General features: G+C 36.9%; 14 protein-coding genes and 1 long non-coding RNA gene across 23 annotated transcripts; 7 read left to right on the forward strand and 8 right to left on the reverse strand.

Annotated features, from left to right (window-relative positions):
* Nucleotides 1-2,878: 2,878 nt before the first annotated feature.
* On the reverse strand, nucleotides 2,879-4,496 carry LOC108658880 (uncharacterized). The gene is made up of 2 exons (XM_018111530.3): nucleotides 3,854-4,496; nucleotides 2,879-3,797 (listed from the first exon to the last, which is right to left on the reverse strand). The coding sequence occupies exons 1-2, from the start codon at nucleotides 4,395-4,397 to the stop codon at nucleotides 2,938-2,940; spliced, it is 1,404 nt and encodes a 467-aa protein (XP_017967019.2). The 5' UTR covers nucleotides 4,398-4,496; the 3' UTR covers nucleotides 2,879-2,937.
* A 67-nt stretch (nucleotides 4,497-4,563) lies between these two features.
* Arpc2 (Actin-related protein 2/3 complex, subunit 2) lies at nucleotides 4,564-9,018 on the forward strand. The gene is made up of 8 exons (XM_089257217.1): nucleotides 4,564-5,352; nucleotides 6,506-6,599; nucleotides 6,678-6,777; nucleotides 6,842-7,028; nucleotides 7,091-7,311; nucleotides 8,045-8,136; nucleotides 8,200-8,309; nucleotides 8,375-9,018. The coding sequence occupies exons 1-8, from the start codon at nucleotides 5,279-5,281 to the stop codon at nucleotides 8,400-8,402; spliced, it is 906 nt and encodes a 301-aa protein (XP_089113343.1). The 5' UTR covers nucleotides 4,564-5,278; the 3' UTR covers nucleotides 8,403-9,018.
* Nucleotides 9,019-9,100: 82 nt separating this feature from the next.
* On the reverse strand, nucleotides 9,101-10,738 carry LOC115562681 (transmembrane inner ear expressed protein). Of its 2 annotated transcripts, XR_003980213.2 has the most exons (4): nucleotides 10,326-10,738; nucleotides 10,106-10,258; nucleotides 9,356-9,515; nucleotides 9,118-9,257 (listed from the first exon to the last, which is right to left on the reverse strand). XR_003980213.2 is itself a non-coding variant. In XM_030384634.2 (3 exons), exons 1-3 carry the CDS (start codon nucleotides 10,447-10,449, stop codon nucleotides 9,169-9,171), a joined length of 366 nt encoding a protein of 121 aa, XP_030240494.1. In that variant the 5' UTR covers nucleotides 10,450-10,738; the 3' UTR covers nucleotides 9,101-9,168. The 2 variants fall into 2 exon arrangements, 1 of the variants encoding a protein (XP_030240494.1); XM_030384634.2 differs by lacking the exon at nucleotides 9,356-9,515 and having other exon boundaries at nucleotides 9,101-9,257.
* Nucleotides 10,739-13,479: 2,741 nt separating this feature from the next.
* On the forward strand, nucleotides 13,480-35,568 carry LOC108658106 (uncharacterized). The gene is made up of 5 exons (XM_030384633.2): nucleotides 13,480-13,855; nucleotides 16,272-17,176; nucleotides 30,076-30,130; nucleotides 30,194-30,275; nucleotides 30,350-35,568. Exons 2-5 carry the CDS (start codon nucleotides 16,957-16,959, stop codon nucleotides 30,566-30,568), a joined length of 576 nt encoding a protein of 191 aa, XP_030240493.1. The 5' UTR covers nucleotides 13,480-13,855; nucleotides 16,272-16,956; the 3' UTR covers nucleotides 30,569-35,568.
* Nucleotides 13,935-15,416, reverse strand: LOC108649637 (uncharacterized). The gene is made up of 2 exons (XR_001925442.3): nucleotides 14,652-15,416; nucleotides 13,935-14,585 (listed from the first exon to the last, which is right to left on the reverse strand). It is a non-coding gene; the product is annotated as an uncharacterized LOC108649637 (long non-coding RNA).
* Nucleotides 31,430-35,568, forward strand: LOC115562678 (uncharacterized). The gene has a single exon (XM_089257218.1). It carries the CDS (start codon nucleotides 31,430-31,432, stop codon nucleotides 32,312-32,314), a length of 885 nt encoding a protein of 294 aa, XP_089113344.1. The 3' UTR covers nucleotides 32,315-35,568.
* A 1,220-nt stretch (nucleotides 35,569-36,788) lies between these two features.
* On the reverse strand, nucleotides 36,789-37,995 carry LOC115562680 (PITH domain-containing protein CG6153). The gene is made up of 5 exons (XM_030384632.2): nucleotides 37,717-37,995; nucleotides 37,535-37,656; nucleotides 37,361-37,465; nucleotides 37,075-37,160; nucleotides 36,789-37,009 (listed from the first exon to the last, which is right to left on the reverse strand). The coding sequence occupies exons 1-5, from the start codon at nucleotides 37,915-37,917 to the stop codon at nucleotides 36,885-36,887; spliced, it is 639 nt and encodes a 212-aa protein (XP_030240492.1). The 5' UTR covers nucleotides 37,918-37,995; the 3' UTR covers nucleotides 36,789-36,884.
* LOC115562676 (lysosomal phospholipase A and acyltransferase) lies at nucleotides 37,966-40,188 on the reverse strand. Its single transcript, XM_030384625.2, has 4 exons — nucleotides 39,548-40,188; nucleotides 39,113-39,484; nucleotides 38,537-39,059; nucleotides 37,966-38,470 (listed from the first exon to the last, which is right to left on the reverse strand). The coding sequence occupies exons 1-4, from the start codon at nucleotides 39,693-39,695 to the stop codon at nucleotides 38,248-38,250; spliced, it is 1,266 nt and encodes a 421-aa protein (XP_030240485.1). The 5' UTR covers nucleotides 39,696-40,188; the 3' UTR covers nucleotides 37,966-38,247.
* A 163-nt stretch (nucleotides 40,189-40,351) lies between these two features.
* On the forward strand, nucleotides 40,352-43,009 carry Cdc23 (cell division cycle protein 23). The gene is made up of 4 exons (XM_030384619.2): nucleotides 40,352-41,299; nucleotides 41,356-41,535; nucleotides 41,599-42,200; nucleotides 42,255-43,009. The coding sequence occupies exons 1-4, from the start codon at nucleotides 40,513-40,515 to the stop codon at nucleotides 42,792-42,794; spliced, it is 2,109 nt and encodes a 702-aa protein (XP_030240479.1). The 5' UTR covers nucleotides 40,352-40,512; the 3' UTR covers nucleotides 42,795-43,009.
* LOC115562674 (ATP-binding cassette subfamily G member 4) lies at nucleotides 42,937-47,138 on the reverse strand. Of its 5 annotated transcripts, none has more exons than XM_089257215.1 (7): nucleotides 47,024-47,138; nucleotides 45,147-45,598; nucleotides 44,903-45,092; nucleotides 44,391-44,775; nucleotides 44,227-44,340; nucleotides 43,935-44,062; nucleotides 42,937-43,871 (listed from the first exon to the last, which is right to left on the reverse strand). In XM_089257215.1, exons 2-7 carry the CDS (start codon nucleotides 45,368-45,370, stop codon nucleotides 43,101-43,103), a joined length of 1,812 nt encoding a protein of 603 aa, XP_089113341.1. In that variant the 5' UTR covers nucleotides 45,371-45,598; nucleotides 47,024-47,138; the 3' UTR covers nucleotides 42,937-43,100. The 5 variants fall into 5 exon arrangements, with proteins under 5 accessions (XP_089113341.1, XP_030240480.1, XP_089113340.1 ...); XM_030384620.2 differs by having other exon boundaries at nucleotides 45,147-45,662; XM_089257214.1 differs by having other exon boundaries at nucleotides 46,987-47,138.
* A 984-nt stretch (nucleotides 47,139-48,122) lies between these two features.
* On the reverse strand, nucleotides 48,123-59,495 carry LOC115562671 (ATP-binding cassette subfamily G member 4). Of its 4 annotated transcripts, none has more exons than XM_089257025.1 (8): nucleotides 59,122-59,495; nucleotides 56,647-57,296; nucleotides 50,986-51,103; nucleotides 50,580-50,915; nucleotides 50,279-50,517; nucleotides 49,823-49,969; nucleotides 49,233-49,748; nucleotides 48,123-49,132 (listed from the first exon to the last, which is right to left on the reverse strand). In XM_089257025.1, exons 2-8 carry the CDS (start codon nucleotides 57,176-57,178, stop codon nucleotides 48,531-48,533), a joined length of 2,490 nt encoding a protein of 829 aa, XP_089113151.1. In that variant the 5' UTR covers nucleotides 57,179-57,296; nucleotides 59,122-59,495; the 3' UTR covers nucleotides 48,123-48,530. The 4 variants fall into 4 exon arrangements, with proteins under 4 accessions (XP_089113151.1, XP_089113150.1, XP_030240477.1 ...); XM_089257024.1 differs by having other exon boundaries at nucleotides 56,647-57,385; XM_030384617.2 differs by having other exon boundaries at nucleotides 56,647-57,474.
* Nucleotides 59,496-60,184: 689 nt separating this feature from the next.
* Nucleotides 60,185-61,149, forward strand: LOC115562682 (uncharacterized). Its single transcript, XM_030384636.2, has 2 exons — nucleotides 60,185-60,473; nucleotides 60,623-61,149. The coding sequence occupies exons 1-2, from the start codon at nucleotides 60,375-60,377 to the stop codon at nucleotides 60,782-60,784; spliced, it is 261 nt and encodes an 86-aa protein (XP_030240496.1). The 5' UTR covers nucleotides 60,185-60,374; the 3' UTR covers nucleotides 60,785-61,149.
* Fam92 (CBY1 interacting BAR domain containing protein Fam92) lies at nucleotides 60,267-63,366 on the reverse strand. The gene is made up of 6 exons (XM_030384626.2): nucleotides 63,110-63,366; nucleotides 62,895-63,054; nucleotides 62,697-62,837; nucleotides 62,163-62,642; nucleotides 61,888-62,097; nucleotides 60,267-61,285 (listed from the first exon to the last, which is right to left on the reverse strand). The coding sequence occupies exons 1-6, from the start codon at nucleotides 63,247-63,249 to the stop codon at nucleotides 61,181-61,183; spliced, it is 1,236 nt and encodes a 411-aa protein (XP_030240486.1). The 5' UTR covers nucleotides 63,250-63,366; the 3' UTR covers nucleotides 60,267-61,180.
* A 1,596-nt stretch (nucleotides 63,367-64,962) lies between these two features.
* LOC115562679 (uncharacterized) lies at nucleotides 64,963-86,338 on the forward strand. The gene is made up of 5 exons (XM_030384630.2): nucleotides 64,963-65,104; nucleotides 67,227-67,489; nucleotides 83,118-83,297; nucleotides 85,772-85,932; nucleotides 85,996-86,338. The coding sequence occupies exons 2-5, from the start codon at nucleotides 67,426-67,428 to the stop codon at nucleotides 86,281-86,283; spliced, it is 693 nt and encodes a 230-aa protein (XP_030240490.1). The 5' UTR covers nucleotides 64,963-65,104; nucleotides 67,227-67,425; the 3' UTR covers nucleotides 86,284-86,338.
* A 4,475-nt stretch (nucleotides 86,339-90,813) lies between these two features.
* LOC108657723 (uncharacterized) lies at nucleotides 90,814-92,148 on the forward strand. Its single transcript, XM_018110377.3, has 2 exons — nucleotides 90,814-90,959; nucleotides 91,183-92,148. The coding sequence occupies exon 2, from the start codon at nucleotides 91,294-91,296 to the stop codon at nucleotides 91,903-91,905; it is 612 nt and encodes a 203-aa protein (XP_017965866.1). The 5' UTR covers nucleotides 90,814-90,959; nucleotides 91,183-91,293; the 3' UTR covers nucleotides 91,906-92,148.
* Nucleotides 92,149-101,205: the final 9,057 nt, after the last annotated feature.

The raw sequence follows: 101,205 nt of genomic DNA on the forward strand, positions 1-101,205 counted from the left end.
CAGATACGTCTCGCATCGCAGCTCTTTGTTTATGGAGCTTGGGTCATTCGGCTGAGGTTTAAGTTGAGGTTGAGGTTGAGGCGTAGCCGCTGCTTGCAATTTTATTGCAAATTGTTTTCAACCAAAACCTATTTTTTTTTTTTGCTTTTCTTTTTCTTTTGCGGTCATGCAAAATGCAGAGCATGCCCTCAAACGTGGCGAGGCGTTTGCAACCAACTGGCATTTGGCTATAAAACAAAATGTTGCTGCAGTGGCCGCCAGCCTGGCTCAGGGCCTACACAATGGTTGGTTCATTGGTCGGTTGATGGGTGTGCGGGGCGAGCCCATAGCCCGTAGTCCGTACCCTGTAGCCCGTAGTCCGTACCCTGTAGCCCGTAAGTGGCAGCATACCATACGTGACGTGACACGTGATGTTACCTCGCAACTTTAAACATGATTTTGGCGTGAGGGCGTGGTATGTGCATAACTGAAAGAGTTTTCAGTGTATACCATGTGAGAAGAGCCAAACAATAAGAAGAGAATGTTATCAAATATTTTAAAGTTTCTACACAGATTTTGTATTCTCTTAAGCAATATTTTTAGCTGTCCCGCTGCCTTAAAGGTAGTCGTGACCTCTTCCTAAACAAACTACTAAAGTAAATAACAGATAATAAATTTGATCAAATATTGCTGCTACAATAGGCGGCGCTATCAATTTTATATAAACTTTCTAAACGATATCTATGTATGTGATATATTCGGAACTTATTTAAAGCGATCAATATTGTTTAACATCAAATGGTATTTATTAAGTAAAACTTTTTATCTTTTGCTATTTTTGGCGATACCACTAGGCGACATTAGTAGAGAGTCTAAAATATAATCTTTTTATATTTGATATATCATAATAAATATCACGTGTGTCATTCGATGCTATTACTTTAAAAATACAGCTACTCTTCGATTATGCAAAGTATGCAAGTAAATATATATGTATGTATACATAGAAAACAACCTTATCATTCTTGACATTTATCAAAAACTAGTTCATTGCTTTCACTAGCCCTACTCCCCGCTTTAAACTCTTTCGCAGCTTATTCAAAATTCCAAATGTTTTCTGCCTTGCTTCCTACGCATACACAAAATAGTATTTATTGAAATGCAAGCCATGCATACATGTACATATATGTATACATACACATGCCAAAAACAATGCGGAGATTTACACGTGCATACAGTCACACACATACTCATATGCATATTTATGGGAAGAGAGTTTTGTAGTATTTGAACGTATTGTTATGTGTAGGCACACAGTATATTATATAAATATGTGTCCAATGCTACATGCATACATACATACGTACATATGTGCAATTAATTTGGCACACATTGTCGCATAATTAATTTTCGTCTTTATTCTTGTTTTCTATTTATTTTGGTCGTCGTCGACGCAGTCGCCACTGCGGCAATTGAGTAAATCCGTGGCAATTGGCAATTATACAAAATTTCGCGCATAGACAATTGCAAGTTCCACCGCAGACAGACGTAAATAGATTGTAAGCACTGTCTGTGTGTGTGCTAGGTTAGGGTTGACACATTTGCTGCGCTCGGTGAAAGTGCCAAAGTGCGAAAGAGAGCAAAGGTAAATCGGGCTGTGATTGATGAGAATGGTAGACTCCAATGATGTGCCCACTGACAGGCAACAAATGATTCATCTGTCACACGCACACACACACCACGCACGCCCACATGCCAAAGGTTCTGTGAACTTTAAATGTGAAGAGCATTTTCAGTTGAATGGAGAGCTTTAAGCGACATGCATGCTAATAAATAACTGTTCTGCTACTCACCGAACGCAACAAAAAAGAGGGAATGCGTCTCTCTATATCTGTGCCTGTATGTGAGGCCTCGTAAAACTATTAAAGCGCCGTCGGCGTCACAGTTGACTGCGCTAATGGCAATGCGCCTTATGATATTTACCGTAAACCACATATGAACACATTATCCATGAGACCTGCAGGTGTCACAACATTGTGCGCGGACACACACAAACATACATATGCATGTATGTATGTATGTTCTTATATGTACAAGGAATCACCGTTGCGAGCATACCATAACAAATCCCGCGGTACAAATCCACATAACTTCAAACGTTGCCGACGTCGACGTCGACGTCGTTTATTTGTATAAAATTAGTTTATGACGCGCTAAAACAAAAGGCGAACAAACACTTACACACACACACGAACAGACGCTGCCTTTAAACAGACACTTAAAAAGTGCTTTGTGCGCCAAAGTTTATTATTTTAATAATTCATTATATTTTGGCGGCTCTTTGACGTAGAGCAACAAAAACGGCCAAACCGACTGCACCGTGTGAATCAAGCATGGCAACTATTTTAACCAAATGTTTAACCACGAATTTACACGAGAAAAAATTATAATAATAATAAAACACACAACTCAAATGCATGCCATGCCAACAATTTGTTTATAATTGTTGCCATTGTTGTTGCTCCAACATGTGTGTGCGTTATTAATTGCAATAAATGATGCCAAGCGTAGGCGTTGATTTCTGTTGTTTTTGTGGCTTGGGCATTTATGCGTAACGTACCATTCAAAAACTGCACACCAGCGCCATCTAGCAGATTTGCGGATAGCAGTAGTTTGGCGCACTCTGTTATCGATATTAATCTATTTTAAACTGTTATTATTCTCTTTGATTTTTATTTTGCGCTACATTTTATTTAAATATTAAAAGGAATTAAAATTAATTTTATTAATATTATTTTTACGCGCTATTCAAACTACATCACCTTCTAGCTATAATACGAATCCGAAATGTATTTGAACGAGAATTAAATTTAATAGATCATTAAAAAATATAAAAATGTATTCATCATATATATAATAAACTTTATTTAATTTACAATTCTTAAATGCAATATTATATCAATTTAATATGTGACAGGGAGCTACATCCTCAATTTCTTGGCCATCCAGCGTTTTTATTTGACATTCACAAAGAAAATGCACAATTTTACGCTCCGCCTGCCTTCGTTGTTCCACATTCAGGCCATCCAGCAGCATTTGGACCTTGTTTAGCAGGCTCTTTGATGTCTGGGCGGGTGTATTATTAACTGCCTGTTGCAGGGCTTGGAGGCAATCCTTCGACTGTTGCAATACGGTCTCCATATTTGAGATAACCGTGCCCATTAACTTTTCAGCTGTGGGTAAAGCTGGATCCTCCTCTCTGCAGGAAGCTGAAGGATCAGAGATTGATGCATCTGTTAGATTTGTCTCTGCAGCTGTTTCCTGCTCCTCTCCAACTAGCTGCTGATGATGTGGCTGTTGCTGTTCCGGTTCCAGTGATTCTGTTTGTTCCAACAAATCCTGCTCGTCGAGAACAAACTCCATATGCGTTTTGTGGTCCGCCTCGTTCAGCACCTCGAAAGCCTGTTGATGCTCATACTGCAGCTCCTCATCCTCCTCCAGTTCCTCCTCCTCCAGTTCCTCCTCCTCCAGCTCCTCATCCTGGTCATTATCTGTGCTATAAGGATAGTCTGCGCCCCAAATGAGATTCGTTACCCTCTTATCCGTTTGCTCTTGTCCTTGAGCCACCTTTGGTGGTCTTCCCCGTTTCTTGATATTTTCGATGATCAGCGGCACTCCCTTGCGAAAGTGCCGACCCAGAAAGAGCAGATCATTGAAATATCTCCAGGTAATCGGCGCCGATTGATTTATCTGGTGATTGCGATATTCGCGTGCAAAGCGATCTCGCAGCTTTTTCCAGCGATTATAGCAGAGTTCTTCTAAAAAAGAATATTTATAGTAATAAAGAAGTCTCGCCAAATACCCTTCAGCTTACCTGAAACGCCCAGGCTCTCAGAGATCGCTCGCCAGGCATCATTTTTCGCTGATAAATTCTTGGATATTCTTATTTTATGCCTATCATAGAGCACGGGATGAAGTTTGACCAGCTCAATGAGCTGCTGGCAAAGCTCAATATCCTCTGCATTCTCTACGTAATCCTCCTCCCGCTGCTTCTTCTCATGATCCTCCAGTCGCGTGCGTCGCGGCTTTCGATGTCGCGGCTCGAATTTCATTGCATCCAAATTTTCATGCTTCACCAAACCATGTTTGTAGTGATCCTTGAGGAAGAGCAGACGTGGAAACATATCCCAATAGGTGGGACTGTCTGGATTCTCCTGGAACCGACGAAACTCCTTGCCGAAGCGATCTCGAATGCTCTTCCAACGGGTGATGCAGGCTCGTTCGCTGGCTCCCAGTTTTAGGGAAATGGTTTTCCACGCTGCATCCTTGTTGGCTGCATTCTTGGCACTACGTGCACTGTCCTTATCATAAAGTATTGGATACTTTTCTATTAATTTAATCAACTCAACGTCATCCATTTATTTGTTTTTCTTAGCCAAACACTAAAATAACAAAAGACTGACTTCATTTATTTACTGTTTACAACTCTGCTTAGGCCAGGGCTGCGTGCCCCTATCGATATATGTACGCATATCGAGCACATAATTTCGATATTTATATCGCTAAGCCGTTCGCTTCGGCTGGCCACACACAAGTGCCAAGTACCTGGCCACATGGATACGCGTATTGCACATTTCTGCTACTTTTACAATAAATGAATAATTGCAATTAGTGAAAATTATAGCTGCAGTGGACAATAAACTGCAGAGCAAAAGAATCATCACACCCACACGTCGTAACTGAAGTGTGAACATTGTAAAAGAAAATTGCTGAGGCAGCAAGCGTGATTGTGTGTGTGTTGGAATTTGCAAGTGTGTGTGCGCCCGGAGATCAGCCAAAAAAAGCCGACAGTAAACGCTGCGCCCATTTTTTGTTGTTGATTCATTAAATACGCTACACGCTCATACACAAACACACACACACATTTATATACATATAAATATACCAAGGCTTGTGTGTATGTATATATGTTGTTTTTTCTTCATATGTGTGCACGTATGAATGCCTGTGTGTTAGTGAGTTGGAGCAGCCAGTCCAGCAATCTCCCCCATAATAAGTAACAGTGTCTCTCACACCAACACCAACAAACGCGTTCGCAGCAGCGACTGCGACAACGGCAGAAGCAGCAGAGGCGGCAGCAGCAGCAGAAAAGAAACAGTTACCGCACGAAAGAGCGCCGCATTCGTAGCCGGAGCGGCAAAAGCAACGTCATAAATTTGTCATCGCTTTTTGGTTATTCGCTAATTAAGCACAGTTTAATTTAATATCGAAAAAGAAAACAAACACACATTAAATCAAGATGATATTGCTGGAAATCAATAATCGCATCATCGAGGAAACGCTCCTGGTTAAATACCGCAATGCACTAGCTGGGTGAGTCGTCTATTCCTATATCTCGTTCGCTCTAACTGTAAAAGTGCCCCCATTTTCTATTTTATTTTTATCTATTTTCTTGCCTTATGCCTGTGTTATCAATTCTCGCTCCGATTATCAGCATATTTTACTCGCACATACGCTCATTGGAGAGCCTTAAAAATCGGGTGTAGTTCAAACTTGACGTACACTCATGCACTCGAATCAGTGTGCATGTGAGCGTATGTGTTAGTGTATGAGTAAGTGACTATGCTCCCATCACCCGCAGCTAACAACACAGTATTTATTGAGTTATTTGAGCTCGTTTATCGCATCATAATGCATAATCCCCCCTGTTATATGTTATACACCTCTCTCCCACATACGCACGAGCACAAATAACAAATGCACTTGAGTCATCGCCGGAGTCTCGAAAGGGTACCGACTGCCACAGCAAAACAAAACACTCAATGCTGCTGAGTCTGTTATACTCCGTGGAGTCAAAGTGGCATATTCCGAGATTTCCTCTCGATCTGTGTCTCAAATACTCCCAAATTAAGCCAAAGACGAACGGCATCCTGTTTAATTAATCATATTATTACAGATGACTTGTGTTCGTGTACACCTAACCTAATCTGTTATATTCTGTGGAGTCAAAGTGGCATATTCCGGGATTTCCTCTCGATCTGTGTCTCAAATACTCCCAAATAAACCCAAAGACGAACGGCATCCTGCTTAGTTAATCATATTAAAACAGATGACTTGTGTTCGTGTACAATACCTTAAATCCGTTATACTCCGTGGAGTCAAAGTGGCATATTCGGGGATTTCCTCTCGATCTGTGTCTCAAATACTCCCAAATTACCCAAAGACGAACGGCATCCTGCTTAATCCTTCATATTAACGCAGATGACTTGTGTTCGTGTACAATACTGTTATACTGTGGAACCATATTAGCATATTCCGGGATATATTTTCACGATCTGTGTCTGACATACTCTCTTATAAACACAAACACAAACGCAAACTATTAAGATCCGATTCAAAAACTTTCATTAATCATACACTATTTATATTTTGAGTATTATCAGCTAGGCATGCGTTTGATAAGATATTGAATGAAAGGAATTGTTTATTAATGTATTATTACAATTCTGTTAAATTTTTATTGCAGACTAAAACCGGAATCGATAGATATATTAATAGCGGATTTCGACAGTGTTTTATATCATATTTCCAATGTGAATGGTGATAAAACGAAAGTGCGGGTGAGTCTTACAATTGATTTTAATTTAGTAATTTACTATTACTTTTGAATAACGAAAACATATTTTACAAATGAATAGATAAGCATTTCGCTTAAGTTCTACAAACAGCTGCAGGAACATGGAGCCGACGAGTTGCTGAAGCGGGAATATGGAAGTCTGTTAACTGAGACAGAAAAAGGTACGAAAAGCTATTTAGGTACAATAATGTAAATCGAAATTAAATGTCTTTAATTTGTTTTTAGGTTACAATGTTTCTGTACTTATTAATCTTGAGGATATACCCTCCGACTGGGAGCAGATTGCAAAGAGAATTGGACTGCTAAAACGCAATTGTTTCGCCTCTGTATTCGAGAAATATTTTGACTTCCAGGAACAGGGCGAAGAGACCCAAAAGCGAGCAGTCATTAACTACCGCAACGATGAGACGCTGTGAGCAGTATATGTAATATAACTAAAGACTATAGTTTAGTTAATCTAGCCTTTATCGATAGTTATGTGGAGGCAAAGCCTGATCGTGTCACCGTAGTGTTCAGCACCATTTTCAGGGACGAGGACGATGTGATCATTGGCAAAGTATTTATGCAGGAATTGAGGGAAGGACGACGTGCATCGCATACAGCGCCACAAGTGCTCTTCTCGCATCGCGAACCACCTCTGGAGCTGGCTAATAGCGATGCCCGGGTGGGCGATAACATTGGATATGTTACATTCGGTACGTAGCTCCTCCACTGGCTGATCTCCCGATCTAAAGCCCATGGAGTCAAAGTGGCATATTTTGGAATATAATTTACGATTTGCGTCTCAAATGCTCCAAAATCAATTTATAGACGAACGGCATCCTGCTTAGTTAATCATATTAAAACAGATGACTTGTGTTCGTGTACAATACCTTAAATCTGTTATATTCTGTGGAGTCAAAGTGGCATATTCTGGGATTACCTCTCGATCTGTGTCTCAAATACTCCCAAATAAACCCAAAGACGAACGGCATCCTGCTTAATTCTTCATATTAAAACAGATGACTTGTGTTCGTGTACACCTAACCTAATCTGTTATATTCTGTGGAGTCAAAGTGGCATATTCCGAGATTTCCTCTCGATCTGTGTCTCAAATACTCCCAAATAAACCCAAAGACGAACGGCATCCTGCTTAATTCTTCATATTAAAACAGATGACTTGTGTTCGTGTACACCTAACCTAATCTGTTATATTCTGTGGAGTCAAAGTGGCATATTCCGAGATTTCCTCTCGATCTGTGTCTCAAATACTCCCAAATAAACCCAAAGACGAACGGCATCCTGCTTAATTCTTCATATTAATGCAGATGACTTGTGTTCGTGTACAATTGTTTTAATCTCTATTCTCATCTGACAAAACCTATTATATACCCTTAAGCTTAATCCATTATAATTTAACCAGCAAATTATATTCGGTTTATTTTGCAGTGCTATTCCCTCGACATACCAACAAGGAGACGCGGGATAATACTATCAATTTAATACACATGTTCCGAGACTATTTGCATTATCACATTAAGGTTCGTATCAGATCAGAATATAAACTCTAATATATATATTAATACATTCCCACTCTATAACAGTGTTCAAAGGCGTATATTCATTCCCGCATGCGCGCAAAAACGTCAGACTTCCTTAAGGTGCTAAACCGTGCAAGGCCCGAATCGAAGACTACGGAAAAGAAGACTATAACGTGAGCTATATAACAGTTATAACAGACTGCTTTATTACAATATTAATAATACTCTTTATTTATAGGGGGAGAACATTCATACGCAAAGAATGATGCGCTCAGTATAATTAGTTGTTTTTATATAAAAATATGAAAATAAAAAAAGTGTACTAAAAAAAAAAAACAAAAAGAATTGAGAAAAACAACTGAATTTTGGCAAATGAAAGCAAATGTTTCCAAAACTAAATGGTGAAAACAAACCCAAACAGTAAACAGAAATTAAAAGAAAGTATTCCAAGAGAGCTAACTCTAAGCCGGAGCAAGTTAATGAACAATAAAACAAAATAACAATATAATAGTTATGCGTTAAATAATTTAAATTGTGTGTATTTGTCGAGTCAGTAAGTGGTACAGAATCAAGTGTGAGTTAATTTGTTACAGTCATCGCTGAAAGTCAGCGTACATACATACATTATGTATATCAAACACTAAACAATTGTCAAACAGTAACATTTTTATAACTAATTGCCTAATAAATGTAAGTGAAAGAGTCAAGTCGCAAACAAAAGCAAAAATCAATCTGTTAATGTCGCAATTGTCGTAATGCTGCCCAAAATCAGACAACCCCACTAGCCTGTATATGTAGAGAATTAAACAAGAGAAAAAAGAACAAAAATACTAAAAATAAAAACTTTGATACTTTAATAAATCCAATTTAAAATTTAAAAAAGAATAATAGAAATATTTTGTTTCAATTAAAAGCGATAAAACCGAAATGCAATAAAATTGACAAAGTAAAATGCTGGATTAGTTTTGTTATAATTGTATGGTTTATAGTAGTATATATATATAGATGAGTATAAGAGTTTTGTATAACAAATCAGATCTTAAATTTAACATTCTGCTTCTCGTTCATGCTCTCCACACTGGCCTGCAAGTTCAGATAGTCACTCTGAATACGCGCACAGACTGCAATAGAGAGTGAACAGGTCGAGAATGAATATATATCTAAATATATATATTTATAAATACTTATGCATAATACTTATGCAGTTAGAGCTACTTACATTGGCAGTGCCTTTGTTATAATAATTATTATTGCATTATAAATGTATTCCAAGGGTTTTCATGTGCTTTTGGTGAAATGTTGCATATGAGAAATTTACAGAGAGAGAGATAGAGAGGCCTAGGGATCATCATATTGCTCCAATTTGATATAAGCAAGTGCTGCGTGATAGAAAAGTGACAGAAGTGAGTGTTATTTATATAGTTCAGTTCAGTTAAGTAGACACCGAAAGCTTTTTCAATAGATATTTGTATATGGATCAAGTTAATAAGGGTTTCTATGATTATATACATATTTATCCTATCGTCTATCCTCGATAGGTATTTTTTATATTTTCTAATACTATTTTAATTTAAAAAACAATAGAAATGTATTTTATATTATGTTTTGTGAACAAAAAAAGTTATTGACTTTTTAATTGTTTATTTAATAGAGCTTTAGCTGTACGTATAATTGAAACTAGCGTGCACTATGTAGGCTTAGACAAGCTGAAGGCATCGTTTATCATATTTTACGAGTAACATACATACACACCCACATACATACACACACATGCGTAAGTCTACGAAACACAAAAAGAAGAATACTAGAAAAAACTTGAAAAAAAAAATTTATATGAAAAAGGGCTTGGCATTCGCATTCGGGTGACAATGGAATAGAAACTGGGGCAAATAATCCACAAAAATTGTTTATTTTGATGTGACTCCATATACATTTAAATATACTTATATGCACTTTATGTAAATCTTACCTTTCTGCAGATCCATATCATCCATTTCGGAGTTTTTAATCTGTTGCAATTTCTCGCGAAACTTTTTGGTAATTTGTTTGCGTTGATAATCGGCTTCGATTTCCTGTTTGGTGCGCGGTATGCGGAATCGAATGCAGCAACAGACCATGATCACTGCAAAGATACCCTGTACTTTAGCACAGACTTGCACATATGCAAGCGTGAACAGAGAAACACTCACTAATACTCATTAATATGCCCAGGACTGCGGCTATGATGTGCCATCGTCGAAAGCCGCCAATGGTAATTTTTTCCAGCCACGCTTCCTTGGGATCAATATCAAAGATATCTGTATCATCGTCCATATTCGATTTCTATTTATTTATTCGCTTGTTTCTGGAGTAGCCGCAATTTCACGTCTGGTTGCTTGGCCTGGCCAATTCGAACTGTTCATTTCATTTAGCCACACTCAATATTTCTTGGACTAAACTGGGTGCTAAAAGTATACAAACAAATGAGCGAGCCTTTGGGCTAGGACTAATCGCGACCCACCCCGTATGGAATGTGTAGGTTAGCAGTGTAGAAAAGCAAACAAATAAAGCTGATGGAAGCAGAACTTGGAAGATTCTTAAATATCCTAGAAATATTCCACTTACATATAACTGAAATTATGCAGTAACACTTGAATTTGAGATATACAGAGCACACCCTGCATATTGAAAGTGTAGCGTAAAAGTATTAAATAATAACTATAAGTAAAAGTTCTTGATTTGAAAATTAATGAGTCGATTCTAAAGTCCAATATAAATTTTACTTATTTAATTTAAGAAAAAAACGAGCTCATTTGAATACCAAGTTCAGACGTAGACCACATTTCAAGTCCATATACCCCATTAGATGTGTTGCCAATTCATACTTCATAGTACTGCTAGATATTTCTTAAACAATGTTATCCATTTTGAAGGGGACATAGGACGCCTCACCAGAACTGGGTGTGGTTGTTAAAACTAAAGCACACCGTTAGCCGCGTGCCACCACAGCAGGACAAAGTAATTTTGCATACTACTAGCTAACAGATAGCCAAGGGAGAGAGCGAGAGAGACTTTATAAGTAGCGACCGTAACCCCAACAGGAGACAACATGCATATGGTTAGTTACAAGAGGGCGCCACATGCTGGGCACACCCAGTAGACCAGCTAGTAGCTAGGAGCTACCAGCAGCTAGCAGGACTCGCCCCCAAACTAGTTTGTTAGATATTTAATTTGTTGACTTTTTGCCAGCTATGAAAACGACAATGGAGCAGAAGACCGGAGGAGAAGAGGCCCGACTGGGTGTCAGCCTAATGACTGTGGCATTTACTTTCTCTCTCTCTCACTCATCCTTTCGCTCGTTGCGTGTTTGTCGCGGGCGTTAAACATTATGTGATTGCAATTACACATATTGAATTGATAGATGACCTTTACTAATAATGAAAATAAGCTAGGCAGTGATAAAAGATAAATAAATATATACAAATATATAGTAGAATATATTTATTAAATAAATTCCAAGAGCAATGTTATTTCCATAAAAATAAATATTTAGAGAAAAAATTATTGAATTCATGTTTCATTAATTTTGTTTACATTTGCTCCACTGTGCCCTGCCCCAATGACCTAAAATAAAACAAATATGAATGCTCTATGTAAAAACGCTAACGTAACGTAACACACTTTAAACACACGACTTTACGTTGCCTTACGTAAAATCCAATGTGGCAACGCCGCAGTATTCACAATGAACACGCTGCCAGACTCGCCCAATCGTGCGCCTGTGCACAGAGCAGTGTTACCGTTAAAAACGAACGAGTTGCAGTGCACGCACACTCACACACACACACAGATTCATATATAGGCGATGCCACACACATGGCAACTTTCATTGAGGCACTCATTCAACAAAAATATATGCTTATCCTTGCCACAGCGCTGCTCAGTTTCAGTTGAGGCTCTCGTTCGGTGGCACACACGCTGGGCTCGTCGCAGGCCAATAAGAATTCAAATAAGAGTAACATACAATTCATAAAATCACAAGAGAAAGAAGAAGAAAATAACTCTATTTAATACAGTATAAAAAGTTTAAGCCGAAAAAAAAAACAGATCATTAGCAGAAACTGCAATTGCGGTAGTCGTTCCATTGTACGTATTCGTAACGGGCGTGTGTGTGCCTGTGCGTGTGTGTGCGTGCGTGAGTGTGAGTAAATGAGCATGTGTGTGTGTTGAGTACATAATAGGGCCATGGAGTTTTATTGAAAAACGAAGCAAGAAAGAAAAAACGTTATTGCCTCACATAGAGCAATATATACATATACATCCATACATATATGTATAGGCAATATCAGCAAATCTCAGAGGCCACACACACACACACTGAGAGTGGAAAAACTTTTATCGTTGGCCATGTGGGCAAAGCCAGAGCGAAAAATCAAAGAAAATTGCTTTCTGCTAAATTGTGTAAATAAAGCATATATAAAATAAAAATTAGAAAAAAAGTTTATATTTATATATATATAAATATATATATTTAGAGCCAGCAACAACAACACCCGACCTCCACAATTTCGCAAAGGTGTGGGAGCGTGTGCGAAAAAAAGAGCAGAAAAAAGGACGAAGCGAAGGCAACGCGCGCGCGCCTTCACTGTGTGAGTGTAAAATGCGTGGGTGTGTGTGAAAGGTGTAAAAAATGTACATTTTGTGAATTGGCCATATAAAAAAAAAACGAAAAGGAAAAAATACAAGAGCAGAAAGAAGAGAAAACGAGTAACGAGTGTAACCGAAACATAACAACAACAACAACTAACGTAACGAAAACGACGACAACCGTTATATTTAGCCGCCGCCGAATCCAGTTATACGACCTACTAACACCAACGCACATTACGCACAAATGTAGCCAAAGTTCTTTGCTGCTGGTAGTTGTTGCTGTTGTCCTGCTGTTATTGTTGTTGGCGAATGAAGCAATTTTGCAACTAAACAAAATGCACACAGATCTCGATTTCGGTAACAATATAAATCACAGCAAGTGCGCGTTGCCAATGCGCCGTCAGCAGCAACAGCACTTTTATCAGCACACAACTCGCCCACCCACGCAGTGAATTTAATTAAATAAACTAATAAGTATAACAAACACCAACCAAATAAACAACAGCAAAGTAAGCACCGCTTATTCTTTTCATTTTTTATTTATAAAACCACAGCAAATAGCGAACGGAAATTTTAAATGCATTTTTTGTTTTGGCCGCTCATCACAAGCGATTGCACGGTTGCGGTATATCGATAACTACGTGTTATTTATCGATCGAAACGCAGTTGAAATATAGGCTTTCTGCGCTTGGCTTCGCTTTTAACGTATATGACTATTCTGCTATCGTTTGATTTCAAATTATTGCTTTTAGATAATTGTCGATGGGCTTAAAAGAAACATATCGATAGTATCGCTGCACGTGCAAAAACTATTGGCACGCGAAACTTGGCGCACACGCATAACTAAAAACAAGTAGTAGAAGAAGCAGCAGCAGAGAGAGCGCATCTAATAGGACTGTCAGACGGACGCGCACGTACGTACGGTTTGTGTTACAGCGGCACTTTGCCTGGTCTGCTGCCCTTCGCCGTTCTCTCCATATAAAAAACAAAAGCAAACACGAATTAAATGTAATTAAGTGCATTTAAATTTGATGCTTACGTGATTTGTGTGTGTGTGCGTGTCAATACAAATACAAATACTAAGAGTGCGGTAGGCTCACATTTTCATTTCATTTCGCTTACACAAAACAACCCACAGAAAGGACAATAAATGCTGAAAATTATACAGCTAGTCTCATATGCCTGGCTTTATGTGCGCCCTTTTATTTCGTCAAGTTTAATTTAAGCAATTTCGCGTGTGCCTTTTCGCTTCTCTTTCTCTCCAGCGTGCGCTTGTGTGTGTGTGTGAGAGTGGTGGTTCTGATTGGATCTGCTGTTGTTGCCGTCATCAGTTCTAGTTGGGGCCGCATTTGTTATGTCAATAATTAACAGTAAAACTTATGGAAAAGCCAAATGGCAAAACAGGCAACAAACACTGCGTAGGGCGTGCTACACAGCTGTAAGGCTGTTTTCTAGGGCTGCAATTGACTCGTGTCGCGTCTGTCCAGGGACACCCAAGAAGTTTTTCTTCAATTCGTTTCACTTTTCTTCACTCCTTTTTTTTGTCATGTGTGTCCCCATGTGTGTGTGCCTGTGTGATATTGCGCCTCATTCTTGTGGCAATTGCATTTGGCAATCACACGGAAAATTGATTTTTTGCCAAATACGCGAACATTTTGCAGCATATTTGTATATGACTTGCGTTCCTTCATTTCTTCTTTTTGTTTTTGACCACTTTTCCGCTTGCCATTGAGTATTCCAATTGGATTGTACAGAAGCTGCCCAATTGGCACATTGTGCGTTGCGTTGTCAGATCCCTTCAGCTTGGGTACTTGTCTCCTCTTTTTGTATTACATTAAATATTTAAAGCATATGCAAATTTGAACAGTAGCACCGTAAAAAAGTACCTGCCGCGGCCTTAACGCGGTTGTTATTGTTGTAACTGCTGCTGCTTCTGCTACTCTCATCCATGACGTCGCTCTCTAACCTCCTCAATTTCTTTTTATTCCGTTTTTAGCTTTAGTGTCGTGTAAATCGTTTTGTATGGCAAGTGCTCTGCCCTTTTTATATAAATAAATTTGTTTGTGCCTTTTTTTAATACCTTTTTTGTTAATTATAGAGCATACACCCACCCGCACACATAAACACGCATGTTCACATACGGGTATATAGATATGTAAATATGTATGCAATCAGCGCTCGCTGCTCAATTCAAATGCATTTCGATTGCTTTTGCCTCTCTCTCTTTAAGAACGTCTATGTATATGTGTGTGTTTGTGTGTGTGAGTGCACTCAACTTGTGAACTACGATACTTGAACACCATTTTTCGTTGATTCCTTGTGCCTACACACCTGCATGCAGCTGTTTGTGCTTGTATGCTTGTGTGTGTGTGTTTACTCCCCACCTTAAGTCGTGAACACTGCTTCGATTTGTGCACCAGCTAACCTGCCATGCCCCTGCTCCACCTGTCGACTCCTTCGAGCTTCAGTTGTTCGACACGTGCCCAATTGTGCCGCAACAAATTTACTCCACTTTTTGACTTTTAGCTTTGCTTTTTTCTTTCTTGTACAATTGTCTATTGTGACCTGCATGCCTATGGGTGTAAGTAGGCTTGTGTGCTGCTTTGAAATCCTTACAGCTAAGAGTGACCAGACTTTAAATAGAGTCAAAATAGTAAACTAAAAAGCTAAGGCCATTTTTAAGATATACACACACACATGTATATATCACCTAAATTATTAATTTTCACCTGTATATCTATGATAGTAGTAATTAGAGATTACTTTCAATACTAATTACATTGCTTTTATTATTGCTTTTTTTTTCGCTGTGTCGATATATTTAAATATCGATATATATTCACTTTTCAAAATCTCGGGTATTTTTATTCATCTTTCCCCATCTCAGTGTGATTGTATTATTCTAATTGGAATTGGATTTGCATACTGCCTACAAACACTTGTTTTACACTTTTTCCCTCTATTTGTCACTCTTTCTCTCTTTCTTAGGCATTTGTTTTTCTCGCCATTTACATAGATTTAGCTAATGCGGTGTCTAGTTCCCATTATTGGCCCTTTGCTCAATCGATTGGCAAGGTCAACACCAGCTGCTGCTGCTGCTGATATCCATAGCCATAAACAGTAAATGTGGTTGAGAGCTTGTTGTTGTTATTCACTGGACGCAATTAAAACTTGTTGATTGTGGGCGACTTTCATATTGGCTGTGAGAGAGACATACAATAAATGTGATTTATTTGATATAGCCAAAGGTAAACTAATCACTATTATTGCCAAGCAAGAAAGAGCCTTTTATAGCTTTAGTTGTGTGTCAAGCAGACTTAAGACTCAATTTAGTACAAAGTATTAGATTTAGTTCAAGCTATGCTGCATCTCGAGCAGCAACACAAAATGTCGGAAAACTAAAAAAGTTTTTCTTTTGAACATATATATAGATATTAAAGATTAGTATTTTTAAAATGTATTCACAAAAATTAATTTTGCTTAATTTGTTTTTTCTTTCTTTGCAGAATCTGCCAAGGCGATCAAGTGGCTAAAAAAGTTTAAATAATAAATACAAGCAAAATAAATTTAATTGCATACAAAAAAAGTTGATAGAAAAGTGCTCAAAGTGAAGAGAAAAAAATAATATTAAAGAAGAAAAAAAACACCCTTTTGTCGAGGGTGTGTGCGTGTGTATGTGCAAGTGTGTGTAGTTGCTCGAGTGCGTGTGCGTGAGGAGCTGTAGTCGTCGTCGTCGTTGCTCTCGTCCTCGTCCTGACTGGAGCCCCGAGCCAAAGAGTCGTCACAACGTCGTCGTCATCAAAGCCCACGACATCAGCCGCTGCTGCCGCCGCCGCCGCCGCGTCCAAGGTAAAAACACAGCGTCAAGCATCCACACAGAGTCCACCACCAGGAGGAGCAGCAGCAGCAGCAGCGGGATCAACAACAGCTGCAACAGCAACAGCACGCAGCGGCGGACGCAGCGGCCATCGGCGTCGCAGTAGCAGCAGTAATCCAAACGCCGGCAACACGAAAGCGACCAGCGGCAGCGGTGGAGCTGGCTGCGCCGGCGTCGCTGGTGGCGGTGGTGGTGGTGGTGGAGGCGGTGGTGGCGGCGGCGTTGGAGTTGCTGGAGGCGGCGGTGGCACGGCCAACATTAAGCAAAGCGTCAGTCGCAATAGCAACATACGCAGCAGCTCCTCCAACAGCACCATGGCATCGGCCAATCATCGAGGCGGACGCGCCGGCATCGCTGGCGCCGGCGCTGGCGTTGGCGATGGCAATGCGGCTGGCTTGCAGTTCGGCTCCGCCTGGTTTCAGCGCAAAATCAATCTAAGGCCGCAGCATCGCGGCGTCCATTTGGTCACCGAAGAGATACTTAGACAAATGCCGGAGCTGATGCAATTCTCTGTGGGATTATGTCACATGCAAAGTAAGTAGAGATGATTCCTATAAGAAATTTGAGAGGATAAGACATACGTAGGTGTTTTATTATTTTAATAATCAATGAAAAATGATTATTTCTACTACAGTTCTTGAGATTATGTAGAAACATACCTAAATTACATAGAAATAATGTCTAGATAGCCCATGCTAAATTAATATATGAATAGTTTTGTAGTGTTGGTGCTTGACAAGTAGGGATGATATATATTGTATCATAGGGACAATTTATATGTATAGCTCTTTATAGATTGGTACATGATAAATAAATTCTAGGTACAAGTTAAATAAAATATTTATATGATCATTAGAAAATGTTCAAGGAAAATTAAATTCAATAAAATATATTATAAAATAAAAAGATAGAAATCGAGATAAGTATGTAGTTATTATTTGCCGTGCACCGAAAAATTACGCTATAAAGTACATGTTACACAGTCTATGTCGTTAAAGAGCACTTGCGAACAAGTCTTGTTAAAGAATATCTAAAATTCTACCTCTTAGAAACGACATACTAAAAACTAAATACAGAAAAATAGAAAACAATTTTTACATGTTGAAAGCGCAATAATAATAGGTACACGTTAGAATGAAACATGTAACACAAATGAATTAGAGCTATTCGAGGGTAAAATCAGCAGTGTATCTACTTTTCAACAAAACCATTTCATTTGACAGCCGAGATTAGAAATAGAACTTGAAGCCAAGCGGCTTTTGGCTCCAAAGTTCAGCTGAGCAAACAACAAAATGTAAAACTTGCTAAGCGCAAAGTACGAAAATATATGTACATACACAAACATACATATATGGAAATGTTGCTAAAAGCTAAAAGTTACGTTTCAACAGAGACTTTTATACATACATATATATAAATGGATATATTGTCAGCAGTAGGATAGTTCATTTGGCTAAAGGAAGTAAACTGGGTTAAGTGACAAAGCGCATAGATTCCTCTCCGGTCTCGTGACCCCTTAGTCATCGGCTTTGTTGAGTGCCGAAAACTACGTTGACATCGATTTAATTTGGCACAAATTGTCGACTCTATTGCTGCATCAATCGACACATACAAAGCAAATGAATTGTCCACATTCTCATTGACCACTCGATATTCAAGTCCAATGACAATTTGATTTCTCGATGCTTGGGTATATGGCTAAATATTTAGGAAAATTGTCAGTTCATTGTAGATGCAGAGATGCAGTTCGCAAGGCTAACGTAACTGTAATTCAATGCTTTAAATCAAATGCTGTAATTGTTGATTGTTTGATCTAATATGAGCTTGGGACATTTACAATTCAATTTGCAAGCTGGTTCAAAATTTCCTTATATCAGTAAAATTTTAGTCTGGCAGTTGACTTTAATTGTAGTCCAAATTGAAATGCTTAGACTGCTCTTAGTTCAGGAAAATTTAAGGATGGGCTTGGCTATTGATAGCGAAAGGAGCCAGGCAAAGACTCGAGTAGATTAACTTACAAGAGGAGAGAAAAGTCGTGAAACAAAAATTCAAAAACAAATATTGAGTCTATTGATATCTTATGAGAGAACATTTGAGAGAAACTTGAGATATTCCAAGTGAATTGAAGGATCTTAATAAATGCTAAAAGTAAACACTTACCGTGAACTTGGCATATTTACAATGAAATATATTTTTGAATCTAACAATAAGCTTCAATAATATTGCTGGCATCAGTCAAACAAACCACATATCATTTGTCACATTAGCATACAGATCTTATATATAATACATTATATACCATGTACCATGTATAAACTGTTGAAATACTGCTCCATAGATGGATTGCAATGACAGCTTAGCTTAGCTAAGCTGCACTCTACACTCTGCACTATTTTCCCATCCAAATTCCTGTGGCCCAACGACTTCTGACAGCATCAAATGCGACAATAACAATAGCAACAACAACAACAACAGCAGCAACAATGAGAACAACAAATACGTGAGCCTCGAGCATTTGCGGTCTTGTTGACAGTTTGCATTACAATGGCAGGACGCGCGTTCTCAGTGCCGAGAGCTGAGTTTCGTTTCAGACATGGGCAAATAAATAAAATCGTATCATAAAATGCCAGTTGGAGCAGCCAGCAGGAGGTGCAGGGCGCCAGGGGCAGCCGGAGGGGGAATTGGGGCATAGTTTTGGGCCGCTTAGATGGAGCCTCAAAGTGAAAAGCAATCGCAGTCGTCGTCGTCGTCGTCAGCGTCGTTTCTCATGTCTTCATGTCATGGCTCTGTGGCTATGGCGTGTGAATGCTCGAGGCAAACTTCTTCTTTCCATCGGCCCCGCCTTCCCGCATTCCTCACCAGGGACTGCCCGTAATCTCGCCTCTCTCCTCCCTCTGCCTGTGCCTGCCTTCCCATAGTGCACACAAATCGTCTTAGCCCAGTCGAGTCTCTATTAAGGCCGTCTCTTTCTCCCAATGCTCTAGCGGCGGGTATTATGCCTTTGTTAATCAATCTGTGTTGAAGAGATTTTTTACTACCACTGCATATACTATTACTGCTTTTAATAATAATGCCAGCTAAAGCACTACGACTACTACTGCTGTTGCCATCTGCTACTACTACTGCTCCTCTCTAATACTTTACTATTTACTACTAATATATACTATATAGTACTTTCGTTCCTCCTAATATCACTCCTACTATCGACTACTATTACTAGTATTACTATTAATACTATTATATACTACTACTGCTACTATTTCTACCATATACTACTATTTTCTACTACTATTACTATCAACTATATTACTAATATTATACACTACTACGACTATCTAATATTACTACTACCATCTACTACTATGTAGTACTACTACTTTAACCATGTACTACTATCTAATACTTCTGCTACTACCATCTACAACTATGTAGTACTACTACTTCTACCATGTACTACTATCTAGTACTACTACTCTACAATATACTACTATCTAGTACTACTACTCCACCATATACTACTATATACTACTACTGCTTCTACTGCTAATAACTACTGTTACTACCTACTTTCTACAACTATTTACTGCTATTACAATCTACTACTACTCATTCTGCTACTATTACTATATTCATCCTCCTATCAACCCTTTCTGCCTTGACTATTTCATGCAAACTTGTTAATTCCCATTAGATCCTATATAGTCACATATGTATGTACGCTTTATGCTCATAGAGCATTCAAACTTCCGCTGGCCCAAAGCATTTGTTCGTGTTATTCTTTCGCTCTTGGCCAAATGAAAAGCACGTGTGTTTATTATGCCCCTTCTGCTCCTTCCTCCATGCCGATTTAGCTCCAGCACGCTAAAATGAATCTCTGTGCTGGGTGAGCGTGTGTGTGTGTGTGTTTCGTATTGTCTGGGGATCCGTTTTGGCTACGTGTGTATTGTGAACTGTAGTAAGCGGAATCTAATTGAGGTCAAGACATGTTTATTGATTTTCTTAAAAGGACTTCCTAATTAGACTCACTTTACTTAAATATGTGAAAGTGCATGTGTCTGTGTGTGCGAGTATTGTCTGAGTCTGAGTTTGTATGTGTGTGTGTGTGTGTCAGGTCCCTCTCGAGCGGCAGCAATACCTGCACCTGTACGTGCACCTGCTTCTCTCTTCCTTTTGTCACAGCTAGGCAAAATTTTGCAGCGCCATCACAAATCAAATGGCAACCTCTGCCCCATCCTTTTTCACCTGCCTGCCTGCCTGCCAGCTCGTCCACCTGCGACCCCTTTACAAAATGGCACAGAAAAAAGTTAATTTCAAAAAATTATTTCAAAGCAACCTTGCCATATGTTTTTCTTGTTGTCTTTTAGTATTGACCTCAATACACTGTCATTGTTTCAATAGGCACCAAAGGCAAAGGGAAGAAGACAACAACTGTGCGAAAGAGCTAGCTAGAGATAGAGGCCAATTTTAATGGTAACTTATTAAATAGAAAATACAACAGAAAATTCGATTCAAATAATTCCAAACAACATAAAAGTGGACAGGAAAAAATAAATAAAATGAAAAAAAGGTTCTTTGAATCAAGATGCGCTATAAAAATGAAATGTTTTCCCTTGCTTGAAATGTATAATGCTCTTATGTGAAATGCTTCCGGTAAATTGCTAGCTGGAGTTTCCTTAGCAAAACTGGTAAAATTCCGTGAGCTAAATTATATGGATGGAAAACAGCTAGAAAAGCAGAAAAGTTGATGTAACCGCAATGTGAAATATGTTTGATCTAGAATGTGCCCTGTCTTAAGGCCTTAGATTAACATCTAGAGGGAACCGAATATAAAGATCTTACAGTCATTGTTTTGTTCAAAGCATGATATACACAGAACAAAATGTATAGCTAATAAAACAAGTAAGAAGACTCTAGTCGAGACTGCTCGACTAGGAGATACCCTGAACCCTCCAAGCTGATATTCTTATCATTCTGCACTTCTTTTATGCACGCACACACACTTACACATGCATCCACCCTCACGCGCCCGCGCTCTGCTAACTACGCAGTAAGCAGCGACTGTGCTTGGGCTGCGCTGCAGTGTGGGCAAGAGTATGAGAATTTACTTGGTGAATAACTTCTTTTGTAAACATACGATATTAATGAAATTTTCTGGGCGTAATTATATGGTCAAAATGTGTGTACATTCCGAAGCACAAGTCTCTACTACTTGAAATGCGTTTTTTACAAATTGGGGGCGAAGGGGGCGTGGCATCCAAAATCTGTTGATTACAAAATGTTTGTATTCATTATCTGTATATACACAGTAAATCTGAAGTCTCTACGTCTAATAGTACTCCGATAAGGCTCAAAAAACAAAATCAATTTTTCGATTATTCTCGATAAAAAAGTTATCGGATGAGTTATCGAAAAAATAAAGCAAACTCGTACTGCGTATGGTATACACGAGTATGCACACAAAATTTCAGCTCTCTAGCTCTTATATCTTCTGAGATCTCGGCGTTCATACGGACGGACGGACGGACGGACGGACGGACGGACGGACGGACGGACGGACGGACGGACGGACGGACAGACGGACAGGGCTATATCAACTCAGCTCGTCGTGCTGATCAAGAATATATATACTTTATGGGGTCTGCGATGATTCTTTCTGCCTGTTACATACTTTTACACAAAAACATTATACCCTGATTTCCCATTTTCAATGGGTTCAGGGTATAAAAATAGATGTAAAATAAACTGAAATTCGGAATATCTGTGTTTGTAACGGAGTTACTTCCCCATAATATATAGCTCAACCTAAATAGACTGTTTTTCGCCCTTACATGATACTCGATTGTTTTTGCAACAGCTTTCGTTGCCTGGGGGAGCAAATTCGTTGGCTCTCTAGCAAATTGCTGCATAATCGCAAGATCATATAAATGGCTCAACTTCAATTTATAACCCGAGCATATTTTTCAAAGCCAACAACAACGACGCCGACGACGACGACGACGACGACAAAAAGGACTCCCCAATGTCCTGTGCGTAGTCGAAAGGGAAGCAACACCAAATAAATCAGCTGAAACCGAAAGTGGGTCTGATGTGGGAGTGTGGAGTAGGGGGAGTGGAGGCTATGAAAGTAACATTGCGACGCTTTAACATTTATTGTGTGTGTGTGTGAGTGTGTAAAGGCGTGGGAGAGGGGTAAATGCGTGTGTGTGTGTGTGCTGTGTCCCTTGTATTCGTGACAGCGAAACGTAGCGAAAAAAAAAACAATGGAAATAGTAAAGCAGCACAAAGTAAATCGTTTTGTTTTCGTTTTACTTTAGCCAACTTAAATACCGCTCCGAGCTACGAATAAAATAGCTCATATTATTAACAAATACTGTAGTTTTTGTACTCAGATTTTCCTAGATTTTGCTAAAATAATTGTTTATATACCTTGAACCCATTGAAAATGTTTTTTACATATATTTTTCATATAATATATACATAGATTTATCTCTGATATAGAAATTAACAACCAATAATCAATGAAGAACCTCTCCTAATTATGGCCCGTCAAGTAATGTACTATAAGTAAAATTGTTTTAGTTAAAAGTGCCCGACTATGAGATACCCTCTACACTGCGCAGAGCTTACATTTACATCATTCCATGATTCTTTTGTACTGGAAGGGCTTTATGGACTGAGCTCAACATTCTTATCTAATGTCATCTAGTTTTCTTAAATTTTAACTTGACATAACCTCAATTTCCCGTACAGATCTATTTATTACTCGTAAACATATTCAAAAGTCTTATTTCCGCTGTCTTTTTATCTATCTGATATCTGTTTATAGTTTGCATTTGGAAGGCAAATCTGAAATTCGGAATTTCTTGGAATTTCATTAAGTCTTTCGTCAGCCAAGTGACATCTGTTTGTCCCAACTTGCAGTTAACTAACACGAACTTTGACAGGCACCTGCGAGAACGTGACTCTCTCAGGCTTGGCTGTCGTAGAAAACTTCACATGGCCCGCAACAAGGACATTTGAATCGAAGTAAGGCAAACGATGCCATGGCATCGAAATGTGTGCCATGTATGTGTGTGTGTGTGTGTGTGTGTGTCACACATATTCGTTTCCATAGGTTGCCCCAAGGTTCAGGTAATCCCCTTTGTCTGCCCTCCCTTGCGGAGTCCACGACGTGGCTCCATGGACGAGGTGGCGCCTCTAGCATTAAAAATTGTTTCGCTTATGAGCCGCAAATGCTGCGCCAGCCAATAAATCAATATTATTTATGCAAAAAAAAAAAAGAGCAGAGTCAAAGGCTACAGTAAAAACAACAATAGGAACAGGGCGACACGGACAACAAACCAAACATTTTACGTTTGTTTGCCATGAACAACTTGAACTAGTTCCATGTGACTAGCTGCGAGCATATGTGTGTGTATGGGTCTGTATGTGTGTGTGTGTTAGTTGTAGGGTCGACTTGTTATACCCTTACTGCAAGCATAGTAATTGCGACGCTTACTGTGTTTATGGCATAGAGCCTCATAAAGTATAGTTCTCTGAGCTCAGTTTATGGGAAAGTACGATATTTATACAAAAAGTCGCAAGAGACAGGTTCGTTTCATATGATGAAAATAATTAGCTTAAGGATACTCTAATTAAAATCGGGAACTCTATATGATTAAAAAATATAAAAATTTTTTGTTAATATAATATATTTATAGGAATTCGTAGCTTCACATTAAATGTGCTGAAAATTGTCTCTCAAATAAAAAACTTTCTTTGGAAATTTAACCTAATCTCCTACTAACATTAGTAGGTATTTAATATGAAAACTAAATGACTTCTTCTAATATTATTTTTATAAAAATTAGAATATATATAGTATGTATATTAATCTGTTCTTATTTTTTTTACTCATAAGTTTACAAACTTGTATCTCTGCAAACAAAAACTCCTAGTCGAAACGAAGAGAGCGGAATAGGATTTTTCAAACCTAGTTTATATATTTAATTTCTAGCTGTGGTCCCTTGTTTCAAGTATATCTGCCATAGGTCTGTTCAGCGAGTGTATGAAGTCTTCCGTCATATGACAATAGTATTGCCTCTTTTTGTTTTAATGAGCGGTTAGCAGGTGCGCTTGCACCTGGCCTCTCGTGCTACTTTTGCCCTTGCTGCCACCTGCCCATCCGCCATCCGCCAGCCGCTCTTGTTCTCCAACTCCTGCCCCAGCTGCTCAGGCTGCGCTGCGCCTGTAAGCATGCTATAAACATTTTCTCTTTTTTTTCGGCTACTTGTGCTTCAGCTCTTGACCACAAAATGAAGCCAACACGCTGTGTAATAAGGTTGATGAATTTAAGCGTTTCGTGTTGCGTTATATCTTGTAATATGCACACACACACACGCACAGAGGCACAATTGCTACTTATGTATGCACATGCATATATGAATGAATGAGAAACATAAGCGAGCCGCAGTTCCATTGTTCAACATTTGCAGCAGCCGCAGACGCTTTTTCCTCTACACATGTGTGTGTGTGTGTCAGTATTGTGGTTTTATGTATGTATATATATGTATGTATGTGTGTGTGTGGCTTGTGCTTGCTTATGCTGTCAGAATGTTTGACTTTGTATAATAAAAAAGGCCTCTTTTAAAAACATTAGCAACTTTTGTAGTGCCTAAACGCGCCGCTAAATGTGAGAAGCCAACAGCAGCAACAACAACAACAAGCACTCGAAATTTTACATCTAACTCCTACTCACACGCACTCACATGTATACCTTCATATATGTGTCTGTGTGTGCACACACACTTGTAACACCCTGTGCTTTCCCTGCAGTCAACAAAACGCCATCTGCCACTCAATGAATGCGTGGCTACACTGCGAGAAAAATATGTGAGCAGATTAAATTGTTTGCTTAGAGAGGAAGAGATAAGCTTTAAAGTTACACTTTAGTAAACAAATCTAAAATTTGGAATTAATAAGTAGAATAGTTATTGATTTATATGTATAGTGCTCATATAGATTGAAAAATAATCTATAAAAAAAAAGGTTTACTGGAGTAGGAAAATGTAGAGTAATTAAGAAGTATTTAATATAATAATATTGTAGAGTAAATACTTATACAGAAAGTATTCCTAAATGAGAATTTTCCACAATTACTAAAATGTAAACTTTAAAGTTAATAATTGCATCTAAATATATATTGCCTAATCAATATTGTGAGGGTTCAATCCTGCTCAATGCTGTTACGTAGTCAATATACATATTTATGCTAAAACGTTATGCTAAACGAAAATGAATATCAGATTAAAAATGAATTATTTCAGCTTAATACTTGAATTATATATTTTTAAGGTCATCTCGTATGGCTTTAATAAATATTTTAAAAAATAATTATATATAATTTGTATATTTTACTAAGCAAGTTTTCTGCTAAATTTAGCGGCAAAGAAATCCACATCTCATAAATATTGCAATCGTAAAGAGTGCGTAATATATTTCACAAAATTTATTGCACATTTTATACAGTTTATACAGTTCTACATTTCTACAATATTTTATTGTTTATTAAGTCGCATGCCCCATTTTTGTGGCAGTGCAATAAAACGTGGCGCTCTGTAAGCTGCTGCCTCCGTTACGCGCTTGCATGTGTTTCCTGAGCGCCTTTAGCACATCTGCCCATTGGCAAACAAGGGCTATGCTACGACGCGTACAAATGTCGCTGCCCTCAGCCTGGCTCAGGCCCCCTGCCTGCTGCTACCATGGCTAAATCATATTAAAGCCGCTTGCTGCTGCTCCAGGCCCTCAAACCCTTTTCCTTTTACAGCCGTTTGTTGTGGCGCTTTGCTGCATGAAAATAGTATGTCAGTTAAGTAAGAGGGGAGGGTGAGCAGGGAGAGAAGCAGTGTTTGGAGAGGTTGCGTTGCTGGTTATTCTACCTTTTTGGCCACTCGAAAGCCGCGATACGCACAATTATGTTAACGCATTAACATATTTATAGTTGGCGCACTTACAAATACATATGCATGTATGTGTGTGATGTCAGTATGTCTGTAGTTAAAAGCCTGCCGGAACTGCAGTCAGCCGCAGCGCCCCCTTCAGCCCCCGCTCCGCTAGCAATATTACCGAGTGTCAACTAATTGCGGTCGCTGCCCGCCTCCTGCCACAATTGGTCTATGTCCCGTCGCCGCAGCCGCCGCCGCCGCCTCCTTCTCGTTCAGCTCCGGACTGAAATCAATTTGCAAATTTGTATAGGGGCTGCTGCCCTTTGGCTGTCAGTTTTGAGTTCATTTTCATTTGCATTGTCCGCTTGTCCATTTGAGATTGTGCCTCCGGCTTGTTTATTTCCTCCCTCCAGCCCGCAACATCCTCTGCTCTCTGCCTCCTGGCTCTGATTCAATCTCTCTCTCTCAATTTGTCGCTTCGTTTTGTCGGGTATGACGTATATACGAATTGAAAGTGAATAGCGGAATGAAGCTTTGCGTGTTACAGGCTATGACAGACAATTGCCGAAATCATGAAGTTAATGTATTCTTTAAATCGATAAATATCGATGTTAACTTGTCAGCGCTTCTTGTAAGCATATCATTTTATTAGGGTCCGATTTAAAGCATACATAAATCTATAAATCCGATTTGGCTGTAATCGATAAATATCGAGTTTGGCAGTTACTTTAGCAAAAATCTATGAAATATCGATTGAACTCCATCTCGTTTTTCTTGAATAATATATAATTAGAATGATTGCTAATTACACTTATGTTTATTTTAATATACTAGATATAGGTAAAGTTTAGCACATACTTAATTTATCATCGATAAATATCGAGTTACCACTAGCATCGACTTCACTTATTCCGTATTCATGTTTAGATATAATAGGGTAACAGCTAGTCCATCACTCGCGCCCACAACACTCTCGACTTATGTTTGTTTGTGTTTGTCTGTCTAACATTCAAATTTCTGTTGTCCATTTACACATGTCCGACATGACATAATCATTTTTTCGGAAATTATTTAGCAAGAACCCCCCAGCAGGACTTGAAACCTAAACTTTGATAAACACAAGCAAACACACAGACTCACACACACACACCCATACATACATACTGAGATAGTCTCTCTTACGCACATAGATCGCTCGGGGGCTTCAAATGACATCTGTGGGATTTAATAATAAACTAATTTGCGCAGCGTTCCACTCATTTGTTTTTGTTGCCTCCACTCTTTTATTCATGAATATGCAATTAGTGTGCAAATTAAAGTGTTACGGCCGTTCTATGGCTCTATTTATTATTAACACTAAATGATTTTAAGCGCTAGTATTCAATTTGAATGCTCGTCGGTCTCTTTTGCTGGCATTTGGCCAATTTGCCCATCTTCGGGCGAGTCGCAAAAACTAGGCTATGAAATTTTTGTCGAAATGCCTCAAAGTCAAACAAGACATGAATTGGTCATGTTTAGCACAAAACAACTGTAAACTGTAGGGTCTACTGTATGTGTGTATGTGTGTGATATGTCAAAGAATTTTTGTTTAAGTTTTTGTGAACTGTGGGCCAAGTGGAGCTTGAAGCGCATTTCGAAGTCCATTTTGGTAAATTTGCAATAAAGCCAATAAATTGTTTGGATTTCTAAAGTATTTACTCTTGGAATAGTTTTTTGTGTATATGCATAGTTTAAATAGTCGCTGTTGGGCTTCAATGCTATCTTTAAATCTAACTATATTAACAAGTAAGAAAGCTCTAGTCGAGACAGCTCGACTACGAGATCCCCTGAACCCTACAAGCAACTGATATTTCAATAATAATTAGCAAACACACACACGCATACAAACAAACACACGCACACACACGCATACAAACAAACACACGCATATACACACACTCACATATACAGGCGATTGCGCTTGGGTTGCGCTGCAGTGTTGGCAATATGACAACTTATTTGTTGAATAATTTAATTTCTAGACGTACGATCGTAATGAAACTTTCAGAACGTAATCATAATGTTAAAATGTATGTGTATACCGAATCACAAGTCTCTAGTATTTGATATACGACTTTTACAAAGATGAGGGTGAGGGGGTGGATTTAGGGGTGGAGGGTAAATTTTAACAAAAACCGAAATTGTATAAAATATATCTTTATATACATTTTAAATTTGGAGACTCTAGCTTGAAAAATGTAGGAGATATAATTTTTTAAGTGATCTTCGATAAGGTTTTTTATCGATAAAAAAGTATCGGAATGAGTTATCGTTTTTTAGTGATAAACTCGATAAGCGCGTGATATGTACGGACATTTTAAAAAAAAGTTTATGTCTCTAGCTCTTATATCTTCTGAGATCGACGCGTTCATACATACGGACGGACGGAGGGACGGACGGACGGACGGACAGACAGACGGACAGGGCTAAATCGACTCAGCTTGTCGCCCTGATCAAGAATATATATACTTTGTGGGGTCTGCCACGCCTCCTTCTGCCTGTTACATACTTTTAACAAAACCATTATACCCTGATTTCCCATTTTCAATGGGTTCAGGGTATAAAAAGAATCGCCTAATATTTCACTCAATTAATTTTCTAAGAATTCAATTCTAAATTCTGAATATTCTATATCAACACTTGAAATACTTTTGTTTCAGTAGGGGATGAAAAATAACGCTAGCCATTCTCACCTGTAATGTGAGAGGCATTTGTTTTCTTACAAAATGTCAACTATGTAACATTTATTTTCTTAGATATTCGATATCTAAAGCCAAATTTTTGATGAAAAAAGAACTAATAATATTTAATTAAAAATGTTAACAAGTTTATTAAAAAAAATATATATTTTAAAATTAACCTAAAAATATATAAATAAAATGGCTTGAAAAGACTAAAGCTAAATAGAAATATTTTATAATAGAATCTTACTTTAAAGAGTTTTTTTTTCTTAAATAATAAATAAATATGTAATTTAACAAATGTGTAAAAAATATTTTAAAATTCTTCAATATTTCCCACATTTTCTTAAAGCTCCATTTGCATGTAGTTTTACGTCATGCACTTAAATGAAAGTCAACTGAAAATGCCAAAGATTTTCCTTTTGTTTTTTAATAAGCTATCTACGAATTAACGACCGTAACAATTGCTTTGTCATATAATTTTATGGAATTTGTAATGAAAGATGATTGAAAATAGCTTTCGCGGCGTGCCTTAAGCTCATTAATAATCTACCACAAAGTTGGAGCTATCTGGCAGAGATTACGATTCGTGTTAAACATTTTGGCTAATTAGCTTTACAGCTCAATTGGAAATGCATTGTATGTTTGGGGCGTGGCGCGCCTACGTAATGGTCTAATAAGCGTTAGCTATTAAATTGCCTATTGGCCAGAGCATTCAAAGTTAAACCACAAATTAATTGACGCCGCATTCACTTTGTCTCATTTGCAATTATTTCTCTTTTTCTTGCAGTACTTCACACCTCGGCGAGTTTAGCGTTAAACGAGAGCTGGGATCCAGACGTCAGGTGAGTCATAACAAGCACAAGATATTCAATAGATGTATATTTAATATATATTTCGATTCACAGAGACGATATGGAAATGATGTTGAATAAAATAGTTCCCGAAGGTTTGCCCTATAGGCATTCGTGCGAAGGACCCGACGACATGGTAGCTATACAAATATATAAATGATATAAATAATATATGGGTATCTTTAATTCTATTCGATCTCTGCCTTACAGCCCGCACACGTGAAGGCCTGCTTTCTGGGCAGCTCACTGACAATCCCCATTACCGATGGCAAACTCTCGCTGGGCACCTGGCAGGGCGTTTGGCTGTGCGAGCATCGCGATCAGGCCGGCAGCCGTAAGCTGGTGATCACACTCACTGGCTGTCCGCGCGAACAGGCCGTACGCAGTCCGCTGTCACCCGTCTCGCCCATCGCCAGTACGTCCAGTTAGGGGCGGCCTCGCTCCACCCGCGACAGCCGGTAATCGCGGGGGAGCGACAATAATGACATCATTTCGTCGAGGAAGTTGATTTTACAAAAGAATTTAGCTAGGGCCACAGCACAGCAGCGAGCGGCGGCGGTTATAGCCGCCGGACATGGTTTAATTGGAGCAACTGCATCCGTTGCGGCACCGGCGCCACCCGGCGCTGTGCCCATCGATACGAAGACGCAGCGTTTGCTGTTGCGGCAGCGTTTACATTTGAATTTGAATTTGAATGTTACCGAAACGCTGCAGGATGGCGTTGATATTGATGATGTTGATGAGGATGTCTGCGACGACGACGATAATGACAATGGTAATGATGATGATGTGGATGACAATAGGACTGCATCCACTGATGATCGAAGCGTTGTCATTGTTGACAACGTTGCGGATGTCGTCGATGCTCAGGGCAGTGGGCGTCGCCGTGTTGGTGATAATCTACAAACCGTCACAACAGTGCCTCAAACCAAACAACAACAACTAAGACATAAGATCACCGCAGCAGCAACAACAACAACAACAACAGAAACAGAAACAACAACCAGCTCATCAACAGCATCTAGCGCATTAGCTAAATTCAATCGTATACTCGAGTCTGCTAAACTGGAACCACATCGGGCCTCGTCAGCGTTCAGCAGCGCAACGCTGCAGCAACGCCTGGCGCTGGCCTATCCAGAGCTGCAACAGCAACAACAACATCATCAACAGCAGCAACACGAGTTGCGACAAATCGACAACCTCCCACGTAGCACAAGTCGTGGCATTGCCGTCGTTAGCACCCCATTAACATTGCAAGCACTAGACACAATAAAAACTAAGACGACGGCAATGTTAGAGCAACAACAGCAACAATTGCTGCAACAGCAGCAGCACGACGCCGCTGATTATACGAAACGAAATGATGTGCATTATTTGTTGAAACAGTTAAATAGTTTTAGTGATATAGAAGAAATAGAAATTGTTGATATGAAGCAAAGACAGCAGCGACAGCAACAGCAGCAGCAGCAGCAGCAGCAGCAGCAGCAGCAGCAACATCATCAACATCAACAGCAGCAGCAGCAAGAACAACAACGCACAAGCAGATCCTCTGCAGCTGCCGCTGCGCCTGCGCCTGCACCTGCACCTACTACTGCTGGCTGCTCCAGCTCCTTGGAGCTGATGCCCATGTCTCGTTCCATGTTGCCCATCGCCTTGGGCTCGCCATCGACACAGTCGCACAAGGGCAACTTTATGGGGCATGCTGGCGAGAGTACGACACGCTTGCAGTTCGATGATTATTTGTTCGAATCGTGTCACTATCTGGAGACAAACTATTTTGCCGCTACCTATCGCACTGCCATGGTCGAGAGCAGCTCGCACGAGTTCCGGCCCTCGACCACAACGCCGACGAGCACACGGTCGGACAGCTTTGAGCTGCACGAACTGGAGCCGCCGAGCGTTATATGCAAGGCGGCACCCATGCTGGACTATCATGCCGCATCTCCGCCGCCCTATCAGGCGGAGGTGCGCATGACCAGCAGCGGCGTCCAGACGGAGCTGACAGTCGAGTCGCAGCTCAGCCATAGCGGCAGCTCAAGCTCCAGCAGTTCGCCGCATGTGCCGCCCTTTTTCATATGCTGCTACACGCCCATCGATCGTTGGCGGGCAAGGCGAATGGGCGCGGCTGCAGCCGCCAAGCGTGCTAATCCAGAGAAGAACGGGCATGCTGTATGACAGTAAATGAATTTATTATAAATACAAATAGTAGAAGCGAAACTAACTAAGCGTCAGCTGCGCTGTTTCATTTGCGATATCAACAAACGATTCCATTTCGAAGACAGTCAATACACAAAACTTCGCCCAATATTCATTTTGAAAGTGTTTAGAACAAAAACATGTACATTTTTTTATACACACACAACCAAACATTCGCACATTTTTGCAATACACTCAACAACAACAACAAAAAAATGATGAAAATATAAAACATTTTGATAGACTTAAAACTAAAGATAAATTTATTGAAAAAGAGTAAAGAGTAAAAACTCATTTGGAAATGTAAAAATAATGAAATGAAAAGCAAACTTCAAGCATGTCATCATAATTATAAATTGTAATTGAATTGTTTCAATCCAATAAAGTACTAAATAAAATTTCAAGCAAAATCGAAATTTGTTAACAAACGCAAAACCACACAGATATTTGTAGCCAGCGAAATGAAGTTGAGAATTGTGAGAGCTTGTATAGTAAGTTGTTTAATAAATAATAATAATGAAAGCTAAATAATTATATAAACTGAACGAAAGAAACGCACAGGCGGGTAGCTCTTTAGGTAGTTCTTTGCTTTCTATGTAAAATTCTAGGAAAGACAAAAAGAGTAAAAGAAGTTTTCTGATATTTAAAAACAATTAAATAAATAAATTCTCTAAAATTCTGGCAAAGATACAAATTTCAGCATCAACTGTGCGTTTCGTAGTCAAAAGTTATGCATTGTGTTTATTCATAAAATCAAACAACTAATGCAATTGTTACAACAATTAACACTATAGAGTATTAAACAATTGTGTTTGAACACTATCTCGCTAATATCAAAATTATATTGCATACTTTTTGGCACAGTGAAGTATGCTATAAATATTATGGCGGAATGTGTAGAATCGAAACTTGTTGGAATTTCGTTTTATGATAAATTTGTTGTATCTGTTAATATAATTTTAAGCATCTTAAGGAAAAGCAAAGAAAATCAACTGGAATTGCTGTTTAGTTTTCATTTATTTATTTTCCTTGCCCTGTCTCTCTCATCAATTGTGAGCCCAATGGAAAGCAATATTAGTTATTAATATTCAGATGACAAAAAACAAATCAGTTGTAGAATTTGGTCAATTTGGTTGGAAATTAAAGTAAAAAAAAAATGAAGAAAACAATGTAAGCTAAACTATTCCATTAAATAATAACTAATACATAGACATAATATCACTAAGCTTAACAAAGACACGCGCTTTAGTTGGAAACAAAATAAAAACAAGTTTGAAAAAATAAAATATTGAAAACATTTTTGATCAATCATTTCTCTGAGTTATCAACTCGAATGTGTATTATTTCTGACGTTTAACAATCTACATAAATAGAGCCTTAAATTTTAATTGGGCATATCATGTGCTGACATAATTGGAATGCTAGCAAATAGTGAAAGTAATTTCAGGTTTTTCAGCTCAGTTCTTCCAAAATAAAAACAAACAAACAAAATAAAACACAATGATACAAAAAATACACAAAAAGAAACCAAACAAATGCCTTTTACATGCCCACACGTACACTAATAGACAACAAACAAACTAAAAACTTAAAATAAGGAAACAAAATAAAAGAAACAAAGAATGTTTAACAACAGTTTAAAAACGAATGGAATAAGATTTGGTTAAAATATTCACAAGTTCAAACTTCACGAGTTTGTTGAATGTGAAATTTGTTAACTGAGAACAATTGTTAAGTGGGTAAAAGTTAGCAAAAAAAATAAATAAATAAGAAGCAAATATGAAGAAAATATCTATTGTTGTATGTTTTATTCTGAAGCGCACGAAAAACATAATAAATAAATAACAGAAGAAAGACATGCAAAATGTAGCTAAAGAAATGTTAAGGTAAAAATTTTTGTAAACTTTTTGATATGTGATGATGATTTAAATAAATTAAAGCCACAAAAAAATAAAAATAAAATAAACTAAATAAATACATAACTTAGCCGTAGATATTTAAATTAACAAACAAACAAATTTATATAAAAAAAAAATACAAAAATTCTTATAAAATAATGTAGCGCAAAGCAAAATTTAGTGCATAATAAAAAATAATAAAAAAAACAAGCTAGTTAAAATACAAAAATAAATAAAAAATTGATTGTAACTTGTTAAACTTTAAGCTGTAGACTCGGCAAGCCGAAGCACATGTCTAGCCCCAAACTGAGCTGCGACAGTTTCCACAGATCTTTTGATTTGTGTTTTGTAAATTTTCGTAAATTTGCAATTGAATTTCATTTCTTATTTACTCTAGGACGGGGCTAAATATCTAGCAATATTCATGGCAATTCAATTGTATTAACGACATTGATAAATCTGAAATGTAAGCAAATAAAAATAATATAAAAAAGAATAAAAAATTTAGTGAGCATTTTGTAGGAACGCGTAGCTAAAAAAGAAAATATAATTAAATAATATTTATTAAATTGAATAGTAATTCTATGTGCATAAGTAGCGAAATATTCAATTGTAAATAGATTTTTAATAAAAACAAGTTTAGTTTTCTTTAACTTTGTTTTAATTTTTTGTTTTTAAAGTGTTAAATAATGAATTTCCACTAAGGCAATATAAGAGTGTTTATAATTTGGTTTCTTAACATTTACAAAACACACAAAGCTTTAAATAATTTAATTAAATCAGATTTTGATACCATTACCATTGATAAATTCCATTGTAGATACAAACTTGTATTGAAAACCCAATTAATTAACAGTTAGTGAGCTAAGTCAATGTCGCCTAATGTGAGTTCTATAAGCATACATAAATTAATATAATAGTGACAACACTCACACACACACACACACATATTTACTATAAACGTGCAACTAAAAATCTAAAGAAAAAATATAATTACATAAAAATATATAAATAAATAAAAGCAAAAAACTACAACAGGCCTGCAACATCACAACACAACATTCACAACACAAAGCTTTTATAAAACTATTTAAAAATATATATTTAAAAAAGAAAACAAAAAAATGTAAAAAAAAAATAATAATCCTGCCAAGTAACATTCGAAATACCTGCTTGATGAAGATACACCCGCTTTTGCTAAAAGAAAAACCTAAAAACTAAAACAAAAATTCAATACAAAAATATATAAAAAGAAAGGCTTAATACGATTTTTATACTTTCGATATAATGATTTTTTATACTAAACGTAAAACTCTTTGAAATGAAAAATAAAAACTGACGATTTTTTGGGGTATCAGCTAAAAAATAACGTATTGTATTTTTTAACAAAAAAAAAAAATAAAATAAAATAAATAAGAAAAAAAATATTGATTTGTTGCAAAAATCGTACTTACAGTCGATATATATATATATAATATACGAATGTAATTATATATATGTATACATATATATAAACCCTAACTGCAACTATGGAACGAGAGCACAAATTTTGTTTAACAAAAATAAATAAAAATCAAATACTAAGAAAAAACTTTTTTTTAATTCCACTCTCAATCACACACACATACAAAATCAGACAAAAATATAAAATCAAATATATACATATTTATATACATATACAAATCCTCAACTAAATACATGAACATGTATGTATGTATATCTAGCTAAAGAATCGCACAAATTGATCACCGATCTTTGCTTAACGCCAACTCCCACTTAAAGACCCGACCCCGGCCCAAACACACACACACATACACACACTTCAAATACAATTTGTTAATTATATCACACATACGCCCACCCACACATATATTTTTCAGCCTATGAACGCGTTATTTTGTATGAGTATTCAATTTGTAAATACATATATATATATATACATATTAAATAATTTTACCTAAAAAAAAAAAAAAAAACAAAAATGAAAAAGAATTTCAAGCATTCATTTAAATACAATTTAGTTTTCTCCTATTGCATTTGTATATGCACAATGTGTTTCAAGTAAAGTAAATGGAGAACATAAATAAATCATGCAAATCGAAAGTTTTTATCCAAATGGAACACATGGTGTATGTCTATTAATCTATGTATTAGATATCAAAACAAAAACTGAACAAACCAAAAAAACGCATACTTTAACGAAGAAAATGTCAACTACAATAAATGAGCAGATGGAGAAAATAATATTAAAATAATAAAAAGAAAACCAAATATGAAAAAAAAAACTAGTGCAATAAATAACAAATTATTCGGTAATAAATGTAAAATTAAATACATTTAAGTAAACGCTTTGTAAAATACATATAAACAATTTATTACAAATCATGAAAAGATAAAAAATGGAAAACAATAAAAAAAATGATTATGAAAAATAATTACTATTGAGTAATAAAAAGCGTTATGCATTGACATTGACACACGTGATTCGATATCTCATCTTATAAGCATAAATCAATAAGATAAACAATAAAGAATAAATTAAAGAAACATTTCCATTTCTATAATCTGTACAAGTTTAATTTACAGCATTGTAAGTATTACATATTCAGTGCTTTTATAATCTCCTCCTTCTCTCTTGATTCCTCAATCAATTATTGTATGGCCCGACCCACTCCATCGAAGGTTTTTTCTTTATGATCGGAAATATTGGCACGTGACTCATAGTTGCAAATAGTTACGCCATGGAAATGGGCCTCCGTAAACTCCCCACGAAAACCTTTAAAAAGGAATGGTAAGAGAATAGGGTTTATAATTTATGTGTATATAACTAAATTTACTTACCTATATAGTAAATGCGCGTAACATCATCGCCATAATTGCTAGGGAAATACAGCGACAAATGATGTACAGAGGAAAATGTCACCACTCTGTAATAAAGTTAATTAGAATATTGTAAATATTTATAGTATATAGAATCAATATAATATACTTAAAGACTAATCTAATTAAAATTTAATTTTGTTCATTATCTTTCTGTTTCTTTTTTTTTAAGCCTGTCAATCTATCAAAGAACTGTTATAATACATATATGATACTTAGTAAGCCTATTAATGAAATGATCACCTACTTGGGTGAGTATTCAACCTCTCCTCGGCAATCGCGCGTCAACTCAAATTCCTGATCCGCTTTGCCACGTGCATCATCAAATGTCATCTTTGGTCGGTTCTTGAAGCTAAATACAATGGTAAAAACTCCCTATTTAAAATAGCATGACTATAACAATACTTTAACATATACGCACAGTTTAAGCCTATTTGGATGTGTGTTATCATTGGAGCCTCGTATGATAATTCCTTTTAGCTTAATGTTGCCGGTAAAGGGTACATTGAACAGGAGCTCCTCATCACCATCGCTTTGCACAAACTGTAATTAGAAATATTAAAATTTCCATGCGTAATATCAAATTGTCGCTGCCACTCCCACCTTGCTGTTATCTAAACGTTTTTCGTAGGGCTTGAAGACGGTCTTGCCGCTGCCATCGGTTTCCTCATTCAAACATTCCGTATTCTCGAGGTCAATTTTTGTATACAAACTGTATTCGATGCCCATTTCCAGTGCATTGTCGATATCGGTTGCCTCGTGGCTGCAACCGCGGCCATGATCATGCGAGTGTCCGTGTGGCATTTTTGTGAATATTAATAATATTTTTAAATAATAGTGAGTAAGTAAATAAAAGTGACAAGAATTTTATGCAAGTAATTGTAATTATACGAGGTTCAGCATTCTTATCGAAATATCGATAGTTGAGTAAACTTAATTCACTAGTGATGGCAGTAAATAAAATATCGTTGGCTACTTAAACACTTTATTGGATATTCAAGCAAACATTATAGAGCTTAAATTATTGAACTATATATAAACATATAATTGTCACATTTACGAAAACATTTGATCACTTTTGGGCTCATTTAACTTAATAAAATTGCGGATATTATTTTTCTAATTTGAAGTAGTTTATGGTTGTAGCATAACCGTGCGTATGTACTGAAGGACGTCTGGATGGACCAGAATGCCCATGTGATCGACACCCTTCAGGGCCAGCGTTGATATATGGGCGGAGCTGTAGCCCTCCCAGCTCTGGCAAGCTCGTAGCGAACGTTGATTAACGGTACCATCGCCATAGCCCATTTTAAGCTTCGGCGTTTCCCCGTTTATAGTATCCTTTTTGTATATTAAACTAAGAAAAAAATGCGATGCGATTAAACTTCAACTAACATTTGATTGCATGATTTGAAATGATTACCTCTCCACTGTGCTGACTCCATCTCCATATAAACAATGCAGCTCCACATCTGGAGGACTAAAGTTTTGTGTATATCGCATCGTATCCTTACGCATTTCCCAGCCCGTCATGTAGTCAATATCATTGAAGAACTCGTGCATCTGAGCCATGGTGTAATTACGCGATGGTGTCGATGCCAGGACTTCAGATGGCTTCCAGAACAAGGGCGACGGCAGCAGCCAGGCTGTCGATGGATGCGAGATCTGCTCGGAGCGTAGAATTTTGGCGCTCAGAGCAAACGAATCCAAGTCGTCACCCATGGCAAACACTTTCACTGCCTTCATGCTGCCCGCCCAGGCACCAGCTAAACTAATTTGACGACGAACGTATTGGGCCTTCCACTCGGCTGTTTGTTCTTGCAAGAATACGAGGGTCATAGGGCTGCCCATGCTGTGCGTTATAAATGTAACGGCAGTTTGATTATTAGCTTCATAAGTGTCTTCCACCAGCTGCTTGAGATCGATAAAGAATTGTGTATTCTCATCTACAAACGAGAAAGAATTAATTATTTATAAGATTAACTATTTGATAACTTACTTGGTGCCCGTCGAAAGTCGTAGGGAGCTCCACGGATACTTATACGGCGTACATAGCCCAGATCTGCCAACACATTGGCGATATCTTTAAAATAGGCTCCTGCCTTGTTTCTCGTGGGATCTATCCATTCCACGACTTCCGGATCACCCCAGCCAGGTATACGCGTCTCCACACCTGGCGTATTGTGCGTTGTCCTTGTTACCTTATCATAGTAGAGCTTCACATTATCTATCCAACAGTAAACCATCGGTATGACCAACTGCTCTAGATCCAGCCACAGATTATACCAATCATGTGTTTTTTCGCATATGAAATAAGGTGAGTCCGGTTTGTTCAAGCGTGCCTCAAGTTGAGAGCCACCGTCGCCAGGTACTGAACAGAAATTCGATTGTGACCTTGAAAATTGTGCATCTACATATGTAAATCAATACCAACCAAATATAACAGGACTCAGTCTTTTTTCCTTTGGGGGCTCTGGTTTTGATGGATGTTTGCCTTTTTTATGAAAAGGCCAAAAACAATTTCCAGCACTGAACAAGGCTACAAAGAGCAGCACTGCGAATATTATGCTGCAAAGTCTCATGATATGCGTGTGCCGTTGTGTTTTGCAATAACGGTAAGAGCGATCAGCTATAATTGGCGAGCCTCTGATTTAATTCTTTTCACTCCAGCAGTCAGTGGACAGATAATGATAATTTAATGCTATTAAATCCACAGTCGTAAACAAATGAATCAGCGCGTCAATTGCCTGTTTACATATGATTACATATGTATAAGCATTTATAAATATATGGCTATATACATATGTATGTATGTATGTTTATCAGACAGCCAAAATTCAATTGACCTTTTATCCAGTAAATGTAACTGTAACTGCAATTATGGGCGGTTCTTTTCCGCATCTCAATATGGCGCGATATTAATAGCCCCACTGCTGTTATTTTTTGTTGTTTATTTTTTTGTGCGGTTTCATAAACAAAGAAATCCGATGTTGTTGTTTCCGTCGCGTTATCTTTGATAATGAATACTTTTTGTTATTGATACTCTGTTTTTGCGCATCTGATTTGCCAGTGTTAGGGAGTGCAGATTTGTAGTATTTTTTAACGTTCATTCATATGGTCACATTGTGTTGTATTATGGACTTCATTTTAAGCAAAAAATCAGACTAAACTATTAGTACCAACAAATAAGTTTTGGATCAAAAACAGAAATAAATAAATTAAAACAAAAATGGAAGTTTTCACTGCGTGCGATTGCACGACTTGCAAGTAGCCGATGTATCGATAGTATTATTAATCGACACGACCGGCAAACGCACTTGTTAAGCGCGTTCAAACACAAATTTAGTTTGTTTAATTAAAAATAGTCGCAACTGCAGCCTGGAAAGCACATACAGCACAATGCAGGAGTTTTTCAGAGTGCTGATGCCGGACGTAAAGAAGGAGCTGCGCCGCGGCATCATCGAGTGCTCAAAACGCGGCCTGCTGCACAGCACCAAGTGGCTAGCAGAGATGCACCACGGCTTGAGTGATGTGAACATCGACAATGCAGCACCGGATGATGATCATTCGTTTAGCGAGTGCCAGCTGGAGGGCATTACGCCAGCCGAGTATAGCGATTATTTCCTAGCCAAGAGCTACTACGATGTGCGTGAATATGATCGGGCAGCGCACGCTGTCCGAAACTGCGAATCCAGTGTGCCACGATTTCTTCACCTATACTCGACGTACATGGCACGCGAAAAACGACGTCTCGACTCCACCACCGATCAAGCGAATCTCAATGAGCCAAATCAAATGCGCGACTTGGCAGATCTCTTGGCCACACTACGCGCGGAACATGGACGCGGTCGCTTAGATGGTTATGGAATATATCTATATGGCGTTGTACTCAAAGCATTAAATCTTAATAAGGCAGCCGAGCAAATGCTTGTAACCGCTGTGCGCATGGTGCCAATGTTGTGGAGTGCCTACCTGGAGCTATCACCCCTCATTATGGAGAAAAAGAAGCTGCTGAGCCTGCAACTGGGCGGTCATTGGATGCGGCATTTCTTCATGGCACACACTTACTTGGAGCTGTATTTGAATGATGATGGACTGAAGATCTATGAGGATCTGCAGGCTGCCGGCTTCAACAAGAGCATCTATATAACCGCACAAATGGCGCACGTCTATCACAACAAGAGGGGTTCGTAGCTGAGATCTAGCTCGAGAAGGTTTCTAATCTCTATTAATAAATTTTAGATGTGGATAAGGCTATTGAGCTGTTTCAGGCGCTGTTTGAGAGCGACCCCTATCGTTTGGACAACGTTGATACCTACTCAAATTTATTGTTTGTCAAGGAAATGAAAACGGAAATGGCTCAACTGGCGCACAAGGCTGTTAGCATTAACAAATACCGACCCGAGACATGTTGTGTTATAGGCAAGCAGTGACCGATTTAACTAAGTAAATTAATATTCTAATCGATTTTCTAATCCTATCTAGGCAATTACTACAGCATACGTTGTGATCACCATGTGGCGATTTCATATTTCCAGCGCGCTTTAAAACTGAATCCGAAGTATTTAGCAGCCTGGACGCTGATGGGTCATGAATTTATGGAACTGAAGAACACAAATGCGGCCATACAAAGCTATCGGAAAGCTGTGGAGGTTAACAAGCGTGATTATCGTGCTTGGTATGGTTTGGGTCAGGCCTACGAGATCATTAAGATGCACTATTATAGTTTGTATTATTTTAAAATTGCCCATCAATTACGGCCGTATGACTCGCGCATGCTTGTTGCATTGGGCGAAACATACGAGAAGCTGGACAAGTGTGAAAATTCGGTGAAATGCTATTGGAAGGCCTGCGATGTGGGCGACATCGAGGGCATAGCCATGTATAAGCTGGCCAGCCTACACGAGAAGCTAGGCGACAACGAGACGGCCGTTCATTGTTATATTATGTACTGCGAGGACGAGCGCGCTGCCACCGACAAACAGAGCCTGTATCAGGGCTTCATGACGCTGGCCAACTACTATGAGAAGAAGTGTGACTATGAGCGTGCTGCCTACTATGCTTACAAGTGTCTGGATTCTGATGATGTAAGTTAACTATTGAACGTTTTCCTCAGCTCCTTAATAATCTATTTATTGCAGCGCAAAACGGAAGCTAAGGCGCTGCTAAAGACAATCGATTATCGTCGGAGTGCTGAATGCCAGAAGAAAAAGTCCACGGCAACGGTGGTGGCTACGGCAGAGACCAGTTCCGAGGATGAAATGGAATGGGAGCAGCTCGATGTACGTGCCCGTGTACCATTTACCTCCATAGCCGACACGAGTAAAACAACGTCTACGGCAACGGCAACCGCAACAGCCAGCTCCAGTGGCAGCGCAGCCACAGGGGCATCTACCTCAGCCGGTGCGAGAAGGTTACGTGCAGTGCCGGAGCGTGTGCGTCGAGCGCAGCCCAATCAGCGAACCCTGACGGGACCCACTGCAAATAGCACAGCGACAACACCCACGGCGGCAACATCAACAATACCCACAATAAGTGAGGAGACGCCCGGGGGTAGTTCGGCTACAACAGCAACGGAATCGGAGACACTGGGGGACTCAACGCCGGCGACAGGAACAACAGAGCAGCAGGCGGCACACGATAGCAGCTCAATGGAAATTTCTAGCGTGTCCATTGATTAGAGATTATATGTTTCAAGTTAGAGAAATTCTACTGTGAATGGGCTCATAAATTGATGATTTCTTTTAAATGATCAAATGGTTTGAGTGAGGCGTGAACCTATTAAAAGTGTGTTAAAATTTATATAGTTTTTGTATGCAAATGTATATTATATTCAATTTGTAATGTTTATTATATATATTTATATATTATAGCTATTCGGAGTAGAAGTTGGAGTGTCTCAGTATCAACTAAATATTTGTATACTATTCCACCAGCTCATTTGAGACATAATTATAAAACACTTAAATTAATCCTGTTCCCCCATCTCACAGAGCTCGTCGGATGCACACGTGCAGCGACACATTGAAGGTAATCAACAGAACGAGTAGAAATAGTCCTAATATCAGAACATCCGAATGAACCATATCTCCCGACATATCGAAATCTTTGAGAAAGTGCTCGGATGATTTATAATAACAGAATTCCTCATGGCAAGGCAAATCGCCGCGCTGGTAGCCGTAAATGGCGCGCATGAGTCCCTCGAAAACGTAGCGGAAGAAGGAGAAATCACAAATGGGACGCAGGAACCAGGATAATTCACGCATGCGTATAAAGAAGCCGGAGAAGAGCAGGAACGGTATGGACACGGCGGGCACGATGAATATGGCCAGTTGCATGGAGAGCAATGTGCCGCCAATGACGCCAATAAAGTGACCGATGAACGCGGTCAGCACGCACATGCTCCAGCACATGGCGAACCTGGCCAGCTCCGGCGGCTGTCCAGTCATAAAGTAACTAATTCCTATGAATAAACTCGGACACAGCAATTGCAGCGGCAAATCGGCCAATACCTTTGATATATAGTAGGCTCGGACAGAGTACCAGCCATTATAGTACTCCCTGATAAATACGGACGCATCTTGCATGCAGAGCAGTATGGAGGGCATGGCATTGCCGGAGAATATAAAGAGTATGATGAAGAACATGCAGGAGACGTTGCTGATGACCTTGTTCGCATCATTGCCGATCTGCCAGTAGACCACGCCCAAGAGCAGGCCAATGACGATGTGCATGATCACGCGCATCTGCACGGCAATCTGGAGAGGATTGGGAGTAATATTAATACAAACATTGGGAGAGATCTGTGTCATGCTACTTACTGTATCCCTGGACATGGCACGCAAATGTCTGTGCATAAGTATGCGCAGCTGATACCAGAAGCCCACCTGCTCCTTGGGCCGCAGCACCTGATGCACAGACGAGCTCTCCGACAGCTCAAGAAAAGCTGCTACAATGAAATTGAGGGAGACAAGAGAAAGGAACAGATAGAGCAGTGCAATAAATGAAGGAGAGTGGCATGCAAATAGGACCATGATACAGAAGCAACAGTTAAGCGGGTAGAGATGATTAGCAAGACGTCATCCAGTTAAAGCTCAAGCATAACAAACTTACTCTGCTCATCTGCGGGAACGCTATCAAAGCTCTGCAGGCTATCATACTTGGATTTGTTTTGGGTGATCAACGTTTCGCAGCGCTGAGCGGATGACTCGCTGCCCACCTCGAGCACTAAAGAGATATCCGTTAGTAAATCTTTAGCAAGAGCTCCTTCCACTCACCAAAATCTGCAGGATTGTAATACTGTGGACAGCTGAAGCCAGCCGCCTGAAAGCTCTCCAGCATCTCATGCTGTGCGCCCGCAAACAGCACTTCACCATGGGCCAGTACCAAGATATCATCGAAGAGCTGCATCAGCCGCGAGCTGGGCTGATGCACCACACAAACCACAATTCGCCCGTTGTGCGCCAATCTCTGCAAATAGCCCATCACCTGGTAGGTGGCCACGCTGTCCAGTCCGCTGGTGGGCTCATCAAAGAACATAATCGGCGGATTGGTGACCAGCTCAATGCCAATAGACAGACGCTTGTGCTCCCCGCCAGAAATGTCCCGGACCAGCGTATGTCGACACGAATGCAAGTTGAGCACCTCAATAATGTCATCCAGCTGGGAAAATGGAATGAGAGTGGTTTAGAAAATGTCACGTAGTTCAAAAGGATCTTTAGATAACTGCATTTCATTACCGACTACAGGGCATGCTATAGTCGTATATCACCAACTAGCATTTACTTACAATAATTTGCTTCTGCAGCGCAGTTGTGCCTGTGGGCAGCTTGAGATCTGCGGAAACGCGCAACGTTTCCTGCACCGTGAGCAGCGAGAGCATCTCAAAGTTTTGCGCTATGTACGAGGACATTTTGCGAAACGCCTGCAAATCTCTCGGCTGTCCATTGAGCAGAAACTGTCCCGATACACCGCTGACCCTGCAGCAAATAATATTACTTGATTAACTTAATTGTCCATCCAAGATCACTCACTTGAATCCAGCCAAGACATTCAGCAGCGTGGACTTCCCGGCACCGGAGGGACCCAGTATCGCCGTCAGACGACCCGCTCGAAAAGCTCCACAGGTTTCATTTAGAATTAGATTCTTCGACTGATTTGGACCCTTCAGCTTGTAGCTGACCTGCCTGAAGAGCAGCTCCAGTGGCTGCACTTTAGCCAAGCCATTTGACACTGTGGCTCCAGCATTATCCACCATTGTCAGAGACTTTTGTTTTTAACCAATTTTGATATCAAAGCGTCTGGCCTGGAAGAAAAACAACGCTCGACTGTGGTCTAGTGGTGAATGCGGTTATCGTTTTGCACTCTCCATTGATTGTGGAGTTCAAGTGCCTGCATTTATTATTATTATTATCAGCATTGTAATCGAGTCCGCTGTTTAATCCGAATTCAGCAAAGGGAACAACGAAAATTTTTGCAATCTTATCTGATCGATCGAGACGGTTGTTGTTGTTGTTGTTGTTGTATATTGGCTTTGTTCAAATGTTTAACTGGGAAATACATTTGTTTTAAATTTTAATATAATTTTAAAAATTTATTGAGTCAATGATTGATAGGTCTTAAGGTAAGTATTGATAGATGGGCCGTCCTTAAGATAAAACATTTACAATACTGCTCGGCTGATTAATCATTTCACTGACATTTATGATGTATGTATCTCATAAATGTATCTAAAGCTGGGCAGCTCAACTTATCACCGTTGTTAAATTTAAAGCTTTACACTCTTGATATTTTCATTATTAATAGGCTTTATTTTAACCCAATTAATTCACTTTTTTTATAAAATATGTTCTCTCTTAATTGGTCATGACTTGACTGTGGTCAGTCGAGGTTTGAAGCTAATCATTAGTTTGCTTTCATTTCACATGCAAGGCGATAAGCCCAGTGATAACAACTACAAATTGTTATGTGTTGCACTTTGTGCAGCTATGTACATATGGTATATCAAATTATAAACTATCTGATACTCTGTACAAATTTTAGTATGAAATGGGAGAGCTATTAGATGATAGATTATGATATAGTATCTAGATAAGAACCGTTTTAGTGTTATGGGAAATATCTGTCTGATGACTATTGGGAAAGATTTTTGAAATAATAGGCTATCACATACTCGAACAACTTTAGGATCTAATGGGACGCACTAATGGAAAAGTAATGTTCCTAACTGTGTATTTAAATTTTAGAATATACGACAAGTAATTACGTTTATAAAGTTACGATGTTTAGGAATCTTAAATGCTATGAAATAAAAAATATAATTAAAGCCGAGTTCAACTTTAAAACATATACGACTGCGCCCAAAAGTATGAAACAAAATAATATTTGTTTTATTTAAGGTCTCACTTTGCGAACTTTGAAATAAGAGTAGAATAATTAAGCTTCAATGAGTTTCGACTGACATCAGAAAACATAGTGAATTACTCTAGAGCGTCAACTCAACTAATGCAACTGCGTAAGATTATTTCCAGTAAATATATAACAAATTTATAGATAATGTAACGTATAATGCAAATGATTTTCCTTGACGGGGCTTATCAGTTTCCAGCTACTATATGCTTCAATTCGCATATAGTTTGTATATTATATATGTGTGTGTATGTATCTACAGATGGAAAACACTTGCAATCACATTTTAGGCCTTTCAATTGTAGAGAAAACTAGTTTTAGGCTTTCATCTAGACAACTAATACTAGATAATCATATGTTGACTCATAAAAGTTTGTAATGCCTCTAGATATAAATATATATTTATGTATATATAAATTTAATCGCGTATATATAGATTGTTATTTTAACAATGGGTTGCTTCACTTCAATTAAATTTTCATCACACGTCTTTCCTCCTCACTCGATATGGGTAACCGATCTCCCGACACAAACGACGATCGCTTTCCACTGAAACACAAAACACAACTGAATTCTCAATTTGGTTTTATTTTGTATTTATTGCCGGCTTCTGTGTTTATAGTAATCACAGTACTTGAGCTATGCCCCAACATGTTTGAGTTGGCTCCAAACTGGCTGGCTGGCTGGCTGTATGAGAACAGTGGAGCAAACCGGCTTTGCTGGATTTATCTTAGTTATTATTTGTGTTATTATCTTGTTAGCTGGGTTGAATTTAGTTATGAAAATATTTAAAATATATGTTTTTTATTTTCAAAGAACAATTTTTCATGGCATAAATATGTAAAGCAAAATTAATTTTAGAAAAAATATACAATCAATATTTGATCTTACAAATGCCCACATTGCTTAAATTGAATATTAATCTAAGGGCGATTTCATTTATTATTTTAGCTAAATATTAAACCTATTACTTCTTAAAAAATTCAACAAATTCAATTTTATTCAAATATATAATATTTTTTATTTATAAATATATATAAAACATTTTTATTTTATTTATTAAGCTAAATACAATTTTTTAAACATTCTTAAAAATTCAAACATTGTAATATTATATAATTAAAATATATTTATATTTTTTAAATGTTTCCTATCAAATTTTATTGCATTTTTGTCTATAATTACTTAAGAATTTTATTTATTTTTTTTTTTTTTTTTAATATTGCACGTATAAAAACCACATAAGAACAAATAATTTCTTTCTTTTAATGTATTTACGATTTTTTCATTAAGAATTTTACTTTACGGTGGGTTTCGCTTAAATTAAGATCAACATTTTAGAATATGTGCTAATAAATTTGTATTTTTAATTTTAAAAACTTTTGTTCAAAAAATAATCTATTACTTTTAGATTTACAAGATTACGAAATTACATATTTCTTATAAAAGTTCATCATCTAGTAAGTTCTAAAGACTTTTGATTGCAATTTAACAAGTTTTCCCTCCGCGCAGTGGATGTCAACCAAACAATTCCAAAAAACTATGAATACAAAAATTTCATATTTATTACATATTAAGTTTACCGAAAAAAAAACACTGAGCTTAATAAATCTATGTATTTACATCAGCTTAAAACTAAGCAATAGTTGATGATGGGGGTCATTAATACGATTGTAAAAAAATACAAGAGCTAGTCTAAGGGGTTTTGTATATATATAATTGAAGAAATATCTATATACGAAATATATAAATGTTATGGAATTGTGCATTGGGTAAACATTATTTGCTGCAATTAGATAAGATAAGTATGTATGTGTATATCACGATTTCTCCTTATGCTACACGCTGTTCAATTCTTTGGCACATGGTTCACTCAATTAAATGCTAAAAGAAATCATAAATATACTCGCAGTTGCTCAACTCTATACAGTGTGTACATCTGATAAAATATACATATATAAAAAACTCTATCAACTGTCAACGGAATGTGAGTAGAGCTCATTAGCGTATCATCTAAACAATCTGAGTCTGAAGGACATAATATAGAAGGCTATAATGCGCAGCATGATCAGCAGGCCGAGCATAAAGAATATGGCGAGCTGATAGTTGGCATGCTCCATGTCCAGATTCTTGAGTATGTACTTGGGTCGCGACAGATGACAGTACATCTCGTTGCAGTCCAAACGTTGCCGATCGTAGCCGAACAAGGCCAGCATAGCACCATCCAGACTATATTTTAGAAACGAGACATCAAAGAACCAGCGTAAATAGACCGGCGCATCCTTCTCCTGCAGAAAGAAGCCGCTGAATGCCAGAAATGGGCAGATGAAGAACGGTCCCAGTATTGCGCCAAGATTCAAATTCAGTGCTGCACCCACAGTCAGTCCAATGCTCTGCGCCACCAGCGCCGTCATAAACACAATCAAAAAGAACATGCCAAAGCGCCAGGGCTCCAGCGGCTGGCGTGTCATCAGATATGTGGGCACTATAAACAGGGAGCTGCAGATGACCTGTATCGGCAGATCGGCCAGCGTGATGGCCACATAGTAGGCACGCAGCGAATACCAACGATTGAAGTGCTCACGCGAAACAATCGGAAATTCCAGAGGAACTGCAAGTAGAGAAATATATTAAAGTTATTATTATGAATGAATCTAGAAATGAACATAATTCGACGACTTCTATTGAAGTCATCTAAATTGCCAACTTACACTTGACCAGAATGCCAGAGAAAGCGCAGTACATGATGAACATGATGGTGTAGAAGACATAACGAAAGTTGTTTAGAGAATTGCTGGCGTCGTTGCCGATGCCATAGTACAGAAAGCCAATTAGCAGTCCGATGATCAGGTGGATGGCGAAACGCATCGTGGTCAACGAACTGTCCCGCCAGAGGAGCAAAAATGTGCGCAACAGCAGTATGTTCAATTGTCGATAAAAGGGCGTGGCATAGATATTCTCGCGTTTGCACAGATGGGCCGGATCCAGCTCCAATGTGGGCATCGACATGGTCGGCTTTGCTTTCTTTTTCTTCGGCTTACAGCAATTGGCGTCGCTTTTGCTGCCCGCCACATCCTCGTTCATCGTTTGACTATCCCAGACGCGCGACGACATCTCATTGATGGTCGTCATTGGCTTAAAGCTGATTGACTGCCGATTATAATTGGGCCCAGTATTCATAATGGGCGCTGTGACAGGCGTGAGCAAGCCAGAGGACATCATTTGCTCTGCAAGTAAGGATTTTATAAATTTAGTAGATGATTTTGTTTTTGAGATTTATTTATCAATTTCGATAGCTTACCAACTTTGAGCATTGCTGCCACCTGTGCCACATGCATTGTTTTGCTTTGTCTATAATCGTCGTTGCGTCCATTGTCCATGAGTGCTATCAGTCTGTTCACCTGCTGCTCGCCATCCTCATCATAGTCATGCGTCGCTATTTCCATTACTTTGGTAAATGAAGACAGTTTGAAGAATATATTAAGAGATTCACTTTAACAAGATTTTAAGGTTTTAGTAACTTATAGAATAACTTGAGGATAAGCCTATATGTTAACCGAAAAAATATGAAATTTAATTTAATGTACAATACATCAACTAAACAGCGAAGAACTAAGTCTTAACAGGTAGATAAACGATAATCAGTATACGACTTATTTGACAACAAGCGCATAGCTAAAACTTAATCTCAGCAAATTCACTAGTCTCTCGTATCTTATTATTAAGTTATCTCAAGCCATTGTCTACTTAAACTTACAATAATCCACCGGATTATATGACTCCGGGCAGCGCAGATTGGCAGCACTTAGAAATGGCACCAGATTCTGTGGACCGCCTGCGAAAATGCACTGACCCTCGGCAATCGCATAGAGATGATCGAACATGGAGAAGGTTAAGGCGCTGGGCTGATGAATAGTAAAGATGACATTGCGACCCTCCACGGCCAGCTTTTTGAGCAGCGTTATCAGCTGATTGCATGTTGAGCTGTCTAGACCCCTAAGAGTTACAGATAAGAATAAATGAATTTCAATTTTTTCCATGTGGGATTGACTACATACGAGGTGGGCTCATCCAGCACTAGCACCGGCGGATTATTGACCAGCTCCAGGGCAATGGCCAAGCGCTTGCGTTGCCCCCCGCTCAGGTTGCCCGTGTGCGTATTTCGGCTCTCGTACATGCCAATGGCCACGAGGATGCTGAGCACGCGCTCCTTCTTAGCCGCTGGCGACATGTGGGTGCCAATCTTTAGGTTCGCTGCAAAGTGCATGGCCTCCTTGACGCTCAGGAAAGACTGCAGCGATGTGTCCTGCGTGATGAATGCTACATTTGGCTTGAACGCCTTCAAGTCTCGTGGTTTGCCATTGATGCGAAAATCACCCGTATAGCCAGCGTAACTGCAGGGATTGTGAACGAAAATATATAAGTTAGTAATAGAAACAGGTTTAAGGTGCGGGGTTACATTACGTATATCCTGAGAGTAGGTTTAATAGCGTGCTCTTGCCAGCGCCCGAAGGTCCGGCAATGGCATTCAGTTCGCCGGAACGAAAGTAACCCGATAAGCCCTTCAGTATGTCTTTGTTTTCTGCAATGGTGAAGATGGAAATTGAATGAATATATTGTAGTTAAATAAAAAACAAAATAACAAAAAAATAAATAGATAAATAAAAGGATAATATTAAATGTATACAATGTATATCTTCAATCCCCAATATTCTACAATATATCTCAGACTTGGAGATCAACTTTTACTTTCTCCATTTCTCGCTTACGCATTTCCAAGTCATTTATCTTTATTTCTTATTTCCCCAATTAATAAATATATATATAGGCTCTTATGGCTGCCCTTTTCAGCTTATTCCCGCCATTAGGACGTATCTATTATAGACCCGAGTACATTTTCAATAGGCATCGGGTGTACAAAGTACATTAAATATTCAAGATATGCCAGTTACTCAGACGTAACTCAATTAATAGCTGTTCGACGAGTATTCATTGATTTTACACATAATTAGGGTTACGAGTGTGTGTGTGAGAGAGAGATATACATATATAAATACATATATTGGAATATAATATAGCCACTGTGCCCAGTCACAATTGGCAGCTGATAAGGGGAACCCATTAGCTGCGTTCCATGAGCGCTAATCGCCTTTGCAATGATAATGTCATAAAATATAGAAACTTTTTTTATTGTGTGTGTTTATTACAATTTGTAGTTAGTGACATTTGGAGGTTTCGCTTTGTGTAAGGTTTAAAGTTGTTTCTTTTGTTTTTTATTGTACATCATAGACGATTCTTAGTGGTATCGAAGATAATCTATCGATTAGCTTGGCTATGTGAGCTATTCCTAATCGGCCAGAGACTCGCACTTGTCTTATCAGAAGTGGTTTTGGGTTGGGACTCGAATCAAATCTTATCGCGATACGCGACTTTACGAGCAGCGCCACAACAGATGGTTGACTTTTTATTCCATCCAGATGTTGCGGCCGAAGGGTCTTTGCCAACACACCTGCTGAGTGCAGTCATAAACTCTTCAGCAGGAAGAGCCCATATGTTCTGACATGGCCTTGAGATTGACATTGCATTCGCAATGGCTATATGGAAAAAGTATCGGTCGGTAGACGATTACAGCACGAGTCTTGCGCCTCGTGCCTGTCATCTGATATCATTTTTTTCTAGTCTAAACTTGCACTCACTCAAATACTGTATGGGTAGGCATATATGTACATACGTAATGTATATAAATATATAAAGAGCTAATCTACTGTTGAACCCAACAATGAAGATTATTGAAACTCATTCAATATAAGGCCTGAGCCAGCTTATCGCTATACATAAGGCTTGGTAACGACATAGGTATGTCTTTTCAATTCGTATTAAGAACATTGAAAAGGTTACAAATACCTATATATAGCTTTATACACCTTTTATATACTGATATATAATCTATGTTTGAGTGCTTGAGATTAACATTGTTGCACGATTTGAATATATTTTAAAAAACATTTGAAAGGTTGAACTCAGAAAGACGACGTTGCGTATACTTAATTTAATTAAAATGAACTGGAAATATTAAAATTTTCAAGTGGAATTTACTTGCATTTCTGGAATAATAAAGTTTTATCAAAAATGGGAATCTATATAATGGCTTTGTATGAATAGAAGAAGCAGGCGAATCTGGACTTTGTTTCAAATTATTTCAATACTTCATTTTAAGATCTATTTATAAACTTAAACCCAAATTTTCTTAATTCCATTAATAATTCACTTTCTTTGATATTCTGGCACGCATCAACTGTCAACAATATCCGTAGAGAAACTCAGATTTAGTAATTAAAATAAAAACAAAGCGCACGCGATAAATATTTTTGTTAAAAATTAGAGCGAAACACAATACAACAACACAATGTATGACAAATGCGAGAGGGCAGCTTATATATATATAAGTATTTGGGTTTTGTTGTTCTATGCGCGAAACTGAAGCTGTCAAATGCCGCATTAGGAGGACTATAACAGGAAAACTCACTCAACACGATACGACAACAATAACAGAGAAAAATCAAATGCATGAAAAGAGAAGAAATAAACATGCATAATATTTAATGGAGCTTAAGTGATATCAATTAAAACGCGCCAGCGACCTTTATACATATATTATTCAAGATTTGTTGCCTAGTCAGCAAGCTATTATGTATGATTGTGGAATATCTATTCAAAAGCAGAATAGACTTTATGCTAAAGTATTACTTATTTACACATAATAAAAGGCAGTAACTTTGTGGAAATGTACGTAAGAGAGGACAGGAGGCGTGGCCAAAGTATATTATAGATAAGGTTGCCTTTATTTTGACTTAACTTTGTATGCGTATGGAAATACAGTAAATATCAATAATTTGTTATCTGATAATCCATCCATGCCCTTATTAACGATAATAGTCGATCATCGATACTATTACAGCTGGAGGTTTTTAATTTAATTTTTAGGTTTGTGTGAGTTTTTTAATACCTTTTTGCACATTCTCTAGACATTTTAAATACTATAGACTTATAAACTAGAGACCTTAGCAACTAGACCCATAAAGATTATCACGCGCTGAAAACTTTATTAAGGAAGTCCAATTAGAACAAAAGTTAATCATCAATTAATTAATAATTTCCCATAGTGAAGCGCAAGCTGGTCGCAACGTCAACTGCGACGTAGACAGAGCCCCTATTTATTTATGCGTTATGTTATATATACGTGTATGTATTCTTTGTTATATACATATGTACAAAAGAAGCTCTGCCCAGGGGCAGTTACTACAACTAAAATTTCAATATTTAGTATAATTTTTGGGTATCTTTAAGTCGAGCACCCCCAACTAAAGTATTATTATATTAATTTGTATACTATATATACACTGCAAACCTGTGTTTTACGAGACTCCCCACATTCCATACGCTAGTTTGCTTGCACCTAACCAAGTTCGATATCATGCGTATCTACTTGATTTGACTTTATTTCTAATCAGTTGTACTTATTTAACAATTTATCAGTTTTCGCTTTTGTTGTCCGTTTATGTTAAGCATTTACTCTACTCTCTGATTTATATTTAATTGAAGTTTTCCAGGCATTCTACTAGATAAGCAAGTAGATAAATGTATTCGATTTTTGTTTCTGGTTCAAATTCCATGTCGTAATGAATTGAGCTCTGAGTCATTAGCAATTATGCAGTTATGGGAATTGGTCACTTTGGCTCGTGCCATATTTACTATCAGGACACTAAAGAGTAACCAATGAGTCAGCTTTATGAGTGGTATAGCCCTATCTATATTATCTGTCTTTTATAACACAATTTTTTGTCATCAGGAGATTTGACATGTATCACATTGTTGTTAAATGAAAAATGAGTTCCCTAATTACCAAACAAGAAATTGGGTTAACAATAAATATACGTATGTACGTACATATACATATATAAGCGTATATATGTATGTGAAGGCTACTTACTCTAAGTCTCTTGATAAAAGACAGAAACATTTATTACAGCGCTTACGAATTCACACATACATACATATACATACATACATATATACTTGTTCATATCTATATGGCGCGTTACTATTGTAAATCTTATCGGTTTGCAATATTTGTAATATATAAATTTATATATATACCAACAGTACACACACACACACCCATGTGTATCTCAAATTGTTATGTAAATATTCAAATCGGTTTCGTCAAAACTCATAAAAACTGTAAATGTCGACCCTAACGACCCCCGTCAAATGATCATATAACTATTCTATTTATATATTTATACGATATGGACACACTATATATAGAGACGATATATTTATATTTGTTTAATTTATTTAACTGATTATATAATACACATTTGCTATTGACTTTATACCTGACCCTAGTTTTGATTTGCTCAATTAGTTTTTATATTCTAGATCTGTTTTCTATATTTTCTCAGTTTTTCACAGGTTTTCTTTTCTCATCTCTATCAGCATTTAAGATTTGATTAGATAAGCCCCCTACACTCTCTTTTCTTTTGAATTCCGTCAAATACTTGAGTTCAAAATTTAGCTAATAGGTAGTACAAATAATAGCAGGTGTATCAATGGGTATTATGTTTATCGCTTATAACAAATTGAGCTGTAGTAGCCAGACTAATATAATACTAATTGTGCTGGCACTGATTGCAGATATCAAGCATTTATTCCAAAGAAATATTTCACATCTGATGGAAAACCCAAGGGTTTACAGTTCAAGAGTGTTTTCAGAGCTACAGAATAATTAGGTAGGTATTATCGGAGTATTTAACTAGCTTAGGACCATTAAATTCAGAATAAAATAAAACAAAACGTTTGAATTGATATGGTATATTAACCACACAATATCCCGCTCACAGGGTGCTTCTTGACAACAGAAAACCCCATTATTTTTTGTCATAAATGTAATTTTAACAAATACAATGAACTGAAGCAAATGTTTCGAGCTATATTAGAAAATTATTTTAACATATGAAAGAGCACTGAAGCAGGAGAAAATAGGTGCCCACAAGGTGTTAGCTAGAGGAAATGCGGAGTGTACATATAACAATAAGTGATCACAGGATATTCCATAAAAAAAATTATTAAAATTGTATCCAATCCAAAATAAATAAATATATTCTGTTTGGTAGTAAGGAATATTTGCATTATGCATGTTATTTTATTATGAGCGTTAACTCAAAGGCATATCAACTGGTTCAAGTGTGAAAGGTGCCTAACTCCATATTTTTAAATTATATGTTCGAATTAAGAGTGAAACAGGGTGTTTTCTAAACGGGCTATTAACATTATAGTTATTATTATTTCGTAGTTAATTTCACAAATGATTACACATACATACATTAGTACATGAATATGTATATATGGAAAAATAAATATGTTTTCAGCTAGATGCCACGGAATGTCTGTCTGCTGTTTTGGTTATCGAAACATGCATCAAGGCGTGACTGGAAGTGGACTGGCACAAGAACGATCGAAACATAATGGTAGGTTGTAAACTGATAAAACACAATAGAGTGCAAACAAAGTAGTCATATGGCTTAATAGGCTTTTAATGAGCCACACTGTTGCAGCAGTTGGCAAACGAATGATTTTAACAGGGCATTCGAATCGAACTTGAAAGTAATATAATGTTTAAGTACTATTTGGACTGGATTGTTAAGAATATAAATATGTATATTTTAGAGTTTAACTCAATATTAATTTAGGAACTAAGCCGACTACAAGGTGTTTTAGGGACACCAAAATACTTAGACTATTTTATTCAAATCTAAATTTTTAGGTACTTCTTAGGTAAAGTCACACAAGTGCATACTGAACCAGAGCGTCGAATAGCTGATTTGGCAATTTGCTGACGTCATATGAAAGTAACTTTTCATTTTTATTGGAATACTCTTTCAGGGGCTAACGATTATAAAATACGTTTATAACATAATAAATGTGTCACAGGGTTATCTTAATTCATAGATTTATAATGATTATCAAATGACGTACGGGGTACTTCACTATTATCCACAAGCATAATTAATAAGTAATATAGTATTTTAAAATATTATATATTATATTTTATTTCCGACTTACCTCTCCTGAAAAATCCGAATTTCGCACTATGTTTCACATTATCGAATTGAATGTCGATTTTCTTGATTGTCTTGTATTGCTCGTGGGGGAAAATGGAGCTAGCGGTGCTATCGCTGCTATGGCTGGTGGAGCTGCTTGTATTTTGGCTCCCTGGCGTGGCAGCTGGTGCGAGAGCTGCAGCAGAGCCCAGGGGTGTTCCATAGACGGAAGAGCTGCAGGAGAGCGCAACGTTTTCCGCCTCAGCTAGAGGCGCTTCGTGAGCCTCTGTTGTTCTCGTCGCCGCCGTTGTTGTTGTTGTTTTTGTTGTTGACGGTTGGATGTGCAATGTTAAATGTGGCGGCCGCTTCGAGGTCAACCTCTTGGCGGGCACAGGTGTGGTTGGACGGGCTGCTCTTTGCTGCTGTTTGCTATCAGTCGCTGTTGCAATGTCTATGTCGGAGGCGGCTTTTAGATTGTTTAGCCCAATGACGTCACCGGCAGCGCTGCCCGTGACCGTTGGCGAAACGGCACTCGCCAAACTCCAGCTGGACATGTTGATAAAATTCGTGCAGTTGTTTTTGTTGTTGTAGTTCTGGTTGTTGGTTTTGCTGTTGTAGTTGTTGGATTTGTGTTTCTTTTGTTTTTTTGTTCCTCGACCTTTGATCTGTTCGCTTTATTCATCAAATGACTTTTTACTTTAAAATATTACTAGCTTATTTGCTTTGTCTTTAGCACACGCCGCGTCGAAAGCACGTCAAAACTTGTGATTACAAAAACTCTAATTCCCTGAGCATTCGCTTCTAATCCCTTTTGCTGTATCTCTGACTCTTTCTCGCTTGACGGTCGTGCCTACAGAGGTGCGACGAAAAGAGAAAAACATTTGCATAAATAAAATTTTTAGGCCGAAAAAATACTAATAAACACAAGACTCGAATGTTTGCTAAACGCGTTGATGAGTTCTGTCTGTTTATTTGTTTTCGTGTAGCTTTTTTCCTCTTCTTTCGTCTACATACATGTATGTATGTATGTATGTAGAAAACGGAATGAGCAGCACGCTCTTAAAAGTTGTGCCGTATATGTATGTGTGCATATGTGTTTGCGTGCGTGTGTATGTGAGTGGGTGTGAGAGTTCATTAGCTTTTTAGCTGATTGCTTGCGGAGGCGGGGGATGGGTCTGATGCACTGTTGCTAATCAGAACTTGCCACAAGGCATGCGAGCAAAAAATAGCACACATAGAGAGCATAAACGGTTAATTGTTGTTATTGTTGTTTGTATACTTTTCGATTTCATTGACAGCTGCTGGCTGTCTTGCTGCTGCTATTATTGATGGTGTCTTTGTCTTACACGTGTCGACAGATGCTCGCAAATTCTTGCTGCTTTGCTTTTAATTGAAAGTTCGCTCAGAGAGCGCCTACTTAACTTCAATCCTATTTAGTGCACTAAGTAACAAAGTCTAATTAGTGCAAAGTCTACTTAAGTCTCCTTCACTCTCCCGCTTTGTCTCTCCCTCTCTCTTTTTATCTGTTGCTCACTGATGCTTTTCGTAAACAAACGCGCTCATCGCATAGCCCATGCAAATGCATTTAAGGCAGGCAAATGAATATTTATTTGTACGAGAGTTTGTGTGTGTTGTGTGTTTGTACATGCATGCAGTTAAATAAATACATATAAATATACATCTATCCATATGTATGTATATAGTAAGTATTTTATTTGCGCGTCTTCTGCCTTTGTTAACAGGGGCACACAATATTACATATAAAATAATAAAAGTATATACAATTTGTATTACTTGATTTGTATTCTTTCTTGTTACCGCGCTTTTCGTCTTAGGTTTAATTACTGTTAATTGCTGGATCTTTGTTTAACTTTTTTTTCGGTTACGCTTTAAACACACTTTCGCTCTCGATTTTTTTCGCACTGCTGAGCGCCAAAAAAGCCAGCTGATTACCACATACATATATTAATTTATATACGTTGTGTGTGTGCGTATGCGTGAGTGCGTTTGTGTTGGTGAGTCTTCCTGTTTTATTTTTCGGCCTATTCAGATAGTCTATAATTCAATTGGCAACACTACCGCAACACACATACTCACACGCACAAACTAGTTCTTATTAGAACTAACGCCTAATATTGTGTTAAATGCGAACGTGTTGCTTGGGCTCTTTTGCGGCTTATCGCAGGTTTTAATAAAAATTGTTGCACTGAACGTCAATGTAAACCACAAAATATTATTTTCGATTGATTGGTCAAAAGTTACTGATTAGAGTAACAACGTTCTTAATGTTGTTATTGTTGTTGCTGTTGTTGTAACACAATCGCTGCTGATATGACACCAACACATGCACACAGATACACAAAGGCACACACACATGCATGCATACATATGCACATATGCACATGCACACAGGTCGTGGCCTCTTATTGGACATTTACACCCGCACACACAAACTGCATTATTTTTTAATACATAATTCGTATGATGAACTATTTACTCGAGTTTCAGCGTTTCACTTATAATTATCGCCTTTTGTAAATATTCGTTAAATTTTTCAATTGTATTCAACAGGCGACGAACGATCCTCAGCGACCGTTAACATGGCACAGACTGTTTTCATCAACGAAATACTGTAAATTATATTCTGCTTGTTGCTGCCCATTATCTCACACTTGCTTGCGCTCTCTTGCTGCCCTGCTTAGCTCTGGTGCGCTCTCTGTCTCTCTCTCCGTCTGTCTCTCTCACTGCTGCTTGACAGTGACGCGCCTAATGCGCTTATCAGCTGTTTTCGACCCCTCTCAAAGCGTAACGGACAACGCCACTGGCTTTATTTATGAATTTATATTCGTTGCCCTAGCGGGGGGTGTCTTTTCCAGCCAGTGTTCCGTGCATTTATTGTTTTTGTTGCTGTTGGTGATTTTTTTTTTTTTGTGTACGACGCATTAGTTTTCTCATTCTGTGCTGAATCTTTTGTGGTAGGCACATAATGAACTGAACTCCTTTGTCCCCTTGTACGTGCTGTGGCAGCAAAACAGAGTACGAAAAACGAGTTTGACCAGTTATGAGAGTTGGAGCGAGAATATGTAAAATTGCATGAAGTCGAATTAAAAACATAACAGCAAACAAACAAATATCAGCTGTTCAGTAAGAGGAACTGATTCTGGCAATATTTTGTGTATCTTATCTAAAGGATGTAAATAAACAAAGTGTTACTCCATAACCTATGTCTTATATTATTTTTATTGAAATTTATAAATGTTGTTTCATATTTTAAAAGATAAGCAGTTAATTATCGAAATACTATTGCCATGCGCCACGCACACTGCGGTCACTCTGATGTTTAACAGTTAGGAAAATCTGTTATCTTGACAGTCAATTCCGAATATCGTATATGGAAATCGTTTCAAGATAAATTATAAATAAAATAAAAAATAAATATACAATTAAACAAATATTAAACAAGGAATAATAGGCATCTAAATTGTTTCTGTATGTCACTTGGTTACATAAATTTAAATTGTGCAGCAACAGTAAAAGCCATCGATATCACTATCGATATACCACGCTGTGTTATCTCTACAGAACAACTATCGCGCTACAGCTGTGCCCTGACAAATTGCTATAAGTTTTTCTATAAAGCCGCAGCCGCCGACGCAAACAGAAGCAAGGAAAAGAGGAAAACGGCTAACAAAGAGCGAAAACGAAGCAATTTTTGTACTTTTTTAAAAATAATAACAACAAAGCCAAAAGATGACTGATTTGCGCAATGAGATGGACAGCGATCTGGATCAGAACTACTCACTGAACAGCAATGCGGATCCAAAGAATATGCAGGAGCTAACAATTTACGTGAGTAATGAGAATGAAATAAGAGACACTTCACAGTAACTACAACAAACAAAACGATCCAACTACCTACTCCCACTTTTCACCTCCCCCCCTCCTCCTGTCACTCACACTCTTTCTTTTCCTTGCTGTGTACCTCTTATCTATCTTAGGTACAAAATCTGTTGCAGAATGTGCAGGACAAATTTCAAACGATGTCAGATCAGATAATCACACGTATCGATGACATGGGCAATAGGATCGATGATCTGGAAAAGAGTATTGCGGATCTGATGAATCAGGCGGGTGTCGAGGGAACGGCACCGGAGAAATGAGTGAATCCAAGATATCAGTGCCCAGTGCCACGCCCACAATCAAGGCATGCAGCACCACAATCACATATACATCGAACATCTACACAACATACTACATATACACACGTACACATCTACTCTCACACTTTTGTAACAATTCCAAAATCTCACATTCATTCACAACCCATGCAATTGCTCCCCAAATGTATCCAAGCCACATTTTGCTCATTTCCTATTTTTTGCATAGTTTTAAGTTGATGTCAAAATTTAAGTTAAGTGCATTTTGGAAAATTTAATTGTTAGGCAATCATTTGAAATTTTTGCCGGTACACGTTTTTTTATTATAATTAAAAATCAAGAATTGTACACACCAAAAATGAGAAAAACACCATCAATGCATGTCAAACTGTTCAGATCTTAGGCACGCTTCGATTCAACAACTGTCACCAGGCGACGCCCGCCTCCTCCACCCTCAGTTGCTATGCCAGCGTCTCGTTCTGTGCGTTGTTTACGGAGTGCCACCTGAAACGGGACAAGTGGACGAGGAAGAGTTGAGAAAGGGGAGCGGAAAGGTGAAAAAGAAAAAAAAATGCAAAAGGTTCCACCTGATTAGATATACATCATTATTATTGCTAAAGCCTTGCAGAAGGATAGTTCAACTTGTTTATGCAATATGTAACATTTAGAGGGAGATAACTTCAAAGACCTAACCATGAAGTTGGATAGATTGTTTTGGATCTGTAGATGAGCTTTATAAAGCATTTTATGACAGTCCTTTTATCGTCTATAATGATCTGTTCTGACTACGAAACATATAAGAAACGCTTTGATGAGATCGGCTATGTCAATATATCTTTTATGGGACATGTATTATCTTCACATAGATACAATACTAAGCTCTTTCTAAAATATTCTTCTGCAAGCGTATTTGAACTTCGGCTACCCGAAGATACTATGTATGGCTGCCCTCGTTCGATTATTATTGTTTATTTGGGATAAATAATGAGAGGCGTAGCGTGGTAGTCTGGTAGTCAAGAGAGGGCGAGTTATATGCAAATGAGTTCTAGTCTCGGAATTCTAGGTTTCTAGTTGTGTGGCACATGGAATTGCTTTTGCAATCTTACATGCGTGGCTGCCACGGCCTTAAAAGGATGTTTGACTGGCTGTCGCACCACTGGCTTCAATGGAGTTGCTGTTGAACTGGCTGAATCCTTGTTTCTGGCCTTGGCACCAAAGACATTCTCGTGTGGCATTCCCTGTTCGCCCTCGTCGTCTGAAACGCTGCCGGAGGCCTCTTCCTCTTCATCCTCCTCCTCGACGCTTTGTTCGCTCTCCTAGATGGTCGATGTATTAGATAGATATTAGTATTTATTTTTGCTATTTATTAAAAAAGTCTCACCTCCTCCTCTTCCTCATCGTCATCATCCTCATCCAGCTCGCTGTCATCCTCTTCGCTCTGCTCCGGCTTACCAGATCGCGGTATTCCAGCTCCAGTCAAATTCTTTGTACTCTTCGATAGCTTCTGCTGTCTTTTGAGTGGGCTCAGATGATTGTGATCCAAACTGTCCATAGATTGGGAGCGCAAACCTTTTTTGAGAGCCGATTTGCGAGTGACGACGGGTTCCTCCTTTGTTTTCATTAGCTTTTGAAATTGCAGGAAATCGTCACGCTCATCGATGTTGCACACATCATAGTAGCTGGCGCTGAGCACCTCCAGAGCCTTGGTGTGCTGTTTCATGGCTATCAATATAAAGTCGCTCAGCACTTGCTTCACATCCCGCAGCTTGCGCTGCTCAAAGCCGCTGATGATCTCGTCGATGTCCTTGTTGGTGCGCTGAACTTCCAATTTGGTCTTGAAGAGCTCGGAATCAGCGGCGGTCTAAGGGATTAGGTTATAGTTGTGGAGAGTAGATAAAGTCTTGCAATATCTTACATTGTTTGCTGCAAATTTGGATTTCAGCTCCAGCATCTGACGCTGGCTGAGCACCTCCTTGTCCCTTGCGATGACAGCAAGACGCAGATTATCCCTAGTGGACTTGCACAGCTGCTCAAAGTGCGCCAGCTCGTTAACTATCTGGAGTATACAAATATATTCATTTTAGTTCTCTTATACTTATTTAACAACCCCTACCTTCAGCTCCAACCTCTTCACATTAATATCCATATAATCTCCTGTTATGGTCAAAGCGTTGGTTAAGCTCTTAAGTCCATTGCACAAACTCTCATTGATTTCCTCCTCATCTGCATAGTTCTTAATGTGCTTAGCCAACTCATCGTGTGCATCGCGATATCTATTAAATATACATATGTATCATAGATATTTATATTAATATGTACATTTTTTACTTAGCCATTTTTCGTGTTAGCATCGAAAAAGCTGAACACATTTCCATTAAATGGCGTTCTGTCAAATTTATGCGTTCATTGATGATTTTAATGCGATCATCTTTGCTGGTTAGAAAAGAAAATTTTCCGCGACGAAACATCTTTAATCCCTTCTTTATCTTTTATAAACAAATAAAATCTTAAATAATGCAAACACAAAATCAAAACAAAACTGTTACCAGGACAACGCAGGGTTGCTTTATTTTTTTGAAATATCGCTCATGTCAAACGAGTGTTGTGCTTTAATAATAATAGTTTAAGTTAAAGTGAAAAGTTACGCAAATAAAATAAATTACATAGCTAGCTTATTCTGTATATACAATTTGGGCCTCACAACTCAACTCTTCCATTATTCAATTCAAATTTAGCGGCAATCGGTAAGTTTACATATCGATAGCATACTTCAATCGATATTATGTTTCTATATATCGCATGTGACGCAGTAGTGTTACTTAAGAGCCAAGAGATGGCGCCACTCATATGTATATGTTACCTTTCACTATAGAGGGCGTTTCAATTGTAACGTCTCAAATCAAACACATTGTAAGGCTTGTGCCTGTTTCTTAAATATTCTCCGTAAGTATAGCATCAATACTAAACAGTGTCAAGGTCAAGAGCATGTGTGGCTCATGACAATAAGTGCGTGGGCGATCGCAGCAGCTATGGAAATGTTGCTATATTTATAAATACAATTCATGTCAAAAAGTTTTACTCATCTTCGCAGTGAGATTTTGTATAAGAGAAAGAAATGAAAAGAAGGAACAAGGGAAAGAGAACGATAGCGCGATAGTGCAGATAAAGTTAGAAGCTTCGAAATTTAATTAAATCGGGATGATTCAGTTTGATCTGCTGAACACCGACCTTGAGGCAAGCTTTTTTTTTTTTTTTTGAATATAAACATCTGCAACCGCAAGAATGTTGCTGCAACAGCTTGTAAAAATTCCCAACCAAAAATCGTAGTCGTAATTAATTTTATGAATTGAAATGCTTTTCGCACTTAAGGCGATGCATTGTCGAACCGGTATAAAATAAAGCACAGTAAAATGTGCAGTTAAACTGTGAATCCGGTTGGGGAGAGTACACATACATACAAGCACACATGTACTTATGGTTGGGTGTGTATGTGTGTGTGTGCGCGTGTGTGTGACAAGAATAAAATGTGAAGAGTCCGCGATTTGTGATCCCAATCTGTGCGACACAATACGACAAGAATAAAACAGTTGGACTGAGCCGAGGGCGTAAAAGCTGGTCTTTGTCATACCCTATGTTGTGAACGATATCGGCTATGTTGCTTAACATACAATTTTGCTGGAATTTTGGTAATTATTAAAGTTTACCATATATTACAGGGTATATAATTTTGTAATTCTGTAAACTAATGTTCTTAAACTAAAAGACACTACGATTAATTGATTTTAATTTTTACAAATATATATCATAGAATTTTACTCAGCAATATATATGGGGTATTTGTTAGTGGAATATTTTCAGATATTCCTTCTTCTTATTGGAACGTCGTAGAGAACGTTGCTTGGCACGCGTTGCTCGTCGCTGTCGGCGATTCGCCATGAATTCTTAAAGCGAAATAAACTTCAAGCCTTGGTCAAGGGCTCGCTTCGGTTGTGGTGGTTCGTTTCGTAGTCAAAGTGCAGCCAAGAGCCATTCACTTTTTAAGGCACTGTTCGTGCCGTTGCATGCGTTCCAGTTCTTGATCGTACATACGCACACGCTCTCTCTTTCGCTGTGTCTCTCTCATCTGCTGTTTCTCTGTCTCTCTCCCGCTTTGGCTGTTCTTTGTGTTTGGTTAGCTGCGTGCCTTGGTATAAATTAAGCCAAATTTGTACGCAGCGTTTAGTCCGAAATCGTATACAAAAGTCAACAGTCGCGAGACCTCAGCGATCGCGCGTGCAACAACAACGTCCACAACATCGAAAGCAACAACAGACTAATATAACCGTAAATAAATTTGCAAATATTTGCCTACATATACCTATGTATGTAGGTGCAAATAAGCTTGTGTTATTTCCGTTTGATGTTTATAAACACAAGAAAAATTTGTTTAAAGAAATTGAATATACAAAAGCAACAAAATGAATTTCTTGCGCAAAAAAGTGAAATTTATTTATGCAAAAAAAAACCTTAGTGTCTTAAAATAAATATTAAAATTGTTTATGTGTTCTAAACAAATCTAAAACGCGTGCGAGTTATAAACATAAATATTTCCTTATTACCAAATTTAGAATTTCAATTTGATTTTTGTTAATATCAAATTTTGTATCAGCCATGTTAAAGCTATACAAATTAAATTTCAATATAATTATATATATTTTTTTAAATATAACTAAACCTTAATGAAAAATTATAGAGCAAAAATGGATTATTATATTAAAACTATTGAAATAATTAAAAAGTACAATTATATAAAACTTATTAAAAGAGGCTATAATATGTAAATAACTTATTATCATGAGAAAAATATAAAAAATTAAAAAAAAATATTATTCAACAAAAAATGTACGTTCTATTTATAGAATATATCTGAATATTTGCAAAAATTCATTAATTACTTTTTTGGTCATATATGAAATTATCTATAATAATCTACATACATATTATAATAAAAAAAAAATTTTAAGATAGAAATTCAAGTATAAATAGTATTAATGATAATGGCTTATCGGAGCTGTTAATTGCTAATTGATTTTGTAATCATTGTGTTATAATTCATAAACTTTAATCGTGATTTTCAATGTGAGCAACGATCAGTCGTGACTTTTCAACTACGCTTAGCAAATTATCCAGAAACACTCAATCATAAGCAATGCAATTATATAGTCGATCTTTACATGAGTATCTTTACTGTAATTAAATTAGCTGGAATTAAACTGGGAACTAGCCGCTTTTTGCCACTAAGCCCAAAGATCAATCAGTTAGCTTACATAAATATTATTGATAACAGCTGCTTTGATATTTGAAGCGAGTGATTCATCCAAAGCAGTTTTCCACTGTTTACAAAATCAGCCAGCATTGACCCTGAACTCGGTAGGCAGTCAAGCAACAACAAGTGATTATTTTGCCAACTAGCTGATTGACATAATTTCGCTCTCTCTCTCTCTTCATCTCTCCCGCTCTCTGAAAAGCAAAGCAAAAATACGAAAACTAAGCAAAAGGCAAAATTCAAATAAAAATGTATTAAACGTGCAACTAGCGAAGCACAAATGACAATTGATTAGCCCGCTTACGAAAAAGGGGGCACATGCAACGAATACTATAAAAAAGAGAAGAGACAACAGACAACAAAATATACATATGCAATAAAAAATTGCGCATTCGCCGCGTTTGCCGCCATGCATTGCCCTACACTGGTGGCCAGCAGAACAAGTCCAGCTATGCTATAGACTTGTTGTAAAGCCTTACAATGATAATCTAGACGTGATTTTGAAAGACCTTATAATAATAACTATTTGTATATATCAAATACTGTAAAGCTTTTCTAAATTTCAGATAACAAGCTTGGCTTCACATATTTTCTGTTAAAAAGCATTTTTCGGTCTATTTAATTTTATAAATTCAATATTTCTTGATGAAATCAACTAGAATACAGTATCATTTATTTATGGAATACTGATCTTCCGTCTTTACGATCCAATTTTAATCATATCCACTGTTCTCCACCTGTCTATATAATTTATTGTGCACTTTTCTCAAACGTAAGCAAAACTTCTTCTAGTTAAAAACTATATTCTATGTGTCTGCCTTCTTATCTTCTTCCCACTTCTCATACACTCTATGACCCCCATACCTTACTACACTCAGACAGCTTTAGTTTTACTTTAATGACTTTGTCGTCGCCATTTAATCATATTAATAGTGCTCACAGCTCAACTAATTGAGTGTGAGTGGGTTTTGCTTTGCTTTGAGTGCGGAGGGTATATATGATTCTCACTAGTATTCGCTGTGTTCTCCACACGATTCTCACCTACACTCATTGTGTGTCGCTCAATCTGTTGCGCTCGTTTCACTCAGTGATTTCTGCTCGTTCATTCTGTTTATTTGCCGTTTCCTCGACGCATTTCAGCGCATTTGACTATTGTTTGTCTTACGAAACAGAACCAAATCCGGCAACCGGTGCCAGAACAATTCAAATCGACAATCCTAAGCAAATCAAAACAGATCTTAACAAAGGTGCTTAAAAAATAAAACAATAAAAACATTTGTTAAACTCAAACAAAAAACAAAAAAAATCGAACACAAATAAAGATCGTGGGAAAATAAATATGAAGCTGCTGTGCGGTGTTCTACTGATCGCGCTGGCTGTCAGCGACGTTTGGACTTTGCCAGGTAAGTTCTAGACTTACAATAAATAAAGAAACAATACTGAAATGTTAAATAATATATACAATATGTGTATATATAAACAAAACCCGGTTTCAAGTTGTCTAAGCAGACAGAAACTTTATATATTTATATTTTATATATAAATAAATATATGCTCATTTTTTATATTTCCATCAACGATTGATAATGTTGTTGAAGAACTTTTGAACCCACAACTGGCTTTTGTTAATGCAAATTGATAAGCTACGCAGAGAGAACAAAAAAATGATTTTAATTTCTAGAAGAAACGATGGAAAAAGTTTCCCTGTTTTTATTTCAGTTTTATTTCTGTCTAGATGAGTTTTAATTAAATGAAGAATAAAGAAATGCATTTATTTAACAACTCTTGAACGATAATGTAAAAAAATTTAATTTCAAATAAGAATTTTTAACTGAATTTATTTTTGAGCAAAAAACTTGAAGCTCTAGATATTTTCTCCGACTGCCGCAAATATATTCTTGGAATTACGGCATTGTATTTGTAATTTGTAATGTAATAATGATGCTCGCGAATTTTGATAAGAACGTCGTTGCTAGCAAACACTTGACAATCGACAAAATGCATCCTGCAGATTCAAGATGAAAGATGCAAGATACAAGATGAAAGCTAGCAGCACTCGCACTCGCAGTCGCAGTCGCAGTCGCAGCTGCCTCATCAGCGTCGTTGTCGTGGCTGCTGCCACTTGAATGCATAAATTGCAGCAGCTAAAGTTGAAGTTGCTGAATCGGTTGCAGTCAGGGGTAGAGGCAGTGGCAGAGGCAGGCGCAAAGGGCCAAAGAGAGGGGGGTTGGCTGAGGATGGCAGCTGCCACTGCCACTTGAACTTGTCAAATTTGCAGCAGTCAAATCATTTACCAAAGAAATTTGTGAATTTTATGCATAATTTCAGGTTGAGCAAAATACAATTTTTTTGTTGCTTACTTAAAAGTTGAAGACTACGTGCTATTTAGGGCTTAGTTGAAAATATTGAACTATATTAAACTGTATTAAAAATATATAAAAATATCAAAAAATAAAAAAAATTAATAATAATTATACATGTATGTTAAACTTTCTATCAATTTTAATATCAATTAAATTACATACATAAAGGTATTCATATATACATACATATTTCTATTTTATAATTATTTATATGTGTACATATATTTATGTATATTTCTGAAGCTTAAAAAATGTGTTTTTGCAGCTGTGTAAACTAGAATTTTTTGCTGTCCTATTTGATAACATTTCGTTCTCTGGTATTAATATAATAGCACATAATTTTTGTTTAAAACTAAATTCTTGCTAAGCATAATTTTTGTTTAAAATGAAATTCTTGTTAAGCATAATTTTTGTTTAAAATGAAATTCTTTTTAAGCATAATTTTTGTTTAATAAATATTTTTACTGATTGCTGTAATGATATGACTAAAAATATAAGATTAGGGTTCTCGGAACAACAATTTAAATAGAGAATTGGAATAGAACACGTCAGATCCATTTGTTGCCAGCCAATGGGAGTGTATATAGATCTCCTCCTTATCTGTATAAAACATAAAAGACATTTTTAATGAATTAAATGTAATTCAAAATTGCAGTAATTTAAATTAGTATGAATAGCTAATCTCATGGCTTGGCCCGCTCTCTCTGCTTTATAGCCGTGTCTTAAGACACATGCATAATTGCTATATATACATATATATTTGAAATTTAATTCAACTGCCCTATATATATGTCTATATATATGTATGTATTTATGTCGCTGGCAGTTGGGCCGCAGGCATTCATCAGTTTAATGAACCCACTTCTTGAGAATTGCAATTTCTTTTATTTATTTTTATTGGGCTCTCGTCTTGGCCTGATTTCTTCGCTGGCGCTGTTGCAATTTGTCCAGTGCAATTGTTCTCGAGCTCTTAAGCAATTTCTTCTCTCGCTGTTCCTTATTTTATGTGTTTATTTTCTTTTATATTTTATATTTGACAACATTTATGGCAACTGGCAGCAGCAGCAGCAGACGGGGACACATGCAATTGGGTTAAGTGTGGCTATAATTCGTGTTTAAGGCCTTACCCATGAAATAAACATATATACCCTTTTTATAGGTGCCTACGGAGGGGGGAGAGGGTGTCGCCACGTACATGTTGTGCAAATTGCAGTTAAATTCAAATAAATCATTTAATTTTCTCTTGTTTTTTTTTGCCTATACTAATAAATTGCCTTATAATTATATTATGAATTATTATTTTCGTTGTATAAACATTTCATTCCATTTGTGTATTTGCCTGTGACGCAATTTGTTCAATTTTGTCACAGTTATACATATATGTAAGTTTATACAAATTTTCAATTCAATAGGCGTTAATTTTTGGTATTTACAAAAACAAACCATGTTCGAATTAGTTTCATAAATTGCAGCTAATTAGCTTGGGACTGCATTGTGAATGGATCAATAGAAGTTTTATTTATAGTCGTTGTGGTGTGACATTTATAATTTTTGGTAATTTTATGGAAGATTTTTTTTTCAAGTACCCAATGCAAAATAATGAAATATATTTTAAATGAAATAATTACTAATCATAAATTTGATAAAAATTATTAAATATTCTACATTTTCTATGAATACATCCAAACTATTTTGAAAATATTTTTATCAATAATAAAGACTTTGTTTTCAATATATTATTATTGTTTCCAATATATTTTTATATTTAAATGAATTATATATTTCATATATATTTTATATACATACATATACATATGTATATATTTGTTTATATATATTCACCTATTCCAATATACATAAAACTTTTTTTTTTTTTTTTTAATATTTACCATTAATTTTACTTTTAAATATATTTATTCGACTGCGCACTTTCGCCTAAAATTAAATAAAAAATTTTTAAAAGGCCAGTAAAAAGAAAAAATTAAAATAAAATGTGTAAACAAAAATTTAAAATATTTTCAAATCAAATTCTTTGTATAAATCAAAAATAGAAAACATTATGGTTAGCATGTGCGTGGCCAAGGTTTGTTTTTTATGGGTTTCATGAACTCGAGTTCAATTGGGATTTTAAATACAAAATAAACGCTAATACAAAGACTTAGGGTGATTCACAGGTCACGCAAAGTTAAGTGTATCAAAGTGTTCCGGGAATTTTTCTTTTCACCAGAGCTTGCATTATTCATTACCATCGTTTGTGGGTATGTAATACGCATGTTAATTTGTGTTAACATTAGTGTTAACATTATTTTTTCGAATTTTGCTTATAATTGCCATTAATACTGTTATGATTTTTACTAAAATGGTATATTTATTTACTCCTGGAGCAGTTTATCAATTTGTGCTTTAGCTCAGCTGTGTTATCGGGTTTCCTGTTTCCTGTTAGTGAGTTTCACTGCTTTATATACTAGAGGGTAATTTTCGGTATCCATTTGCTGTAGGATTCGCTTGACCATATAGGCTTTTTCTGTCTAAACCAACAATATTCCAATTGATCAAAGCTTCCAGTTTAATTACATATGGTGATATTATTAATATTATTAATATCTTAATTATCAGAATTCTACATGCATTATCTAGGGTGAGTCACGATGCTTTTTGTTAAATTGCTTACACGTATGCATTTAACATTCATTTCTCTCTTTTTCTCTCTCCCTGTCCCTCTCGCACGCGTAAATAAACACTTTTATTTGTGTACAATTAAGTTGATGAGAAAAACTGTGGAAAACGCGGTAAGCCGCTTAGCAGTTTGATTATTTTATTTTTAATTTTTTTTTTTGCCTTTTACGTAAAAGAAAATATTTATTTTTAGCCACAGCAAATACAGTATTCAAATGAATAATTCAATGGCAAAGTAAATGCCACGTTCTATGTATGTGTGTACATACATATATCTCCCTTAGATTTGTTGCCGTCTTCATTGTCAATTCTCTATTATTAATTGTTGATTATAGCTGCAAGTAAAAATTATTGTGTATTTTAATAAAAAAGCTTTTATCACACCTGTCTTTGCTTAAATATCCAATGAATAAACACATGAATAAAAACTAAATATTCGCAAGTGTTTGTGATAAGTGTTGTTGAATAGCCAAACGTTCACGAATTGTGAGGGGTGGCATGCCATAAGTTGTTTTGCTCAAGTCGTTTACAGTTTTCATTTGAATAAATAACAAGAAAAATTAAAGCTGCCTAATGACTGTAAAAATTATATTTAAATATTTATGAGTCTGTGCAAAAATTGTGGCTAGGAAAAAAAAACGAATAAGAGTGAGCCTGACTAGGAGATACCCTGAAGATTGTGGGGCTATTCATTCTGATCAGGATACATAGGTATCTATCTATATATATATACTATCTATATATATCTATATATATATACTATACCTATTTGTCAGATCTGCTACTGCATGATTTATGTTATTTTCATAACTAATATACCCTGATTTTCCTATACTGTAAGTATAGCAATAAAAAACATTACTAAAAAATCAATATGCAATATTTGAAAATGTTCCAGAACAAGCAGGGTAAACATTCAGCTTTAGAGTGAGACAACTTCTTTTCTCTGCTCTTTCTAGAACGTTTTCACATTTTGATTCATTTTCATATTTCAAAATGAAATTTCCATTTTGCTTTTAGTGTGGAATGGAAGCTGTCTATGTGTAGAATTATTTTGGTTTACTGCTAATTGGCTTCAATTTGGATGCATTGTTGATATTTTGTTGAGTTCAACGCAAAATTAATAAACAATTTCGTTGTCTGATTGCTTTATCAGCTGCAATTTCCGGCTATTACAATAGGCACACACACACAAACACACTTACACAGAGACATATTCTGCCAATTGTCAACTGTCACGAAAAGCTCTAAGTTAAGTGCAAACCTCTGCCCCGCCTCATGTCGTCCCCCATCATGTGCAACTAATGACTCAGTTGAAGGCATTTGCAAAATTTTAAAGCTGAATAATCATAAATTTTGGCCAACTGTCTGTCTATTGGCTGTGATTGTGATTGAAAGCTGCACAGGCATTTAGCTCTGGTTCAATGTCACGTAAACGCTGCAAGGCCTGCCACAGAGGGTAGGTGGGCGGTAGGTCTCGGAGGGGCCATCCTCAGCTGCTGCAACAGCCGGCTCTTTATGTTAATTTATGTGCTGGCAAAATGTGCAAGCGCCTAATGCTCAGCCACGCATGGCGCAAACCCAAAATCAGAAATAAATTACGAAAGGAGGCGACGCGCTAAGGGGGCGCAGCGAGCGAGACAGAGTGAGTGATAGAGAGAGACAGAGGGAGAGAGAGAGACCGAAAGTGTGTGAATGACACTGCAGAGGCAGTTGCTCAAATTATACACATACACACACATATATACATACTTGTATAGTTATATTTATATATATAGATATATACATATGTGAATAATTGTGCATTATAATGAAAATCCTAGAGTATTACTCAAATAGTCAGCTGGCAATGTCAACGTGTGCAGATTTAAACGATTGTATGTGTGTAGAAGGGGTATGCATGTATGTGTGTGTGTGTGTGTGTGCGTGTGGGGCACCATTTTGTGGCTGTAAATTTAATGAGATTCCTGTCAAATTAATTTCCGGTTATGATTAGATTTTCGTTAATGGCAATTTGCGGTTTTTGCTGCCAAACCAAAAATGTTCCACAGACACTCGCTGCGAGAGACAGAGATCTATATCTATATCTCTAAATAGATATGTACAAATATATGTATGTATGTCTGTATGTGCATATCAGGCTGTCACAATGCATTTACACTGTAATTAACAATGAATTGCCAGCTGCATGGAGTGGCCTACGACCCCCCTGGACCACGCTAACATTGATTAACATTAAGTAGTTTAGTAATCATAAATCATGCTTGCTGGAGTCGCTCTGCCTGCATGGCTGCCTGCTTGGCATTTATGAAATTTCCTTAGCTTGCATCTTTGAGGCATTGGGCCACATTGACATCTTGCCTGACTGCACATTCTGTCCTGGCCCATTCTAATAGACGGATTTGCCTAAATACTTGAATATTCAAAATGAGTTGTTGGCATTTGCTTAAATTGATCTTTGACTTTTAGTTATGCCAATTATGATTTGCTGAAGCTTTAGTGCAATTTGAATAGATTTTCCAACTAATCTTCTTATTTAAGAGTTACTTTTCATAGAACTCACATATATGTATATGTATATATAATATATATTATATATGTATATATAATTTTACTATATTTTTGGAGTTGTATTAATTACATTCTCTCCTTTTTCTTTAGAAATCTATGTCTCTCAAAAATTCCTTCATTAACATCGCCTTTCTATGCGCTTCTCAGTGCAGTATTTACTAAACTATCCCTATCAAATTTTCATTAAAATCATATTTAGCACATGTTTGTAGTGAAATATCTTTTATTCCTTTACAATTCCCAACTCCATGTCCCGAAATTCATCAGCAATCTTTGCAGTTGTGCGCGAAATTCACCTGCAAATCAATTCCGAAAATATATTTAAAATTTTGTGCACGTGTTAACCGTCGAAAAATATAAAAATAATAATATATCTTAGCTGGCCGTTGATTGAGGAGTTGGAGGCAAACTCAAAACTCAAAACTTAAAAAAAAGAATATTGCCTAAAATTAAACAATTTTCGTTTTTGCTGCTGGCAAATAATTTGCTACATGTGGCAGTTGGGATGAACGACAGACAAATCATAGCCATTTGGGCTGGTAAGTTTTTCTTTTTTTGAGAGTTGAGAGTTGGGAGTAGACGGGACCCGTGTCCGGGTGCCAAACAATCAAAATCAAATTCAGACTGGGGGAAAAAACTCATTTTAAACGCGACAAACGTAACGTTCAATCTTCCAGAACATTGCGTACGTGACACGATTGTCACATTTGGCATTGCCAATAACAACAAACAACAGTGACAACAACAATCAAACAACATTCTGCAATGGGGCTTACAACGGGGCATGGTTTTTATTTAGGCATTTTTCTGATTTTGTTTTTCTGTTTTTTTTTCTTTTTTTTTGTTGTTGTTGATCTCTCGCCAAAATGCAAATGAAGTGAATGAGAAATGAATGAATGAATGCGTGAATGAATGACTGAGAAGTGAAAAACGAAGGCAGCACCTGACTTACCTGCCGATTGCAAGACAAGTGCTAGCCACCTGACCCAGCGACCCAAAAAATTAATTAAATTTAATATTATTGTAATGCAAATTTTATATTTGGCTTAGCGGTTTCTGCCATTTGGGTCACAATTTTTCCTTATTGATAAACACGTACTTTTATTTATTTTTCCTGTTAGCCAAGGATTTACGGGCAGTGGTTGGCCGAATTGTTTGGTTTCTGTTCGATTGAATAAACAATTATTATAAAACAGTTAAAGGGAAAAAATTACAAAAAAAAAAAATATTTTATAATTTCCTGAAACATGTGAATGTTGAAAAGAGAAAATTCAAAGAAAAGCAAATATTTGTAATATTTTTTTTTTTTACGTTCATACATATCTAAAGTTAATTAAAATTATATATTTTGTAAATTAATTTTATTCTCAGTATTTTATTTTATATTTAAATGAATAAAAATATTACAGGAAAAACTATGACAAATAAAAATATAAAAGTATATTTTTATCAACTTAGAATATATAAATTTTAAAAATTTATGAAAAGCCTTAAAACAAGTTTTTAAAATATAAATTATCTTTCTGAGTGTATTGTGTTTTGATTTGCGGGATTTACCTGCATTAACATTCAGGAACTCCCCTAGTTTCTCTTGCTCCATTCCTTTTTAAAGCACTTACAACCTTAAGCTCCAATCCCAGCACGTACCACCAAATGAGGCGGGAGAATCGGCTGAGCTGCGACAATATTCAGTGCACGCCCGCAAAGCACGCCCACATTTTCAATTACATACAGGAGCAAGGCAGCCGCAACGGCCTCTGCCGCCTGCCCACTCCCTGCTAGGTCCCAATCCCAACTCTGTTAAAGCGACGTCTATGCCGCCAGCTGACAAACTGACAAACTCAATTGTATGCAATTTGGGTTAAAATGATTTCAAATCAGTTGAAAACCAATGCAGCTCAAACTAAAACGAATCAGTGGCATGGCCGTCCTTTAATGGGGGGGAGTGGATAGGGGCCGCTAAGGAGTGAGGAGTCAGCATTGGTAGAGCCAATGTCCGATGGCCGAGATGCCAGTTAGTTAGTTAGTTTGGCCAGCCAAGTGCGGACTTGTGTCACGTTCAAGAGCTCTAAGCAGGGGGAAAATTAGTTTGATGCACGCACATACACACATACACACCAAACACGTACACACGTGGATAAGCGCACACATCCAAAGGCTGTCAGTTGACTCTCTGTCTGTGTGCTCCCGGGCGCTGGCAAGTGTCAACAGCATTTGAGCCGAAAGTGAAACTCAAGCCAACCCTTAAGAGGAAGTCATTCCGTCTCTATCTCTCTCTATTTCTATCTTTCTCACGCGCACTCACACCCACACAAGTGAAAGTGCTCCTGAGCACAGTTGAGCCGTCTGTCCCCAGTGAAAATCCATTCAATTGATGTGTGCTGATATTTTGCTAGCACGCATTTTTGCATTCCCTAGCCTAGAGCTGGTCACGGCTCGTGCTTTTCTAGCGTGACACGAGAATATAACAAATACATACATATGTATATAAATAAATAAAGGCAATGCAATAAAAGGTAAATATATAAATAAAACTATAATAATTTTTTACTTACAAATTTAATAATATTTACTTAATAATTAAACAAAATATTTGTTAATAGTATTTTAATAATATTTTAATGATAAGTTAATAATATTTATTAACAAATATATACATATGTATAAAAATAAATAAAGGCAATGCAATAAAAGGTAAATATATATATACATATGTATATATTAATATAATATAAATATATAATTGAGAAATAAAATATATATATAAAAAAAATTAAAACTATAATAATTTTTTTACACACAAATTTAATAATATTTACTTAATAATTAAGCAAAATATTTGTTAATAGTATTTTAACAATATTTTAATGATAAGTTAAAAATATTTATTTAAATAGTTACCATCCAGCAGATGATCGCCGTCCATCAGGTCGTCTGGTCTTCAACTGAAGAGGCGACAGCAGAAGGTTTGCCTTTATATAGGGCCAGCCTCTCAATTACGATCAAGTTGTTGATGCTTGCTTTTTTAGGGAGTGTGGAGGTACTGAGCGGCATCTGCCTTGCTTACTCTGCAACTGCATATGTATTAGAGCAAATTGTTTTTTGATGCTCTTTTGGGTATACTCAAGATGGTGAATAGGGAAATAATACAATAATGGTATTAGATATGGCGTAGACCCTGAATTTTAAACAAAATCTATATAAATAATATATTTTCGAACGTATTGAAATTAAGATTTAATTGCATTGGAGCTGATTGCGATTGAGTGCAACAAGCTTTTTTGATTTTAATATTTATAGAGTCGGAATATTGAATTTAAATTAGAGATTGTCTGAATGCAATTAATTTGCATCTGATCGGGACTTTCTAATTTCCCTTCATCATGACTTTTATTGTTCCTATTAAATGATTGATATTGATGAATAGGAAATCTATTTTCACAAGTAAACATAAAAAGAGTTTGCTTGCTTTTCATATAGGTATGTATGTATATCTTCCTACAAAGACAAAGACTACCCATCTCTATCCGAAATTCTCTTTAGTTAGGGTCTGCTGCTGTTGTTGCAAAAAAGTAAAACTTTTAACAAATGATGGACGTGTTGCAAGGCAAGCCCCCTCTCACGCACACACACATGCACACACAGCCTCCTCATATCCACCAATACGTAGATTTCGTTTTCCCTTTGCTTTCAATGCGAGAATGAAATTTGTTTAACGACAATGGCCGCAATGGAATCGATGCTGCCCGCTTTACATTCGCTTTGTCATTGTGTGGGTGTGTGAGTCAATGTGTATGTGTGTGTGTGAGTGCTGGGGCTGTGCAGTGGGGTTAGCTGCCCCTTTTGGCTGGCCACACCCCTCGCTACGACTGCCTGCTATCAATTCTAATTACAAATGTCTACAATGATTTTTCGGTCACCCTACGCTGGGGCAGTGCAGATGACGATGATAATGATGATGATGCTGATGATGATGTGGATGCTGCAGGTGGCGATGGCTCTGGCTCTGGCTCTGGGTCTGGCTATAGCTCTGGCAGTGGCATGTGGGACTTTGGTCTAGGCTTGATTAATGTCACGCGCAGTACAGGCATAATATAAGCAACAAAAACAACAACAACAACAACATCGGTCAGAGTAGAAGGTGGAGGCGTAGCAGCAGCTGCGTTTGGTCAGAGTCCGGCGTTGCTGTTGCGGATGCGTTGCCTATTAGAGGTTGCGGCGTAGTTATCTACGCGACTTGTCGAAGGAGGATGGGGGAGGAGGGTGGGGGCGTGGGCCATTGACTGGCGACTGATTGGCAGCGGCGTAAAAGAGACCATGACACTCCGATAAGCAACGGCTACAGAGAAGGCTGTCCACTGATAGCGAGACTCCACTGTGGATAATTGGCAACAGACGCTGAGTGGGGCAGCTGGGAAGTAGATTGACCTAAAAAGAAAGTACGCAGTGAAAGCGAATACATGCACTGAGCACTCACACTGACTCATCTATCAAGTATTCTATCAAAAATATGTTTGCTGTATAAATTATGATATCATTAGAATTCAAATCAAATAATTTTTCACATTTAAGAAAAATCTCTTTACTTATTCAAATGATTTTTCAATTAAATTCACTTTAACACTTTAGTCAACAAGAAATTAATTAAATAAATTGAGCTGCAGGATATTTTCTATATTTTCTACTCAAACCCAAACAAAGATGAAATTTTTCAGTCTTGTTTTCAAAGTTTCAATTACATTTGATTTCAATTGAAATTCACACTTGATTACGCTTGACTTTCCAAGGCAACAACATTATTAATGCCAAAGATTATTTGATATTGAATCAAATGCTAGCAAATAATTTGTTATAATTTTGGTTCATATGCAGCCACAATTGAACGCACACACACACATACGGCAGGCAGTCAGACAAGCAGACAGACAGATGTGATTGAAAAGCTTTTCACTCTGCCGCAGAACACAAATTCGTTTGAAATATGATATGAGCCACAGGCAAACATGAAATACGACGTAGACCAAATAAAATACTATGTGACGATAATTACATAACTGCTCCTGCCCCACCCATAATTTATGCTACACATGCATGAGTGTGCGCGCATGTGTGTGTGTTTGTATATGTGTGTGAATGTGTGCGTGTGCTTTGGCTTTGTGCGCTCAATCTCGTCTCGTTTGGCTGGCAAATTGCTGCAAAATATGAAATGCTTTTTCCAGCCAAGCCAAGCCGAATTTGAGCCCAAAATGGTAATTAAAATGCTGGCCAAAAGTGTCGGTTGCTCTGGCCGTATACCCCTAGCTCCACAGCCCCGCTCACGAAACTATGGCAAAACACATTTGGAAATTTTCAAGTGCCCACGAAATTGAATATGGCCAACTTTGGCCAGTGAAAAACCAATTCTATGCCATGTGTTTTCCAATTACTTTTCAGCATGCACACATACATACATACATATTCATATTCATAATGTTTGTAACTATTTTGTAATGCATCACTCAAAAGGCTTCGTCATATACAGATCTGCAATTACTTTTGATCAGAATTTCAAATCAAAATCAAAATCAATGTCGGAATTTTGATTTGTTTTCAGTTGCCTTCGACGCTGGCCGCAAAAACTTTTCTAATTAATAATTATAATAAAAAAAGGCATTTTTTGTACTATTTTTTTAGCGCTACTTTCCCATTAAATTGTTCAGAAATTATCGTATTGCAATGTTGTAAATATTCGCAACTTTCGCTGCGGGCAATTTCTCATTAAATTCTGAACGCGTTCTATCTATCAATTATTTTACAATTTTGCGCGCAAATCAATTAAACTTTTCCCACTGAGCTTTTTTTGCTAGTCACTTTTTGTTGTTTTTGTATTTGTGAATACCCTGTAGTGTTGGTGTAATCTAATGAGGCGTAGTTGAGTACTGATGACAGCGAACAAAGTCTTTAATATACACCATATCAGTATTATTTGATATATAATTCTAATTCTCTATAAATAAATTTACAAATATAATTCTCGAGTCTTGCTGATCGAATCGAACCTTTTACTTCTTTCTTATAATTAATGTTGATAACTAACATAATAATAATTATACTTCACTCACCCTTTACAGGGTATTAAGTAAATCTTGCTCAATGTCTACTTGTGTTTTTTATGACGTATTTTGCTTTTTAGTTGTGTGCGATTAATGAATTTTTAATAGCCCGCACTTTGGTTAATGTAAAAAGTTGGCATAATAGTTACAGGATGTTCCGCTAGACCTCCCCACTCTGCCACCCACATATCCTAGAGGCAACTGCAACGACAGGGTATGGCTTGGGCAGGCTGCGGAGCGTGAGGCACGTAATTATGGTAGTCATTGAGGCGGATTGAAGAGAGTTGCTGCAGTTGCAACTTGGCGCGTTTGTTTCGAATAGTATGTAAATCTCTTAAAGCCTTGTCTAGCTTCAGACTGTTAAATGAATGAATGAGAAAGCGTTAAGCGAGGCTTACAAAGTATAAGAATATAAGCAGAATGTGATGCTGAGAGAAAAAAGCGTTGGAAGTGAATGGAGTTAAAATGAAAGGGACAACATAAAAATCACAAAAAAATATGAATAAAAATAAATAATAATAAAACAATAATAAAAAAAAAAAAAAAAAAAAAAAAAAAAATGGGGTTGGAATGTAATAAATTGTAGCACATTCTTATAAATGTAGCACATTCTAAAAATAAATTATAGCACATTCTTATAAATAATTATATTGCTAAATTAAAATACTTTAGGCAATATTTTACTACGAATTATTTCCTAAAAAATACTTCAAAAATTAGAAAAATTACTAGTAAAAGAAGAGTTGATTGTAATTTTTACCTCGCTTAATACGATATTTTTAGTTTCTGTGTAAATTGTATTATCGGGAGACGACTGTATAAAATGATTATTTTTGTTCATATACCAACAGATTTAGATTTTTGTATATAATACTATTTTTATGCTGTTCCACAAATTTAATTCCTAAACATTTAGTTGCTTCCTGCACAATTAATATTTTCTTTTTCCATCAAGACAAAGCTGCTAAAATTGAAGCAAAATAAAAAGGAATCGCTGCATAGTTAATTATGCAAAATTGTACAATTATGTTAATTAATTGACGCACAAGGCTTCTGAATCGTCCTCCAGGAGCGCTCCGCAGACTGAAGCGTATTGGGCGCAGGTCCGTTTCTGGCAATTAGCACCAAGTCGAGAGCTGTTTCAGCACAAAGAAAAAAATAAAATAAAAGCCGGCAACAGCAATTGTTGGGCACAAGCCCCGCCCCAGTGGCCGCATCGGACCCTTTGGGGCGCACAGTTAACTTTACATAATTAGCAACAAATTCGTTATGTTTAGAACAAAAGCGCCGAGTGCTGCGAAATTTTGCCAACTGCCCTTATTAATTTCATAATTCAGAAAAACGGCAACAATGGAACTGAATGTCGGGGGGTCTGAGGCTAAAGGGGAGGTCAGGCTTAATTATTGGAAAATTAATGAATATGCCATGTAGATGTTTTCATTAGGGGTACGCCTGCCGCTTTGTATAGCATTCACATGATTAATAACTCTGTTATTTTGCCTTTTTTTCTGGTTGACTGGGCGTTTCTCTCTCTGTCTCTCTCTCTTCCCACCTCGCACAGCATTTCAGTTGTGCTGCAACACATTTTCATTTTCATAAATTCTTTGGCACGCCAAACCCTAGTCCACCCCGCAACCCCCCTCAAACATGTTTCAATTTGGTTGGCAGCAAAATCTGCCATCGCAACAGCGAACCCCTCCAGGTATGCAACATGAAGCCATGAAATATTATATGCAACAGTGTAGCTGACTTTTTGATCTGCTTTGCGAATACGCTCAAAATATGCCAGCCGGGCATATTAGTTTAGCTGAAATAATATATTGAGTAAATATATTGAGTTACTTGATATACTTTATTGTTGTTAGAGTAGGCAAGAGAGCAATAGGAAATTCTTCAGATCTGTAGTTCATTATCCTGTCGTGTATACCCATTATTTTTATGGTATATGCACATAAATATCAATGCTGCATATTTGCCCGGCTGTAGCCCACTTTCGTGTGCGCCATAAAAGGTAAATATTTGCACTTGTAAATGACATTCGTATATGTGACCCCAGCCCACATTTTGTTTATGCTTCTGTTTCGTCAACATCCGATACCCCGCTTTCCCCCCTCACCAGTTCAAACCAAGCATATTGCAAGTGCCGTGTGTTTTACTTATAAATCGGCTTAAAAAAAAACCAACAGAAAGTGCATTCGTTTTGTGACCTCCTCTGGCGCATATGGCAAAAGGGGGTTTTCCGTCCACGGGGTCACGTACATTTCTGCACTTTACGTACGCATTTTACGCAGCATGTAAATCTCTCATATATCGCATTCCATGCCAAGTCAAGCCAAGTCTTGGCTCGACTTATTTTTAACATCGTTAGTTTTTTTTTCTTCCTCGTTTTGTTGCTGCCGCCGCCGCTGTTGCCACTTGTTGTATGTCAGTCTCAGCTGCTGAGATTTATGAAGTGCCACATGGCCGAAGGGGGACACAGATTTATCTATGAACCGAAACGCAAAGCCGCCTGAATGAATGCTCACTGTGGCAGCAGTTGTTTATTTACCCCGACGACTGTACGGTTGGTGAGTGGTTTATTATGGAAGGATGGTTTAGTTTTTCACGGGGATGATAGATAAGCAAGTAGGTGATCTAATGGAGATGCGATTTAAATTATGTAAACAAACAGCGAAAGTACATATTTCATATAATATTTTTTATTTAGCTCAATAACCTAATTTCGTCTATCGATATTTAAATCATCAATCATCAAATATTAAAAATCAATTTTGGATTTAAAAAATATTATTTTGGATGATTATTAGTTTTACAAGTATGTAATTTATTTAATTAATTAATTACGAAAATGTAACCAGATATCTGCACAAAATTTTAAATCTGTTATCACAAACTAGACTTTGGATTAGTGAGAAAGCTAGCTCGTTATTATCTTCAATTATTTTACAAAGAGCTCTCATCAGCATTTTGCTGTTGGCCAACTTGTAATGGCTCGACATTCAGAAGGTCAGCGACGGCAGTCGAGTTATTTTCCTATACATCCTAGAAACCTAGACAACCTGCCCTGCGCTACAAAATATGCAAAATGAAAAGTCTAATAAACGCTAATGAGGCCACTAAATGATTAGCACAAGGGACAGAGGGAAACTCTGGGATTCGCTGCGCTCTGCGGTTTCTGCTTACGAATTTGCTGATTTGGCTTATTTCGTGGGCAGCTCTGGCGGCTAATTTATGAGAGGGCGTGGCTCGTCTTGACTATGCTTTTAATGAGCAGCAATATTATTTTTTATTTATTTTAATTTTAATTTGTATTTTCATTCTACTTGCAGCACGCAATAGTCCGCAAGATGATGCGGAGGTGATTCGCCTGCCACAGGCTCAGCCCGAATCGAGCGACCCAAGTTTCCATGACTTTAAGGGCGTAATTGATACGGGCGCTGGCAATCCGTTCCTGCAATCGAATCCATCTGTCTTCCGCTTCAACCTGGGCTTTGCCAATACCTTTGATGGTAAGTTCTTCTTCTTCTGCTGTTGTTATGGCTGCCACGTGATGCATGTGCAATTGCAGTTGCATTTAATTACAATTTGATGTTGCCCTGACCTCAGATGCGTATAATTACAAAGTAGGGGATGCACTTAATGCACTTTTCATTATTATGGTTATTACATGATGAGAGTTTTTAATGATATGATTGAACAAGAGCAGGACATCAAAGTCCAGAATGTAAAAATCTGAGAAAGATAAAAATGATTTATTAAAGAATTTAATTTCTTACTGCACTTTATCGTTAAAAAACAAATTAATAAAATAACATTTGCATTTCCCTGTATATCAAGACATATTGATTATGTTTTATATAACTTTTGGTAAAATTTTTGTTTTGTATTAATAGAGTTGTTATTGTTGTTTCCTTTGCATGTACAAACAATAATTGAAACTTTTTTTTTCACAGATCAGGGTATAGAATAAATGAATATTTTAATTGTCATTCAATCTTATGGACTTTTAGGTATTTTATTATATTCCAAATCTGAAAAAATGTTTTCAACAATCTGTAATCCCTGAAAAACTTTACATTTCTTGACCACAAGCTCTACAACATCAGCTCCTCGCTCAGCTTAAGTGAGAGCTTAAAGTATGCCGCACAGATAAACTTAGCGGGGGTACTGGAAAATTGTAAACAATTTATCAAAATATTATGTCAAAAATGTTGTATGGGCCAGATAAAGTTTATGCCTTGTACTTGTCTTCATTTCTTTCTCTCTCTCTCTGTCTCTCTTAATATATAAATTTATATTGATATGCATGTGCTGGGTCACAAAACTCTGCTGACCATTAAGACAGAAAAGTTTGAGCCTTCGGGCGGAAAAAAATAACGGCAACAACAACAGCCAGCATAGAGAAAAAACATTTATAAAATGCCAGGCTCTTAACTAAGTATGAAGAAGAGGCCAAAACTTCATAAATCTTTTGCTAACTAATACGCTGACAAAAGTTCTTAAGCCAATGGCTCGTTTTATATGCAGAAAACTTTTATTCGGCATCAGCTTCAAAGATAACAAGTGAATAACAGCAAAACACTGAGAAAAACTTCTGCGTCGTTCACAGCTACTCGACACTGCGAGAAAGTGTGTGGCATTTATGAGTAGATTTTATGAAATGATAAGCTGTCCAGGGGTTAACATTTGGAAGAGCGGAAGGTTATATTCTTACGGTTACTCTACATTAGTTAAGCGTTTATTCTCAATCAGTTAACAGTTGACTGTTATTTAACAGTTTGACTGTTAGAGATTACTTGGACGTTAACAGTTTCCCTGTTAGTTATCAGTTTCACTGTTTGTTAACAGTTTGATTTTAGCTTATCCGCATGTTAGATATTTGAAATGTTAACGGACTAGGTTGGCAAATTTGAATTAATCTAAATCATTAATATTATAGAAGCTAAGCTTGTATGAATTAAATTATTGAAAACTTCTCCACTTGGTTTACAATTGGCCTTTTTTACAACTTTTAGTACCGAAAGAACCTTCAATAAAGTTCAGAGGTCTGCGTTTGTAGAACGATGTCAATCATTTGGCTGGTCAGCTATTTAAGGTACACTTTAAACTCATTAGAATGCAACAAGCAAATGAATGAGCCACATGCCAAAGCCAGGCTAACAATGCGGTCAAGTATTTATGACAAGGTTGGCGACAAGAGAGAAAGGCAGAGAGCGAGTGGTGGGAGAGAAAATAGTAAGCTACAGCAGAGAAAGAGTGAGAACTGTTACAGCAGTCGGTTAGATAGCTGGTAGACTCTGGCATGGGACAAAGAGGATTAGGTAACAAGCAGACGGCGACACAGAAAACGCTTCTTTTATTTTCTTTAGTGCGTTTACGGATTAGGGAATTTAAACAGAAAAACGCATTAGCTAGGCAAAAGGCGTCTACCGTCTGGGCATCATCAAAGAGATGACAACAGCAACAACAATAACAACTAGAGCCAAGTCGATTCCAGATGACATTTTTGGCACTTTGCAACACCTGCGCTAGTTCCCAGGGCGAGACGCCTTTGTAGCCGCTCTCGTAAGCGCAGAGCTATTTCAATTTGACGGTGGCCTCTCTATTATTATTATACCCTATTGTTTAAATTAACCAAAAAGGGGTATTACCGAGTTAATTTGCAGCTTCCGATGAATAACAACATTAGCTCGAAGTTATCAGTTTGAAATATTACTTTAATGTAAGAGAAAAGCCATAGGGCTTCAGACATCTTGATTATATTTTTATGAGTTACAGCTCTAAAATGTATTATGCGCAGTTCAGAATGAATTTATTTTGGGATCCTAAATCAATTCAAATTAATTATTACTTTTATTTATGTTAAAAGAGTGCAGAGTATAATATCGTCGAGCATACTCGCTTCTACGACTTTTATTTTGCTTGTTTTCGCGTTAAATTATACCACAGACAACAACATTTTTTATGCATTCCCATTTTGCAGACATTTTCCGCCGTCTGCGCGCTCGCCTCTGGCCCATCGCCGTGGATGAGGATGATTCGGTGGCTGGTTCTGGAGACTCAGCCGAGTCCTCTCTTGGGTTCGGTCTGCGTCCACTGACACCGCTGAGCACCAAGAATGGCAATACCACATCGACGGTTAAGGTGAGCCAAGATCAAAGTGTTACAGAAGCGTTCCAAATCTCAAATGCATTTACAATATAAAAGGTGGTCGATGGTCACAAGGTGGAGATCAACGAGACCGTCTACGGCGACTCGAACAGTCTATTCAAGGTGCGCTTGGTCAATGTTCGTCCGTTGGAGAGCGGCGAGGAGGTGGTCGAGGGCGTCATCAACAACCATGGCGATTTCAAGCCGGTAAGTTCGCCCAGTACATCGGCCCCAGCGACGCGCAGCGAATCGGACGATATGGAGGACGACAACGATCGCCGTGAGCCACTCGAGAAGCAGCCCAAGGACAATGAGGTGCGCGACATCGATGAGCCTCAGGTATAAAAGCTTTCCACAGCATTTCCATGCAATTAAAAAAAAAAAAGAAACAAAAACAAAATCTAACCAGGAAAAGTTTGCAAATTGCCTTGCTAAGAAATATATATAATAATACAAAATCCGCGTAGCGCTCTACTAACCGATTATATATTTATATATATATATATTTGTATATATGATATATAAACAACATGTATATTGAGCAAACTATGTAAACTTCTCATGTATATAAAAGAAAATTTCTAATATTCTTTTTTTCAAATAAAGTTTTTGCATAAAACTAAAAAAATAGTATTGTAAATACATATATACATATAATCTGTACAGGACTGTTAACGACGAGTTATTCAAATAATATTTTCGTGCCTGCTTCTATTTCGCAACTAATAAAATTAATCTTAAGGCAACTGGTTTGTGGGCAGCGGTAATATTCATTTATTTATTTCATAGTAATAATTTAAATTTAAATTAATTTTTTTTAGCTTTTATATTTGGTTTTTATGCAGTTTATATATTTTTAATTTTCAATTGATTGCGTTTTTTTCTGCTGATGCTGCTGCTGCTGAAACCATAATTAAGTTTTGTTTATTTGCCTGGTCAATAAACTGTCAGCCAACCGCCGCATTCATAAATATTTTATTAACACGACAAAATGTTTAATTGTGCAATTAGATTTCCTACTTTTTTCAATACTCCCTGGAAGTTCTATATGAGTTAGTGAGGTAAAATGAGAGAGAAAAGCATTTGCAATATAAACATTATGATTTCGCTGCGTATGTATTTGCTGCAAATATCAATGCCTCAATTACTACAATAAAAAAAAATATTGATTATATAATTATAAAGTATTATTGTCTACTCCATTATATGAATCAATTACTAATCAGCTTCCTGGATATCTTCTAGTCGAGTATATACAACTATTTTATTGTAATATTCATATATTTGAATTAGATTAATGAGAATTATTTTTTGTTGTTGTTCGGATTGACTTCATTGCGTCTAAATTAATAATGTAAACAAATTATAAATTTGTATTATGTGTCAACGGGGTGCATAAAAACAAATTACATGTATTAAATATTATGCTAAAAAAACGTAAATGAGCTTCTCATTTCTAATTTAATAGAAGGTAAAAAATTCACAGAGTTTTTGCATAATTAAAGCGCTGTTTTGACAGTTGAAAAATAATAAAAAATAATGAAAAGTAGTAGCTTTTTCTAAAATAAAAAAAAATATATGAAAATATAAATAAGCAATTTTTTAATGAACTGGACTTTAATAAGAACGAAAGCAAATTTGAAATGACTAAATAATTATTTCTTTCATTAAGGTTTAATATATAATCTCTAATTGTTTCTATACTTTACATACACACATTTAGAATTTGCTTTAAATGCAATATGATACAGTCTGTCCTGAGCATTATAGTAAATGTTTCTTTTTTTTCGCGTCTGCTCTGAGCTCAGCCCTTGCAACACGTTGCAGTTGATGCAGCAATTTAACGGTACATGCATCATATATGCGGTTTTTCAAGTCCATTAATTACTTTTAGCCATAATAAAAATTAATTTATATTAAAAGTCATGTGCGCCAAGCGCATAAATCCTTGTCTTGGGCGTTTCTCGCTGCTGCTCGTGGGCGTGACCGTGCCCGTGTTATATTTATGAGAATTTATTGTATCGAATTCGACGAGCACGCGACTTGCGAGCATTTTGCGTGTTGCCGCCATTTCACCCTTTTTTTTTTAATTTTAAATTTTTATTTTCATTATTTTTTTATAGCCGATTTTCGTGTGTGAAAGGAGTATATTGAGTATTTATTTATAGATGCTGTTGACTGAAGAAAGATTATGATCAAATTAGGGATTGGATAGTCAAGAGTTAGCGTAAGGTAGAAATAGAGTGACCATGTTTTTATAACAAAACAATGATATATAATTTAAGCCTGCCAAAAGGAAAATGAAATATTGCGTTCATCCAGAGAGAGAGAGAGAGAGAGAGAGAGAGAGAGAGAGAGAGAGAGAGAGAGAGAGAGAGAGAGAGAGAGAGAGAGAGAGAGAGAGAGAGAGAGAGAGAGAGAGAGAGAGAGAGAGATAGTGAGAGATATAGAGATAGACAACGAGAGTGAGTGATTTACATAGATAGATAGAAAGAGGGAAAGAGAGAGAGAGAGAGAGAGAGAGAGACTGAGAAAGAGTTTCAGGTTAAAAAAAAAAAAATTATTAAGCAATATGGAATATACTCAGTACATAATACTATTTTTATCAACTCCTTATTTATTTCGATATTATAAAATAAAGTATTACGCAGTCGATTACGACCGCTTTGCAGTTTGCCTCCTTTTTACATATTTCACATTTTTCTCTTTTCCATAATGGCATAAATCAACGCAAAATTAATAAATGAGCGTAAAAAATATGCAATGCGCAAATTACGAACAGCTTTAAAGCCGAAGTGCGACTTGTCAACATTGTTACAAATTTAAAATGTTGCAATGATGGAAAACGTTTTGTGGATAGGAAGAAAAGCTATTGCACAAGTCGCACAATTTAATCGATTTATGCACCCTGTATATATTACTACAATATATACAAGTGTATATGATTTTTAATATTTGTTTTCATCTCTCCCGCGGATATTGAAAGCTGCGGTTTTTGGCACCCCAAACTCAGTTTATGCATTTATTTGGAATATACATAAATATGTAAAATGCATGGTTATAAATATTAATATAGAGTAGCGCACCCAAAGTACACCCCCCCACCGGGTCGCTGCTGCCAATGCTATGCTATGTTTTTAAGCCCCTGGCGGAAATATTGCGAAATTGTTGAAGGCTGTTAAGCAATTTGCCTGTCGTTTGGCACAAACATTCCCAAAACTCGATGTACTTGTGTATGCAATATTTTATTAATATTTTCCCATTAAAAAACTGTGCAAATATTATATAGTATGTATTTATTTTTTCTATACATACACACACACACAGAAATATATTTAAACCGCATTTATTGCATATGTATGTCGAAAGCCCTTCATAACTTTGTAAAAATTACTTTGTGCACTTGCATTTCAATTTGTTATGTGCCCGGCTCGACTATTTTTTATACGCTATTTAAAACTAAGAGGGGCGGGAGGGGGTTTACGTATGGGGTCGGGCCCCGAAGCAGTGTGCGTGCTACAAAGTGTGCGTGAAATGAGCAAAAGCGCAACGAGAGCTGTGCGAATTGTGAACTGTAAACTCTGCACAACACACATCAAATATGCAGCGTAAAATAGAGCGTTAAACTGCGAACAAATTTTCATACGACTGTGGAGCAGGGGCTGTTGCACAAGAAGGGCTGCCTCATATAAATTGGTCATAAATTTGCCAATGCGATGCAGCTGCTTAAGAGACAGCTGAATCAAAGAAAATGTTTTCATTGACAAACTGATATTGAATTTTAGGATTAAAAAATATATGCATATACAGATCATTCATATCACATAAAAAAAATAAACATATTTAAAGTAAAGAAATATATAATTAAACATATACATATGTATGTATTCTTTTAAAGATCTTCATAAATTTGAACATTGCAATTACTCAATAAATTTGCATAGGATATTCCGCAGCTTAAGCGCCAACACAAACTAAATTCTCGAGAATTTCCCCGGAAACAATCATTAAGAAAAGTGACTCAATCTTGCCGTTAGCTAAGCAGCCAAGCATCTGCTGTACTATATATTAAATATATTATATTTGTGTGTTTGTATAGCCCTGCCCTGCCCGGCAACCAGTTATATAATAAGAATCATTCAAAAAAGTTAAGTGAGCGTCGCAAATAAAAATAAACTCGGCATTGTGACAGCTAATGCGCATTTTGTATTAATAATACAAATTTCTGCGAATTTGTGCAATTATTTACGGAATATGAATCTTAGAATAGAAAAAAAGAATTTGTTGGCGGCTGCTGTCATCTTTAACAATTATGAATGAACTTTTGACGTCACGGTTACATCGATCTCGACCGAGTGACCAATAAAATCGCATGAATGACAAGCCGGGGGCGCCTTGTTCTTTGCATGCTAATTTATATTTGGCAAGGTGTATATTAATAGAATTCTACGAATGTTATCGGACTCGAAGGTGAATCATGCGTGAGCCAATGCATAATAAGCAGAAATGTTAATGAACGCTACGTCTGTAAAATGTCAAAAGCGAGAGTGAGAGCGAACGAGCGAACAGCAACGGGAACAAAGCGCTATTTAGAAAACCAGTTGAGTAACACAGTAATGTTAGCAGAGAGTGAGAGCGTGTGCTGTTAACAGAAATGGAGTTAAGCTAGCTTTTTAACAGCGAATGTTAATCGGAAGCGAATTAGCCGCTGCTTAGAAATCAAATTGAGTAGAGAATAATGTAAAGTAAGAGGAAGAGCGTTACTGTTAAACGACATTATTTTAAGGGGATGAGCGCTGCTTAGAAGCCCAGCTGACTAACAGAACAATGTGCCCTCTCTCCCTCTCTCTCTCTCTCTCTCTCTCTATCTCTTATTCAGTGAGTTCAAGCCCAGCTTAACAGTTCCTCAACATGAGTCATCTTGCGCTGAACGTTTCATCTCACTGCTTGTATAAAAAGAATGCTTTGATTAACAGCGGGTTAGTACGATCTTGCGTAGCAAATAGAACAGAGTTGCTGCTGTAAGTTTTATTCTCATTCGATTGCTTTAATAATCTTGTTGTTCTATTTATGCTTAAATTTAAAATTTGCATGTGACGCGAGCTTCCACTAAAACTATTCACATAATTGGCAAACTCAACAGTAATAAAAACTTTTATTTCATTTATTTACACATACACATGCACACACATACATATATATTCACCTACGCACAATGATGCACCCGCCACTCATTAAACACAGAGCACGAGAACAAAAGAAAGTACAGCCACAAGCCCCCTTGCCTCTGTAGAAGACGCCGCACTGGATTCCCTCGCAGACGCCACAGACATCAAACAGACTGTGCAAACCATAATGGCCGAGCCAATGGCTGAATTGAAACAGGAGGAGCAGCATGAACAGAAGCAACAGCAGGAGTTCGAGTTGGAGGTGGAGCAGCAGCAGCTGGCCGAAGCTCAAGATGGCGACACAATGGCGCATAATGAGGAAACGGAAATGCCGCTGCCAGACAGCGACAGTCATAATGCGTCGCAGCCCGAGTCCTTGGAAGCCATTGAAAACTTCGGCGACGCATTGGATGATGAGTTGGCCGCGCCACAATCAGAGCAGCTGTACAGGGAACGCGAGGAGCTGGAGTCCTCAGACGATGAAGATGAGCGTGCAACGCCCGTCGAGATGAGCGAGACCTTTAACGATGAATGGGCGACATTGGACGAAGATGCGGCAGCCGTTGCAGCTGCAGATCCCGACAACGATTTGAATAATGACATTGACACCTACGAGAACTTTGCCCCCGTGGATCTCTCCAATGATATTGCCGTCAACGATCTGGCCGCCGCCAATCCCAACCATCCATATAATCCAGACGCCGAGCTGATTGAGCTGCCCGCCGCTAGCCAAACGATGGCCAAATTTGAGAAATTATCTCTGTTGCCGCCAACACCGACGACGACGCTGATGAAGTGAAGGCCCCAGCTCAATTAGCCTAGTTATCTAATCTTAAGTGTCTTAGCCTTGTAAGTCATCATTTTCATTGCTCTCGAATTTAATTCTAAGCATGCCCTAAGAGCAGCGCAATACCTTAGGCGAGATGAAAGAGTGCCCATTAAATTATTATCAATATTTGCAGTAAGTACGAGTTATAATGCATCCACCACAAGTATGCTAATATGTTTATTGATCGAAAAAATATATACAAGATAACTATAATTTTCATAAGCATTTTTACTACTTGGCAAAGGTTTGTTTACCTATCAGAAACTATTATTAAATTTATTTAAGCTTGAATGTTTAAGCGGTGAGATTTAAAAGTCGATATGCTCATACGCCATACGCCTGTTGATATATAAGTAGGTATAATAAAGTTAGCACAGCACAGTCAGATTCTCTGAATACATTGCTCGCTTACTAATTGTGAATGCTGAAACTCATTTATGACATGGAAGTATATTCAAAATTTTTTGATATTTCGAATTTTGTAGATTTTGTGAATCGGCACTAATTTTTGCACATACTACATTTTGCGATAGTTCCATAATGAATTACTTCATTCTGACAAAATTTGTTTATGAAGGCTATTTGAGCTACCCGAATGCCCAGGCATATGTAGGCGAAACAATATATTTAAATATATAAAATCCTTTTCATTTTTTTACTTAACTTTTTATAATTTATGGCCCTTATTGAATAGGTTCGAGTAAAGGGCTTGTCTCAATCATTGTATCATCATTACATCTAATTGTGTATGAGTCAGTTACTCTCACTTAAAGTTATGCAAAAAGGCTCCATCTGTATTAAAATATCTCAAAGCAGAGTATATTCGATTTTAATAAGTATTTGTAAAATAAAATATCAAATGCAAAACAGAAATAAATAGGAAGAGAAATTTGAAATTGATATTAAATCCCAGTTTGCCATTGAAAGTTTCCATCGGGTCTGCCAGCAGCTGCAGATAAAACCAGGAGTTCTGTAAAGAGTGAGGAGAGTTGAGCATTCGGCATACTTCTCCAAAATTTGGCACTCACTCACCTTACGGCTTAGAGTCTTGGCAAATTGTGTGGCCACAGCTGATTCCAGTCCAGACTCGAGCCAATTCCAATGCATAAGCTCAATGCGAAAGAGATGCTCCCTCAGCTGCTGATTGAGAATTTGAATGCGCTTGTTGCAAATGGCGAGAATAAATATTTTTAGCAACGGCGCCACACAGCATTCAAATTCAATTAGGTGATTGATGGGCCGATGATAGATCATGTTGTACAGATTGTAGGCCAGGTATTGAGTATGCTTGAGCAAAATGAGAAACAGCACGCCAGGCACTCGCTGCCAGAGTTTCTTAACACTTTGATGGACGCTTTTGATTCGCAAGTAAAAGCTAAAGAACTGTATTACCTGACGGCGCGAGTGAGAGCTATGAATATGTTCTTGTCGAGGACTCAGATAATAAGTCTTTAAGGTATTGTGCAGAGCTCCCAGCCAAGCCAGCAGCAGCAGCTGATAGACGAAGTAGGCACAGAAGAAGATCTCGAAGAGGAGTGTGATGTATGTCTCACAAAAATATTGATCCCAAATATTTCGCAATTGCAGTGTGGTTAGAACATATTGCAGATGAAAGAGCAGTAGTATATCAAGTTTCGTCCTTAAGCTCCAGCTGTCAAAGCCCAAATGCAAAGCTTTATTCAGTTTGATTATATCATTGATCGTTAGCTGGCAGTCAGCACTGTACTTCCGATTATGTGCTAGACGAAACAGATGCAGCAGCATCCAGTTATTCATCAGCCACGTCGAAAAGAACAAATAATTATCGAAATCCTCACGCTTTGCTTCCAATGGCGAACTAGCCGCAAGGACAAAACAAAAGCAATAGCCCAGCACATTATAATTATCGATGCAAATCAAAAAGACCTTAATAAGCCATTCAAGACTTCTATGTGTACTTTCCGAGCACAGTTTTTCTTTTTGCGAATCGTACTTAAAGTAGCCGAGCCCAGCGAGACGACAACTTAAATAAAGTGAATTGCTCAAAACTTGAATGCTTGCTTCGTTCAGATACCGTTCCAAACGTTCCATCGGGGCCAACTTATTTTGATGGAGTGAGCCCAAGATCAACCTTCAGCTGTACTGAAATGTCCCGAGTGAGAGAAATGTTGACAATAATAGGCAACATAATTTCGATAATTATGCCTAATGATATGTTCCATTATGGTATTGGGTCAAGTTATTGTACTATATTTTTGCTTGAACTTTGAACTTTGAACTTTTTTATAGAAGGCCGGAAAAATATGTGTGGTATGTGTTTTATTTATCGCGGCGATAGACATATCTGTTATTCTTTTCTTATGTTTAGAATGATCTCGTATGATAGAAATATTAGAGACTTTTAGTCTGTATATAGTATATATTAGTATTTTAGTTTTATAAATATTATTATTGTAATAAATTTGTACATTTATATTGACATATTTGAAATATTTTTTAAACAATTTCATACTGTTCAGATTTGCATATGCTTATCGTATTCCTATTTGTCCTTAAAGTTCTTAAAAGATTAATAAAAGTAATTCAATGCTCTATTGTTTGTTAGAGCGTATTGTAGATTGGACATTGCATTTAGGAAAGCTATCCACATAAACAGCAAAAGAAATTCAATATTAATAGATTGTCCCTTGTGCCATATGTGATTTCTGATCGGACTGGTGTGTTGCTGAAGGCAGAAGCAGTTAAACTGCATGCGAGATAAAATGTTAACTGATCTGATTGAACAATTATATATTGTCTTACCTGAGAGTCCAGCACATTCGTAAGTGGATTTTTCAGACCCAGTTCAAGATTTGTATTAGATCTAGTCCAGTGAGTCAGTTCGATTAAATAAATTTGTTCACTCAGGTGTTTGGTTAGATGCTCAATACTATTAGTACATAGGCCCAACAGGAAAACTCTTAGTAACGGAGCTACGCAATTCCCCATTTTCCATGCAAGAAAGAATTTCCACTTCTCCGCAGTGCTCTTTTCTTGGTAGATAAGGTCATAAAACTCTTCGGAAATATCAGCGGATAACATGGTAATACAACCGAAGAGGGCTCCCGATATGCTTATCCAGAGTTGTATAACCTCGCCGTGCACTTCACATATACGAAAATACATTCTATAAATGTGAATTAGTCGTTTACGATTTCGCTTTCTACTAGTTAAAGTTTTAATGGTACTAAGCAATACCCGATGCCAGGCTATAAGGACCAACTGGTATAGAAAGTACGACCAGTAAATTATCTCGAATAATATTATTTGGTATTTGAACACAAGTAAGCGGCGGTGTCTCATTATCTGATTCCCCAATTGAATAATAGTGAAGAAAAATTCGAAAAAAGATATCAAAAGTATATGATATTCAATTGTGAAATATGAATATCTGAAGGATGATATCATAGTCTTATGTATTTCCAATAACTTGTTGATTACAGCAACACACGATTCATTATTTTTCCAGCTATGAAGGAAGATAATTATTTTTAGAAATTGCCAATTAACATTGGTATAAATTAAGCATTCTAGGTAAAAATTATATCCGGCAGCAAATAGAGAGCAGTCCCGCAGAGAATGAGCTTCGATTCTATAAATCACATAACTATAATTGAGATAATCAAAAAGTAGCAGAATTATTTTAACAACCAAGGTAAAGTATTTTATAAAGTTATTATGTTGGCATATAAACAATTTGTTTGTATTCGCATTGTACTTAAAGTATCCAAATGTACAGAAGCGGCAGATGCGATATAAAACGAAAGTCAATAAATTAACTGTCTTGTGGAATAATAACTCTATTCTGTACACTCGCCGCTCCTCAAGGTGTCTTTCATTTAACTGAACTGACATATTTTGTTGAAGTTGAGACGGATAACGTTTCTGTTCAATCTTGAAATATGTTATAATAGACTATGATGTTATCCAGACGCCGAGTTCAATGCTTCACAACGAGCTCAAGTGTACTAATTTCATAATGAAACCAACTACTTTAACTGGTTGGTATTTCATTCCAGTTCTAATGAACTAATTCGATGTGAAAGTGGTATGATGGAAAACGTTAACAGTAATAGGCTACAACTTTTCTGAATTATGCCTAATGAAATGTCAATTTGGATTGTGGGTCAAATTCTTTATTGATTTCACAAATACCACATGACTATTTTGGCGGAACAGCAACTATATTCTTCTATTCTACGAGAGTTATTTAATAACAGAAAATTGTTTTTTTTTTTTTTTTTTTTTCAATAACATTTATTCGATACTCTTAGAGTTGGAAAATATGTTTTTGAGATAGTAAAAATAATGCTTAATCAAGTCTATAAAATATAAAGAGTGGTCTTACAAAAACTTGTATATTAAATGAATCATACTTTTGTGATTGCAAATCTTAATCTGATAGAATGAGAGCTCCTTTTTATTTTCAGATTATTATTATTATAATATAATGATATGTATATATACATTTTCCTACACTAATAATTTGAATTACAAATTGAAAACTTTCAGAGTTTCAAAGGGCTTTACTATATCAATAAAAGGAATTCATAGGCATTTTCTCTGTAAAAGCATACTGTAAATTTGACATTGCATTTAGGAAAACGATCCATATAAATAGTAAAAAAAATGCAATATTAATAGATTGCCCCTTGTGCCATATGTGATTTCTGATCGGACTTGTATGTTGCTGAAGGCAAAAGCAATAGAACTGGAAATGAGATGAATTGTTAACTGATCTGAATATTGTAAATAATACTATACCCGACAATCCAGCAGTTCCATGCACGAATTTTCTTCATGTCCATTACACGATCTCGACGCGTTAATCAGTTCAAATATATATATATGTTCACACAGAAGTCTGGTAAGATTCTCTATACGAACAGTACATAGACCCAATAGAAAAACTTTTAGAAATGGAGCTATGCAGTTCCCAACTTTTAAAACAATAAAAAATTTCCATTTCTCCGCAGTGCTCTTTTCTTGGTAGATAACGTCATATAGCTCCTCCGAAATATCTGCGGATAACATGGTTATAGAACCCAAAAGAACTTCCGATATGCTTAACCAGAGTTGTGTAACCTCGCCGTGCACTTCACATATGCGAAAATACATTCTATATATGTAAATTAGTCGTTTACGATCTCGGATTCTATTTTTACAAGTTTTTTGGGCATTAAGTAACACCCGATGCCAGGCTATTAGGATCAACTGGTATAGAAAGTATGCCCAATAAAACAGCTCGAATAATATTATTCGGTATTTGAAGACAAGCATATAGTTAAGCCTCATGATTTGATTCCACAGTTGAACAATAGTGAATATAAATTCGAAAAAAGATATCAAAAGTAGATTATGTTCAATAGTAAAATATGAATAGCTAAAAGATGATATCATAGTCTTATGTATTTCCAGCACCTTGTTAATCACAGCAACGCAGGAGATGCTACTTTTCCAGCTATGTAGAAAAATCAGGAGCTTTACAAACTGCCAATTTACACTGGTGTATATTAAGATTTCTACATAAAAATTATATCCACTGCGATTAATCGACGTGTTATAAAAGTAATTAGTAAAAAATGTAAATATAATATAAGCATAATTAATATAGTCCAGAAGTATAAGAAATATTTTGACAATCCAGGTGAAGTATTTTGCAAAAGCCCCATATGGACATATAAATAATTTTTTTGTATCCGTGTTGTACTTAAAATGTCCGAATACACAGAAACGACAGATGTGATATAGGACGCGAATTAAGATGTTAACTGTCCTGTGGAAAAATAATTCTTTCCTATACTTTTGCTGGTCCTCTCGATGTTTTCCATTTAACTGAACTGTCATTGTATGTATGCTTGAAGGCGGACAACGTTATCCTCAAACCTAGAATGCTCTTGTCGAATATGAAAAGCAACTAACTTCAGTGGGTAGAGTTTCACTTTCAGTACCAGCTTATGATAAAATTTTGTGGAAGAGAAAATGTTCCAATTCCACATTGACAAATGTTAACTTACAGCATAAGTGCTCTCATTACATTTCATACTGTGTTGGATAAGTGTTGTAGTATTGGTATAATAATAATAAAATGAATTCATAAGAAGAAAATCGATTTGCTATTAATGACTTTCGCGTTTAATTAATGGTTAACTTATGGCTAGTTAATTACGCATTTTCCTTTTGGTCTTTTATATATATATATTTTTTTTTACAATTTTCATATGTATACATTATATTATTTAGTGGTAGTAAAGCAATTGCACTTTGACCGGTTAACAGTGTTATACAAAACAAAAGGAAGAATTAACATATATATATATATATATGTATATTGTATATATATGTCGGGTACAACTGTTTTTCCAAAAAAAGCGAAAAAGGACATAAAAGGCCATGATATTAAATTGTCTCATGTATTTCAAATAACTTGTTAATCACAGCAATATAGGTTTCGTTATTTTTCCAGCTATGAAGGAAGATAATTACTTTTAGAAACTGCCAATTCACATTGGAATTAAGACTAAGATTAAGAATTCTAGACTAAAAAATCTATTTCCGGTAGCCAATAGTGAGCAATCCCGCAGTTGAGCTTCGATTCTTGCTAATTATTAATGTAAAATTATTATGATACACATAAATTTTCTTACACTAATCATTTAAATTACAAATACATTTAAAATTTTCAGGGTCTCTAAGGTTTTCAGTATCTCAATATAAGGTATTCATAGCCATTTGCTCTGTTAAAGTATACTGTAGATTTGACATTGCATTTAGGAAAGCTATCCATATAAATAGTAAAAGAAATTCAATATTAATAGATTGCCCCTTGTGCCATATGTGATTTCTGATCGGACTGATGTGTTGCTGAAGACAAAGGCAATAGAACTGAAAATGAGATGAATCGTTAACTGATCTGAATAATGTAAATAATACTATACCTGACAATCCAGCAGTTCCATGTATGAATTTTCTCCAAGACCATTATACGATCTCGGTGCGTTGATCAGTTCAATTATATAAATATGGTCACACAGAAGTCTGGTAAGGTTCTCTATACGAACAGTACATAGGCCTAATAGAAAAACTTTTAGAAATGGAGCTATGCAGTTCCCAACTTTAAAAACAATGAAAAATTTCCATTTTTCCTCAGTGCTCTTTTCTTGGTAGATAACGTCATATAGCTCCTCCGAAATATCTGCGGATAACATGGTTATAGAACCCAAAAGAACTTCCGATATGCTTAACCAGAGTTGTGTAACCTCGCCGTGCACTTCACATATGCGAAAATACACTTTATATATGTAAATTAGTCGTTTACGATCTCGGATTCTATTTTTACAAGTTTTTTGGGCATTAAGTAACACCCGATGCCAGGCTATTAGGATCAACTGGTATAGAAAGTATGCCCAGTAGATCAGCTCGAATAATATTATTCGGTATTTGAAAACAAGCATATAGGTATGCTCCATTATTTGATTCCACAGTTGAACAATAGTGAATACAAATTCGAAAAAAGATATCAAAAGTAGATTATGCTCAATCGTAAAATATGAATAGCTAAAATATGATATCATAGTCTCATGTATTTCCAGCACCTTGTTAATCACAGCAACGCAGGAGATGCTACTTTTCCAGCTATGTAGAAAGATCATGAGCTTTACAAACTGCCAATTAACACTGGTGTATATTAAGATTTCTATATAAAAATGATATCCACTACGATTTATCGAGGTGTTGAAATGGTAATGAGAAAAAAATAAATATAAAATATACACATAATTAATATAATCCACAATAATAAGAAATATTTTGACAATCCAGGTGAAGTATCTTGTAAAGTCCCCATATGGACATATAAATAATTTTTTTGTATCCGTGTTGTACTTAAAGTGTCCGAATACACAGAAACGGCAGATGTGATATAGGACGCGACTTAAGATGTTAATTGTCCTGTGGAAAAATAATTCTTTCCTGTACTTTTGCTGATCATTCCGATGCTTTCCAGTTAATTGAACTGTCATTCTATGTGAATTTTAAGGCGGATAACGTTATCCTCAATGTGGATAGTCTTGAATTGAATTCCAAGTTGTCGGACTCCGTGCTGCGTAGAAACTTCGAATGCTCTAGTTGAATATGAAAAGCAACTAACTTCAGTGGGTAGAGTTTCAGTTTGGGTACCAGTTTATGATCTAATTTTCCACTTCCACTTTGGAATGAGCTGGACAATTGACAAATGTCTACATACATAAGTGGTCATTTTATGCTATGTTTGATAGGTGTTGTAGTATTGGAAATTGTGACAGTGATGCATACACATTGCATAAAAAACGCTTGATTTATATCTCTCTGCCAGAGTTGTGTAACCTCGCCGTGCGCCTCGCATATTCGAAGAAACATTCCATGTACATAAGTATGTGAATTAGTAGTTTGCGATTTCACGGTCTAGTAGTACAATCATTGATGGGATTATGCAATTCCCGATGCCAAGTTGATCCTTATAAACTTGTATAGAAAGTACGCCCAGTAAATTATCTCGAATAATGTTATTTGGTATTTGTGCACAAGTAAGCGACACTGTCTTATTATCTGATTCCCCAATCCAATAATAGTGAAGAAAAATTCGATTGTTCGATATTCCACTGTCTCATGTGTTTCCAATAGCTTGCTAATCACAGCAATATAAGTTTCGTTAGTTTTCCAGCCATGAAGAAAGATAATTATTTTTAGAAACTGCCAGTTAGCATTCAAATCAATAAAGCATTCTAGACAGAATATTGGATTTCCAGTAGCCAATAGTGAGCAATCCCGCAGTTGGGTTTCGATTCTAGCTAATTATTATGATACATATAAATTTTATTACACTTATAATTTTAATTACAAATGAATTAAAAATTTTCAGTTCCAAAGTATTTAATATAAGGTATTCATAGGCATTTTCTCTGTAAAAGCATACTGTAAATTTGACATTCCATTCAGGAAAGCGATCCATATAAATCGTAAAACAAATTCAATATTAATAGATTGCCCCTTGTGCCATATGTGATTTCTGATCGGACTGATGTGTTGCTGAACACAGAAGCAACAGAACTGAAAATGAGATGAAGCGTTAACTGATCTGAATATTGTAAATAATACTATACCTGACAATCCAGCAGTTTCATATATGACTTTTTTTCAAGTCCATTATACGATCTCGACGCGTAAAGCAGTTCAATTATATAAAAATGGTCACATAGAAGTCTGGTAAGATTC

This window comes from Drosophila navojoa, chromosome 3 (genome assembly GCF_054131105.1).
Source record: "Drosophila navojoa isolate 15081-1374.11 chromosome 3, UAZ_NAV_1.0, whole genome shotgun sequence".
Classification (NCBI taxonomy): Eukaryota; Metazoa; Arthropoda; class Insecta; order Diptera; family Drosophilidae; genus Drosophila; species Drosophila navojoa.

Bases quoted from the DNA above. Each gene is read 5' to 3' on its own strand.
- LOC108658880 (XM_018111530.3), bottom strand. From the start codon at position 4,397: ATGGATGACGTTGAGTTGATTAAATTAATAGAAAAGTATCCAATACTT. The intron at 3,798-3,853 runs GTAAGCTGAAGG...ATTCTTTTTTAG, and splicing joins TGAGAGCCTGGGCGTTTCAG to AAGAACTCTGCTATAATCGC.
- Arpc2 (XM_089257217.1), top strand. From the start codon at position 5,279: ATGATATTGCTGGAAATCAATAATCGCATCATCGAGGAAACGCTCCTG. The intron at 6,600-6,677 runs GTGAGTCTTACA...ACAAATGAATAG, and splicing joins GTGATAAAACGAAAGTGCGG to ATAAGCATTTCGCTTAAGTT. The intron at 7,312-8,044 runs GTACGTAGCTCC...TTTATTTTGCAG, and splicing joins CATTGGATATGTTACATTCG to TGCTATTCCCTCGACATACC.
- LOC115562681 (XM_030384634.2), bottom strand. From the start codon at position 10,449: ATGGACGATGATACAGATATCTTTGATATTGATCCCAAGGAAGCGTGG. The intron at 10,259-10,325 runs GTGAGTGTTTCT...GTATCTTTGCAG, and splicing joins GGGCATATTAATGAGTATTA to TGATCATGGTCTGTTGCTGC. The intron at 9,258-10,105 runs GTAAGATTTACA...TCTCTATTGCAG, and splicing joins TGATATGGATCTGCAGAAAG to TCTGTGCGCGTATTCAGAGT.
- LOC108658106 (XM_030384633.2), top strand. From the start codon at position 16,957: ATGGCATCGGCCAATCATCGAGGCGGACGCGCCGGCATCGCTGGCGCC. The intron at 17,177-30,075 runs GTAAGTAGAGAT...TTTTTCTTGCAG, and splicing joins GGGATTATGTCACATGCAAA to TACTTCACACCTCGGCGAGT. The intron at 30,131-30,193 runs GTGAGTCATAAC...TTCGATTCACAG, and splicing joins AGCTGGGATCCAGACGTCAG to AGACGATATGGAAATGATGT.
- LOC115562678 (XM_089257218.1), top strand. From the start codon at position 31,430: ATGTTAGAGCAACAACAGCAACAATTGCTGCAACAGCAGCAGCACGAC.
- LOC115562680 (XM_030384632.2), bottom strand. From the start codon at position 37,917: ATGCCACACGGACACTCGCATGATCATGGCCGCGGTTGCAGCCACGAG. The intron at 37,657-37,716 runs GTGGGAGTGGCA...TTCTAATTACAG, and splicing joins AACGTTTAGATAACAGCAAG to TTTGTGCAAAGCGATGGTGA. The intron at 37,161-37,360 runs GTAGGTGATCAT...ACTTTATTACAG, and splicing joins GAGGTTGAATACTCACCCAA to AGTGGTGACATTTTCCTCTG.
- LOC115562676 (XM_030384625.2), bottom strand. From the start codon at position 39,695: ATGAGACTTTGCAGCATAATATTCGCAGTGCTGCTCTTTGTAGCCTTG. The intron at 39,485-39,547 runs GTTGGTATTGAT...ATTTCTGTTCAG, and splicing joins ACTGAGTCCTGTTATATTTG to TACCTGGCGACGGTGGCTCT. The intron at 39,060-39,112 runs GTAAGTTATCAA...TCTCGTTTGTAG, and splicing joins CGACTTTCGACGGGCACCAA to ATGAGAATACACAATTCTTT.
- Cdc23 (XM_030384619.2), top strand. From the start codon at position 40,513: ATGCAGGAGTTTTTCAGAGTGCTGATGCCGGACGTAAAGAAGGAGCTG. The intron at 41,300-41,355 runs GTTCGTAGCTGA...AATAAATTTTAG, and splicing joins CGTCTATCACAACAAGAGGG to ATGTGGATAAGGCTATTGAG. The intron at 41,536-41,598 runs GCAAGCAGTGAC...AATCCTATCTAG, and splicing joins CGAGACATGTTGTGTTATAG to GCAATTACTACAGCATACGT.
- LOC115562674 (XM_089257215.1), bottom strand. From the start codon at position 45,370: ATGGTGGATAATGCTGGAGCCACAGTGTCAAATGGCTTGGCTAAAGTG. The intron at 45,093-45,146 runs GTGAGTGATCTT...TATTTGCTGCAG, and splicing joins AATGTCTTGGCTGGATTCAA to GGTCAGCGGTGTATCGGGAC. The intron at 43,872-43,934 runs GTAAGTAGCATG...AATCCTCTCCAG, and splicing joins GTGCCATGTCCAGGGATACA to ATTGCCGTGCAGATGCGCGT.
- LOC115562671 (XM_089257025.1), bottom strand. From the start codon at position 57,178: ATGTCCAGCTGGAGTTTGGCGAGTGCCGTTTCGCCAACGGTCACGGGC. The intron at 49,970-50,278 runs GTAAGTTTAAGT...CATTTACCAAAG, and splicing joins ATATAATCCGGTGGATTATT to TAATGGAAATAGCGACGCAT. The intron at 49,133-49,232 runs GTAAGTTGGCAA...CTCTACTTGCAG, and splicing joins CTCTGGCATTCTGGTCAAGT to TTCCTCTGGAATTTCCGATT.
- LOC115562682 (XM_030384636.2), top strand. From the start codon at position 60,375: ATGACTGATTTGCGCAATGAGATGGACAGCGATCTGGATCAGAACTAC. The intron at 60,474-60,622 runs GTGAGTAATGAG...TATCTATCTTAG, and splicing joins TGCAGGAGCTAACAATTTAC to GTACAAAATCTGTTGCAGAA.
- Fam92 (XM_030384626.2), bottom strand. From the start codon at position 63,249: ATGTTTCGTCGCGGAAAATTTTCTTTTCTAACCAGCAAAGATGATCGC. The intron at 63,055-63,109 runs GTAAAAAATGTA...TATATTTAATAG, and splicing joins CTAACACGAAAAATGGCTAA to ATATCGCGATGCACACGATG. The intron at 61,286-61,887 runs GTAAGATTGCAA...GTCCCGTTTCAG, and splicing joins AGGCCGTGGCAGCCACGCAT to GTGGCACTCCGTAAACAACG.
- LOC115562679 (XM_030384630.2), top strand. From the start codon at position 67,426: ATGAAGCTGCTGTGCGGTGTTCTACTGATCGCGCTGGCTGTCAGCGAC. The intron at 67,490-83,117 runs GTAAGTTCTAGA...TTCTACTTGCAG, and splicing joins CGACGTTTGGACTTTGCCAG to CACGCAATAGTCCGCAAGAT. The intron at 83,298-85,771 runs GTAAGTTCTTCT...CCCATTTTGCAG, and splicing joins CTTTGCCAATACCTTTGATG to ACATTTTCCGCCGTCTGCGC.
- LOC108657723 (XM_018110377.3), top strand. From the start codon at position 91,294: ATGGCCGAGCCAATGGCTGAATTGAAACAGGAGGAGCAGCATGAACAG.